This window comes from Salmo trutta, chromosome 13, assembly GCF_901001165.1.
Source record: "Salmo trutta chromosome 13, fSalTru1.1, whole genome shotgun sequence".
Lineage (NCBI taxonomy): Eukaryota > Metazoa > Chordata > Actinopteri > Salmoniformes > Salmonidae > Salmo > Salmo trutta.
This window is the reverse complement of record NC_042969.1, coordinates 69,120,761-69,264,887: the sequence shown is the minus strand read 5'-3', so window position 1 is coordinate 69,264,887 and position 144,127 is coordinate 69,120,761. Positions and strand designations below refer to the sequence as shown.

Here is a 144,127-nt window from a genome sequence, read left to right as displayed (position 1 = left end):
TCGTCCCAGTCTGAGGTCCTGAGTGATCTGGAGCAGGTTTTAATCAAAGATCTCTCTGTATTTTTCTCCATTCGTCTTTCCCTCAAACCTGACTAGTCTCCCGGTCCCTGCCGCTGAAAAACATCTCCACAGCATGATGCTGCCACCACCATGCTTCACCGTAAGGATGGTGCAAGGTTTCCTCCAGACGTGATGCTTGGTATTCATACCAAAGAGTTCAATCTTGGTTTCATCAGATCAGAGAATCCAGTTTCTCATGGTCTGAGAGTCTTTAGGTGCCTTTCGACAAACTCCAAGTGTGCTGTCTTATGCCTTTTACTGAGGAGTGGCTTCCAACTGTCCACTCTACAATAATGGCCTGATTGGTGAAGTGCTGCAGAGATGGTTGTCATTCTGGAAGGTTCTCCCATTTCCACAGAGGAACTCTGGAGCTCTGTCAGAGTGACTATCGGGTTCTTGGTCACCTCCCTGACCAAGACCCTTCTCCGCTGATTGCTCAGTTTGGCCGGGAGGCCAGCTCTAGGAAGTGTCTTGGTGGTAACAAACTTCTTCTATTTAAGAATAATGGAGGCCACTGTGTTTTTGGGGACCTTCAATGCCGCAGACATTTTTCGGTACTCTTCCCCAGATCTGTGCCTTGACACATTCCTGTCTCGGAGCTCTACGGATAATTCCTTTGATTTCATGGCTTGATTTTTGCTCTGACATGCACTGTCAACTGTGGGACGTTATATAGACAGGTGTGTGCCTGACCATGTTTCCATGTTTCCATGTCCAATCAATTTAATTTACCACAGGTGGACTCCAATCAAGTTGTAGAAACATCTCAAGGATGGTCAATGGAAACAGGATGCATGTGAGCTCAATTTCGTGTCTCATAGAATAGGGTCTGAATACTTATGTAAATAATGTATTTCTGTTTTTATATTTAATAAATTAGCAAACATTTCTAAAAAAAAAAATTTCACTTTGTCATTATGGGGTATTGTGCTTCGAGTGATGAGGGAAAAAAAGGTATTTAATGCATTTTAGAATAAGGCTGTAACGTTACAAAATGTGGAAAAAGTTAAGGGGTCTGAATACTTTCCGAAAGCATTATATGTATTAATTGACAATAAAACATATCTTGATTAGATAAGTATTCAACCCCCTGAGGCAATACATGTTAGAATCACCTTTGACACTGATTACAGCAGTGAGTCTTTCTGGGTAAGTCTCTAAGAGCTTTCAAGCTATCTCAAGTTGGTTGTTGATCATTGCTATACATCCATGTTCTAGTCTTGCCAACTGTAACTAGGCCACTAGGCCACTCAATGTTGTCTTGGTAAGCAACTCCAGTGTACAGTATATTTGGCCTTGTGTTTTAGGTAATTGTCCTGCTGAAAGGTGAATTTTTCTCGCAGTGTCTGTTGGAAAGCAGACTGAAATAAAGTTTTCCTATAGGATTTTGCCTGTGCTTAGCTCTATTCCGTTTATTTTTCTCCCCAAAAACTCCCTAGTCCTTGCCAATAACAAGGATACCCATAACATACTGTACCCCACCACGTTTGTAAATATGGAGAGTGGTACTTAGTGTTGTGTTGTGTTGGATTTGCCCCATAACACTTTGTATTTAGGACAAAAGTAAATTTCTTTGCCACATTTCTTTGCCTTATTGCAAACAGGATGCATGTTTTGCAATAAGTTTTATTCTGTACAGGCATCCTTCTTTTCACTCTGTAATTTATTTTAGTGTTGTGGAGTAACTACAATGTTGTTGATCCATCCTCAAGTAGCTCCTATCACAACCATTCAACTCTTACTCTTAAATAACTGTTTGAAAATCACCATTGACCTCATGGAATCCCTGACCGGTTTCCTTCCTCTCCGGCAACTGAGTTAGGAAGGGCGCCGTTATCTTTGTAGTGACTGTGTATGTTGACATAATCCAACAAGTAATTAATAACTGCACCATGCTCACAGGGATATTCAATGTCTGTTGTTTTATTTACCCATCTACCAATAGGTGCCCTTCTTTCTGAACCATTGGAAAACCTCCCTGGTCTTTGTGGTTGAATGTGTGCTTGAAATTCACTGCTCGACTGAGGGACCTTACAGATAATTGTATGTGTGGGGTACAGATATGGCGTAGTCATTTAAAAATCATGTTAAACACTATTATTGGGTTCAGGCAACATATTATGTCAGTTGTAAAGCACATTTTTAGTCCTGAACTTATACTGAGTATACTAAACATATACTACCCCCTTCCTAATATTGAGTTGCACCCCCCCACCCCCATCTTTTTCAGTCTCTCTGGTACTGGAGGCCTTTGTTTTTCCATGTTGTACCCTGGCTGTTGGTGGGTCAGATGACCATTCAGAGAGAGAGAGAGAGAGAGAGAGAGAGAGAGAGATAATCCAGCCGATTGGACGGTTTTTGCCTTCCTGAGCCCTCTCTTGCTCCCTCCCTGGGGCTACCATTTGCTAATTCATCTCTGCCCTCGCAGCACTGCTCAACTGTCACATCACATCTCGCACAGTCAACGATAACAAGGGCCTTTCATATTTCATACACCCACCCAGACCCAGCTCCACAGACATCCATCGTTACCCACTGCCTCTCATTTTCACCCTCCCTCTTCGCTCTGTGGACGGCTGATGCCATCTAAACTCCTGTGTCTCTCTCCATGGATATTCAAACAGCGTGTCAGTTTACACTCATCCTTAGCCATTCCATCTTTGGAGAGAAAAATAATCAAGTTGAGCAGACACGTTACACTGACCTTGGAGCCTGTCATCTATTCAAAGACGTATGATAGAAAGCCATCCAAGGATATCATCAAACACAAACTATTGTAAAGTGAGCTATAAACCCGTTCCTTGACTCCAATCATAAGGGATCACCAGGTTTTCTATTGAAAAACAAATGCCTCTACTTGTCCCAGAGAGGTAAGCCACGAAAGAAAATGGGATATAAAACAACAAGAGCATCAAAATAAGTATCATCTAACAACCTTGGAGGATTTAGTTTAATGCAAGTAGAAACATAGTGCAAGCTACATAAGAGTGAACCATCTGGGAAGAGGAAAGCTTTGTGAGAGCTGGTCTAACGTGTTGTTCTGAGTGCAAACCAGCGAAGACGGCCTACTGGGAGATTACAAAGTTGAGGAAGAGCAGGAAAAAAAGAGAGAAAGTGATGAGAGGAAAGTCTTAAAAACTACTAAGAGTGTGCTACTGAGCCACTGGCAACTACAGAGCCATATCAAACCTACACACGTTCACTATGACACAACACAGTAGTACAATAGCAGACAGAGAGAGACATCAAACGCCGTGCCTTGCTGCTGGAGGCTACACAATCAATAATACTTGACTGTGCATCTGTGCTAAAGCTTCTCAAGAGCATCTAGTTCCAACAGTGCAGCAATATCTAACAAGTAATATCTAACAATTCCACAACAAATACCTAATACACACAAATCTAAGTAAGGGATGGAATAAGAATGTATAAATATAAATATATGGATGAGCATTGTCAGGGCGGCATAGGCTAAGATGCAATAGATAGTATACGATACAGTATATAAACTCAGCAAAAAAATAAACATCCTCTCACTGTCAACTGTGCTTATTTTCAGCAAACTTAACGTGTAAATATTTGTATAAACATAACAAGATTCAACAACTGAGCCATAAACTGAACAAGTTCCATAGACATGTGACTAACAGAAATTGAATAATGTGTCCCTGAACAAAGGGGGGTCAAAATCAAAGTAACAGTCAGTATCTGGTGTGGCCACCAGCTGCATTAAGTACTGCAGTGCATCTCCTCCTCATGTACTGCACCAGATTTGCCAGTTCTTGCTGTGAGATGTTACTCCACTCTTCCACCAAGGCACCTGCAATTTCCTGGACATTTCTGGGGGGAATGGCCCTAGCCCTCACCCTTCGATCCAACAGGTCCCAGACATGCTCAATGGGATTGAGATCCGGGCTCTTCGCTGGCCATGGCAGAACACTGACACGGAACCCAAACCTGCTGTGCTCATGCACCAACGTGCGCCATCGTGCATAAATGTATTTTGTCCCCCCACACCAAACGCGATCACGACACGCAGGTTAAAATATCAAAACAAACTCTGAACCAATTATATTAATTTGGGGACAGGTCGAAAAGCATTAAACGTTTATGGCAATTTAGCTAGCAAGCTTGCACTTGCTAGCTTGCACTTGCTAGCTAATTTGTCCTATTTAGCTAGCTTGCTGTTGCAGGCTAATTTGTCCTGGCATATAAACATTGAGTTGTTATTTTACCTGAAATGCACAAGGTCCTCTACTCCACCAATTAATGCACACATAAAACTGTCAACCGAATCGTTTCTAGTCATCTCTCCTCCTTCTTGACTTTATATTGCGATTGGCAACTTTCATAAATTACGTGCATTACCGCCACCGACCTATTTCATCTTTCAGTCACCTACGTGGGTATAACCAATGAGGAGATGGCACGTGGGTACCTGCTTCTATAAACCAATGAGGAGATGGGAGAGGCAAGACTTGCAGCGTGATCTGCGTCAGAAATAGAACTGATTTCTATTTTAGCCCTTGGCAATGCAGACGCTCGTTGGCGCGCGAGCAATGTGGGTGCAATAATTTAATAATATAGATTTCTACATTTATTTTGCAACGCTCCCGCATGCGACGCGAGAGGTGTAGTCAGCCTGTGATATTCCTGTCTTGCAGGAAATCACTCACAGAATGAACAGTATGTCTGGTGGCATTGTCATGCTGGAAGGTCATGTCGGGATGAGCCTGCAAGGAAAGGTACCACATGAGGGAGAAGGATGTCTTCCCTGTAACGCACAGCGTTGAGATTGCCTGCAATGACAACAAGCTCAGTCCGATGATGCTGTGACACACCACCCCAGACCATGATGGACCCTCCACCTCCAAATCGATCCCGCTCCAGAGTACAGGCCTCGGTGTAACGCTCATTCCTTCGACGATAAACACGAATCCGACCATCACCCCTGGTGAGACAAAACCATGACTCGTCAGTGAAGACCACTTTTTGCCAGTCCTGTCTGGTCCAGCGACGGTGGGTTTGTGCCCATAGGCAACGCGGTTGCTGGTGATGTCTGGTGAGGACCTGCCTTACAACAGGCCTACAAGCCCACAGTCCAGCCTATGTCAGCCTTTTGCAGACAGTCTGAGCACTGATGGAGGAATTTGTTGCCATCCTGTACCTGTCCCGCAGGTGTGATATTCGGATGTACCGATCTTGTGCAGGTGTTGTTACACGTGGTCTGCCACTGCGAGGACGATCAGCTGTCCGTCCTGTCTCCCTGTAGCGCTGTCTTAGGCGTCTTACAGTACGGACATTGCAATTTATTGCCCTGGCCACATCTGCAGTCCTCATGCCTCCTTGCAGCAAGACCTAAGGCATGTTTACGCAGATGAGCAGGGACCCTGGGCATCTTTCTTTTGGTGTTTTTCAGAGTCAGTAGAAATGTCTCTTTAGTGTCCTACGTTTTCATAGCTGTGACCTTAATTGCCTACCATCTGTAAGCTGTTAGTGTCTTAATGACCGTTCCATAGGTGCATGTTCATTAATTGTTGATTGTTCATTGAACAAGCATGGGAAACAGTGTTTAAACTCTTTAATGAAGATCTGTGAAGTTCTTTGGATTTTTACAAATTATCTTTGAAAGACAGGGTCCTGAAAAAGGGACGTTTCTTTTTTTGCTGAGTTTTCATATGAGGTGAGTAATGCAAGATATGTAAACATTTTTAAAGTGGCATTATTAAAGTGACTAGTGTTCCAATTTGTCAAGGGGGTACTCAAGGAAGCAGGAGGGGTGAAGTCAGGTGCAGGAGACAAATGTCCGTGAACACACGTTTACTGGGCGTAATCCTCAAACAGCCAAAAACAGGCAAGGCAGGGCAGCAATACAAAAACAACAGTATGAGCCCGAAAGCAAAGTAGGGGCGCAACCCAAACTCATCAGCCTTATAAATATACAAGCAGAGGAAAAACACCTAACCAACTTGACGAAAACAATCACGCACAAAAAACAAACCTAAACAGAAAGACTAAATAACCCCCCCACTAATGAACTAACACAACACAGGTGCAAACCTAAACTAGACCTAACAAAAGGAAAATGAACAGAGGATTGGTGGCAGCTAGTAGGCCGGCGACGATGACCGCCGAGCGCCGCCCGTACGGGGAGAGGCGCCACCTTCAGTCGACGTTGTGACACAATTATTTAAGTGGCCAATGGTTACAAGTCTGTATGTAGGCAGTAGCCTCTCTGTGCTAGTGATGCCTTTTTAACAGTCTGATGGCCTTAAGATAGAAGCTGTTTTTCAGTCTCTCAGTCCCAGCATTGATGTACCAGTACTGACCTCACCTTCTGGATGGTAGCGGGGTGAATGGGCAGTGACTCGGGTGGTTGTTGTTCTTGATGATCTTTTTGGTGCTGTAGGTGTCCTGGAGGGCAGGTAGTTTGCCCTCTGGGGTTTGAGTTGTGCAGACATCACCACCCTCTGGGGAGCCCTGCGGTTGTGGGTGTTGCAGTTGCCGTAGCAGGCGGTGATACAGCCCGACAGGATGCTATCAATTGTTTGTGTATCAAGATTGCATGACTGTGTGCTGTATTTTATACACCTGTCAGCAACAGGTGTGGCTAAATTAGTGAATCCACTAATTTGAAGGGGTGTCCACATACTTGTGTATATATAGTATATGTCAACTTGGATGTTGGCCCACCACCACAAGCTCAACCTCGAAAAAATGGAGCTGCTCATCCTCCCAGGGAAGACCTACTCGCTCAAAGACTGCTCCATCGCGGTTGACACCTCCACAGTGTCGCACTTCCAGAGTGCCAAGAACCTGGGCATGACCCTGGACAACACCCTGTTGTTCTCTGCAAACATCAAAGCAATGACTCGCTCCTGCAGGTTCATGCTCCCCAACATCCGTAGAGTACGACTCTACCTCAAGCAGGTCCTAATCCAGGCATTTGTCCTCTCTCGTCTGGACTAATGCAACTCGCTGTTGGCTGGGCTACATGCTTGTGCCATGAAACCCCTCTAACTTAGGCAGAATGCAGCAGCCCGCCTGATTTTCAACCTTCCCAGTTCTTTCATGTCACCCCAGTCCTCAGCACACTCCACTGGCTTTTAGTTGAAGATTGCATCCACGACAAGACCATAGTGCATTACTTACGGAACAGCAAGAGGAACTGCCCCTCCCTACCTTCCAGCTATGCTCAAACTCTACATCCCAACTCGAGCACTCTGTTCTACCACCTTAAGTCTCTTAGCCCTCCCACCCCTCATCCCAGTCCAAGCCCAATGGTTTAACCAAGCTAGGACAGCCCCCCCCCCCCCCCCCAGTTCTGACTCTACTGACAGCTACGTTATTGAGGAAAAATGTACTTTCTATGCCTGTGATATGTGGTTGTCCCACCTAGCTATCGTAAGATGAATGGATAACTGGCTCTGGATAAGAGCGTCTGCGAAATGACTAAAATGTAAAATGAAAGATGGGTTGAGTAAGCATCTGTAAGGTAGACATAAAAACATGAGACATTAGCATTGTCTTCATATTTGACAGAAGTCTTGCATCTGCTCTGTTCCCCTGTAGATCCACGTGCAAGCATTATTTCACCAATAAAGTGACGTTGAAAAGGGTTTTGGAAGTTTGCTGGAATAACTGCAGGATGTGGTGAGCTGTTTTGTTTCTCCTTCCCTGATATTTATTTTTGCTGACACTTTTTCCCAACCTCTTCATCTCTGTGTTTCCTGGACATCCTTTATTTATATCAGAGGAAAGTCTCTCTATTTCTCTCTAACACATGGCAGCAGACCCTACACAAAAAAGAGTAGATTGTGTATTGGTCTTCAATTTTTCTGTTACGATAAGCTAAACATAATCATTCTAAACCATCAACATGCAATGTCATTTTAGTTCTCTGACTGACTCAAACTTGTTATTGAACTCTGCAAAGCTGACAAATAAAAAAATAAAATGAAAACATATTATGTCAGTTCTTCAATTTCACGCTAGAGTGAGTTGCATCATTGCAGTGTATACTCATAATAAAGAGCCTTGTGGTGTGCATGGTAATTACCTCTACCTCTAGTCTAGCTACCGTACCACAGAGCCACAGCGCCCCACCTATTCCTCTAGGAAGCTCCCTCACTCACAACAGCCCTGCTGCTCTCCTCAGAGCTGTCAAGATAGTGAGTGTGTAGGTGTGTATGAAGGCAGGTGTGTGTGTCTGAAGGTAACTAAAACAGTGTGTTAGTGAAGCGGCACAGAACCACTCTCCACACCACTGCCTGTATTGACTGGTGCATTTATCACAATACCACTTCTCTCTGGGGTCCGTCCTTATTATGACATAGAAGGGACATAATTATACAGTACCAGTGAAAAGTTTGGACACACCTACTCATTCAAGGGTATTTCTTTATTTTTACTATTTTCTACATTGTAGAATAAAAGTGAAGACATCAAAACTATGAAATAACACATATGTAATCATATAGTAACCAAATAAGTGTTAAACAAATCTAAATATTTTTGATTCTTCAAAGCCACCCTTTGCCTTGATGAAAGCTTTGCACAGTCTTGGCATTCTCTCAACCAGCTTCACCTGGAATGCTTTTCCAACAGTATTGAGGGAGTTCCCACATATGCTGAGCACTTGTTGGCTGCTTTTCCTTCACTCTGCAGTCCAACTCATCATAAACTATCTCAATTGTGTTGAGGTTGGGTGATTGTGGAGGCCAGGTCATCTGATGCAGCACTCCATCACTCTCCTTCTTCGTTCAATAGCCCTTACACAGCCTGGAGATGTGTTGGGTCATTGTCCTGTTGTAAAACAAATGATAGTCCCACTAAGCGCAAACCAGATGGGATGGCATATCGCTGCAGAATGCTGTGGTAGCCATGCTGGTTAAGTGTGTCTTGAATTCTAAATAAATTGCAGACAGTGTCACCAGCAAAGCACACCCACACCATCACACCTCCTCCTCCATGATTCACGGTGGGAACAACACATGCAGAGATCACTGTATTCGGCGCATGTGAAAAATACAAATTTGATTTGATTTTCTGGTGTTGCTTGGCCCGAGCATGTCTCTTCTTCTTATTGGTGTCCTTTAGTAGTGTCACGACACTGACGGAAGGTGGCGCCCCTCCTCGCCCGGGCGGCGCTCGGCGGTTGTTGTCGCCGGCCTACTAGCTGCTACCGATCCTCTGTTTCACTTTCTGTTGGTTAGGTCTAGGTTAAGCACGCACCTGTGTTTCCCTCTGCCTTTGATTTTCGCAGAGCTTATTGTGGGCTGCGTCCCTGCATTGTGTTGGGCTGGGTTTTTGAGCATTTGTTTTATGCGCCCTGCCCTACCGAGTTTTCAGTCTGAGTGGATACCCATTAAAAGTGTGTTGACGGATTTTCTGTCTCCTGCGCTTTACTTCACCTCTCCTGCTTCCTTGAGCCAGCCTCACAAGTAGTGGTTTCTTTGCAGCAATTCGACCATGTAGGCCTGATTCACTCAGTCTCCTCTGAACAGTTTATGTTGAGATGTATCTGTTACTTGAACTCTGTTAAGCATTTATTTGGGCTGGAATTTCTAAGTTTGGTAACTGTAATAAACTTATCCTCTGCAGCAAAGGTAACTCTGGGTCTTCCTTTCCTGTGGTGGCCCTCATGAGAGCCAGTTTCATCATAGCACTTGATGGTTTTTGTGACTGCACTTGAAGAAACTTTCAAAGTTTTTGAACTTCTCCGGATTGACTAACCTTCATGTCTTAAAGTAATGATTTACTGTAATTTCTCTTTGCTTATTTGAGCTGTTCTTGCCATAATATGAACTTGGTCTTTTACCAAATAGGGCTATCTTCTGTATATGACCCCTACCATGTCACAACACAACTGATTGGCTCAATTGCATTAACCTCTTACATCTACACGTTCCGCTAGCGGAATAAATTCCACAAATGAACTTTTAACTTTTAACAAGGCACACCTGTTAATTGAAATGCATTCCAGGTGACTACCTCATTAAGGTGGTTGAGAGAATGCCAAGAGTTTGCAAAAATGTCATCAAGGCAAATGGTGGCTACTTTGAAGAATCTAAAATATTACATATATTTTGATTTGTTTAACACTTTTTTGGTTACTACATGATTCCATAGGTGTTATTTTATAGTTTCGATGTCTTCACTATTATTCTACAATGGAGAACACAGTAAAAATAAAGAAAACCCTTGAATGAGTAGGTGTGTCCAAACTTTTGACTGGTAGTGTATATGAAAACGGCCTATACGTTTATGTTTCAACATACTGTATATGTGACATGTATGTACTTATAAGTGTGGATACATATGTAAGCATATATGGGCATATATGTTTCCACCTTATATGCCCATACAAAACATATAAGTAATATACATATATTGCCATATATTACTTTACGTATGGGTGGGTGGGATCCGGCGTTCATGTCTGGGCAACAACAGGAAAGGGGAAATAGAAACATGTAGACAAGGACAGCTGTCAAAATAGCATGCCTGTGTGTCCTGCTACTGAAAATGTGATCAATTGGGAGCTGTCGTATAGGCAACAGACTTCCCAAAGCACGATCCCTACATTCGGATTATACCCTAACTAACACACTTATTTACGTGTACACATATGCCTGCAAGAGAAATGTCCAGCATCAGCATTGTCCACCATTAAGGTTTTGATTGCATTATGGGACGTAAGGATGATTGATGCGATGGGGGAAAATGGTGAGGCTGCAAAGATGGCCTGTGTGGGTAGAAAGATAAATCAAGCCATTTGCATATTCAGGATTTTGATCATTGGATAAGAGACATGTATATTTTTTTTAATGATATATATATATATATATATATATATATATTTTTTTTTTTACATACACATACACACTTTTCTTTAATATACCTTCCTTTATTTTTCCCCGCAAACCCTACCACCGATCCCCCAATTGGAGTAAGCTAATGGGACAACAACACTTTGGCTTCTACTTCCAGCTTATACATACTATACACATTGTACAGACACAAGTTATATTTTGTTTGTTTTTAGTCCTGGCCTTCCTCTATTTCTGATGTCGATCCAGTTTGATTTCTATTTGCCATATATTTGTAACTGTGCTATTTCACAAAAGTTCTGAACCTATATACATTTTACAGACCCCGAATGTTTTACATTTGTTATCTTGTTGTTATTAGTCCCACCCGTCAGCTCCATTCAACCCCTCCCATCTATCTCTTAACACCATCCATATTGGATTTCTATTTGCCATATATTTTTTTACTGTGCTGTGATGCTTCACAAAAGTACTGAACCTTTCTATTCTCATGGTTTCTACAGATTGTAAATTAAAGATAATTGTTTGCTAAAAATATTATTATATTATTGATCGATTGACTATGACTTTTCAAATCACCCAGTATTGCTACCTGCAGCGTAAGCTTTAGGTAAATGTTGCAATTCTTCAGCCATTCCTGGACCTGTGACCAAAAACGAGCTGCATATGGCCAGCACCAAAATAAATTATCTTGTGACTCTGCCTCCTTGCAGCAACATTTGTAGAGCTGGGAAGATTGTATCCCCCAAATAAATAACATTCTATTGGTTGCAAGAATTTTGAATAATAATTTAAATTGAAATATTTGAAGTTTTGCGTGTCAATTCATAAACTATGTGCTATGGAATTGGTACATCGAAAATATATTCCCAACTATTTTGCAATTTATTTGGCACATGTCAAGTTTTTGGTCCTTAAATGAAACTGGTATATATTTTTATGTATCACAATTTTCTTTAACCAATTTTGGTCTTTAATGCAGGGCGGACAGACAAGTTTCTTACTTTTTCCCCCTTCTACTTGCCTCTTCCATTTTTGTGGGAATACTGCAATTGGTTGGTTATAATTTTGGATAGAGCAGACATTTCCGTATATCTGTGTTAGCTGCATGTGTGACAACTCCACTAGTCCTATTTATGATATAATTTACAAATATGACACTTTTTTATCTGAAGAAAGGGGAAAAGGCCATTCTTGAACATGGGGTAAGACATTCTTAATAGTTTTCTAGAGAACCGTTTCAGATTTAAGTATAACTTGTGTATGACTGATGCCTTTAGTGAGAGGTCTAATGCTTTAATATTTTATCATTTTTGCCCTCCGAATTCATATTCGTTATATAAATAGGCCCTTTTAATTTTGTCTGGCTTGTCATTCGAAATAGAAATTGACAATTTTTTGCTCATATAGTTATCATAATTTGGTTTTAATCCAGAGAGGTTAGAAAAGATCCTCTATGAGGCTGTGGAGGGATACTAATTGTGAATTTAAAAGAAAACATGAATCAGTGACCAGTAAAATGACACCTTTGTTTTTAAGCCATGGATTTCTAATCCCTTAATATTATTGTTGGATCTAATTTTAACAGCTAACATTTCGATGGCAATAATAAATAGATATGCTGATAGTGGACAACTTTGTTTAACTCCTCTTGAGAGTTTAAAACTTTCTGAGATGTATCCATTATTTACTATTTTATTTTACTGTTCATAACTTTAACCCATATATAATATATAAACTCCAGTTGTACTTTATCAAAAGTCTTTTCAAAGTCAGCAATGAAAACCAGGTCTGGTTTCCCAGATTTTTCATAGTGCTCTATTGTTTCCAGAACTTGTCTAATATTATCTCCAATGTATCATCCATATAAAATGTCATCCATGTCTGATTAGGATGAATGATATCTGACAAAACATTTTAATTCTATGTGCTAAGCATTTAGCTAGAATTTTTGTATCACAACACTGAAGTGTAAGAGGCCTCCAATTTTTTAAATAGACTGGACCTTTATATATATACTACTTGGATCCGGTTTCAGTAAAAATTAAATCAGACCTTCTTGTTGAGTGTCTGGTAATCTACCATTTAAATAGGAGTGTCTAAAACATGCTAATAATGGTCCTCTGAGAATATCGAAAAAAGTTTGCTCTACCTCCAATAGTATGCCATCCATCCCTGGAGTTTTCCTAGACTTAAAGGCTTTAATTGCATCAAGAAGTTCCTCCTCTGTAATTCCAAATCCAAATCAAATCAAATCAAATTTTATTTGTCACATGCTCCGAATACAAAAGGTTATTATTACCTTACGGTGAAATGCTTACTTACAAGCCCTTAACCAACAATGCTTTAAGTTAAGAAACAAATTTAAAATAAGTGTGAAGTAAAAAAACAGAAACTAGAAAATAAAAGTAACAAATAATTCAACAGCAGCAGTAAAATACAAGCGAGGCTATATACAGGGGGTACCAGTACAGAGTCAATGTGCGGGGGCACCGGTTAGTTGAGGTAATTGAGGTAATATGTACATGTAGGTCAAGTTAAAGTGACTATGCATATAATAAACAGAGAATAGCAACAGTGTAACAGAGGGGTCTGGGTAGCCTTTTGATTAGCTGTTCAGGAGTCTTATGGCTTGGTTGTAGAAGCTGTTAAGAAGCCTTTAGGACCTCGACTTGGCACTCCGGTACTGCTTGCCGTGCGGTAGCAGAGAGAACAGTCTATGACTAGGATGGCTGGAGACTTTAACAACATTTAGGGCCTTCCTCTGACACAGCCTGGTATAGAGGTCCTGGATGGCAGGAAGCTTCGCCCCAGTGATGTACTGGGCCGTACGCATTACCCTCTGTAGTACCTTGCGGTCGGAGGCCGAGCAGTTGCCATAACAGGAAGTGATGCAACCAGTCAGGATTCTATCGATGGTGCAGCTGTAGAAACTTTTGAGGATCTGAGGACCCATACCAAATATTTCAGTCTCCTGAGGAGGAGCAGGGTTTGTCATGCCCTCTTCACGACTTAGTATGCTTGGACCATGATAGTTTGTTGGTGATGTGGACACTAAGGAACTTGAAGCCTTCAACCTGTTCCACTACAGCCCCGTCGATGAAAATGGGGGCGTGCTCGGCTCTCCTTTTCTTGTCGTCCACAATCATCTACTTTGTCTTGATCACGTTGAGGGAGAGGTTGTTGTCCTGGCACCACACGACCAGGTCTCTGACCTTCTCCCCATAGCCTGTCTCATCGTTGTACAGGAGGGGCCTGAGCACTCACCCCTGGGGGGCCCCCGTGTAGAGGATCAGCGTGGCGGATGTGTTGTTCCCTACCCTTACCACCTGGGGGCGGCCATCAGGAAGTCCAGGATCCAGTTGCAGAGGGAGGTGTTTAGTCCCAGGGTCCTTAGCTTAGTGATGAGCTTTGAGTGCACTATGCTGTTGATCACTGAGCTGTAGTCAATGAATAGCATTCTCACATAGGTGTTCCTTTTGTCCAGGTGGGAAAGGGCAGTGTTGAGTTCAATAGAGATTGCATCATCTGTGGATCTGTTGGGGCGGTATGCAAATTGGAGTGGGTCTAGGGTTTCTGGGATGATGCTGTTGATGTGAGCCATGACCAGCCTTTCAAAGCACTTCATGGCTACAGACGTGAGTGCTACGGGTTGTTAGTCATTTAGGCAGGTTACGTTAGTGTTCTTGTGCACAGAGACTATGGTGGTCTGCTTGAAACATGTTGGTATTACAGACTCAGTCAGGGACAGGTTGAAAATGACAGTGAAGACACTTGCCAGTTGGTCAGCGCATGCTCGGAGTACAAGTCCTGGTAATCCGTCTGGCCTTGCGGCTTTGTGAATGTTGACCTGTTTAAAGGTCTTACTCACATACGGAGAGCGTTATCACACGGTCATCCAGAACAGCTGGTGCTCTCATGCATGTTTCAGTGTTACTTGCCTCGAAGCGAGCATAGAAGTAATTTAGCTCGTCTGGTAGGTTCGTGTCACTGGGCAGCTCGTGGCTGTGCTTCCCTTTGTAGTCTGTATTAGTTTGCAAGCCCTGCCACATCTGACGAGCGTCGGAGCCGGTGTAGTACGATTCAATCTTAGTCCTGTATTGATGCTTTGCCTGTTTGGTGGTTCATCAGAGGGCATAGCGGGATTTCTTATAAGCTTCCGGGTTAGAGTCCCGCTCCTAGAAAGCGGCAGGTCTACCCTTTTGCTCTGCGTGAATGTTACCTGTAATCCATGGCTTCTGGTTGGGGTATGTACGTACAGTCACTGTTGGGACGACGTCATCGATGCACTTATTGATGAAGCCAGTGACTGATGTGGTCTACTCCTCAGTGCCATCGGAAGAATCCCGGAACATATTCTAGTCTGTGCTAGCAATTTTCTAAATATATTACATTGGATCTTTCTTGAATAATTTCTACATTTCTTTTTGTTTTTCCTCTATCTTACTCTGATCCTCTATGGTACAGTTTGTATTGCTGTCTATCTTTACTCTTAGCCCTTCAATTTCCTTTGTTAACATGGACTCTTTTGACCTACATTGCTTTTGTTTTATAAATGAGTACTGAATTGCATGGCCTCTAAAGGCACATTTAAAAGTGTCCCATATAATAAGGGGATCTGCTGTGCCTATGTTATGTTGGAAAAAGTCTGTTATAAATTCTTCTGTCCTAGTTAAAAACAAGTTATCATCCAGTAGGCTTTGATACATTTCCAATATCCTTGCCCACATGGAAATTCTGTAAGAGTAATATATATGCCAATTATGTGATGGTCAGATCACATTCTGTCCCAATCAACACTTTTTAAACTTTTAGTGCCAGGCAGAATGACATAAGAAAGTAATCAAGACTACTAGCTTGATAAAGCCTCCACCATGTATATCTCACTAGATCAGGGAGGGTATTTAAGCCTCCATATATCCACTATTTCCAGTATATCCATGACATTCATGATTTCCTTAAGTGCCTGAGGGTGATAGTTTGTGGTGTGATTTCCTTTACGGTGCATAGAGGTATTTAAAACTGTCTTGAAAAAGTATTGTGTTGCTTGTAGGGTTGATATAAGAGACACGTTAACGGGAACTGATTTCACATGCAAAGACATCAAAGACAGCGTGGGAGAAAACAGTTTTGGTCTATTAGCATTTTGCCGATCATCAGAATTTCAATGAAGAGAGTACTGTCAAGTCTATTTTGAGTCTCTATCAACATGGCATGAGAGAGTGAGCGACATCCCAACTCACGTCTCATCAGTTAGTTCACTCACGCTGTGAATCACAATAGAGTTCCATAAAAGATGGCTGCTGGTCACTCTTGCTTTTGTGACTAATAACCACAGTGAGTGCACCTAAATGGCCTTAGAAGTACTCTTAGTAACACCCTGAATGTGCCCTAGGTCTCTGCTGGACTGATTCTCTCTTTCAGAAATATGTAACAGACATTTTCATAGAGCACCACCCAAAGCAAAGTCATTAACTCATAGCCCCATCTACTGAACAGAGAGTCATTGACTATCCAAACATGTCACATGCCCTTTTCATTAGGCCTAGGTGACAAGGCACAGTAGTACTGTACAGTGTAAACGCCTGGGTGGATTACATTCTCCTGGGTGGATTTTAGATGATGAGGGCTATGGTGGACATGATGTATTGCAGCCCATTCTTCCATCTTCCAGAACAAAGGAGTAGATATCATCTAAGTGGTTCTGTATGGTTCAGTTGGTAGAGAATGGTGCACCACTAGGGTTGTGGGTTTGATTCCCGGGGCTACCCATACATAAAAATCTATGCACGCATGACTGTAAGTTGCTTTGGATAAAAGCGTCTGCTAAATGGCATATATTATTAGATGATGTCATAAGATTTATGCTTGATACTTCCCCACTCTATCTCTGTCCAAAGAAAAAAGTGTTACTGTCTTATAGAATAGATAGCTATTTTCTGTATTCTACTGTTACAGCACCATCAGGTCTGAGCAGACTTGGACCTCTGTACTTGATGATGATGGCACACTGATTCTCTCCCTCTATCCCTCGTTTGTCTCTCATCCAGCAGAGAAATGACAGTCAAATGTTCTGGCGGTAGCCACGCTCTGGTGGAGGGTGCTTCAGTCAGAGTAATGGGTGACAACCACATGCCAGGGAATTCCCAGCGAATCAGTGGCAAAACGGAAAGTGCTGATCCCATTTTTTTTTTGGGGGGGGGGGGTAATTGGAATTCACTCCTCCTTTAAGTCCCCTCTAATGGGCATTGGACACAAACGCATGGCCAGCAATGGGAAGCCAAAAGCAAACCAAGCCACGGATATCGACAATTCATTCCACGGATTTGTCATGAGACGTGTTTCTCTGGATTTTCCATCGCCTCTCCTCAGGTAAGGCTCAGTGAAGGAGATGGACCATTAAAATAGCTGAACATGCCTGTTCCATGGCTCCAGGGAAATTGTGTGCCCATTAATAATTTCAGACGCAGACAAACAGAGAAAGACAGGTTGTCAGTTACCAGATTTCTCTTCAACGAAGGACACAAGATTCTCAACCTGGACTCGCAACATATTAACGTAATTCTGGGACACTCCAATTGGTACGTTTTGTATAGTATGTATTAATTTATGGATGTCCATCATCCATTTCATAAGATGTACAAATTGCAGTTCGTACAATATGTTACTAATTGCAATTTCTGCAGTATGTTATTAATTTGCATAACGTATGATATGTTACGAATTCCAAGCTAGGTCGCTAACGTTAGGCTAGGCTAGGGGTTAGGGTAGGGGTTAAGGTCAGAGTTAGGAGTTAGGTTAAAGAGTTAAGGTTAGGGGAAGGGTTGGCTAACATGCTAAGTAGTTGCAAATTAGCTAATAGTTAGTAAGTAGTTGCTTAAATGCAAAATTTGTCCGTGATGAGATTCAATCATGCAACCTTAGGGTTGCTAGACGTTCGTGTTAAACACCACCGTCTTATATAATCATACCAAACATAACATATCATACTGTACTAATTTGAGGGTCCCGGATTTACATTTACTATGTTACGTCTAGTCTATGAGACCAGGCTGAGATGTTAGATTGACACAGGGGATGGCAGCTACTTTTGTTTTTCTCCCTTCCCTTCTCTGGCCAGCAGACCCATCTCACCCTTTCATCAATTATTTACTTTCCCTGGACAGAACGGGTGGCAGACAGAGGTCATTAGTAACTGTCTGAACAGTGGGCATCATCCCCAAACACCGGCCACTGAGAAAACAGTCAAATATTGGGCCATGCACCTTTCATAGCACATCTCCCACTAGCGATTGATGCCCAGGCTCCAGTCTGACAACTGTGGACTTTGGGCCCCCTTGGCACCGTTCCTGTCGGCAGAGAATCCTGGACACCTTGTCTGTGTCGCTCCTGCAGCCAGCCCTCTGAGCCGAATTGTGAGGCTTGGGAGTCTTGGGGCTAAGCTAGCTCTTAGCAGCTCCTTGTCTCCACACTTTACTGCACATGGGAATGGCACAAAGTAAATAACCAAGCTTTGTGAAGGTAATCAGACGGAAGAGATACAGAAGGTCATGACACTGAGATAGGGCAGGCAGACTTTCTCATACTAGATAAATCCCCTTTCCTGACTGTCTGAAGGAGGACTGGAATGTTTCTGGAATCTGACTGTTCTATTCTCCTTTTATCAGTCATGCACATAAATTCCAACAGATGTTGTCTTATAGGCTACAGGAACACTATCTCATAAAACAAGTTATGGAGTAAACTGCTAACTCTAGTGTCTACTGAATGTCGTCAATTGCCCCTCAATTCATTGAGCTTCTTTGAGTCCAGATGTTTACATCAATGCAGTATACCCTTTTATAAATCAATGCATTTAAGTACAAACCACTTTCCAGAGCATAGATTGACTACAGGAAATGGAGTAGCCTCCTTGAGTGCTCCAAATGACTGATACAAATGAGAAGTGCTATTGAGTGTGGTGTATGACTGGTGTGATCTGTCTACCCACCAGGCCGATATGGGTGTCTACCTCAATTGCAGCTCCCACTTTTAATTTGTTGCTTGATGCTTCGGCTTGATCTGTGAGACTTTCTCTTGTTTAGCATCGCCACCTTGTAATCCATTCAATTATAGCCCTAATTTTAAATGAAGCCTCCGTATGTAAACAAAGACCTTCCCTCCAGAAGTACTGAGAGAGAGGAAAAAAAAGAGCACAATGAGAGATCAGGATGGTATGACGTACCCACCCACCACTGAGTTTGTGATGAAGCCATAATACTAATTTGATGATTTCCCGATCCATGATTCAAAGAGGAGCGGCAGGGAAGCAGATTCCTGGGCAGGTAGGCAGCACTTGCTTGCTGTGTGGGGCTAACTCCCTCACTGGGCCCTCTGCCAACATTTACATTTATTTATGCTGTGGCTTACTCGCTTAACAGGCTTCGTGATATCCTGGCAGTTGAAGCAATCTCGTCTACCACCCCAACGACACGGCACCAAAATTTGCCTTCCATTTTCACCTTAAGCCCTAACTCCTACATCGGGATGAATAATGCATTACTGTGTGGAGGTGGAGGTCGTCCCTACTGTAGCTTCACACATTCTTAAAATATCTAAAGAAATTACGCTGTATGTATTTGTGATTGAAGATATTGATGGAAATGAGTCATTGACTTTAAATTAATGGCCCTGAGCAATAAAAAGTACAGTACAAATTTGTGGTTAAGTGGTGTCTGGAAAGTTTGGTTAAGATGCCCCAGTAGACCTCATAATGTATAAACAATGAGCTTATGTCAAATGTGACTATGAATAGTGCAACATTTTGACAATGAAGCCTTTTTTCTACTTACACAGTCAAATGAAATCATGGATACCAATTTTATGTCTATGTGTGCAGAGTTGCTTACTAACGTTAGCGCATATGCCAACTGGCGTTGGTGCAATGACTGGAAGTTTATGGGACCAGCTAGCATGCAAGCAACCGCTCAACAAAACTACCTTCAACCTCCTTCAAACTGCATGCAGTGACAACAAATGGTATCCATGAGTTCATCTGACTCTTGGTAAGTAGAAACATTGCAAAAATTGTGTACTATCACTGTTAGATGTAATCTAAAATGTAATCTATGTAATCCTAAAAGTAATTATTTATCTTGAGAGGGCCATAAACAATAACTACTAATACTGCATAGTTCTAGCAAGGTCTGGAAGCCAGCTTTCTGGTAAAAAAATAGGTGTACATTGCAGAGGTGTAATCACTTTTGAGGACACAAGCTCAAGTACATAATACAAATATTATGAAAATATGAAAAGTCATACATCATTTTTTTGCTATTCAACAAAAGTGGGGGGAATAGGGCTTGAAATTATTTAAATGCTTTCTAAATCAAGACAGTGATTCAAGAAAGATACAGTATTAGCTAATGGCTAAACTCAAATAGCATGGGTCACCATACTTGAAGAAAGTACCGGTTAAGCTTATCTGTGTTGAAAAGCTAAATCCCATAAGAGGTGAATCTGATGTCCCAAATATGCACCATTTACTGTGAAAGTGACCAGAGCACTGAACTACTTGACTGTAACAATGTAGCTTATGATTACACCAACAGAGCCAAGCTTATGTTCCGCAGACTGTGACTAAAAGTATAAACAGAAGACTTCCTCCGCACTTTGTTAGAAGTTAGCTTTTTGTCACGCTACTCTTTCGCTGCACTGTGTACAAAGAACAGCTAACTTGGTGTCTGTGTTAATATCGCCCTCTAACTTACTTTTTCTCTCTAGTTCCCCCTCTCTCTAGTCCCCCTCTCTAGCTCCCCCTCTCTCTAGATCCCTCTCTCTCTAGTTCCCCTCTCTCTAGTTCCCCCTCTCTCTAGTTCCCCCTCTCTCTAGTTCCCCCTCTTTCTAGTTCCCCCTCTCTAGTTCCCCCTCTCTCTAGTTCCCTCTCTCTCTAGTTCCCTCTCTCTCTAGTTCCCTCTCTCTCCTGTTCCCCCTCTCTCCCCTGTTCCCCTTCTCTCCGACCCTCTCATTCTTTCTCTCACACACTCCAACATACACAGAAAAATGTATATATCTTTGAAATGGTGCCTTCTCAAGGCACACATACACTATATATACAAATGTAGGGGACACCCCTTCAAATTAGGGAATTCGGCTATTTCAGCCACACCCGTTGCTGACAGGTGTATAAAATAGAGCACACAGCCATGAAATCCTCATAGACAAACATTGGCAGTAGAATGGCCTTACTGAACAGCTCAGTGACTTTCAATGTGGCACCGTCATAGGATGCCACCTTTCGAACAAGTCAGTTCATCAAATTTCTGCCATGCTAGAGCTGCCCTGGTCAACTGTATACGCTGTTATTGTGAAGTGGAAATTTCTAGGAGTGACAACGGCTCAGATGTGAAGTGGTAGGACACACAAGCTCACAGAACGGGACAGCCGAGTGGTACAGCACGTAGCGTTTAAAAATTGGCCGCCCTCAGTTACAACACTCACTACCGAGTTCCAAACTGCCTCTGGAAGCAACTTTAGCACAATAATTGATCGTCGGGAGCTTCATGAAATGGGTTTCCATGGCCGAACAGCCTCACACGAGCCTAAGATCACCATGTGCAATGCCAAGCTTCAGCTGGAGAGTGTAAAGCTGGAGCAGTGGAAACTGGACTTTGGAGCAGTGGAAACAAGTTCTCTGGCAGTCCGACGGAGGAATCTGGGTTTGGCGGATGCCAGGAGAACGCTACCTGCCCCAATGCACAATGCCAACTGTAAAGTTTAGTGGAGGAGGAATAATGGTCTGGGGCTGTTTTTCATGGTTCAGGCTAGGCCCCTTAGTTACAGTGAAGGGAAATCTTAACGCTACAGCATACAATGACATTCTAGACAATTCTGTGCTTCCAATTGTGGCAACAGTTTGGGGAAGGCCCTTTCCTGTTTCAGCAATGCCCCATTCACAAAGCGAGTTCTATACAGACATGGATTGTCGAGATCCGTGTGGAAGAACTTGACTGGCTTGCACAGAGCCCTGACCTCAACCCTATCGAATTGGAAGTTCCATGAATTGGAACGCTGACTGCGAGCCTAGCCTATTCGCCCAACATCAGTGCCCGACCTCACTAATGCTCTTGTGGCTGAATTGAGGCAAGTCCCCAAAGCAGCGTTCCAACATCTAGTGGAAAGCCTCCCCAGAAGATTTGAGGCTGTTATAGCAGCAAAGGGGGGACCAACTCCATATTAATGCCCATTATTTTGGAATGTGATGTTCGACGAGCAGGTGTAACTGCAGGGCAAGACCCCCACTGTTATGAAACAATATCATGAGAGTGTGATGCCCGCAGAGGCCTCTATTATTGCTTTTGCTGGTGTTGGCCCATATAGCTCTCTTTGTCCTGAAGAGTACCTGCAATTATCATCTCAACCAAGTGCCCCACAAAATAAATGTCCATGCCTTCTTCTCCACAGACCTCCCAGGTCTCCCTTCTCTGCCTGGTCCCTGGCAGATTTCCAGGGATTACCCTCATCCCATCCTACCGGAGAAACGAATGGCTCCCCGCTGGAATTTGTTTTAGTTTTGTAGTTTGTTTTGCTCCATAGAAAATGTCAGGTATTTTTAGAAGTGGCTGAGTTGGCATGCTGGTCCAGTGTGTGGGGCAGATTTCAGATGTTTCCCTTTGTCCACAGGCCAGTACCAAGTCTGTGGTGTTGTCACGCCAACAGTACCGATCAATCCCTTCAGCCATAATACAATATGGATTTGCTTTGATCTCTGTATCAATATAGTGGGAACATTGTATTCAGCTGTATTATGATATTTTCATATTTTTGAATGGTGGATCAATAAAAATCCTGGACCACAACCTATCCAAAGGAGTGTGAATATATAACATTCATATTATTTTTATGATGTTTCAGAGATTGCATAAAACCTGCTGGTGAAACAAAATGCTGAGGAAATTCGAACTGAATGAGATGAAAGAACATTTTTGCATTGGCAAAGAATCCTTTGTTGTCTCTTTAATGGTTACATTGTGGCCGTAGTCTGCTGTTGATCCATCTGTGTTAATGACTCTTTTGTGTGTTAGTTATTGCATTGCGCACACAATGCTTGCCATATGGTTTGCTCATCCCGTAGAATGGATTTATGTTGGAGTGACAGGCATAAAGTCAGAGGAGAAAATGAGAATATATGTGGCTAACCTTCTCTCACTCAGGGATCAATTTACGTGAAGTTGGACAGAAGAATATTTATACTACTGCTCCAACTCTCGTTGTCACAACTCACTAGAGTGATGGGGGGTGAAGTCAGGCGCAGGAGACCACATATATGGAGTAGGGTGTTTATTATCCTAGTTCCACAAAAATCCAATAGGAAAAATGAACAAGGAAAAAACGTACCAGACAAAAAATACAATGTCCACCTCAAAATGGTTGGAGCGCAGTCCAGCAACGACACAAACATCTTCTACATAAAAAAAATGTAGAAAACTAAAACACCCCACATAAACCCCACGACAAGCAACAAACGAACAATCCCGCACAAAAACCTAAACCCAGACAGCAAGACTAAATACCCCACTAATTACTAACTCAAAACAGGTGTAACACAAAACCAGACAAAACCAAATGAAAAGGAAAAGAGGATCGGTGGCAGCTAGTAGGCCGGTGACGACGACCGCCGAGCGCCGCCCGAATGGGGAGAGGAGCCACCTTCGGTAGACTTAGTGACAGTACCCCCCCTGACACGCCGCCGACGCCGGCCTCGAGGACGACCCGGAGGGCGAGGCGCAGGGCAATCCAGATGGAGTCTGTGGAACTCACGCAACAGTGATGGATCCAGAATGTCCTCCACCGGTACCCAGCACCTCTCCTCCGGACCGTATCCCTCGCAATCCACGAGGTACTGCAGGCCCCCCACCCAACGCCTGGAGTCCAAGATGGAACGGACTGTGTACGCCGGGGCCCCCCCCCCCGATGTCCAAGGGGGGCGGAGGGACCTCCCGCACCTCAATGTCCTGAAGTGGACCAGCTACCACCGGCCTGAGGAGAGACACATGAAACGAGGGGTTAATACGGTAGTAAGAGGGAAGCTGTAACCTATAACACACCTCGTTTATTCTCCTCAGGACTTTAAATGGCCCACAAACAGTGGACCCAACGGAGGGGCAGGTTCCTAGTCGAGAGCCAGACCTGATCCCCCGGCGTGAACACGGGGGCCTCACTATGGTGGCGGTCAGCGCTCTCCTTCTGCCATCCTCCAGCCCGTTTAAGGGATTCCTGGATGGCTCTCCAGGTCTCCTTTGAGCGCTGCACCCAGTCCTCCACCGCAGGTGCCTCAGTCTGGCTCTGATGCCAGGGTACCAGGACCGGCTGGTAACCCAACACACACTGAAATGGCGACAGGTTAGTAGAAGAGTGGCAGAGAGAATTCTGAGCCATCTCAGCCCATGGTACGAACCTTACCCACTCTCCGGGCCGGTCCTGGCAATAGGACCGCAGAAACCTGCCCACATCCTGATTAATTCTCTCAACCTGCCCATTACTTTCGGGGCGAAAACCCGAGGTCAAACTAACTGAAACCCCCAGACGCTCCATAAACGCCCTCCATACCCGGAACGTAAACTGGGGACACCGATCAGATACTATGTCCTCAGGCACCCTGTAGTGCCAGAAGACGTGAATAAACAGGGCCTCCGCGGTCTGTAGGGCCGTAGGAAGACCGGGCAAAGGAAGGAGACAACAGGACTTAGAAAACCGATCCACAACGACCAGGATCGTAGTGTTCCCCTGAGACGGAGGGAGATCGGTGAGAAAATCCACCGACAGGTGGGACCAAGGCCGCTGTGGAACGGAGAGGAGCTGTAATTTCCCTCTAGGCAGGTGTCTAGGAGCCTTACACTGAGCGCACACCGAACAGGAGGAGACATAGAATCTCACGTCCCTCGCCAAGGTGAACCACCAGTACTTCCCTCTAAGATCCCGCACCGTCCGCTCAATCCCTGGATGACCCGAGGAGGGTAACGTGTGCGCCCACCTAATCAATCAATCACGAACACCAAGCGGAATGTACTTTTGACCAGCAGGACTCTGTGGTGGAGTGGGTTCTGACCGTGATGCCCGCTCGATGTCCGCAACCACCTCCCAGACCACCGGTGCCACCAGACAAGAAGCCGGAAGTATGGGAGTATCGACTGACCGTTCCTCGGTATCGTAGAGACAAGACAGTGCGTCGGCCTTAGAGTTATGGGAACCTGGTATATACAAGATGGTAAAGCGGAATCTGGTGAAAAACATCGCCCACCTAGCTTGACGAGGATTCAGTCTCCTCGCTGCCCGGATGTACTCCAGATTACTGTGGTCAGTCAAGATGAGAAAAGGGTGTTGCGCCCCCTCAAGCCAATGTCTCCACACCTTCAGGGCCCTTACTACAGCCAGCAACTCCCTGTCCCCCACATCATAGTTACGCTCCGCTGGACTGAGCTTCCTTGAAAAGAAAGCACATCGGCGAAGTTTCGGGGGTGCGCCTGAGCGCTGTGACAGCACGGCTCCAACCCCAGCCTCGGACGCGTCCACCTTCACTATGAATGGCAAAGAGGGGTCCGGATGCGCCAGCACTGGAGCATCGGTAAACAGAGTCTTCAAGCGACCGAAAGCTCTGTCCGCCTCCGCCAGCCACCGCAAATGCACCAGCCCCCCCCCTTCAACAGTGAGGTAATGGGAGCCGCCACCTGCCCAAAGCCCCGGATAAACCTCCAGTAATAATTGGTAAACCCCAAAAACCGCTGCACCTCCTTCACCGTGGTCGGAGTCGGCCAATTAGGCACGGCCAAAATGCGATCACACTCCATCACCACCCCAGACGTGGAAATGCGATACCCCAGAAAAGAGACGGCTTGTTTGGAGAACACACATTTCTCTGCCTTGACATACAGGTCATGCTCCAACAGTCTCCGCATTTCGCGGAGTAGATCAGAATGTCATCAATGTACACCACCACACCCTGCCCGTGCAGGTCCTGTAGAATCTCATCTACAAAGGATTGGAAAACAGCTGGAGCATTTTTCAACCCATACGGCATAACGAGGTACTCATAATGCCCAGATGTGGTACTAAATGCGGTTTTCCACTCGTCTCCCTCTCGGATACGCACCAAATTATACGCGCTCCTGAGATCCAGTTTTGTGAAGAAGCGAGCCCCGTGAAATGACTCCACCGCTGTGGCAATGAGAAGTAGCGGGTAACTAAAACCCACTGTGATAGAATTTAGACCTCTATAGTCAATGCACGGACGCAAACCTCCATCCTTCTTCTTCACAAAAAAGAAGCTTGAGGAGACGGGTGACATGGAGGGCCTAATGTATCCCTGCCTCAGCGATTCAGTGACATATGTCTCCATAGCCACTGTTTCCTCCTGTGACAGGGGATACACGTGACTCTTGGGAAGTGCAGCGTTTACCTGGAGGTCTATCGCACAATCTCCTCGTCGATGAGGTGGTAATTGAGTCGCCTTCATTTTACTGAAGGTGATAGCCAAATTGGCATATTCTGAGGGAATGCGCACAGTAGAGACTTGGTCTGGACTTTCCACCGTAGTTGCACCGATGGAAACTCCCACACATCTACCCGAGCACCCCTCTGACCACCCCTTTAGAGCCCCCTCTCTCCATTAAATATTAGGATTGTGATCAGCTAACCAGGGAATCCCCAGCACCACCGGAAACGCAGGGGAATCAATGAGGAAGAGGCTAATCCGCTCCTCATGACCCCCCCCCGTTACCATGACCAGTGGGACTGTGGACTCCCTGACCAGCCCTGACCCAAGTGGTCGACTATCTAAGGCGTGCACGGGGAAGGGTTGGTCCACCTGAACCAAAGGAATCCCCAACTTCCTCGCGACCCCACGGTCCATAAAACTCCCAGCTGCGCCTGAATCGACTAGAGCCTTATGCTTGGAATGAGGGGAAAACTCAGGGAAAGAAACCAATACATGCATATGGCTGACAAGGGGCGCTGGGTGCGCCTGGTGCTGACTCACCTGAGGTGTCTGAGTAGCGATCTGCCTGCCATCTCGACTCCCAGAAGAGCTCCTCCAGCACCGGTCAGCAGTGTGCCCTCTCCGACCACAGTTGGTGCAGGAGAAGACTCCCCCTCCTGTCTTCCTAGCAGCAGCACCCCCTATCTCCATGGGTGGTGGAACAGGAGTGCTGGGAGGTGGAACGAAGAGGGCCTGATCGGGACGCCCGCTTGCAGCCAACAAGTTTTCCAATCTTATGGACATTTCAATGAGTTGGTCCAGAGTCAGAGTGGTGTCCCTACATGCCAGCTCCCTGCGGACGTCCTCTCTCAGGCTACACCTATAATTGTCCATCAGGGCCCTCTCATTCCACCCCGAGCCAGCAGCCAGGGTCCGGAACTCCAGCACGAAGTCCTGCGCACTCCTCGTCTCCTGTCTCAGACAGAACAGCCGCTCACCCGCCGCTCTGCCCTCCGGTGGATGATCGAACACAGCCCGGAAGCGACGAGTGAACTCTGGGTAGTGGTCCCTAGCCGAATCTGGACCTTCCCAGACTGCGTTGGCCCATTCCAGGGCTTTCCCAGTAAGACAGGAGACGAGGATGCTGACTCTCTCCTCTCCCGAGGGAGTTGGGTGAACAGTCGCCAGGTAAAGTTCTAACTGGAGCAGGAACACCTTACACCCGGTAGCCGACCCATCGTATTCCCTCGGGAGAGAGAGTTTAATACCGCTGGTGCTGGACGCCGTCGGTGATGGTGGTGTAGGGAGAGCGCTTCTCTCCCAACTCTCCATTCTAGCCAACACCTGGTCCATTGCCAATCCCAGACGATGTAGCATAGTGGTGTGTTGCGCGACACGCTCCTCCATCGACGAGTGTGGTGCGTCTGCTCCTTCTGACTCCATATATTTTGGTGCGGGATTCTGTCACAACTCACTAGAGTGATGGGGGTTGAAGTCAGGTGCAGGAGACCACGTATATGGAGTAGGGTGTTTATTATCCTAGTTCCACAAAAATCCAATAGGAAAAATGAACAAGGAAAAAACGTACCAGACAAAAAATACAATGTCCACCTCAAAATGGTTGGAGCGCAGTCCAGCAACGAAACAAACGTCTTCTACATAAAAAAATGTAGAAAACTAAAACACCCCACATAAACCCCATGACAAGCAACAAACGAACAATCCCGCACAAAAACCTAAACCAGACAGCAAGACTAAATACCCCACTAATTACTAAACTCAAAACAGGTGTAACAAAAAAACCAGACAAAACCAAACGAGAAGGAAAAGAGGATCGGTGGCAGCTAGTAGGCCGGCGACGACGACCGCCGAGCGCCGCCCGAACGGGGAGAGGAGCCACCTTTGCTAGACTTCGTGACACTCATACTATTATTTTGTCTCACTCAATTGCATTTACAAATGATTGACTTGTGAAGGCAAACCTGCAAATAAATTCTTGACTGCGGTGAAGTAATTGTGTATCGATGAAGGATGTAGCAGTTGTTCTTGGAAGGGTTAGCATCACTGTTTGGTAGTTGAAATATCAGTGTGTGTATGTAGGTGTGGGTGTGCATTGCCTCCTCTCCCTCCTTTTGAAGAGAGTGCAGATGTCATTTTTCATCACGGGTTGAAATGAGATATGGTGGATTGGCTCCCACACCGCAACCACTCTGAGTGTAGCTGGTTGCTTGCATTCATCCAGCAGAAGAAAGTGTTGAGGGAGTAGATGCGAGGTTGTGGTGTTCCAGAAAGAACATTGAACCCAAACGCAGATCAATCTGGTAGCTAGCTACAGTACATGTCCAGCTTCCCACTCCTCCTGTCAGACCCTACCCCCACCGTTCCCCTGAGACTGATACACAAAGCTGGAAACCTGCCTGTGTTAACCTCCCTACGATGTAATCAAAGCATTGGACCGCAGGGACTGTGTAACTGTGAGACAAACCTCCAGCGGGCTGTGCCTCCTCCCCCTCCTTTTGAAACCCTGCTAATTGAAACCATACCATCATGCATCAAAGGTCACCGCCCGCTCCCCTCTCCAGTCTGCTGCCGTGATGACAGCCTTGAGAATGGTCCTTGGTCAGAAGTAGTGGTTGGTAATCAGCACCTGGCCGGTGGAGGAGGACCTGGTGGGGTTTATACCAGTACACCCCAGACCGAGCTATCACTGTAACATGGCCGTCCTTGGTTCTGTTAAGAGAGAACATGAGCCAATGTAGGTTAGCCTTGACGCTTCAGTCTTGTTTTATAAATGGTTGGTGAAGTGCATTTCTCTCTCTCTCTCTCTCTCTCTCTCTCTCTCTCTCTCTCTCTCTCTCTCTTTCCCCCCGCTGGTGAGAACAGTGGCACTTACCACTTGTTGTATTTCACAGGCTAATTCCACTAACTACATCATCAGGATCTTTTTTTTGGTTTGACACCTGGAGTAATAGAGAGTGTGATTAAACCCGCTGATTCATTATATCACTTTACCACAGTCATGTGATAGGAGTTACTTACCCTGCCCACTCATTTTAACCTCTATGATTTTTTGAAACATGGAGATTTCCTTCCTTTATGGTGACGGCCAGTTTCTTTATTAGTACATCATTAGACATTAGCAGTATTCCTGGGAAGCTATGTGTGATTACCTACAATCAAATTATACCAGCTATACAGACAATAAAAATCTTATTTACCACTGTTTATTCCTGTTTTCGAAGACCATACACATAACTATTACATAAATATTATTATTATTTATATCATTAATTACAGTGTAATAACAATGTCATAACATTATTTTTTATTCTAGTAGGCCTATGTCATTCTGGTTTAAGGAACGTGTGACAATAAGAGCAAACTAAAGACTAAATACTAAGCATAAAACAACAGCTGACATATTAGTGTCAGGTTCTGAAAGTGACTTAATACCCAACAGGTTCCATTGTAATATATTATCCATCATTCTTACAGGTAATGGACAAAATAAATTGTTGATTTAATATGGCGGGACTGCAGAGTTTCATAATGCCTGTTCCTGGTGACATTGCCCAAGGGACGCACAAGAAGTTTAATAATTGTACGCACCAAGTAAACAGCCCTCCGGCTGAGAAATGAGCCAGAGGAAGCATAAACAAATCCTCTGTCCCTAAGCTCGTTAGACCACCTCTCTGCAGAAACAAATTACAATGAAGTTTGATTTTCTAAAGAATGGGCTCCTGTTGCTTCTGAACTGGCAAGAGCAATTAGAGAGTGATGGACACCTGTCAGTGTCAGCAAGGCAGCCAGCTATTCTCCATCCATCTCCAGGGCAAGCTAGCATTCTGCTTCATCTCAGTCACATCCCTTCCTTTGTACTTTAAAATCAAGAGGGTAAAAATCAATGGTACTTTATTGTTGCTTTGAATCCACACATACAGCGGTGAGACGCTGAGTGCTTTGTGGGGTTGGATGGAGGAAGGGGGAGGGACAGTGAGTCTAAGGTATCTGGATAAGATCAATATGAAAGAGAGAGGGGGGGGGGATAGAGAGAGAGAGAGAGAGAGAGGCCACCATAGGCACACCTGGCTCTCAAGAGAAGACAGGCTATGTGCACACTGCCCACAAAATTAGGTGGAAACTGAGCTGCACTTCCTAACTTCCTGCCAAATGCATGACCATATTAGAGACACATATTTCCCTCAGATTACACAGATCCACAAAGAATTCGAAAACATACCCAATTTTGATTAACTCCCATATCTACTGGGTGAAATACCACAGTCTGCCATCACAGCAGCAAGATTTGTGATATGTTGCCTCAAGAAAAGGGCAACCAGTGAAGAACAATCACCATTGTAAATACAACCCATATTTATGTTTATTTCCCTTTTGTACTTGCACTATTTGCACATCGTTATATACACTGTATATAGACATCATATGACATTTGAAATGTCTTTACTCTGTTGGAACTTCCGTGAGTGTAATGTTTACTGTTCATTTTTATTGTTTATTTCACTTTTGTTAATTATCTACTTCACTTGCTTTGGCAATGTTAACATATGTTTCCCATGCCAGTAAAGCCCTTGAATTGAATTGAATTGAATTGAATTGAATTGAATTGAGAGAGAAAGAGAGAGAGAGAGAGAGAGAGAGAGAGAGAGAGAGAGAGAGAGAGAGAGAGAGAGAGAGAGAGAGAGAGAGAGAGAGAGAGAGCATAGTACATTTTGGTGCAACTCATTTCACCGTCCATGCTTAAAATTGAGTGCATGGACAATAAAATGAGTAAATCATTATCGAACATGGAGCATTGCTCCTATCCTAGTTTTGCATCGCTCAACATCTCATTGATATTTCAGTGCATAACGAACAAATAGAGCAATGGGTTATTTAATAATTGTACAGAAACCCCATTGCTTTATTCATTCAGATACAGTATATCCCTAAATGGCTATTTCAGCTTGAAAAAAACATATATATATGTTTTTAACCTCTGTAAGATTAACGTCCAGTCAACATTTTCCACTATCACTCTCCTTTTATTGCTCCTGCAATAGCCAACGGATTTGATGTGGCTGTTTAACAGTCAATATATTTCCCCATTATATCATCCAAACCACCGTCTAGCGTTCAAGATAGTGAATGGTAAAAGGTGCATGGGAAAAGTCCTCTCTTTGGAAATGAAAATGGTGAGTGTAATCTCCTCTTGAGACAGGACAGATGAGGAGTTGAGAGGCATGCTCTCCGGGGTGAACACACTTGAGTTTACATCCCGTTTTAGAGGTTTTCTTTGGAGATTGCTTTGGTTTAGATCAAGCCGCACACAAAATGAAACTTTTGAGGCAGCAATCAACTGACCGTATTCCTATTGAGGTGCACCACCGCAGAGCGAGAGTGGGTGGAGGTAGAATAAGCACAGAGTGAAGTCAGGGTTGTGTGCTCTCTTACTGCTTTTTGAGAATTTGAGTTACCTAATCCTTAATCCCAATCAGACCTGGGATCAAATACTAGTTAAAATATCTCAATTTCTTTCACATACCTTTAAAAGTAAGTTTTCAGATATTTTTTTGAAAAGACAAGTAGTTGAATATAATTGAGAAAGTATTGGCATGTGCACTTGGAAAGTATTGGCATGTATTTTAAAATGCTCAAATACACTGACTCAAATAAACTCCCATGCATTTAATCCAGGTTTTTCAAAATACTGTTTACAAATAAGTATTTGAAAATGCATTCAAATAGTAGGCTATATAGAAAATAATTTCAAAATAAATTCAAATACTTCCAATGGAAGTAGTTGATTCAGGCCACATTATTTGCAAATACTCAAATAGATGGACAATAAGTATTTAAATAACAAATATTCAAATAAACATGTATTTGAACCCAGGTATGATCCCAATGCATCCTTTATGCCTTTATTCTGTTGTTCAAAACTTGAAGGCGTACTACAGAAGTGAGTGGTTCCAATTGTTAATTAGTGTATTTTCTATTCGTGATTTATTAATCTAGTGTACCCTGTTTCAAATGCTAATGTCAAGCCAAATAGCACTAGGCATAAATTATTATTGATTTGGGTGATTTTCTAAGTAACTCTATTCATAGGAACTGCCTCAGGCAAAAGACTTCAGAAAAGATGAAGAAACCCATTGAGCATGAAACAACAACATACTGTGAGCTATCGTACTCCTAACATGGTACTTGGATCCAGGCCTCAAATTATTGCTGTAATAAAATTGTATAATCTAAAGCTAAAACATAAATTCCAGAATCTGCCGCTGTCAGCAATTACATTTTTTCACATGTAAGCAACATGCTTGGCATAATTGTACCATGTTTTCACACAGAGGTCATATTTCCATACAGTAACTAGGATTACCTTTTTTTCCTTACTTTAATCAGCTAATTCAAGCATGCTGTTGGATCATTCAGCAGTTTTTTCAAATCAAATCCATTAGGTCCTGCTGGAGTAAAACATAGCAATATGCCAGGTGAACCGTATGGGCATCTTATTCCTACCAGCACATCAATACATTATAGAACAAGTACCTATCCCAGCATTGCTTGACTTCAGAGGCTCTGTCTTGTAGACTATTAAACAACCATACTAACCCATTAACTAGTCAAAGTAATTCAAACTCATATCTTTTTCCCTCATGTCGGAAACGAATGAATTACGCTCCTTTAGACATGTAATGTACAGACAATCTAGGCTAACAATGCTATTGCAGATTTCCCTCTTTATTTCTTTGCCTGTTTACTGAGATCAAAGAAACCGATGCACTTGTGACCATATGCATCATGTTCTAAAGTTGAGAAAAATATCCCTGTTTGCCCTCATTTCGGTTTTTGCTTTTGTAACTTTCAAGTCTGGAGAGAGCTCTCTTCCCTTTGTTGCCAGTTCTGTTTCTTCCAGCAGCAGTCTCAGAGCAATAATTATGTCTATGATAGGTGTAGTCTTAAGAAGTTCAACAAAGTTGGCAGCAGGAGACTATGTTATACGTAACTTTGCAGATTCAATGAAAATGTAGGTTACTATACAATCAATCCCATGCTACCAAAATACATTGTCTCCTTTTGCAATAAAAATAAGAGTACTGTAGTTGTTTATGCACATGCAATGGAAAATAAGTCATCCTGGAGGAGAGGACAACACATTTCAATTCAGTTATGAGAATCCCATCGCATGCGGGATTCTGCATTGCTTGCTGTTTGGGGTTTTAGGTTGGGTTTCTGCTGATCTAAAAAGGTCTTTATAAATCCATTTGATTTGATTTGATGTATCGCATTGTGCTAACACTTCTCCCCAAATTAGTCAAAGTGTCTTTGCTGCGCACGCTAATGTTCACAGTAGACGTTAATCTGTTTTGTCTCTCAGACGATGGGAACATGCATTCCTCTGTCCTCTTCAACAGGAAGTGAAGTGTTGAGCCCTGCAGAGTCCCAAACTCCAGCCACGTGGCAGCTTCACGACAAGCTAGGGCTTTATTTATAGAAGTCAAACAACAGGAAGGAAAAATGGGGCCAATTCTACCTGGCAAGATGTGTAGGAGTGATGACACACACTCAGTAGAGTGTAAACAGAGCAAGAGGAAGGTCCAGAAAGAGTGTTATGAGAGAGAGGGTAATAGAGGGAGAAAGGGGTCTCTCAGTGTTAAAGTCTAAAATGTTTCCTTAGCCCTGAGCCAGTGAGAGTGCCCTATATGCCTCCCGATGTCTAAGGCAAGAGGAGAGGAGAGAAGGGATTCAATGAGATTTACTATGTAGGTCAGCCCTTCTAATTTACAAGTAGAATGTCTGGGATAGTGGTTCTGTGGAGCTCACTAGCGTGGAAAATGTGCACCTCTGTGAATTGTTGCAGTTCGCTGTTTCCAGTTTAACTGGAAAGGAAAGGAGACATAACATCACATTACAAACAAAATTACTGTTCGATTCAGGTGATGTAATACATTGATTGAGTGCAAAGAAGTTTGCCATTTTAAAACACAGTACAATCACACTTGGATACAGTACAATGCCATTTTGGGGATGGCAGGTAGCCTAGTGGTTAGAGTGTTGTGCCAGTAACTGAAAGGTTGCTAGATCGAATCCCTGAGCTGACAAGGTACAAATCTGTCGTTCTGCCCAAGAACAAGGCAGTTAACCCACTGTTCCTAGGCTGTCATTGTAAATAAGAATGTGTTCTTAACTGACTTGCCTAGTTAAATTATGGTTAAATTAAATTTAAATTTAAATCAGAGGATGACACAAAAAAGTTGCATAACTTATTACCATTGTGGTCCTCATGAAAATACATGAAAACAAAATCTACACAAGATTATAAAGTGAAAACAAAATACATCTCAAATATATCTCATCAGTAGGGAGGAAACCGTAAAAGGAATCAAATAGATTACCATGTAACGTTCATTTCAAACAATTGTACTTTATTTACACCTGTGTAGTTTTAAAGCATTTTGCCCATAAACCATTCTTAAGGTTTATTTTAAAACTCTGTAGCGTAGGTATGGATTTTATATGATTTTATATGATTCCAAAGGTGACAGCTGAGGCTTATCCTGCAACTCGTTCAGTTTCATTTTCATGGTATTTGCAGTTAGTATCATCAGGCATTGGGAGATATTTGTCTCGTCTCCTCAAACCTTGGTCCCAAACCTCTTTCATTTCTCTAAACTCTCTGACAGACTTCACATACAGTATGATACCCGTCCTGAGAAATACTACCAATACAATGCAAGTATCATTGAGGCCTCCATACACAGGCATGTTTATGGAGAAATATCTGTAGATAGAGATTATTGAATAATTTATTTGGCAAATCCAATCTTGAGACCGCAGGGGATGCCTGCAAGCCGTGTGATGAGACCATGACTTAAGAGGCTTAGGGGGCGATGCTGTGGAGAAGACCTCTGCTGCTTCTCATTAGACCAGGGTATTGAGAAACCAATCTGGCCCTGTGTTAAATAGTGCACACACAACAGCATGATTAAACATGGACCCTATAATAACCTCACTTTCACACACAGAAGTATTTATCGAGAGGAGAAGAGATGAATGGTCCGTCTCAAAAACACCTTTGATTTCAGTCCTCTGAGAATGACGGCCATTAGAATTCTGTGCAATTAAATAAATGGTACAGAGATAATCACCTGGTCCCTTGAGCTACACTATCTCCCATTGATGTGGGGGAAAAATGCATATGGAGAAGGTGGAGGCTCTGGATGAGGTTACCCCCTCTAATTAAAAGAACATGCCCTCAGTAAATCAGCTGTTATGGCAACCACATGGTAGTGGAAATATAGCGAATTTAAAGGTCCAGTCAGAAATCTATAAAGGAGTCTCATGGGTTTGACATGAAATCTTACACAAGGCCTTGACAGCCCCACTCACCCCTGAAATATGGCATAACATGATATGTCAAGGTCTGACTTGAATCAACCTCTCACTGTCCTTTGTTCATCTTTTTCTTCCATTTCTCCTGAAAAAGCTTTGTTAGTAGTCTGAGATTCCACAATAAGTAAGTTACAAGCATCAGATCTAGATGTCCCGCGACTCTCCCACACTTGTTTATTTTTCTTGTTGCAAAATGATATCAATAAATAATGCTGGCGGTATCAGCGAGTGTGACAGAAATGGAAATTAGATTTGGGTTCCCGCTGCCTGCCACATGTCGCTGTGGGTTTGGGTCTTCCAGCGAGTTATTTTTGAAGCAAATTTGGGTCATGACTTGCAAGGTGTTATTTTTAGGTGTCAGCCCCTGTAGGCAACGTCTGTGAGCTACAAAACATTTAACCGTGCTTTGCGTGATTTGCATTTTTAAAGGAAAGCAGCGGAGGGAAAATCTATGTGCTCTGTTGCTCCTATCTTCCCCTCCATGTTTCACTGAAATGCTCCTCATTTCATGCCATACATCTCCAGTCTTGGCTAGTTTCTCTCTGCGATGGGATGAAGCATACAGTGTTAAAAGTTATTCTGTATCTCTGTATCTCTCTGTCCCTGGCCTGCAGACTGAACCAGAATGGTTGACTGGTAGTTTCCATAGCATTATGCTTCACACCATCATGCTGTAATTGTTTTCTAAGCTCCCTGGTGCACCTCCTGTTGTTGCCTAATGTCGAAACTCACGCTCATGCTAACTCCATTGCCTAAGTGCACCTGGCCCATCCATGTTATAGCATTTCATTTGGACATATTGTCTAGCTCTGGTGGCCACATCCATGTTATAGCATTTCATCTGGACATATTGTCTAGCTCTGGTGGCCACAACCATGTTATAGCATTTCATCTGGACATATTGTCTAGCTCTGGTGACCACGTCCATGTTATAGCATTTCATCTGGACATATTGTCTAGCTCTGGTGGCCACATCCATGTTATAGCATTTCATCTGGACATATTGTCTAGCTCTGGTGACCACATCCATGTTATAGCATTTCATCTGGACATATTGTCTAGCTCTGGTGACCACGTCCATGTTATAGCATTTCATCTGGACATATTGTCTAGCTCTGGTGGCCACATCCATGTTATAGCATTTCATCTGGACATATTGTCTAGCTCTGGTGGCCACATCCATGTTATAGCATTTCATCTGGACATATTGTCTAGCTCTGGTGGCCACATCCATGTTATAGCATTTCATCTGGACATATTGTCTAGCTCTGGTGGCCACATCCATGTTATAGCATTTCATAGCATTTCAACTCTGGTGAGCACATCTGTAGAGAAAATACTTACAACCAAGGCGTGGCGGTCTCGTGTTTGGGTTTTGGTTTTATTACAGATTTTAACAGTGTTCACATGAAAAATCACCCTCGGTTGGAAACCTTTTCTACCAATCTAATTGTTGAATTTTATTGTGTTATGAGACTGTCGTTTGGGATTTAAAAAGCATGCCATTCTCAGTCCTTGTGGAGGAATTGTCAACATTTAGTCTGTAATAAATTATAGTGGGTAACAATGAGAAAAGCACAAAAAATGTGGTATTTGTTGGGTTTACATTACAATTTGTTTCCCAAACTTTGTCTAACTGAAAACATTGACATATTTAACAATTCAGCTCAACCTGCCCTGACAATAATATCCAAGCCTGCCATTCGATTCTCAATGTTTAATGGCCTCATACACAACATATCTTTCTGTCATAAAATTCTATACCAGTTTGTCATGGTAACATTGTTAGAGTGAAAAATGTCATCCAATCGCAGTCAAAGCGATGGGTAAATTGTGTATTCCATTCACACTAAGATCTATTATTTATAAACAGTATTGCTTTCCTATTGCCAAGAAAAATATCAAATTAGAAACCATATTGGCAAGGACTGCCGATATTTGTTTTTCATGTTATATTAGATTTAATTTGTGGCATTTTAATATTTTCATGAGCGTTAACAAATCACACCGTCTTCAAAGCAAAGGTACTGAGTGCTCGTGTTGGGAGTCCTATTCATGATGAGCATGGATATCTCGCATTTCTTTTGTGTCATACTTTGAATCATTTGTTATCACACACAGACACGTGCTAACACACGCACTCTACACACACATACACCTGGATTTTGCATTGTAGATATGTGGTAGTAGAGTAGTGGCCTGAGGGACAACAATGTGTTGTGAAAAGTGTTATGGAATGTAAATCATGTAATATTTTAAATTGTATATAACTGCCTTAATGTTGCTGGACCCCAGGAAGAGTAGCTGCTGCCTTGGCAGGAACTAATGGGGAGCCATAATAAATACAAATATACACAGCCACTCTCAGTTCAACGAGCATCTCCTTGGAGCACTTTCACATTCACACAATGTTCCAATATTTCCCAATTAAATGTTTTTAAAGAAACAACGATTTGTGAATTCACCAATCACAAAAGGCATGTGATAGCGGATATTCCGGCATAGTAGCCAGATATATACAAATTCTGGGAGGGAGTTGCTGGCTCCTCAATGCCAAGCAGAGTGATCTGCACATATAATGGTTTGTGTCTATCCAATGCAGGGAACAATTTAATGAATTTAAAGAACCCATTTAGTATTAAAGCATGTGGATGGGAGCATCCTTCATTCAGCGGACTATTCCTGATGGTCTTGTCTGTTTGACCATGATGCTGCTATAGCGCTGTCTGAAATGAATGCAATTAGACTAATCTCATTGGAAGGCGAAGTGTTTTGTTGGCCGTGCATGTGATTCTTTCCCGAAGGCGTGAGCGTGCTCCTTATAGTCAAACAAGCTCAAGGTACTGTAAGTCTCCCTCCCAGTAGTGTTTTATGGTGCAGTTGAAAGTGATTCCTGTTTGCTCTGGACAAGCAGTACTTCACTATGCCCTCTTCCCACTCCATCCATGTCTGTTGAAGCTCATTAAACATCACTGTTTCCCCGTCAGCTCGGGAAGTGTACCGACTACAGTACGTCTTGCAAGAGCCGTGTGTGTTCTGATCCAAAGGCATCACTGCAACTGAGGAGGCACATCCTCAGGGCACATTGGTCTGCATCCCTGGTCTGTTTGCTGTGGCCATGAGCTGTCTGTGTGTTTTATTAGATTTTTTATTGTACCTTTATTTAACTAGGCGAGTCAGTTAAGAACAAATTCTTATCTTCAATGACGGCCTAGGAACAGTGGATTAACTGCCTTGTTCAGGGGCAGAACGACAGATTTGTACCTTGTCTGCTCGGGGATTCAAACTTGCAACCTTTCGGTTACTAGTCCAACGCTCTAACCACTAGGCTACGCTGCCGTGTGTGTGTGTGTGTGTGTGTGTGTGTGTGTGTGTGTGTGTGGTTGTGTGTGTGTGTGTGTGGTTGTGTGTGTGTGTGTGTGCGCACGTGCGTGCGTGCGAGTGTGTCCATGTGTGTATTTACTATTATTAGGGGAAACTGCCCAAAGGTACAGGCGAAAGGCAGGGAGAGCTGCTATTTTTACCAGCTCATGCTCTGCTTTGATCCTCGCTCCCTTCCTCCTCTTCTCCTTCCCTCCCCTCCTCCTCCCCTCCTCCTCCTTTTTGAAGCGAGGCATGGCCGTGCCCTGTGGTGCATGTGCTGGCCAGGCATCACTGCAGCACCTCTCTCTCTACCTCCAGTTCTCTTTGCATCCATGTCCACTCCAGGTTTGATGTGATGCTAAAGCACCAGGTGCCAGGGTCCATGCCCTTCCCTTTCATCCTCTTCATCAGCCAGCATGGACGGGAAGGCCACATGACAGAATAAACTGCATGCAAGTTGGCCGGAATAACATAAAAGGCTAGGGGAATCACTGTTCTACGCACTACAAGCTATTTTAGGAGAGAACTTTTATCTCCTTTAATTCAGCTCAAGCTGAATGAACGCTGTTGCTTTGAAATAGCTTCTTGCACTAGGTATGCAAAAATCCATTCATACAGTCAGTGATATATAGTCCTCATTAACATTGCAGTGCTAATGCAGGGGAGAGACGTTTCTCTTCTCCTCTGCAAGAGCCAAAATGCAGTGTGGCTGACTGAGAACTTGAGTTTAGCTCCTGAAGGAGCTCCTTCTCCCCATCTCTTTCTCTTCTCCCTCTTTTCTCTTTCTCTCTCTCCCTCTCCCTTTTTTTCTTTAATTTGTTTTACTTTGGTTTATCTATCCTTTGCCTCTTTTCTCCCTCTTGCTTTATCACTTTATTTGCTCCCCTCTTTCTCTCTCTACCAACCATGTCCTTTCTTGCAGCCCAGAAAAGAGGCAAAGGCCCTGCACTAAAGCCTTGTTCTAAAGCCCTGATCTAAATCCCTGTTCTAAAGCCTTGTTCTAAAGCCCTGTTCTAAAGCCCTGTTCTTAAGCCCTGTTCTAAAACCCAATTAATCTCTCTTCTATTCCATCTCAGCCATCTCCATGAGACTTAAAGGGCATAGCATTATCATCTTAGAAATCTGCAGATAACATCCTCTCATGATTACCTTGATCACACTGTTTTGGGGGTGTTTCTGAAAGAGACAAAGACTTGGGAATGATATGACTGTGATTCCATCACACTATAAAACACGGCTATGAGAAACCTTATAATTGTTCTGCAACCAGTGTGTTATTTTTAGTGTTGGCTGTGACAGGTATAATTATGCCATGAATATGTTATTTTCTTATCTGTGTTTTGACAGGAGCAGACACAGAAAGTCTTTCCGCTAAACATGTTCAGTGGTTCAAGTTAACCGTGTTGTCAAGGCTACTGCATGAAGACTGAGGTTGGTGCAGAACACATCATTTTCTATTTGTTTTGTTTTGCTAGCCACAGCCTTAATGTGGACGTGCCTGCCGCTTGCTCTCCATTCCTCTCGACATGGTAAAGCATTGTTTATGGCTCTGAACCCACAATAACCCTGTGAAAAGAGGTAAAGGAATGAGCTGTTGTGACTTGAATCATCTTTCCTCTTTAATATAATTTATTCGGTGGCTCTGCCGTACTACATTGCCAAGTGACCAAAATAAGTATTCTCCGATCTCCCATGGCAGTAACCCAAGCCTGGTTGCCTGTAGAGTGGCAGGCAGATATTATCTAGACTGTAACAGAGGATGTCTCCACAGCGGGGAGGAGAGAGAGAGAGAGAGAGAGAGAGAGAGAGAGAGAGAGAGAGAGAGAGACTGCAGAGCTGGCATGGGGCCAAGGAATCTGTCTTGTCGCCCCACAAATCAGTTTGTACCAGGTGAGTCAGAATCCAGAATCTGCCTTGAAATAAAACAACAAGAAGTAGTCACAAGGTTGGAACCCAATCAAAGATAAGAGGGAAATTGAACACACTCGACTAAGGAAACGTAATCAACTGGTTGCAATTAGATAATGTAAAGTTTGTCTAATAAATCAGGGAGTATCAAGCAGGGAGTATCAACAGCTTATCCCATGATACTGAGATAGTTCAGTCATAGATAAATGACAAGCATTACCAGGTCAAGAGTTCCAGTCAACGTCTACACTGTATTTCTGATCAATTTGGTGTTATTTTAATGGACAAAAAAAAAGCTTTTCTTTCAAAAACAAGGACATTTCTAAGTGACCCCAAACTTTTGAATGGTAGTGTATGTCATAAAGTATGCTTGTTACCTGTCTCCCTGTATGATGTTGAGCTGCTGTTTGTTCAGCGAGGCAGTGTGCAGCAACCGTGGCTCAAGGCACAATAATGAGCTGTGATATTTAGTGTGTGGCCTTCCTGACTAAAGCTTTGTGACATGTTTCATGCTATGTTGTAATTTCTTTCTTATAAAACTCGAGTTCAATGTCTAACCAAATTACAGGTTTGAATATGTCATGTACCATAATTAATTGGGTAGTAATCTGTGCTGTAATGTTTTTAGTGAACCCTACAGCCACCTTGTTTTGTATACAGTGTGCAGCATGAATGCACCTCTGCGACAAATAGCTATGTTGTCTACTTCACATGTACTGTACAGTATGTTCAGGTAACTTTAAGCCAGTTCAAGTTAATAGCTGTATTATGTATGTGCCCAGTGCATTCTATGGTTGTGCATGAAAATGTGATTTGTAATTCAATATTATCACACCTTTACACCTCAATTGTAACACAGATGCACAAGACAGGCACCATCCCTATAGATTCAGATTTGTAGCAACTTTATCTATTTTTCTTCAATCCATGTCTCAGGGTTCCTTTCCTCAATTAGATTAGTGGTAGCTAGTTCCGAAAGGACTGTCCTGCTCTTCCTGAATGAAACGTGATTGATTTATGGAAGGACCAAACTGCCATTATCCTATTTATTACTTGTATGATTGGAATACATTCATACCAAGTTGACTTATCCACCTCCAAGTCAGCAAGCAATTCCCCAGAGACAAGAGGTTACCCTCACTTCTTCTGCCTGGCTAGTTTTCCCAAGAACAGACATCAAATTATCATGAATGGTAGAATATAATCTCTCATGGTATGTGCAGCCTACATGGAGAAATTCCATCAGGAAAGATCAGGAACCTCATGAATAAACTGAGCTGTGGTAGAAAATCAGGATGGGCTAGATTGACACCTCAAAGGCCTTGGACTGAAGTTATTTGATTTACTCCAGCATCCAGCAGGATACCACCAGGGCATTGCTGCTAAACGTCCTGATTTCGTCAGGGAGGAAAATCTATAGAGATTTCTATTTTTACTTTAGTGATAAATTAAACATGTACCCAGCCCAAAGGTCAGAGCTAGCTGAGGTGGGGGGAGGTTTGTGTCTCTGGCCAGGAACTGTAAATCGAAACGATAATAATCTGAGATACATTTTATAATACATATGCAGTTAAAGTCGGCTGCTCTCTTTTAAAAATCTGAAACAGGACACATCGTTATTCTCACAATCAACGACACGCATAATCAGAGAATGAATATTACATGTTTATTACACAGCTAAAAAACAATAACTATTGTTGTTTCGTATAAGTGGAGATCAGAATTTAACAAAAGTGTGACCACCCTACTGTAATCTATTTGAATTAGACCCACCCTAAACTGTTAGTATAATGTTGGGCCTGCTGGGCCTGCTGGGCCTTGAGGACACAGTGGTGGGCATGTGGTTGTCTGCTGTGCCCCCAGCATGATTTACAGACACCCATGGACAATGTTAAACAGTGCTAACACCACACGCCTCACAGCTTCAACTGGGGCCGGAAACTAGAGCCGAGCAACCTTTGATATTTCTCTAAAAGCCAATGCGTCTAATTGTCCGATAGCTGCACTCCAAGAGACAATGTCACAGTACAGAGGAATCCATGTCTCCTTTAACCTTTGATGAGAACAGAGTCTATTTTTAGAGCACTGACAATATTTTACAAGTGTAAACTGGCCTCACCGATGCATGGAGGTATAGCCTTTGTATTAGAGTGCATTAATGAACATGTGAAGGAAGGCATATGATCATCCATATCCAAAGAGAATCCCTGCATGCAGGATTTTCTAGGTTACGGTGTTACATTGCCAGTATAAAGGGTATCATCTTTGTGCTACAGTTTCATGTCTTGTCATTCTTCTTCTTGCTTGGCTGGTCACTGCGTCAGCTACGCCTCAGTCCAGAGTTGCTTTGGAAAACAGCCGGGACTTTGGATTAGTCCACTGCTAGAGGCATGGAATTGTCTTTGACCAATAAATTCTCCCTTGTTAAATTATTAGTATTCTTTCAGATTTGGACATTTATTCGGCCCCAAAGCGTTACCATATGTAAGGAACATTAATCCTTCGGCTCTGTATGTCCCCTTTTTTTATACTGTGTTTTTTATTTTATTTTATTTCACCTTTATTTAACCAGGTAGGTAAGTTGAGACCAAGTTCTCATTTACAATTGCGACCTTGCCAAGATAAAGCAAAGCAGTTTGACACATACAACAAAACAGAGTTACACATGGAGTAAAACAAACCTACAGTCAATAATACAGTAGAAAAATAAGTCTATATACAATGTGAGCAAATGAGGTGAGATAAGGGAGGTAAAGGCAAAAAAGGCCATGGTGGCGAAGTAAATACAATATAGCAAGTAAAACACTAGAATGGTAGATTTGCAGTGGAAGAAAGTGCAAAGTAGAAATAGAAATTATGGGGTGCAAAGGAGCAAAATAAATAAATAAATACAGTAGGGGAAGAGGTAGTTGTTTGGACAAAATTATAGATGGGCTATGTGCAGGTGCAGTAATCTGTGAGCTGCTCTGACAGCTGGTGCTTAAAGCTAGTGAGGGAGATAAGTGTTTCCAGTTTTAGAGATTTTTGTAGTTCGTTCCAGTCATTGGCAGCAGAGAACTGGAAGGAGAGGCAGCCGAAGGAGGAATTGGCTTTGGGGGTGACCAGAGAGATATACCTGCTGGAGCGCGTGCTACAGGTGGGTGCTGCTATGGTGACCAGCGAGCTGAGATAAGGGGGAACTTTACCTAGCTGTCACGTCCTGACCAGTATAAGGGTTAATTGTTATTGTAGTTTGGTCAGGACGTGGCAGAGGGTATTTGTTTTATGTGGTTCGGGGTGGTGGTTTTTGTAGAAGGGCATTTGATTTATGTATTCCGGGGTTTTTGGGCACTGTCATATTCATGTATTTATATGTTTTGTCTAGTGAACCTGTTTCTATGTTTAGTTAATTGGGGTTGGGACTCTCAATTGAAGGCAGGTGTTGTCTCTTTGCCTTTGATTGAGAGTCCTATATATTAGGGTGTGTTTGGGTTTGTATTTTGTGGGAGATTGTTTCTTGTTTAAGCGTGAGTAAGCCTTTCAAGACTGTTTCGTTGATTGTGAGTTCGTTCTTTTGTTATTTTGGTGTTCACTTCGTTATTTTAATAAACGTAAAGATGAGCATCCACATTCCTGCTGCATTTTGGTCCTCCTTTCCCAACGACATCCGTGACAGAATCTCCCACCACAAACGGACCAAGCAGCAGAGGAAGGAGCAACAGCTGGACTGGAAGGAGCAGAGGGAATTTGAGTTGGACAAACGGGAGAAATGGACATGGGAACAGGTTATGGCCGGAGAGGGCCCATGGAAAAAATGGAGCAAAGCCCGGGAACGCTACCGAGGAACACGACTGGCGATTAAACCCGAGAGGCAGCCCCAATCATTTTTTGGGGGGGGGGCATATGGGTAGTTTGGCGGGGCAAGTCTGGAGCCCCAGGCCAAATCCCCGTACCTTTTCTGGGAAGCCAGTTAATGGACAGGTCTCGTGCTTCGGGGTAATGGGTATTATGGCGAGGCCAAGTATTTTTAAGCCGGTACGCGCTATACCAGCGCCCCGCATTTACCAGGGGGTAGTGGGCATCCAGCCAGAAAAGGCGATGCCAGGTTTGAGCTCGAGACCGGCAGTAAGCCTCCACGGTCTAATACATCCTGTTCCCGCTCCACGCACTAGCCTGGAGGTGTGTGTTCCCAGTCTGGCACGTCCAGTACCAGCACCACGCACCAGGCTTCAAGTGAGTCAGCCCAGTCCGACTCGTCCTGTTCCCGCTCCCCGCACTAGACTGGAGGTGCGTGTTCCCAGTCTGGCACGTCCAGTACCAGCACCACGCACCAGGCTTCAAGTGAGTCAGCCCAGTCCGACTCGTTCTGTTCCCGCTCCCCGCACTAGCCTGGAGGTGCGTGTTCCCAGTCTGGCACGTCCAGTACCAGCACCACGCACCAGGCTTCAAGTGAGTCAGCCCAGTCCGACTCGTCCTGTTCCCGCTCCCCGCACTAGACTGGAGGTGCGTGTTCCCAGTCTGGCACGTCCAGTACCAGCACCACGCACCAGGCTTCAAGTGCGTCAGCCCAGTCCGACTCGTCCTGTTCCCGCTTCCCGCACTAGCCTGGAGGTGCGTGTTCCCAGTCTGGCACGTCCAGTACCAGCACCACGCACCAGGCTTCAAGTGAGTCAGCCCAGTCCGACTCGTCCTGTTCCCGCTCCCCGCACTAGACTGGAGGTGCGTGTTCCCAGTCTGGCACGTCCAGTACCAGCACCACGCACCAGGCTTCAAGTGAGTCAGCCCAGTCCGACTCGCTCTGTTCCCGCTCCCCGCACTAGCCTGGAGGTGCGTGTTCCCAGTCTGGCACGTCCAGTACCAGCACCACGCACCAGGCTTCAAGTGAGTCAGCCCAGTCCGACTCGTCCTGTTCCCGCTCCCCGCACTAGACTGGAGGTGCGTGTTCCCAGTCTGGCACGTCCAGTACCAGCACCACGCACCAGGCTTCAAGTGAGTCAGCCCAGTCCGACTCGTCCTGTTCCCGCTCCCCGCACTAGCCTGGAGGTGCGTGTTCCCAGTCTGGCACGTCCAGTACCAGCACCACGCACCAGGCTTCCAGTGCGTCGGCTCAGTCAGGAGTCGCCAGAGCTGCCCGTCGGGTCAGGAGTCGCCAGTGCTGCCCGTCAGTCAGGAGTCGCCAGAGCTGCCCGTCAGGCAGGAGTCGCCAGAGCTGCCCGTCAGCCAGGAGTCGCCAGAGCTGCCCGTCAGTCAGGAGTCGCCAGAGCTGCCCGTCAGTCAGGAGTCGCCAGAGCTGCCCGTCAGTCAGGAGTCGCCAGAGCTGCCCGTCAGTCAGGAGTCGCCAGAGCTGCCCGTCAGTCAGGAGCCGCCAGAGCTGCCCGTAAGTCAGGAGCCGCCAGAGCGGCCCGTCTGCCCGGAGATGCCAGAGCGGCCCGTCTGCCCGGAGATGCCAGAGCGGCCCGTCTGCCCGGAGATGCCAGAGTGGCCCGTCTGCCCGGAGATGCCAGAGCGGCCCGTCTGCCCGGATCAGCCAGAGCGGCCCGTCTGCCCGGATCAGCCAGAGCGGCCCGTCTGCCAGGATCAGCCAGAGCGGCCCGTATGCCAGGATCAGCCAGAGTGGTCCGTCTGCCCAGAGTCTGCCGATGACACGAAACCAAGGGAGTCTAGCAGCAACCCTGAACTGCATAAGCCTGACAATTCAGAACTTAAAGGATTAACTGTCTAATGATTGAGTCTGCCTACAGTGTGGAAAGGAGGTCAGCCTACGATCCGGAACGAGGGGTGTCTGCCTACGGCCCGAATTGGATTAAGTCGGTCGGCTATCTGGAGGACAATAGGCCGGAGCCTGAACCACCACCTGCATAGGTGGGTTGGGGAGGGGGGGTGTAGCACAAGTACCGTCGGTGACGGCAGCCACCCTCCCTTCCCTCCCTTTCGTTTAGGGGGATATTTTGTTGTTGTTTCGGGTTTTGTTTATTTAGGAGGTGCATCCGGGGTCTGCACCTTTAGGGGGGGGGGGGGGGTACTGTCACGTCCTGACCAGTATAAGGGTTAATTGTTATTGTAGTTTGGTCAGGACGTGGCAGAGGGTATTTGTTTTATGTGGTTCGGGGTGGTGGTTTTTGTAGAAGGGCATTTGATTTATGTATTCCGGGGTTTTTGGGCACTGTGTCATATTCATGTATTTCTATGTTTTGTCTAGTGAACCTGTTTCTTTGTTTAGTTAATTGGGGTTGGGACTCTCAATTGAAGGCAGGTGTTGTCTCTTTGCCTTTGATTGAGAGTCCTATATATTAGGGTGTGTTTGGGTTTGTATTTTGTGGGAGATTGTTTCTGGTTTAAGCGTGAGTAAGCCTTTCAAGACTGTTTCGTTGATTGTGAGTTCGTTCTTTTGTTATTTTGGTGTTCACTTCGTTATTTTAATAAACGTAAAGATGAGCATCCACATTCCTGCTGCATTTTGGTCCTCCTTTCCCAACGACAACCGTGACACTAGCAGGGTCTTGTAGATGACCTGGAGCCAGTGGGTTTGGCGACGAGTATGAAGCGAGAGCCAGCCAACGACAGGTCGCAGTGGTGGGTAGTATATGGGGCTTTGGTGACAAAACGGATGGCACTGTGATAGACTGCATCCAATTTGTTGAGTAGGGTATTGGAGGCTATTTTGGAAATGACGTCGCCGAAGTCGAGGATCGGTAGGATGGTCAGTTTTACGAGGGTATGTTTGGCAGCATGAGTGAACGATGCTTTGTTGCAAAATAGGAAGCCAATTCTAGATTTAACTTTGGATTGGAGTTGCTTAATGTGAGTCTGGAAGGAGAGTTTACAGTCTAACCAGACACCTAGGTATTTGTAGTTGTCCACATATTCTAAGTCACAACTGTTCAGAGTAGTGATGTTGGATGGGCGGGCAGGTGCAGGCAGCGATTGGTTGAAGAGCATGCATTTAGTTTTACTTGTATTTAAGAGCAGTTGGAGGCCACGGAAGGAGAGTTTAGAGGCATTGACTCTGTATTGGAATGTGGTTTTCCTTAAGATTAATAACAGTACATGTCCAGTTTTTCACACTCCTTCACATGGTAGATTATGTTCCCTTTTAATGATGAAAACACCTCTTCAACCCTTCCATTAAAAAATGCAGTGGTAATGCAGTTCAGCAAGGGACAGATGCTAACATAATTTGTCCTGCTCTTGCAACTATTGAGTTGACCTTGGGTGATGTCTTGTGTTATCTCCAAACTCTGCCTTAATCAATTCACAGTCTATGAGCCTTAAGAAGGATTTCCCATGAACATCAAACTGCTCTCTTCATCTCCCTCTATACCCATACATTGAAACAAGAGCATCTGGAGCCTATATTGAAGTAATTCTGTGAAAAATTCAATCTCACCCACCATGACCCAAAGGACACTTTTAGCCTATAGGGGTAGGGAGTCACATAAAATACATCAAAATGACTTTCCACCTTTCCCAGACATTGACAGACTTAGGCCTTGACCTTACATGTCTAGTACTAATATGAACTATTACCCCTTTCATCAAGCAGAGATTCCATGGTCCTGAATTCAAGAGCTGTTTTGTTCCTCTGATGGTTAGAAGATAACATGTTTCATATTTAGCACATTGTCCAAAGGTGCATCCTACAATAAGTTTGAGTATTGTAGGCTTAGTATTGTGGTGAACAAACTAGTTGTATTTATAAGCAGCAGAGTCAGGTCCCCTCATTTAGCAGCATGATTGATGTAGACCTGTGGAGAACTGATGGGTCCCCCCCCCACCTGACATATGATGCAAAGCACCTGTTGATTTACACTGGCTCTCCTAGCTGTGGCGTGCGCCTCACATCACATCACATCCCTCACTCCCCATTCCCCAGATAGGGAACACTTCATCAAGGGAGGAGTGGTGGGATTGGAGAAGGAGAGGGGAGGTGGCATGACATAAAACACCTTACCTCCTCCTTAACCTCCACCCTTCACTTGAGCCTTTCTCAAGGCTTCCTTGTTTGCTTAGAAAGCTAGCCAGTATTGCATTTGTTATTTGTTTGCTATTTTATTAGGATCCCCATTAGCTGTTGCAAAAGCAGCAGCTACTCTTCTTGGGGTCCACATCATCATCCATGTCCAGCATTTATGTGAATAGACCTTAAAAGACAAAGGGATCAATGGCAAGGAAGGCAGTCAATTTGCATTTAAATCCCAAGCTAATCAGCTAATTCATTTGGTTCAATAATGCATCCCAAGCGCCCAATCGGTGGCTGGGGCTCCTCAATGTCCTAATAGGTACGTAAAGATTGTTTTCTCTTTTCCCATTATCCGCTTTTGCAGGGGGAAGGGTATGGGAGGGGTATGCAATCTGGTACAGTTTCTCTTTGGGATAAACTTCCTCCTGTCAAAGAGGCTGCCCCTGTGGAATAGAGATGAAATAAAAACAACAACACCAAAAACAACAGTGGCTCATTGGGGAGTGGAGAGGAGAGACTGAGCCAGGCGAGAATTCCTAAGCAACCCGTTTGCATCTCTTAGTGAAGGAAGTGGGCTATGCTAACATAGTAACTCAGTTTGCAGAATATCACTTGATATCTTTGAATGAATGGTTCACTCTACATATCCAAGACAATCTGTTCCCCAGATATGCAGCATGAGTATATGCAGTATCTCACACACTACCTTTGAGGGGGTTTTTGAGCACACAACCATTCACACAAAGGTACAAATAATTTTCCAATTAGGCCAAATGTATTTATTTCAGTACTTAAGAATATTGTTGATTTATAGCTATAAGATATAGCATTTTCCTGCGTCTAGTGGTGCTGAAAATACCAAGCAAATGTTGTGTGCAATGTAGTGGAAATTATGTTGAAAAGAGATTGATCTGTTTACCTTGAATGCACCAGGCATTGTACTACCCAGTGCAGAGGAGGCTGGTGGGAAGAGCTATAGGAAGATGGGCTCATTGTAATGACTGAAATAGAATAAATGGAACGTAGTCAAACGTGGTTTCCATTATATGTTTGATGTGTTTGATACCGTTCCATTTATTCCATTCCAGCCATTACAATGAGCCCATCTTCCTATAGCTCCTCCCACTAGCCTCCTCTGACACAGTGGAATATTTTACCTCTCAAAGATACAACCATGAGATTCAGCATAAACAGTGATCAAATTCAGCCTTTTTGACAATAATCTTCCGACTGACACCTTTTGATCCATTCAAGCAGCTTACAAATGCAAAACAAAACATTGGTTCCACATTTGGCTCTTGATTGTGATTTTGTCATTTCCCTTGTCTTTAATCAGTGCATGATAAACATTTTCTGATTTCTCTCTCCCTCTCTGATTCTCCACGATTAAAGCTTCATGAAGAAATCAAAAAGAAGACTCAGAGTAACATCTGCTTTTGAAGTCATTGGTCCTTTAAATGCAAGGAGTGTGCACTGCTCCCCCCAAAAATTATGTGAATAGCAAATGACAGACAGAGAGCAAGAGAGAGAAAGAGAGAGAGAGAGAGTGACAAACATTCACTAACCCCTAGCAGTAATATTAGATCAATAAACATGCATCTGAACAATCACTTTTCCTCTTGCCATGACGACGTCATGGTGAGAGAGGCAGAAACAAAGGACCTTTGGGAAGATAATATATTCATGTGATTGGATTAAAAAGTTCTGCCTGCATGTGGATATGAGCAGGACTGGCTGTGCCTGGCTGTGCCTGGCTGTGCCTGGCTGTGCTCTACTACACAGGAGGGAATGCGCTTTACTGACCTATAAACAAACATCCAATGTGGATCAATAGGCCGAGTGGTCTATGCTGCCTCGAGATGCTGACCATAAATCTCCCAGGGCCACCCTCTCCCTCATTAAATTATAAAAGATCTGTGAGCCGTGAAAGACTAACGGTGAAGGATCCCAGCGGTGCCTAAAAACAGAGCCCAACAAAATAGATTTTTCAGTCCATATTGTTATTCAAGAATCCTTTAAAGTCTGTCTGCGGTCTCTGATGTCAGGACTCAAAGACAGGCTCAACTTCCTGCAGAGCTCATGTACATCTGTGGTGTGTTAGCTCGTCAAGAAAATGCTTACACCTTCGTGTGATGTCACGACCACGGAAATACGGTGTAAGAGCAACCAGGAACACTTGCCAGGTCCTTTCCTGACGTCCGAGCCATAGCGCATTGCTTGTTATATTTGAATTGTAAATCCACTTACAGTACATAAGTTAGGAGTGCTCGAAACTAAAACGGAAGCCATGTTGTGTCTGAAGCTTTAAAAAACCTTGCACATAGGAGGATTACATTTTCATTCGGTGAAAGAAGAGTCCCAACACATCACCATTATCATTTTTAAAGGGGGTCTGTTCCCACAAATGGAATCATTATGCCAACACTGATGCCTCATACAACACTGGCTCTGGGGGAATGAACAACAGGACAGAATGTGGCACATTGTAATGCTAGTTCACCAATCAGTGCTGACAAGGACCTGTTTCCACACTAGTGATTTTTCAGGGCCTGTGGTATTAATATCAGCCATCTGCATTAAGGTGCTATATCATGCACCAAGGCCATGCCACCAAGTTCACGTCCATGGCAGGGTCTGCTTCCCATTTATGATGGGTGACCTGCTGCATGATAATTAGTATCTACCTCACAATATTTAATCTAACTGCATTACATTTTAGTCTTTTAGCTTTTCAGGAGCAATTATGGTTAAGTGCCTTGCTTAAGGGCACATTAACAGATGTTTCACCTAGTTGGCTCGAGGATTAGAACCAGCAACCTTTCAGTTACTGGCCCTACACTCACTTGGCTACCTGCCGCCCCTACAGTAGCTGTGGCAAACTTATCCTTTGGGGACAATTCAGTACAGGTACCTATGTGTTTGCGATCAGTTCAGTGGTGATCGCATGATCAACTGCTCAGAGATTGTGCCATGTTATCACATTTGCTCATTGAGTAAGCTGGGCATTGCACCCCCAATGCTATTGCTTTGCTTCTCTCCTGGAATTGTGCTGACAGTACCAAGCCTGTCTATGGTTATGCCTTGGATTTCAGCATCAAGGGTAATCTTCCATCCATCATAGTTTGACAATCTGTGTTGGAGGAGTAAAGTTACATGTTATGCTCTTACTCTTCGACAATGAATTGAGTAGTCGCAATGAGACAATTATATAAATGACATGTTCGCCATAAGATTGATCGACGTCTATCAATAACATTGTCAAAATAGGACACATTTATGAATACAAAAAAAACGTATCAGTTTGTATAACATTTGAAGGAGCTCTCTGACAAAACTGCACTTTCTATAGCACATGGGTAGAGTGAGACAAATAGAAGCACTTCCATATCCCTCCTGGCACATTAGCTTGATGTAGATGGAGGGGAAGGAGGCATTGTTTCAAGCTATCTAGTTATTGGGATGGAAAGGAATGGGGGGTCTTGTGCTCAAAGAGCCACTTCAGAGAGAAGCAGCAGTGAGGGGGAGCGCTGGCCTGGTGGCCACTGGAGACCCCAGACCCCAGCCCTATTTCAGTAGATTGTTCAGAGACAGAAGAGGAGATTCATCTGTCTCAATGCCTGATAGGAAATGTTGCTCCTCTCTCTGTTTGTTTATTTACCTCACTGTTGCACAGTCACACATTCTACAGCCAGGGAACCCATGAATGGATACATAAATCCTGTCTGCGTGTGCACTATAACTCCAGGATAATGGACACTTATTACTACAAGCCAATAGATGTGTCCACAGAAAAATGCTAGAACTATGTGTTGAGTAGTGAAATTTGTTACAATTGTTTGAAATTGCAAATATATATTGAATTTATATGCTATATATAGAAAAAATAAGGAATTACAGTCATTTATTTCCCATTTCAATCTTTCCCATGTATTACATTTCCGCTGTGCTGTCTCCCAAACGAGTCCATTGTTTTTCCAGATCCAGCATGCACTATTGTAAAAATAATGCAAAAACATAAAATAAAAAACATTTTCATTCAGACATTTGTAGGGGGGAACACTGTTACCCTTTTGATGCACTGCTAAGGAAGTGGGCCTCAGGTAACCTACCCCACAGTCAGACCAGCCCAAGATGCCTTTGTGGTCAGATGAGGCAATGTGAGCGCTTCAAGCTCTAGAGGTCTCCATCCAGCATGCAGCAACATCCACGTATCGGGATTGTTCCCCTCACTTTCTAGTGCAGCGGACAGCGGTATAGGAAGGAGAGGAGAACGCTCAGAGCCACGGAGACAGAGGGAACCTGAGACAGGCACGCGTCCCGAACGACACAGAAAGGAAGGGAACTTTGATTTGACGCGTGGCCGATAATGATGAAATTGACGATATGAAAGAGCTGCATTCCTTAGTGAAGGGAATAATTGACATTTCGAGTGTTCCAATATATGATGTCCTTGGATCCCTGCTCATTGTAGATTATATTTAATTGCTCTCTCCTATTTCTGAAATCTTTCTTTATTGTGATTGTACACTTCGTTCACCCGCATGAATTTTAAGGCAGTCTGAGCGCATTGTTTCCAGCTTCGTTGCATGGGATTTCCAGTCGTGTCGGGTGCGGTGATGTCTGCAACATTTCGCTCTTTGTTTCTGGGTAAGTGAGTTCCCATTCATATGAAAATATTTAGTTATTAATAGGAGATGATCAATAACATGATAAAGGATGTTATTGGGGTTATGATTTATATCGAGCCGTTATGTAGGCTATTGTTCACAAAAAATGTTACCATAGCTGACAGCGCTCAATCTTCGTAATTTTATCCAGAATTATATCGAAATTAGCCTACAAATAATGTAACATAAGCTGTTCATAATATTTATCTCAAGTTCTTTATGAATAGCCTAGATCAGTTTGACAAATTAGCCATTTTAAAATGTAAAATAAATAGTGAGATGAGACTTCATTGTGATAAGTAATTCAATGGAAAATGTGTGTTAAGAAGAAAAAGTTAACTTCGGAAAAAAAGCCCCTACAATGTGAATTGAAAGCAGATGTTTCTGTTTTATGATCACTGTACAAAGGCTGCACTTCAGGCATCCCTCCACTTGACTGGTGCTGGAGAAAGACTGTAGTGTGAGTGTATTGTATTGTCCATTGTCTGTTAATGACAGATTTAACACAACTGCTTCTTAACAGAAAGCACAAAGACAGGGCACGCCACCTATAATCCGAATCCCAAACTAATGTGTTGTGACACCGATTGGCAAAAATAGATATTTCTAATAGATCATGGGAGGTGGTGAGAGTGGCTCGCTGGTGCCCTGAGAGGGACGTGACCGCGAGATGAGGAAGCTAGATATCGCGTGCCCGCGTGTGCCGGGGTCAGAGCTGGCGAGAGTTGTGCAAAGCAAACATGAGTGAGTCAGACAAGTGATGTGCGTTGCCATTGTGTTAATTTTCCATAGCCAATAGGCTGGGGATAACTGGGTTGACAGTCTAGACATGCAATCATAGCTCTAGTGAACTGTATTATCAGCTATTAATTTTGTTAGCTGGTGGTGATGATGATGATGGTGATGAAGTTGATGTGATGGTGGTGGTGAAGATGATGGTGAATATTGGTGATGGTGGTGATGATGATGATGGTGGTGATGATGGTGATGTTTTGGTGGTGGTGGTGATGATGATGTTGATTATGATGGAATTGATATTATTTATTTGTATTTGGCAGATTCGTGTAGTGCTGATGTGTAGGTTGGAATTGATAGTCAGATGGCATACATGTAGTGGTGACATACCCCTCTGTGCAGTCTTTCATAATGGCAAACCAGGTTGAAGAACATTTCCCTTATAGTTATGAACAGTATTTATTTAAGACCAACCCAGAGGCTGAGCTAAGAGAGAAGAGCTTATTTTATTATGGAATGATCAATACTAATTAATAGAGCTCATTTCCTTTTAATTTGTCTTTGGCCTTGGAAGTCCAGAGACATCCTTAATTTAATATCTGTGGGAGATGTAGTATGCAGTGTTCCCATTATAGATAAGTACCACAATTAAACACCACAGAATTCCTTAACTGCCTTTATCAAGGCTTACATCACAAAATGAATGGTGCAGTAGAAGGTCAAATGATATGATAAAGACTGTAAAACAGCTGGAAGTAGAACCAGAGTAACCAAACCAAAGTAGTGGAGCTTAATGATGGATTGCCTGCCTGTCCTTCCCTCAGCAATATATGGTTTTGAATGGAACATGTTAAATGACTGTCCAGGAAGTAATAACAAATTGTAATTCACTTGACAGAAATGTAATGGGAAAAAGTGAGTAGCCCTTCGGTTGGAGTTATCCATTTCCAACCCGCAAACACCCTCATTTCAAATGGAGCTTATCCACTTTGACCACTATGATATTTAGCAGTCTTGAATCTATAATGCTCTGACAATGGCAGAGGGAATTTGAGTTGCATCCTCAAGTTGCATAATCATCGTTCATCTGATCCGTTATGTATGGAGACATATGCTAAGAGTGACTAGGTTTAAAACGGGTTTCTGTTCCCATTCTATATTTAGCGTGTCTCCAGGGGTGGACAAAGGATCTCTCAAATGTGGAGATGACAGGAGCCTCCGGAGCCAGAGGTTTTGAAGTGACATCTCGATGTGTTTGGCCCTGAATCACAATTCCACACATACCAGCCCCCCTATCTCACACTCATACAAACACACAGCCATTTAAAAAAAAAATCTGATGACCATAGAAAGCATTAAGACTGTAGGTCTAGTTATTGCATACCTAGTCCATATTCATAGACTAGGGGCTGTATTCAATCTGTATCACATAAGTACAGCGTGATTGAAATTGAAAGCAATGTTCCCGCAGTAGCGGAGACTGCATTCACGTAAACACTCCAAATATTTCAAGCTCTAGATTGCAGAGATACACACAGGATGGAATAACCTTTCAGAAGATGTGAGCACACATGTAATGAGCACCCTAATGAGACGATGTTCGAGCACAAAGGTCTAACTGTCACTACTAGAACTATACATCCATATCACTAACAAACACTGATTTGCTTTTCTAGCAGTTTTTCCTGCTAGAGAATGTTATGTCTTACTTGATTCCTATGGCCTTTAGATGGCTAATACACTTTTCCTGTTTTTCTGCTGAAAGAACCTTGTTTCATTGATTGAAGTGCTTTTAGGAATGTTTTTCTGTGCAGAGCAAGCCTAGGGCCCGATTCAATCAGATCCGCTTTGGCCAACATCAGCATAGCAGTTGTTTTGGCAGTGTCAGAGGTGGAACTGCGTTAGAGCTGTCTATAATCCCACAATTCCCATGCAGCCGCGTTAGAAGTTCATGCAGCCGCTTTGCAAGTTCAAACACTCGAATTAGACTTAATCCCCATATCCAAATGAACATGAAAACATGCATTAGTCTAACATCAATGGTTTGAGATTTTTTACAAGTCATTATTATTTCTATCATCAATAGAGCCTACACTTTCTAGCGCCGTTTTGAACTTCTAACGCAGTAGGGATAATAAGGAAGGGAGTGGTTTGTGACACACGAGCAGCTGTTCCCCAATGTGTCAGCTCATACCTCAGTTACACCTCCAACACCATCAAAACATCAGCTACAGTGCCTTCGGAAAGTATTCAGACCCCTTAACTTTTTCCATATTTTGTTACTTTACAGCCTTATTCAAAAATTGATTAAATAAAACAATTCCCTCATCAATCTACACACAATACTCCATAATGACTAAGCAAAATAGGTTTTTAGACAAATAAAAACAGAAATACCTTATTTACATAAGTATTCAGACCCTTTGCTATGAGACTTGAAATTGAGCTCAGGTGCATCCTGTTTCCATTGATCGTCCTTGAGATGTTTCTACAACTTGATTGGAGTACACCTGTGATAAATTATATTGATTGGACATGATTTGGAAAGGCACACACCTGTCTATATAAGGTCCCACAGTTGACAGTGCATGCTAGAGCAAAAACCAAGCCATGAGGTTGAAGGAATTGGCCGTAGAGCTCCAAAAAAGGATTGTGTCAAGGTACAGATCTGGGAAAGGATTCCAAAAAATGTCTGCAACATTGAAGGTCCCCAAGAAAAAAGTGGTCTCCATCATTCTTAAATGGAAGAAGTTTGGAATCACCAAACTTTTCCTAGAGCTGGCCGCCCAGCAAAACTGAGCAATCGGGGGAGAAGAGCCTTGGTCAGGGAGGTGACCAAGAACCCGATGGTCACTCTCACAGAGCTCCAGAGTTCCTCTGTGGAGATGGGAGAACCTTCCAGAAGGACAACCATCTCTGCAGCACTCCACCAATCAGGCCTTTATAGTGGAGTGGCCAGACGGAGGCCACTCCTCAGTAAAAGGCAATGACAGCCAATTTGGAGTTTGCCAAAAGGCACCTAAAGGACTCTCAGACCATGAGAAACAAGATTATCTGGTCTAATAAAACCAAGATTGATTTCTTTGGCCTGAATGCCATGCGTCACATCTGGAGGAAACCTGGCACCATCGCTACGGTGAAGCATGGTGGTGGCAGCATCATGCTGTGGGGATGTTTTTCAGTGGCAGGGACTGGGAGACTAGTCAGGATCGAGGGAAAGATGAATGGAAAAAAGTACAGAGAGATCCTTGATGAAAACCTGCTCCAGAGCGCTCAGGACCTCAGACTGGGGTGACGGTTCCCCTTCCAACAGGACAACGACTCTAAGCAGACAGCCAAGACAACGCAGGAGTGGTTTCGGCACAAGTCTCTGAATGTCTTAGAGTGGCCCAGCCAGAGCCCGGACTTGAACCCGATCGAACATCTCTGGAGAGACCTGAAAGATTCTGTGCAGATACGCTCCCCTTCCAACCTGACAAAGCTTGAGAGGATCTGCAGGGAAGAATGGTAAAAACTCTTAAAATTCAGGTGTGCCAAGCTTGTAGCGTCATACCCAAGAAGACTCGAGGCTGTAATCACTGCCAAAGGTGCTTCAACAAAGTACTGAGTAAATGGTCTGAACACTTTTGTAAATGTGATATTTAAGTGTTTTATTTTAAATACATTTGCTAAAATTTCAAAAAACCTGTTATTGTGTGTAGATTGATTACGGGGAAAAACGATGTAATCCATTTTAGAATAAGGCTGTAATGTAACAAAATGTGGAAAATGTCAAGTGGTCTAAATACTTTCCGAATGCACTGTATGTGGATCCAGCCAATGCTGGATAACGCTGTTTAGCGCTAGATCTGATTGAATCCAGGCTCGAGTTCTGTGTTTTGAATGAGAGCGATTTTAGGTGAAATAGTGCTTGTTTTATACCTGTTCTTGCTCTCTCTGTGGAATATTTTCACTGTGTGTATTTTTACCAGCCAAAGACATCCTCGGTACAAGTGAAGTTCATTCTGTCGAGATGAAAATTTATATTTTAGTATGAAAGATTTCCTCTCTCTTTTCTATATCCTTCCTTACCCCCTTCTGTCTGTCACCATCTTATTTGCATCAATACACTACATTGACATTGGACATCAATTTCCCCATTGATCAATGTCTTTTCAAGAGGTCTGTCTCAAAATACAGTATGTCTTTGCTTGAAATATTGTGTAGCATTGACGTGGGCCACAAACATCTGGACAGAACTGGGTTTGTGTTGTTTTCTGATCTATAAATCTCAGCCGCTTTTCAACCTTCACTGACAAAATTACTTCCAGATTATTTTGGAACACATGAACAGGAACTGCCTATTTCCCTGTACGGCTAACTTTTGACAGATGCTCTGGAGAGGCTCAGATTCACGTTAACTCAAGCCACATGTATAGTACAGTAGGCTACGTTCATTCTGGTACACCAAGCTCTTCTTTCTATGATATCAATCAAGCATTGCAGACCTTCCATTTTAGGTTCATAAATGGGGTTCAAACAACAGAGTATCCTATGGATTTCTTTAATCTCTGCCACCATGGTCATTTACGAGCAAAAGTGAGGATTTCTGCATTATTTGTTGGGGTAAATAACCATGAAAGTCAATAGAGCGGAGACAATAATTGCTTCTTTTCAGGAAAGCTTTGCCGCTAGTGAACATAAACAGTTTGATGAGGGTCTCTTTGATTGTTTTATAAGGACGCAGAGATCTGAGGGTGAACAAATGACAAGACAAATGCTGATGTTTTTTGCCCTGAACTACAAAGGGCATGGTCCAAATTTACTCTTCTGCAAGTGCCAGATTTTCACCCAAAGCGACCAATCCACCATTCATTCTGATCTTAACGACAACCCTCCGATGTCCAGAGATGAACCCATCTTTCCCAGTATAATGCCATTTTGCTATTTCCTTTTGGAATACATCCCTCCATTTTACTATGATGTCTTACGGGGGTCTGGAAACTCCCTATTTGTGACATTTCTACCAATATTGCCCTAAAATAAATACTTTACCCAAAGGTATAATGATATTTCCCATTGACTGATCATGGTTTTTCAGATCCCCTGGTATGATATTGTTGCACATCAATGATTGACACTGTTGGACTTCAACCACATCGTTCAATGGATAGCTACTGCCAAGTGAATAGAGACTTATCAAAATCAACACATCTTCTGAATAGCATTTAAAAGAAATCCATTATCATTATCATTCATTGTTGGGATGCTATCATTCCAAGCTCACAGCTCTGTTTTGCTTTTCTCAAGCATGCTCTACCTAACTGAAAACTGGCAGCCCAGAATAAGGCTGGCACGCTTGTCTACTCATAGCAAAACATGCTTTTGATCTGTGTTCGCTCTTTGGAAACCAGGTATATCTGTTTTCAGAGGCTGAGGGATCTGTTATTGGTACAGGAAAATAAATAGTTTCAACCCCCCAAAAAATCCCTGTCACAAAGGTGTCTTTCAATTTCAAGCAGCTTAGCATACTGCTTACATCAGTGACACGAGAAGAATAACAAGTGCCTTACAATGTATTTTATATGCGATTTTCCTCCATTGAAAATAATGGAATTGTCATTCTGTACGTTAGTTCCATGGCTGAAATTGGCCAAACCTTATTTTTCTCAGAGGCTGTAGTGATCGTTTCCTCTGTGTCAAACGCTCTAGCCCACTGTCATCTGGACCACCTATTAGCTAGAGCTGAAGTGTTGACATTGCAAGTCTGAGATTATGAATTGTGATTTGACTGTTTTATGTGATTGGTCAAATGTGCATGCCCTCGCATAAAATGCAAGGAATTGTTGATTTTTCCCAAAAATTGCAATCACAGAATCGCAGAATCCTGGAGGGACTAATTAATTATTATGTCCAAATAGAGGCTTTGATATTCAAAAGGCATGATATGACTGAAGTTGTGAATAACTTGGGAATATTGCTCTCAGAGGAATAGGTTCTCACTATAAAGCACTCTGTGACAGTGATCATCAACTACATTCAGCCGCGGGCCAATTTATTCTTGAGCGGATGGTCGGAGGGGGCGGAACATTTTTACAATCAGTGGCGACCCGTCATTCAGCCCCACATATTTAGCTAAAAAAAAATATATATATATATAGTTTTTATTTTTGTGAGGGGTTGCCTGTTTTGCGTGTTATTTTGGCAATCATACATGTCACATATCAGTTTGCAAACAATGTAAAAATAAGAATAATCGAGTTAATAAAACTGCATACAAACATGGTCTTTTTTTGCTTTCTTGAGTAAGGCAGCTCCAAAATGCAGGTGTTTCAGCCTAGCTCAGTGCTTTCTAAGGTGGTGGGGCAGCCAGTGGAAAATACGGAGCTTAGGGTTTGGTAATATTCTCTAGTTGCGCCATGATTGGCTCAGTGTTCTTTCACTCATGGGGACACTACGCCACTGCCAAATCTAAGGGTAGAGCTAAAAAAATTCAAGCCCCTTGGGTGTGCCATAGAGTTACATTAGAAGTGCCCATCCAAGAAGGTTCAAGGTCATTGGCCACAGATAAAATTACATCAAATCACCTTATATCTACAGTAGCTTTGATCATACTTTCAAAATCTTAGCTAGCGGTCATCATCATGAATCAAGTCGACAATCTACTGGCAAATCCTTTTTAATTATTGTCATATGAAGAGAAATAATGAAGAGAAATTATAGATGAAACATATCGGTGCTCATCGGCCATTGGACATAAACATTACACAACAAGTTGGAAATCACAAGTTCAACAATGAGTGGTTTGGAAAGAGTCAGTGACTAACTGCAAAGCAATCACTAGACTGCTATTCAGTGGAGTTGGTGTGTGGTCCCAATTCTGGGTTCGAGGGTGTCTTTTCCAATCTTAAAAATGATAAACATTCAACATTGGCCATGCTGCCAACCCAGCATGATTTCTGCCTTGTTTAAATCAACTGTTAACTTGGAACTGGGAAATCTGACTTCAATGAGTTCAAGACAACTGGGAACTCGGGAAAAAACAAGCTCCTACTGGGAAAATACGTTTTGAACGATCATCCAACTCGGAATTGTAAGTTGGGAACTCGGGCCTCTTTCTAGAGCTACGACCTGAAGATCACTGATGTCATCATGATTCGACCTTGTTTTTTCCAAGTTCCCAGTTGTCTTGAAAGCACCATCAATCCAGAGAATGTCAGACTTTGATGGCAACGTTTGATGACAAAATTTGCCCATGAAGGACTGCCGCGCCACCTTCCTGTTCAAGTGAACACAGCACAACAAGGTGAGTCCAAAAATGTCTTGTACGCTGCTGCATAAATTATGTAAAATGCCAGGGAGATATGTAAACTGTAGCTACTGTAAGAATGTTATACGAAGTGTATGTTGTGTAGTAAGCTATTAGGTGCCTCACGCTAATCATTTGGTCTATTTTCCCTTACTGTTCTGACTTTGTGATACACATGTAGCCTATAACCTGTTTTAGAGAAATGTAATCATTGAATATTGTAAGAGCGTTCATTGTTTGCTTATATGCCCCCTTTATTTATCCTATGGTTCGGACTGGGTGTACAGGGAGAACACTGCTGTAAGTGTAACCGATGTGAAATGGCTAGTTAGTTAGCGGTGGTGCACGCTAGTAGCATTTCAATCGGTGACATCACTCGCTCTGAGACTTGAAGTAGGGTTTCCCCTTGCGTCGCAAGGGCCGTGGCTCTTGTGGTGCGATGGGTAACGATGTTTCGGTGGGTGTCAGTTGTTGATGTGTGCAAGGGTCCCTGGTTCGAGCCCGGGTTGGGGCGAAGAGAGGGACGGAACCTACACTGTTACATAAGAACGGCCCATGTTCTGAATTATGTCGCTGTACATTTCAAAAATGCTGAACAAATAGTTATATTGACTACGTCCGTCCTAGCTCGCTCATTAATGTCTTAATCGAAATTACGTATTGCCTCTTATCATCTTGTCGTCCCCTTATGCCATAGTTTGTACATCTCATTTGTCAGTAGAATTCACATTTGTTTAAGCAAGTCAGCCATATCAGTTATGTTTTTTCAAAAGGCAGTAAATGAGGCTGAATGAACTATTTTGCTTCCAGACAAGGCTTCGAATATAGCCAGATGTAGCAGTGGTAAGGTGTTGGGACTGCTTTTGGGACATCTTTATGAAGGCCCTAACAGTTTGTGGGCATCGTTTGTCACTGTTATAGTGCAATTAATGTATTGTTTAGTGTTGTGTTGTGTTGTGCAGTGGCTTTGCTGGCATGCATCCCCCAAAAATGTTTTGTTTGTTTGCCCCACCAAGATTTACATGCTAAAATCGCCACCTGATTAGAATAATTCGTAGACCGCAAATTGACCGCAAGAAGCCCAAACAGATATAATATTTCACAAAAACATAATAATTTCAAACCTTGCTTACATGTGTATATGATCACGTCTCTCTATTATGCGTGGAAATCACAGGTCAGTGGAACCGTAATTGGGGAGAACGGGCTCATGATAAAGAGTGGAGCAAAATTAGAGGAATGTTATCAAATACATCAAACACATGATTTCTAGGTGTTTGTTGCCATTCCATTTGCTCCATTCCGGCCAATATTATGAGCCGTTCTACCCTGGAAATGGAAATGCTTGGGAACAGATTTCCCCAATTAAAATCCATTGGAGCTGATTTCCTGGTGTTTGACAGTTTTTTATGTCCAACATTGAAAATGCAAGAAAAATAACCCCAGATGTTTTCTTTCTTTTTTTTGTTGCTACGAACACTTGGGGGGGCAAATAAAACCTTTTGCCTCAGGCCGCCAGTTGGGAGACCCTGCTCTATGATCTATGAAGCCCAAAGACATGATTTTTCACACAGTCAAGCAGGAGAATCTCTGAACATGCTTCCCTCGCACCAGGACAGCAACGCTAATTCACTAATGGTTGACTTCTTCTCCCTCAAATGACATTAAGCAGTAAATTAATTATTAAAATTGAATTCAGATTTTTATTTTTTTATCAACCAATGATGCAAAAGCATGTTTCACAAGGCAATGACAACACTGTTGTTTTTTTCTCTCTCTCTCTTTGTGGAATGAGAGCCAACTGAGAAAACGGGGGAAATGTTCCACGTCTGACTATTTAGATGCCCGCTGTTCCTTTCAATTTGAAATAGTCTATTAGCTCTGCTAGCAGGCCACTCCATTAGGTGTTCTGAACCCGCGTGCTCCATTGTCTCACTCCATTTCCCTCTTGCTGCTCTCCCCCAAGCGTTAGTGCCAGTAATCAGCAGAGGCCTCTTTTTCTTCTTGCATTCATCTTCACCCCCATTGTCATCACCACTCCATCCGGAAAAGATCCAAAGATGGATGGTGTTTGCAGGGGGAATTTGGTGGCCATTGATTAGTGCATTTAAAAGTAGGAAGAAGGAATGGTTAACCTGCAGGTAGCAACAACAGCTTGAGGACCATTTGTCTTCCCTATTTGATTTTGAGGGGTTTTAAAATCCGAAGCTTGTTCGTGGTTCAACACTTTTGTTTTATATCTGTCAATAATTGACCATTACATAACGTCCTGTAATTCAGATATGTTGCAATCATGAAAAAGCTTAATATGATAAACATGTACTGTAAACTGACGCTGCTATTTTTTAAACTTAGGATAAATGCATTGGTCATCACGACTGCAGATCTTTTATTGCTATTCAGTGCTAGTAACTGTAGAATGCAATATTTAGGTCCCACTGTAGTGGCTTGCTGTTATCTTGTACTAGAGGCATCATGATGGATGGTTTAATTATCGAGACACAATGCCAGGCATTTATTTGGCTGTTCACACCACAGCAAAAACATTGTAAACTGGATATCGCTGATCAATCGCTAGGCTTCCTGCAATTAAGTGTTTAATGCTGCTGATTACACTAGCCTGCAGTGTGTCACACTAACGGTGGCTCAACCTTTAAACGCTAAGAGGCGAGATGCACTCAATGGAAGAAGTTAATGTTTGCTTAGGAGATTAAGTCACATTTAGGTGCTTAGACCAGGGGTGTCAAACTCATTTTGCCCCGGGGGCTGCATTCGGTCTTCAACGAGATCCGGAGGGCCGCACTTAAAATTGGTTATATTTCCTCCCTGTAAATTATTTTTGAAAAATACTAGTCTATCCATTGTTTTTGAAATATTTGATGCTCCCTGACTGTCTAGCTTTCATTTTGGTGATTATTAGCGAGCTGGACACAATCAAGAAACTGTATGAATGTAGATCCATTATCATTACTACCAGTGGTGGAAAAAGTACCCAATTGTCAAACTTGAGTAAAAGTAAAGATGCCTTAATAGAAAATGACTCAAGTAAAAGTGAGTCACCCAGTAAAATACTACTTGAGTAAAAGTCTAAAAATATTTGGTTTTAAATATACTTAACTATCAAAAGTAAATGTATTTGCTAAAATACACTTAAGTATCAAAAGTAAAAGTATAGTCATTTCAAATTCCTTATATTAAGCAAACCAGATGTCACCATTATCTTGTTTTATATTATTTACAGATAGCCAGGGGTAGACTTCAACACTCAGACATCATTACACATTAAGCATGTACGTTTAGTGAGTCTACCAGATCAGAGGCGGTAGGGATGACCAGGGATGTTCTCTTGATAAGTGTGTGATTTAGACAATGTTCCTGTCCTGCTAAGCATTCAAAATGCAACAAGTACTTTTGGGTGTCAGGGAAAATGTATGGAGTAAAAAGTACATACTTTTCTTGAGGAATGTAGTGAAGTAAAAGTATAAGTTGTCAAAAAGTAGAGGAGTAAAGTAAAGTACAGATATCCCAAAAAACGACTTAAGTATTTTACTTAAGTACTTTACACAACTGATTACTACACAGTTTCAATTTGGTTTTATTCATTTTAAAGTGTATTTAACATACTTTAAAATGACCCCCCCCACCCCCAAAAAATATTTAAAGAGGTGTTGTTTTTTGTATGTTTGATACCCCTGGCTTAGACCATGGTGAGTGTACAGTAGATTGCTGAAAAATACAAACAAAAAAGAAAAATCCCCTTCCTGTGAAACTGTTCCAGAACAGATGGCATCATCACCTTTGTTTTTACGAGTCATTAGACTTGACTTGATGATGAAATGGAGCCTTTCCGCTATACTGCCCATGCAGATGTGTAGCTCTATGGTTTGATGTTATCCACCAAGTCGCAGAGTGCCGTGCAGCAATCGCGATGTAATATACAACCCAAACACACACGAGCGTTAGATTTTTACCGTACAAGGCTTTTTATATTGCCTTTCCAAAGTGGGCACATTGTGTTTTCCCCTGACTGAGGTGGCAGAAGCATCACCCCTGTGCTCTGATAAAAGTGTAGTGTGGGGTTGTTATTCTGCATGCCTGAAATATACATATTCTCTCTCTCTCTCTCTCTCTAAAACACACACTACTCCTGCCCTGGGACTGTGAGGCTCATGGTACGGTTGTGCTCCTGTGTATGAGGAGGCTTCCAGTACCCTTGGGAGTGGCAAATGAATGCCATCTACTTCCCTGTTCGCGGATGATCTAAGCTCCTAGTTACATTTCCTGCAGATGCTACCATTTTTACTCCATTGTTTAGTCATCTTCTGCCTCTCCTGTGTCTCTCCTGGATTCTTTACCTTGGTCCTCATGCAGCCTGACAGGCTAACTGTAGTTCACTACGCCACCAGAGAAGACACGGCTTAGGACTGTGTTTAAAATGCTTGTCATGGTTTTGTGTTTTTGTCAAAACTGTCACATTTCAATGTATTCCATGCTGGTGCTGAACAGTTTGCTTGTGAATGAGATGTTCCTTTTCAAATATTTGTTACGTTTTTGGAGCAAAGGTTCAGTTGGGAGCAAATAGAACATGACGGGCACGGCTTGTCTTCTTGATATTCAATGTGAGGTTTTTAACAGTACACATCACTTTATTGTCTGTCATTTCAGAAAGGGAAATCTGAAGTGTTAACATTTGGCATGATTTGCAGTCTGAGGTCCAGAGTTGTTGTGGAGGAGGAAAAGCAACGTTTGCAAAATCAAGCTCTTAAAATAATTAAAGTTGGCAATGATGACTGTGTATTCTAGAGCAGTCCAAGCTCAAAAAGTACAGCGATGGGAAGTACTGTACCATCAACTGTATGCTATGTTATGTTAAAAAATGGCATGGGGTTAGAGTATAGAATAAGAAGATATTATTAAATGGATGGTCTATCCTTTGTTTGTGAGGAGAGAATAAGAACATGCCTCATCTCCTTGGTTACTGGACCCAATTAAAAAAAAAACATTTGCTCTATGTAGAGGAGAAGATGCTATTTACTCTATGAACCTTTCCTCTTGGATGCACTCTTGACATTGAACAATGTGGAAGAGCCGACTCGTCACTAGCCCCTTTGCTAATGAGGCAATTAAGTCTATCCTGCCGTGTTGGAGCACTGGGCTGGGTGTAGGGCCGAGAAGTCATCTGCAGTCTCAGCAATCACCAAGTGTCTCTTCCCCCCTGGCTGCAAACAGAAGGCACAAGCAGGCTGTCTGGTGGGATTCACTCCCCCTCCATCCCCTCTCCCATCCTTCCTTCTCCTGTGGCCCTCCCTTGTCAATGTGACTCTTGCTCATCTCTTCAGATCACCAGCAGGGCCAGGCCATATTGAAGCGTTGTCCAGCTAGTGGCTTCATAGAATCACGTTATCCATGATTGGCGATGTGATGTGAAACAGTACATGGTCTTATAGTGTTGCTTCAGAGTGTTCCCTGTATGACTACTACCTTTGACTGCTGTATTTCAGTGAACCTGACCTGAGTATAACACAGTGCTGCAGCAGCGTTTTCCTGTTCGGTCACCCCGGCCGTTAGTGGAGTATTTACCATGTTTCCTTTAGTCCATGAGTTATTCATGCCACCAAAAGCTCCTGCTCAGGGAGGGGACATTAGGCTGCAGCAGTGTGGATGGAGGGATCCTACTGCAGCTGGAGGTGGTGTGGTGCGTGGGTGCTTGTTTCTACTTTACCTCCCTCTTCCATGACGCTCATAAGTAAAACAAGGCCCACCTCTCCTTCACCTGGTCACTCGTGACTAGAGAATCCTGTGTGTTAGTGTGTATGTTTATGTGTGTGTGTTAGTGTGTGTGTGCACACGTGCATGTGTGCATCATGTGTTTCTTTAGATTGCATCTTCCTAGTGTGTTATGGGGATGTTTATTAAAGCATGGAAATTCATTCACCTCAAGGCTGTTTTGCTTATTACAGGCTAATGTTGATTGTTTAAAATGCACTTATACTACGCATTCCTCCTTTTGCCCAATTAAATTATAGTGACACCAGTTAGTATGCTTTTTCCTCCAAACCTCTATAGCTTCTCGCTGCTGTGTCATGTACAGAATTAGAGCCTAAGTTAATGTGTTTAAAGGCGGTGATAACGGCAAGGCTTACCGCTGTTCAGAAAGGGATTACGGGACATCGTTTCCTGTCTTCAAATAGCTGGTTTAACCGTCAGATTACTTTCTTCTTCTCTGGTAATGAATTGCTGGTGTTTCCTGACAGATGGCATGAAAGAGAACGTCTCACTCTGCGGAGAAGGAAGACGGCTGCTCTTTAGCGCTGGAAAGGTATATTGCAACGCACAGTGCAGAGAGAGACAGGAGACGTCCGAAGTCTCCTCTTTCACGGCCGCTTATCTAGTGATTGATCAGAAACATTTGACAAGCGATCCATGTGTGATTTGTATTGAGAGCGTTTGTGTGGGCATACAGGCATGTGCTCATGCATTTAATAAAGCAATTGTACATGAGAGAGCGTGCTTAAATGCTTTTTTAGCACGGCTGTGCTGCGGTCATAGGTACGAGGTGGACCTGAGTACCGTAGATCAGCACAGCCATGCTAAAAAAGTTGTTTTGCACAACCTCGTGTACAATTGCTTTTTTACAAAGCATTACCAATTAAATTAAATGTTTTATTTTGATCAATGTATTCATAGGCTACTATTTCATCCCTCAAAGAAAAGGCCTAGCCCGACACAGCAATGGTTGCTAGCCAAGCCAGCTGGACATTCATTCTATCGGTTATGTTGCCAGAGACGCGACCCAGTTGTTAAGTCTTTTTGTTCTGTATCTATGTACAGATGCAACCCAGTCGTTTGTTCTAAATGTTCTGTTACCATGCTGGCTGGCATGGTAACAGAACTACAGCTAACACAGTCAACTACAGCTAACACAGTCATGTCAAACCTTGCAGCTAGAATAACAGCAAAATAGCTGCATTTCTTTGTATATATCCATAAGAATTATGCTAGTTCATGATTTCTACTGGCTGAGAAAAGATGTAATTCTCGTCCTGACACGTTCATTCTCAATAGGACAGTTAAAATCGAATTTCAATATTGAAACATTGTTGCAAATGTCAAGAGACAGACAGCAACGTTTGTACAAACCCCCGTTGTTGCAAACCAAATGTTACGCTAGAAGTAAGGGGAAATAATGTCTGGATGCTTTTTACAGTGGAGATCAAGTTAATGAATTGGCTGGCTGAGCTGATGGGACACTGGATGCACAGGGATTTCTCAGATGGAACTGAAAACAAGATGCCCATTTTTGCATCATAGGCTTAACCGTGTTATATCATAATGCTTGTTTTGACCAAACCGTTGTAGAAAGTACATGTATGTACATGTATAAAACAACATGTTCAGTTGATTCCGTTTTGCAGAGAAAAGTCTATCAAGTATACCAAGTAGCAGTCCCTTTGTATAGGATTTCCACATCCTCTCCAGTTTTGAGAACAAACCCATCAAAGGGTGCCATATCATTTGTCAAGCTACATCTGCAAATCACGTGAGCGGCTCAATAGCCAGAGATCACCCCTGCGAGCGATTGACGCCTGTGAGGCAACTGGATTGGGGGGTTTCAGTTACAAGTCACCTGGAGGGCAAACTGACAAGACCTTAGAAAAGTGCCTTGTGAGCAATGGCCGACCGTGTCTGCTCTATCATTGGCTGAACGGAGGGACACCAGATCCAGCAGGGGACGTGCTTGACAGCACAGCAGCATGCTGAAGGATAAATACTTCCCTGCCTTGCAGACATAATCCTTTCCTCCAAATGCACTGCTTACAGGACATTTATAAAGACATTCGACTGGAGAAATAACTCCTTATTCAATAATCAACCCACATAGCATGGCAGGATGAAACAGTGGTCTCTTACTTCCCTTGTTAGAGGACATGTATTGAGTGTGCAACCTGAGGACGCACATCCCAATGTACAGTAATGCTGTCGGATGCTGCAGGCAGTGGCACTCTGCTTATGGTTGGAGCTGCGCTGTGTTTTGTGTTTCAGGAGGCTAGCTAACGAGTGCTCACCATTAGCCCATGGTAACTGCACTGGTGAAGATGGATTGTCTTGGGAACGCTTTTTCTGAAGGCATGTCAATAGCTCCGTTATACCCCAGTGCATTCAAGTGCATTGGGGAGCCTATTCATCAACTGACTGGTTAGCCCCATTTTTGTGTTTTTTTTTGTCTGGTCTCAGTTGCTTCTGAGGGGAAACCATACAGTATGAGGGTGCGTCAGTGCTTAACAAAGAAGGTTTATTCTAGCACTGTACTGACTAGGTATCCTCCTTTCCATTCCTTTACTACCAGTATGACCCAGTTACCTCACCAGTATGTCGCTCTCCTCCTATCTCCCCTCCTCTCCTCTAGACCATCCTCACATCTAGCTAATCCTCTCCTGCAAATGATTTTACAGAACATTTGTGCAGGAGGGGGCGACAGGCAGTTCACCCGTCCTGTCCTGGGGGCTGACATTTTGATGTATCACGCCACGCATTATCATTTGAATGCATTAGCATGCCTGGCCAATGGCAAGGCTTCATGGGTTTTGAAAACCACCATTATTTCACCTTTACATTTTTCAGCTGCACCGCATTGAGATCTGTTAAAGTAATACAGTATATTTACTGTACATTTTTTTTTTTTCATCACTGATCTATTAGAATTGGATTTGGAAGAAATAAGCAATAATGCATTTTTATAAATCCCAAATGTCTGTTTTGTGTTATAGTCTCCCTGTATGTCTTTTGAATGGAACTGAAGCATGAATGATGTTTCATTTAGCTTACCCAATCAGACTATTAATCCTAATGTTTATAGTGTAGCCACCACATACTCTCAGCCTCAGCTTGACTACAACTAATCATAGCCAGTAACTCTGTGTATAGTACAGCAACAAAAACACTACACGTGCAGAGCCATAGTCCACCAGTTTATATGACACTGTTGTTTTGTTTTACGTCTCACCCCTCCCTCATCTTCTAACAACCTGTTTTTACTGTTCTTTACCACTCTCTGAGTAATGGAACGGGCTATGTACGAGTGGAGCATCATGGACACATAGCCTGCAAAAATGTACAGATAGATTATCATGGACATGTAGCCTGCAAGGATGTATGGGTGGAGCATCATGGACATGTAGCCACTGCAGCAATGTGATAGTTATGGGCAGGCTGTGTAAGGGTGAAGCATCATAGGGCTTTTGATTGGCGCAGTCTAGGGCACTGCATCTCAGTGCTAGAGGTGTCACTACAGACCCTGGTTCGATTCCAGGCTGTAGCACAACAGGCCGTGATTGGGAGTCCCATAGGGCTGTGCACAATTGGCCCAGCATCGTCCGGGTTTGGCCAGGGGAGACTGTCACGTTCTGACCAGTATGAGGGTTATTTTGTTAGTGTAGGCTGGTCAGGACGTGGCAGAGGGTATTTGGTTTATGTGGTTCGGGGTGTGTGTATTATGTAGAGGGTAGTTGATTTATGTATTCCAGGGTTTTTTGGTCACTGCTCTGTTAGACTATGTTCTTTCTAGTTAGTCTGTTTCTATGTTTAGTTAATTGGGGTGTGGACTCTCAATTGAAGGCAGGTGTTGTCTAGTTGCCTTTGATTGAGAGTCCTATATATTAGGGTGTGTTTGTAATTTGTGGGAGGTTGTCACTTGAATTGCTGTCGTTTGCCTTCAAGTCTGTATTCGTCGTCCATCGGTTTGTTTTGTTTGTATAAGTGTTTTCATTAAAAAGTTAATTATGAGCACTCAACCCGCTGCGCCTTGGTCCATTCCTGACGACCGTCATTACAGAGACCGTCATTGTAAATAAGAATTTGTTCTTAACCTAGTTAAATAAAGGTTCAATAAAAAAAAATTAAATCATGAACATATAGCCACTGCAGGGTGTGATGGATGACCACTCAGCCATGTGCATTCTGCTCAACAGAGGCAGCCTATATTTCTCTGTTCTGAAGTGGGGTTGGGTGCAGGGTGGAAGTGGAAGTGGGGTGAGTTGGGTTGGCTGCAGGGACATATTGGAGGCTATTGCCTGGTAAAGGAATGCACTGTAGGGAGGCACTAGGGGACAGAGTAGGAGAGCTATAAGAAGAGAGAGAGAACTGTTGAGTGAAAGATAGAGAGACAGAAACAGAAGGAGAAAGTCTTGGACAGTAAGCGAGGTGGAGAGGCAGAAACAGCACTTGAGAAGGGAGAGGAAAAAAGAGAGCGTGAGAGAGAGGGGGGGAAGGGAGGGAGGGAGAGAAAGAGAGGGAGAGAGAGTGGAGGGAGAGAGGGGGAGGGAGAGAAAGAAAGGAAGAGGGAGGGAGAGAAAGAGAAGGAGAGGGACAGACAGGCAGGATATGTCATTGATCTTGTGGCATTAGCCAGGGCCGTGGTCGTAATGAGGCCTGTGCTGTGCTCTCTGCTGTGTGTGTGTGTGTGTGGGTGTCTGTGTGTGTGTGCACACGACTAACCATGGTGGAGGGAGGCAGCACGACTCGTCCATCATGTCCCCCCCTAGCCTACAGTGCCCTCAGAGGAGTGCGGTGCAGTCACGGTGACATTGGGCTCATTTTCGAGTACACAACAAACTCTGCACCCCACCCACGCTTGGCTCCAGCACCATAAAAAACCATCAGTCTGGTTCTCAGTCTCTTCTTTGTGGCTGTATGTGTACCATGAAAGATTGCTAATCAGAGACGGTGTGAGGGACTTCTTTGTCCACCGTTTAGACACCGCTTCAGGTAGCCTGTCCACCGTTTAGACACCGCTTCAGGTGGCCTGTCCACCATTTAGACACCGCTTCAGGTGGCCTGTCCACCGTTTAGACACCGCTTCAGGTGGCCTGTCCACCGTTTAGACACCGCTTCAGGTTGGCCGTCCACCGTTTAGACACCGCTTCAGGTTGGCCGTCCACCGTTTAGACACCGCTTCAGGTTGGCTGTCCACCGTTTAGACACCGCTTCAGGTGGGCTGTCCACCGTTTAGACACCACTTCAGGTGGGCTGTCCACCGTTTAGACACCGCTTCAGGTTGGCTGTCCACCGTTTAGACACCGCTTCAGGTTGGCTGTCCACCGTTTAGACACCGCTTCAGGTGGGCTGTCCACCGTTTAGACACCGCTTCAGGTGGGCTGTCCACCGTTTAGACACCGCTTCAGGTGGGCTGTCCACCATTTAGACACCGCTTCAGGTGGGCTGTCCACCGTTTAGACACCGCTTCAGGTGGGCTGTCCACTGTTTAGACACCGCTTCAGGTGGGCTGTCCACCGTTTAGAGGCCACTTCAGGTGGCCTGTCCACCGTTTAGACACCGCTTCAGGTGGGCTGCCCCTCAGCTAACCTTGGGCCTGACTGGGGGAGGATGGGGGAGGGGGGGCAGAATTAGGATCGTTTATGAACAACCCCCCCAGCTTGCTAATGTAACGGGTGAGTCAGCAGGAGCAATCCAATCAATCTGTTTATACTCGCCTCTGATGAGACAATGTAAGCGCTGCGCTGCCTGCCGACTGCTGCCTGCCGACTGCTGCTTCGTGACTCAGTGGCTTGCCAGTTCCTCCCCAACCTCAGTGTGCGTGTATGTGTGTGTGTTTATGTGTGTGTTCTTGCGTGCATTCATGCATACTTGTGTGTGTATTTGTATGTCTGCATTCTTGGTGTACAGTATGTCTGTGTGTATTCTCCATCTCTCTCTCTCTGTGTGTGTGTGTGTGTGTGTGTGTGTGTGTGTGTGTGTGCATGCCGGTGCATGATATGGAGGAGAACATGACTTCCATCATAAGCTGCTGTACCGGGAGAGATAGATCGGTGTCAAGGACAGGTGACATGCTGGGTAATGAACATACAATTCACTCGTCCCCGGGAGAGAGGGAAAGGAGAGACGAGGAAGATGGAGAGTGGTGTTGGGTCTGTTACAATGGTCCTACTGGCTCCTCTGGGCTTCTTAACCCTCTTTGTGACTGTTACTCTTCTACATCACTGGGCCTGTCATATGCAGTGCCTCCTGTCCTTGTACCACTCCCTGGACAACCTTTAATGTGTACCCTGCTAGGATAAACAACCCCCCTCCCGAGCTCCGCCCTTGGACCTTATGTAACGGTAGTCACCACATTTTAATGTCATTCCTACAGAAACAGCACATTGCACTCCTATCGTCCATCTCCTGCATTTCTGGGTGGGACTTATGAGGGGGTAAGGTGTTGATCGGTTGAGACTGGAAGGGGAGGGGGAAGGGGGATGAATTCACGGCACGTTTTCCCCCTGCCACCGCCCTGTGGCTGTTGTTATTTACAGTTTACAGTCCCTCGTCGTACCTACTCCCATCCTGCCTCATACACACACTGATGCGCACACATATATACACTGACGCACACACACACACACACACACACACACACACACACACACACACACACACACACACACACACACACACACACATACACACACACACACACACACACACACACACACACACACACTGACGCACACGCATACATTGACACACACATGTGCACACGGTTACCAGTCAGCCATCAGCCTATTTTACAGTAACATTTACCCTACCCCCATCCAGCTGACATGAAATAATAGCACACCAATCCCAGTACATACTGAAGTGACACACGCGTCACAGAGAGAGGAAATGTCCTTCACTGTCCCAAGTCAGCATGTTCCTCTCTGTTCTGCTCTTTTATTTTTAAATGGACAGATCTGTTTCCAACAGTGTCCTTCGTTTAGAAGACACTTGTCCATGGCAATTGATTGTTCCTGTGTCACCAGAAATCAATGGTCACCCATCGTCCATATTGCTAATCTCATTCCTCCATTTGCATTGAGCTGCCAGTCCAGTGACCTTGCTGCTCCCACCTGACCTCAGGTTTCATTCAAGTGAGGATAAAGGTGAACGCATATTATTCATTGTATGACCCATGGCAGTATTGTCTTTCATACGTCCCCAGGAATAACTTGAACTGACTTCCTTCCTCAGCATGAATCAATAGCATGGGCCCTAAGAAATATTATGCGATTCAGTTCACAAAGGATATGAGTTCTTGAATACACAAACCGTAGCCATAATCAATACCCCACTGCAAATTAAAACTTTCCCGCTTCTGTAGCTGTTGCAATACTTTTGTTTACAGTGACAGTGGACTCCTTTCAATTCAGTGTAAGCTATACCAGAGGCTTTTGCTGTGTACAAGTACAGTATCTTGCTCTTTTTCCTGACATTTTTTATTTTTTATTTTACCTTTATTTAGCAAGGCAAGTCAGTTAAGGACAAATTCTATGTTCAATGACGGCCTACCGCGGAACACTGGGTTAACTGCCTTGTTCAGGGGCAGAAATTACAGATTTTTACCTTGTCAGCTCGGGGATTCAATCTTACAACCTTTCGGTTACTAGTCCTATGATCTAACCACTAGGCTACATCAAGTCAGAAGTTTACATACACTTAGGTTGGAGTCATTAAAACTAATTTTTTAACCACTCTACAAATTTCTTGTTAACAAACTATAGTTTTGGCAAGTCAGTTAGGACATCTACTTTGTGCATGACACAAGTCATTTTTCCAACAATTGTTTACAGACAGATTATTTCACTTATAAATCATTGTATCACAATTCCAGTGGGTCAGAAGTTTACATACACTAAGTTGACTAGAAAATTATGTCATGGCTTTAGAAGCTTCTGATAGGCTAATTGACATCATTTGAGTCAATTGGAGGTGTATTTCAAAGCCTACCTTCAAACTCAGTGCCTCTTTGCTTGACATCATGGGATAATCAAAAGAAATCAGCCAAGACCTCAGAACAAAAATTGTAGACCTCCACAAGTATGGTTCATCCTTGGGAGCAATTTCCAAACACCTGAATGTACCGCGTTCATCTGTACAAGTATAAACACCATTGGACCACGCATCCGTCATACCTCTCAGGAAGGAGACGCGTTCTGTCTCCTAGAGATGAACGTACTTTGGTGCGAAAAGTGCAAATCAATCCCGGAACAACAGCAAAAGTCTGTGTGAAAATGCTGGAGGAAACAGGTACAAAAGTATCTATATCCACAGTAAAACGAGTTCTATATCGACATAACCTGAAAGGCTGCTCAGCAAGGAAGAAGCCACTGCTCCAAAACCGCCATATAAAAGCCAGACTATGGTTTGCAACTGCACATGGGGACAAAGATCATACTTTTTAGAGAAATGTCCTCTGGTCTGATGAAACAAAAATAGAACTGTTTGGCCATAATGACCATCGTTATGTTTGGAGGAAAAAAGGGGAGGCTTGCAAGCCGATGAACACCATCCCAACCGTGAAGCACAGGGGTGGCAGCATCATGTTGTGGGCGTGCTTTGCTGCAGGAGGGACTGGTGCACTTCACAAAATAGATGGCATCATGAGGGAGGAAAATTATGTGGATATATTGAAGCAACATCTCAAGACATCATTCAGGAAGTTAAAGCTTGCTCGCAAATGGGTCTTCCAAATGAACAATGACCCCAAGCATACTTCCAAAGTTGTGGCAAAATGGCTTAAGGACAACAAAGTCATGATATTGGAGTGGCCATCACAAAGCCCTGACCTCAATCCTATTGAAAATGTGTGGGGAGAACTGAAAAATCATGTGCGAGCAAGGAGGCCTACAAACCTGACTCGAATGTATGTAAACTTCTGACCCACTGGGAATGTGATGAAAGAAATAATAGCTGAAATAAATCATTCTCTCAACTGTTATTCTGACATTTCACATTCTTAAATAAAGTGGTGATCCTAACTGAACTAAGACAGGGAATTTTTACTCTGATTAAATGTCAGGAATTGTGAAAAACTTAGTTTAAATGTATTTGTGTCACGACTTTCGCTGAAGTCGGTCCCTTCCTTGTTCCGGCGGCGTTCGGTGGTCGAGGTCGCCGACCTTCTAGCCATCGCTGATCCATTTTCCATTGGTTTTGTCTTGTCTTCCTTCACACCTGGTTCCAATCCCATCAATTACATGTTGTGTATTTAACCCTCTGTTTCCCCTCATGTCCTTGTCGGTGATTGTTTGATTGTATGTTATGTGCAAGTTATGTTCTGGTGTGCGACGGGTTTTGTACCCACTTTTATTATTTTGTATATTTTGGTTTTCGGAGTTTTGTGAGCACTTATTAAATGACTCTGTTTATACCAAGTTTGTTGTCCTGCGCCTGACTTCACTGCCACCAGCACGCACCCATTACAATTTGGCTAAGGTGTATGTAAACTTCAGACTTCAACTGTAACTTAGAGGGTTTGTACTGTACCGTATTGCATCTTATCCTACTGTAGCCCGGCACTGTGAAGGAATTCTGAATAGCACATTTCAATAATTCTGTCAAGGGAGAACTCTAATCTTTCTCTGCTGCATGGCATATGTCCTCAATTTCCCCTAATCCCTATTGTGGTTGAGAAGCGAAGGTCATTGTCAAAGCGGAGGAGTGATTAAGTTAATCCACTTGTTTTGTGAATCCGATTTACCTAATTTTCCAAACTAGGAAACAATGTTCCAGTACAAAGACATCAAGATGATAGTGGTGCATAAAGTTTCTAGCCTGGCCTCCTATCTGCTGTCTACATTATCTGCATCTCTTCTAGTGTGTTTCCTAGTTATAGCAACCCAGTGGATTTCAAATGAATATATTCAAAGCCATCTGTGTCATGCAGGGTAAAGGAGAGCGAGAGACAGACAGTGAGAGAAGAGCAAAGTGAAAAAGTGAGACTTGAGTCCACAAACAATTGTGTGATCTTCTTTATTTATTGCTCAATCTATGAAACTGCAGTAGAGAGACTGAGACATAGTGCCCCAGTGAGCAGTAGTCCAGCCCTAAGAGCAGCCAGCTCAGTGAGTCACACAGTGCAACTGCATACAGTTGCCTTCATTAGTAGCCTTATAGAGATGGGGCGGTTTACTACAGCACATGCTCCTCAGCTAAACAACCAACCTCTGAGCTCTGCAGGAGTGTTTGCATATATACATGTATGATTGAATCAACACTAAGCAGGATCCCCACATCTGGGTTTCAGGGGAAAAGGAAGCTAGGTTGTAGATACTGTATCCCTGAAAACCTGATGTTTCTATCATTCCCACTGAGGGTGCCCTAAACAATAGACATCTAGAAACCATGCCAGTCAGTCTTCTCTCTCTTACAATGGCTGACATGGTTGTTGTTCTATGCTCTTCCATGGTGTGTTATCCTCTTGAGCATAGCACTGCAGGTCTTTTGGATTCCATCGGTGGCTCAGTATGAATGTATTTGAGTTGGACATGGTGTGAGAGGAAGGCTAGAGGCTAGCTGTTTCAGAGAGAGTTCACATATGAAAGCCCTTCCTCTTTTTCTTTCTTCTCTGTTCTCAATCTCACATATCCTCGACTGACTGCTGAGCTGCTTTGTTTTTCTGCCCTGCCTCTTGAGATTGTGTAAAGCACTCTCATCGCACTGGGGATATCACACAGACCTTTGAAGTAAATGCCTTTTCTCCATTTCTTTCTCTCTTCTTCTCCACCACCCAGGGTTTCTTAGTGTCCCTTTCAACCGCGGAATGGAACTCACCAAACAAACTCACTCCTCTGAACTCTAACTGTAGCGCATTTGGGAATTTTTGTTTTTTAAATAATAAAATGAAATCCTTGGTTTTCCTGAAATCCTGGTTGGTGGATTCCGGATTTCCTGCCTATTCCCTTCTGACTCCGGTAATCCTCTGTTACGGATACAGGTATCCTGAGTGTGTATCCTGTATGTGTATTTCTTTGCTCTCCGTCTCCTCCTCACAGGTGACAATCATCACTCCCCAATCAGTCACCAAACAGAAGACACCTGCTCCTTTTCCCTCAACCAATCACATCCCCTTTCCCTTGGTTTAAAAACCCAGTCAGGTTATCCTGTGAGTGTTGTTTGACTGTTTGTTTGGTGGGAAAAGGGGGTACCAAGACAAGTCGCCCATGGGCATACATTACCCGTAGGAATACTTTGTCTAAGTACCCTAGTTAGCACTGGGCGGATCACCCACTGTATTTTTGGTTAGTTAGCTAGCTGTTCTTGAAGTAGGCTAGACTAGCTTAGGGGTGTTTTTGGATTATTGTTTCTTTGCTTGGGTCCAGCTCAGCCCCTTTTCTCACACCCCATTACCGTGTGTTCATAAATAAACCATTAGAGTTTGACGGTAGATTGTAGTTATCTGTGGTTATTTGTTCTCACTGTTACTTTTTCACTATTAAAATTTGCATGATTTATGTTACGGATCTCGTTGCCATCCCCCCTAGACTGCTGGGCCAAAGAGTATTCGTAACATCCTCCAAACAGGATTTCGGGAAAACCAGGGAATTTATTCATTGTTCCCAGAATTTTGTATCCCAATCTAAATAGTTCATGATCCACATCCTGAAGATTTAAAAAAAAAATGTTATTTCACCTTTATTTAACTATGTAGGCCAGTTGAGAACAAGTTCTTATTTACAACTGCGACCTAGCCAAGATAAAGCAAAGCAGTGCGACACAAACAACAACACAGAGTTACACATGGAATAAACAAACATACAGTCAATAACACAATAGAAAGGTATATATACAGTGTGTGCAAATGAGGTAAGATTAGGGAGGTAAGGCAATAAATAGGCCGTAGTGGCGAAGTAATTACAATTTAGCAATTAAACACTGTAGTGATAGATGTGCAGAAGATGAATGTGCAAGTAGAGATACTGGGGTGCAAAGGAGCAAAAAAATATATAACAATATGGGGATGAGGTAGTTGGGTGGGCTATTTACAGGTGGGCTATGTACAGGTGCAATGATCTGTAAGCTGCTCTGTCAGCTGATGCTTAAAGTTAGTGAGGCAGACATGAGTCTCCAGCTTCAGTGATTTTTTTTTTGCAATTCGTTCCAGTCATTGGCAGCATAGAACTGGAAGTAAAAGCGGCCAAAGGAGGAATTGGCTTTGGGGGTAACCAGTGTAATATACCTGCTGGAGTGCGTGCTACGGGTGGGTGCTGCTGTGGTGACCAGTGAGCTGAAATAAGGCGGGGCTTTACTTAGCAAAGACTTATAGATGATCTGGAGCCAGTGGGTTTGGCGACGAATATGAAGCGAGGGCCAGCCAACGAGAGCATACAGGTTGCAGTGGTGGGTAGTATATGGGGCTTTGGTGACAAAACGGATGGCACTGTGATAGACTGCATCCAATTTGCTGAGTAGTGTCGGAGGTTATTTTGTAAATGACATCGCCGAAGTCAAGGATCAGTAGGATAGTCAGTTTTACGAGGGTATGTTTGGCAGTGAAGGATGCTTTGTTGCGAAATAGGAAGCTGATTCTAGATTTAATTTTTGATTGGAGATGCTTAATGTGAGTCTGGAAGGAGAGTTTACAGTCTAACCAGACACCTAGGTATTTGTAGTTGTCCACATATTCTAAGTCGGAACCGTCCAGAGTAGTGATGCTAGACGGGCTGGCAGGTGCGGGCCGGGATCGGTTGAAGAGTATCCATTTAGTTTTACTTGCATTTAAGAGCAGTTGGAGGCCACGGAAGGAGAGTTGTATGGCATTGAAGCTCGTCTGGAGGTTAGATAACACAGTGTCCAAAGAAGGGCCAGAAGTATACAGAATGGTGTTGTCTGTGTAGAGGTGGATCAGAGAATCACCAGCAGCGAGAGCGACATCATTGATGTATACAGAGAAAAGAGTCGGCCTGAGAATTGAACCCGGTGGTACCCCCATAGAGACTGCCGGATGTCCGGACAACAGGCCCTCCGATTTGATACATTGAACTCTGAGAAGTAGTTGATGAACCAGGATGGCAGTCATTTGAGAAACCAAGGCTGTTGTGTTTGCCGATAAGAATGTGGTGATTGACAGAGTCGAAAGCCTTGGCCAGGTTGATGAATACGGCTGCACAGTATTGTCTTTTATCGATGGAGGTAATGATATTGTTTAGGACCTTAAGCGTGGCTGAGGTGCACCCATGACCAGCTCGGAAACCAGATTGCATAGCGGAGAAGGTAATGTGGGATTCGAAATGGTCGGTGATCTGTTTGTTAACTTGGCTTTCGAAGACCTTTGAAAGGCAGGGTAGGATAGATATAGGTCTGTACCAGTTTGGGTCTAGGTCTTGTCTCCCACTTTGAAGAGGGGGACGACCACGGCAGCTTTCCAATCTTTGAGGATCTCAGACGATACGAAAGAGAGGTTGAACAGGCTAGTAATATGGGTTGCAACAATTGCGGCGGATAATTTTGTAAAGAGAAGGTCCAGAAAGCTGACACTAGCTGGAAAGTTATTTTCCCTCACTCATCAACACTTTTTCTCTCTCGCTGGGGTTTAACAAATCTCACGTCCGCATCAATCATAATTAGGTCCTAAATGAGTTATTGCCTAGCATTTCATTAGGAAAAGGTGGAGGCCAGAAACAACTTCATTACATGCCATTCCCCTGCTTTATTATTTTCTGGAGGACCATTTGTAATGATGTATAGATAGGGAACTGCCCAGTGTGGGAGAGAGACAATGCTTATCACTTTAGTGCTCATAGCACCAGCCAAATGTTGCCTTTTGGGGACACGTGGTTCAGAGCACCAGTCTCGTAGACTCCGTGCTATCCCTGTACGCTATACTGAAATGCTACAGGTGTAGGATCTTAATTTGAGCCAGTTTTCTACAACAGAAAAATTATCCTGCTGCAACAGGAAATGTGAAATATTATGTGGATTATAATTAATGGACAATTATCTCCTGGGAGCTTGGGCACAATGAACCATTTGAGAAGGAAACACCCCTATTACTCTGAAATTGAACATGGCACACCTCAACCAGTCCTGATGGCCACAGGCAGGGCAGGGCAGGCCTCCTCTCGTTGGAACGGACAGTAAATGGCCCTAAATGAGTCAATCTGGGCACTTGAGCTGTTTCACATGCTTTCCAATCAATCACAGCCCCTGTTTGGTTTAGTCTCTATTTACAAAAGAGATTGCCACAGAGTGCTGTAAGGTTTTCCAGGGAAAATTTGGGGAGGCAGACAAATAGGCAAAGTAGCATAGCTCCTGATTCAGGCATAACTAATAAGAAACATATTTAGTGAACTCTGCATCAGAGCTAAAATGATTTTAGGGATTGAGAGAATCACTGATAGCAAGTCTACAGTATAGGAGACTAATAGAGAAAGGCTCCCACACTGTTTTATGCTGTTTCATCCTAACCTGTTCTCTTGAGAAATGGGAGGGAGAGGGATTGAAGCTGGCTCAGCCTGAAGTGTGTGCTGCATGAGTGCACTGTCACTGTTATGAGGACAGGAGGAGATCAGAGGAGGCCCCAAAGTTAGACTCTTCACTCCCATCAGAGAGGACCATCTCCCCCATCTCTCCATCTCTCTCTTTCCCTTGCTCTTCCTATCGCACCATCTCTCCTTTTAGCTCTTTCTCTCTTAGTTTATATATTTCTCTCTAGCTCTCTCTAGCTCTTTCTCTAGTTGGAATTATTATTATACTGTACCAAGAAATCAGCCAAGTAATTCCTGTTAGTATAAAACCAATGTCATAAATCATTTCATGGAGATATGCGTTTGCATATGTACATATATGTTTGTGAAGCAACTTAAATGACTTTAGCTTCTCTCTGTCACATTCTGATTAGTTTCTCTCTGTCACATTCTGATTTGTTTCTCTCTGTCACATTCAGATTAGATTCTCTCTGTCACATTCAGATTAGCTTCTCTCTGTCACATTCAGATTAGCTTCTCTCAGTCACATTCTGATTAGTTTCTCTCTGTCACATTCTGATTAGTTTCTCTCTGTCACATTCTGATTAGATTCTCTCTGTCACATTCTGATTAGCTTCTCTCTGTCACATTCTGATTAGATTCTCTCTGTCACATTCTGATTAGATTCTCTCTGTCACATTCTGATTAGCTTCTCTGTCACATTCAGATTAGCTTCTCTCAGTCACATTCTGATTAGTTTCTCTCTGTCACATTCTGATTAGCTTCTCTCTGTCACATTCTGATTAGATTCTCTCTGTCACATTCTAATTAGATTCTCTCTGTCACATTCTGATTAGCTTCTCTGTGTCACATTCTGATTAGTTTCTCTCTGTCACATTCAGATTAGCTTCTCTCTGTCACATTCTAATTAGATTCTCTCTGTCACATTCTGATTAGATTCTCTCTGTCACATTCTAATTAGATTCTCTCTGTCACATTCTGATTAGCTTCTCTGTCACATTCAGATTAGCTTCTCTCAGTCACATTCTGATTAGTTTCTCTCTGTCACATTCTGATTAGATTCTCTCTGTCACTTTCTGATTAGCTTCTCTCTGTCACATTCTGATTAGCTTCTCTCTGTCACATTCAGATTAGCTTCTCTCTGTCACATTCTGATTAGCTTCTCTCTGTCACATTGTAAATAGTTTCTCTCTGTCACATTCTGATTAGATTCTCTCTGTCACATTCTGATTAGATTCTCTCTGTCACATTGTAAATAGTTTCTCTCTGTCACATTCTGATTAGCTTCTCTCTCACATTCTGATTAGCTTCTCTCTGTCACATTCTGATTAGCTTCTCTCTGTCACATTCTGATTAGCTTCTCTGTCACATTCTGATTAGCTTCTCTCTGTCACATTCTGATTAGCTTCTCTCATTCACATTCTGATTAGCTTCTCTGTCACATTCTGATTAGCTTCTCTCTGTCACATTCTGATTAGTTTCTCTCTGTCACATTCTAATTAGATTCTCTCTGTCACATTCTGATTAGCTTCTCTCTGTCACATTCTGATTAGCTTCTCTGTCACATTCTGATTAGCTTCTCTGTCACATTCTGATTAGTTTCTCTCTGTCACATTCTGATTAGTTTCCCTCTGTCACATTCTGATTAGTTTCTCTCTGTCACATTCTGATTAGCTTCTCTGTCACATTCTGATTAGTTTCTCTGTGTCATTCTGATTAGCTTCTCTCTGTCACATTCTAATTAGATTCTCTCTGTCACATTCTGTTTAGTTTCTCTCTGTCACATTCTGATTAGCTTCTCTCTGTCACATTCTGATTAGCTTCTCTGTCACATTCTGATTAGTTTCTCTGTGTCATTCTGATTAGCTTCTCTCTGTCACATTCTAATTAGATTCTCTCTGTCACATTCTGATTAGTTTCTCTCTGTCACATTCTGATTAGATTCTCTCTGTCACATTCTGATTAGTTTCTCTGTGTCACATTCTGATTAGCTTCTCTCTGTCACGTTCTGATTAGCTTCTCTCTGTCTCTTGGCAGCCCCATTAATAGAAGAGAGTGAGGGAGAGTGAGGGAGAGAAAAACACTCTAAATGTGCAGATGTTTAGGCGTGTTTATCGTGTCACGTATGTAGCAGGTCACAGAGCTGATACATTAAAAACACGTGGTGCCCCTCCACTAGTTATTAAGTCCAGCTCATAATAATCAGGGGGGGCAAAACCTAATGACTGGGTCTGGTTGTGTGTATGGTTGTGTGTACATTTGTGTGAATTGTCAATTTATGTGTGACCATACCAAAATGATCTCTCTCAAATTACTCAGTCTAAACAGTAGACATCTAAAAACCATGTCAGACAGTCTTCGTCTCTCTTAATGGCTGACATGATTGTGTTTCTATGCTATGGTGTAGGGTTGCAGGTAGCCTAGCGGTTACAGTGCTGGTTATGAAAGGTCACTGGTTTGAAGACCATACACCTCCATCTCTCTCGTTCCCTCTCTCTCTATCTCTACATCTCTCTGTCTTTCTAGCGTTCTCTCTCTATCAGTTTATATATTTCTCTCTAGCTCTTTCTGTAGTAGGAAGTATTATTATGTTCCAAGAAATTAGCCTTGTGTAATTCCTGTTATTATGAAACCAATATCATAAATAATATAATGGAGACAAAGTCGTGTGAGATGCAAGAAGTGCACTAGATGAAGTGTTGTGTAGTTGGCGATGACAGTTTACATTTAGTCTTCTTGAGGCCTCATATTCTGACACCTCTGCTCCAGTTCATGTGCATAGATGCTATTTGCTAATGACAACAAAGCTGTTGGAAACACTGAACATAAATTACAGTGAGGGAAAAAAGTATTTGATCCCCTGCTGATTTTGTACATTTGCCCACTGACAAAGAAATGATCAGTCTATCATTTTAATGGTAGGTTTATTTGAACAGTGAGAGACAGAATAACACCAAAAAAATCCAGAAACACGCATGTCAAAAATGTTATAAATTGATTTGCATTTTAATGAGGGAAATAAGTATTTGACCCCCTTTCAATCAGAAAGATTTCTGGCTCCCAGGTGTCTTTTATACAGGTAACGAGCTGAGATTAGGAGCACACTCTTAAAGGGAGTGCTCCTAACCGCAGCTTGTTACCTGTATAAAAGACACCTGTCTACAGAAGCAATCAATCAATCAGATTCCAAACTCTCCACCATGGCCAAGACCAAAGAGCTCTCCAAGGATGTCAGGGACAAGATTGTAGACCTACACAAGGCTGGAATGGGCTACAAGACCATCACCAAGTAGCTAGGTGAGAAGGTGACAACAGTTGGTGCGATTATTCACAAATGGAAGAAACACAAAAGAACTGTCAATCTCCCTCGGCCTGGGGCTCCATGCAAGATCTCACCTCGTGGAGTTGCAATGATCATGAGAACGGTGAAGAATCAGCCCAGAACTACACGGGAGGATCTTGTCAATGATCTCAAGGCAGCTAGGACCATAGTCACCAAGAAAACAATTGGTAACTCACTACGCTGTGAAGGACTGAAATCCTGCAGCGCCCGCAAGGTCTCCCTGCTCAAGAAAGGACATATACATGCCCGTCTGAAGTTTGCCAATGAACATCTGAATGATTCAGAGGACAACTGGGTGAAAGTGTTGTGGTCAGATGAGACCAAAATGGAGCTCTTTGGCATCAACTCATCTCGCCGTGTTTGGAGGAGGAGGAATACTGCCTATGACCCCAAGAACACCATCCCCACCGTCAAACATGGAGGTGGAAACATTCTGCTTTGGGGGTGTTTTTCTGCTAAGGGGACAGGACAACTTCACCTCATCAAAGGGACGATGGACGGGGCAATGTACCGTCAAATCTTGGGTGAGAACCTCCTTCCCTCAGCCAGGGCATTGAAAATGGGTCGTGGATGGGTATTCCAGCATGACAATGACCCAAAACACACGGCCAAGGCAACAAATGAGTGGCTCAAGAAGAAGCACATTAAGGTCCTGGAGTGGCCTAGCCAGTCTCCAGACCTTAATCCCATAGAAAATCTGTGGAGGGAGCTGAAGGTTCGAGTTGCCAAACGTCAGCCTCGAAAACTTAATGACTTGGTGAAGATCTGCAAAGACGAGTGGGACAAAATCCCTCCTGAGATTTGTGCAAACCTGGTGGCCAACTACAAGAAACGTCTGACCTCTATGATTGCCAACAAGGGTTTTGCCACCAAGTACTAAGTCATGTTTTGCAGAGGGGTCAAATACTTATTTCCCTCATTAAAATGCAAATCAATTTATAACATTTTTGACATGTGTTTCTCTGGATTCTTTGGTTGTTATTTTGTCTCTCACTGTTCAAATAAACCTACCATTAAAATTATAGACTGATCATTTCTTTGTCAGTGGGCAAACGTACAAAATCAGCAGGGGATCAAATACTTTTTTCCCTCACTGTAAATGGGTGTCTCCAGACAATCTACAGTATCTAGTGTGAATCCTCTGGCTCGTAATCAACAGCACACACTGCTGGATGTTCCCAGTGCTTTCCATAACAGGTCTGGCTGTCTGTTACTCAGCTCAAACTCGTAAGTATGTTTGTCTCCCCTCTGTGACAGCTGAAATTCAATATTATTTTTTTTAACCTTTATTTATAGGCAAGTCAGTGAAGAACAAATTCTTATTTACAATGTCAGCTAATACGCCACTTGCAGTCATAAATGGATTGATCTTTATTTGTTATTATTCACATAAACTGAACCTCATATAAGCTAAAACATTGTACCAAGTCATGCTTCAGTATAACATTTGGCCAAATTTTCTACCATAGCATTGTTTTTGTCACAAACTGGTCTGTTCCACAAACAGGGTTAGCAGTAAAGCCTTCACAGAGCCACCCTGTTCTGGTGTGTTATAGGGTGGGGAGGTAGTTTGTGAGTCTGCATCCACCAATCCTGGTGACTGTCTGGTTACAGTAAATGGGAGGCCCAGGGTCTTGGGATCTGGTTTCATAGTGCGGGTTGGACGCCAGATGTCCACGGACATGCAAGGCCTAGGCGGGTCCCTACTCCCAGCTTGGCATGACACAGGCTGTTTTCTCCTTGGCATTACACAGTGTGGACGCCCCACCATCCTCAGCCTCAGTCCTACTCTCAGCCCCAGTAGTGCAGTCAGCAGCAAGATGTCAAAGCGACCAAGCACTGATTACATTACTGAACTCTTCCACTCCTCCTTTGTCTCTCACCACAGCCTGCTCTTTACAACAGAGCACTCTGAAAAATAAAGCAGTCATCCAAAAAGCAAGCAAAGGCAGTTAGTCTAAATGGTGCTGTCTTCTACCTGTTTGGTACAGTAAACAAGCTTTGTTGAATGTAATGACTGCAGAGATGCTAGCTAGGTAATTATGCCAATTGTTTTGATTACGTATTTTCCTGATCGTTTATTATAATGACATTCAGTTGCTCTGTGATTATAATTATCACCCCCAAGTGTGTTTTCCGGTGGTCCTGATTGCCTTGGTCCCATTTCATTTGGAGAGCACACCATGGATGAGTTGAAGCATCACAGATCCTCATGTGATTGAGATTCCCTGATCAATGATGGAACAGGGCCAATGTCTACTGTCTCCATCCATCACACCCCCATATCCTAAGGTCACTGAGTCTCTCGGCCTCAGATAGCTCATCCTATGTTTATGGGCTTGGCTAAGGAAATAGCATCCTGATAACCCGCCCCGAGGGTCAACCAGGTGGTCTCTCCACCTGACCCTATGGACCCATGTGATCAAGCCCCCTGCTGCCATGATGTAGGAGGGCCTGTTAGCATGATGGGGAGTACCCATGTGTCCCTCAGGCTGATTAAAACATGATGCTCTGTATTTGCTGCCACAGGCCAAGGACGCGACCCACCGTGGGCTCTAAACGCTCCGACCACATCCCACTACTGCCTTGTGAGGGGTTGGGCCGAGGGCCAAGATGGCTGCTGCTGCTCTCCACCTCTGGAGGTGTCATCACTGGCAGAGTGCCGTTTAGGATTGGCGAGGATGAGTGCTTTTGAATCGTGAGAATTTGATGTGTGGTTTGCGTATCTTTGTGTGCACTACCTTGTGTCTGTGTGTGCGTGCCTGCCTCCTTGCCTGTGTCTGTATACACACTATACACAGTGTCTCACTGCAGCTGAACGCTTGTCACTGATAGTGGCCCTGCTGTGAAGTGAAGGTCACGGTACTCTGTGTCTTTCATCTGGCCCTCTCTGAGGGACATTGTGCATGTCAGCTGATGAGACAGGGGAGCGCAATCGAGGTGGGGGAGAGAGGGAGAGAAAGGGAATAGGTAGCCAGGGGTGGGGGAGAGATTACTGCAACAAAGAAGAAGAGGGAGAGAAGGGTGGGTGCGGAGAGTTTTACACACGTAAATAGGAGGCAAGGAGAGAGAGAGAGCACGAGAGACTGGGAGAGACCTGGAAAAAAGAAAGACAAGGAGCTCCACCCTGGTCATATGTAGTGTGGTTGTTAGCGGACACAGACATTGTGTACTCTATTATATCCCAGGCAGCTTTAGGCTTCAATATGTACAGGTAACAGACATTGTTTACAGAGCTATATCTCAGATTTAGGCTTCAACATGTACATAAGGCCAGTCTCCATGGCAGAAACACAGTTTGGCTGCAACAACGTTGATACATGACTCATCAGCCCTGTGACATCATTACACAAGTGTGGCACCTGTTATTCATTTACATACAGTATGCATATGGAAATCCAGCCACAATCCACCATGTCCCTTTAATTTCCCTCATGTTTGTGTAACAGCTTAATTTACATGGTCATTAATGGACAAAACCCTCAAGCTGTTCATGCATCTATTCCCAATGTCAAGTGACATCGTAACATTTTACTTTGTGCCCAAATCAATAGGCTTGACCATAATTCCCATGACTAGTTCAAAATGGTTCTAAACGCCCTCCATTAAAGTATGTCAGTCGTGCATAACGTTACTGTATGTAGCAGTAGATGTAGCGCTCTTCATTCATTTATAATGAGCCTGTTATGACTCCCTGGAGCCACAGTGGAGAGTGGAGTTTTATTGTGCACTGAACTGGAACCTCCCGTTGGACAGTGTTGCCAGTGAAGTGTCAGAATGTATGCAGAGCATATATACTGAACAAAAATATAAATGCAATGTGTTGGTCCCATGTTTCAGGAGCTGAATTAAAAGATCCCAGAAATGTTCCATACACACAAAAAGCTTATTTCTCTCAAATTTGGTTAAATCCCTGTTAGTGAGCATTTCTCCATTGCCAAGATAATCCATCTACCTGACAGGTGTGGCTTTTAACAAGAAGCCGATTAAAAAGCATGACCATTACACAGGTGCACCTTGTGCTGGGGACAATAAAAGGCCACTAAAATGTGCAGTTTTGTCACACAACACAATGCTACAGATGTCGCAGGTTTTGAGGGAGCGTGAAATTGGCATGCTAACTCGAGGAATGTCCACCAGAGCTGTTCAAATCAAATCACACCAAATTGTATTGGTCAAATACACATATTTAGCAGATGTTATTGCAGGTGTAGCGAAATGCTTGTGTTCCTAGCTCCAGCGCAGTAGTATCTAACAATTTACCACAATACACACAAATCTAAAAGTAAAAGAATGAAATTAAGAAATACATAAATATTAGGATGAGCAAGGTCGGTGTGGCATTGACTAAAATACAGTAGAATAGAATACAGTATATACATAGAAAATTAGTAAAGCAGTATGTAAAAATTATTAAAGTGACCAGTGATTCCATGTCTATGTACATAGGGCAGCAGCCTCTAAGGTGCAGGGTTGAGTAACCGGGCGGAAGCCAGGAAGTGATGGCTATTTAACAGTCTGATGACCTTGAGATAGAAGCTGTTTTTCAGTCTCTCGGTCACAGCTAGGGCTGTTGCGGAGACCGTATTGCCACCACACCGGCGGTTACGAGTCATGAAGGCAGTCAAATTCCACGTGACTGTTTAATCAAGGTGATTAGACTTCTCCAAGCTCTGATTCTGCTGCTCGTCATTAGTAGCCTACCAAACGTGTTAACTGCCTGGTACTCTGCTCTTCATTCTACTGTATCATTGATTGTATGTTGTTTTACTCCATGTGTAACTCTGTGTTTTTGTATGTTGTCGAACTGCTTTGCTTTATCTTGGCCAGGTCGCAATTGTAAATGAGAACTTGTTCTCAACTTGCCTACCTGGTTAAATAAAGGTGAAATAAATAAAAGAAATAACATTGTCCCTATAATCACTCTGACATCAATGCAAAAGTAATCGAAAATCGAATGAAACACTTCATTAGAGCTCATGAGCTCATGTAGCACAAAATGTATATAATCTATGAAAACAGTGATGGCCTCTATTAAAAATAGGCAGATCTCATCAGCTTTCTATAGGCTAGGCCTACTATATTTATTTCTCAACTTTCCTAATATAAAGCACATTAATTATAATTACAACTGGAGTATAGCCTACCTGGCTGGCTTGAAAATTAACCACGGGAAAAGCTTCCTCCATTCTCTATTTGAGCGCATAGATGACATGTATTTTTTCCCGCTGCCCCTGTTTCAATACAGATGCATGAAATTGGTCCATTCTAAATCAATACAAATTTCACACATATGATACTTAGTATATGTAAAGACAAGATTAAATCAAGAATAGTCTGATGGGTGACAATATTAGCCTATCACTTGTGGATTATATATTATCACCTGCCCTGCATAAGAAACAATGCCTTTTCTAGCTACTTTTTCTAATCATAGTTGCACACCTCATGCAGGTCTATACAGTTGAAGTCGGAAGTTTACATACACCTTAGCCAAATATATTTAATGGTGTTCTTCGGCTTACAAGCTTACAACTTTTTTCTCCAAACATAACGATGGTCATTATGGCCAAACAGTTCTATTTTTGTTTCATCAGACCAGAGGACATTTCTTCAAAAAGTATGATCTTTGTCCCCATGTGCAGTTGCAAACCGTAGTCTGGCTTTTTATGGCGGTTTTGGAGCAGTGGCTTCTTCCTTGCTGAGCAGCCTTTCAGGTTATGTCGATATAGGACTCGTTTTACTGTGGATATACATACTTTTGTACCTGTTTCCTCCAGCATCTTCACACAGTCTTTTGCTGTTGTTCTGGGATTGATTTGCACTTTTCGCACCAAAGTACGTTCATCTCTAGGAGACAGAACACATCTCCTTCCTGAGCGGTATAACGGCAACGTGGTCCCATGGTGTTTATACTTGCGTACTATTGTTTGTACAGATGAACGCGGTACCTTCAGGTGTTTGGAAATTGCTCCCAAGGATGAACCAGACTTGTGGAGGTCTACAATTTCTTTTCTGAGGTCTTGGCTGATTTCTTTTGATTTTTCCATGATGTCAAGCAAAGAGACACTGAGTTTGAAGGTAGGCCTTGAAATACATCCACAGGTACATCTCCAATTGACTCAAATGATGTCAATTAGCCTATCAGCAGCTTCTAAAGCCATGACATTTTCTGGAATTTTCCAAGCTGTTAGTGTATGTAAACTTCTGACCCACTGGAATTGTGATACAGTGAATTATAAGTGAAATAATCTGTCTGTAAACAATTGTTGGAAAAATGACTTGTGTCATGCACAAAGTAGATGTCCTAACCGACTTGCCAAAACTATAGTTTGTTAACAAGAAATTTGTGGAGTGGTTGAAAAATGAGTTTTAATGACTCCAACCTAAGTGTATGTAAACTTCCGACTTTAACTGTATGTTTTGAAAGGGTTGTTTCACAACTAAAGTGGCCAAATAACTTCTTAAAATTAAGCACATTAATCTGCTTTACAAGGGCTGTAGAGCCTAACTGGCTCTTCAGTATATTTATATGTATTTCTCGCAACAGAATAGAATAGGTCGACTTTTGTAGGATGGGGGACAGTAGATTGATATAGGCTAGTGTTTTTGCTGTTTGTTATGCCTACTCTATATGTTTGCTGATGAAAAGTAAATGTGGACAGTTCTTCCAATATCCTCAATATGCATCTCGGAATTGGATAAGGACACATGTAGTTGTGTCCCCGGTGGGTCTGTCTTCACTTGTAGCCTGTGAGAAAGGCCCGATCACGTGATGGAGAGCCATGTTAGTGAGAGGTGATTCGGAGCGCAGGGAGAAGGGCACAACGGCCAATGGCCGCAAAGGCCTGGATTTTTTTAGAGTGCATTACGGCCACACAAAGGGGATGCCGCTGTGAAATTCTAGGGATTATCAAGTGCTTGTCAAATTGGGAATGAGTGACTGATTTAGTGTGTACAGTCGTGGCCAAAAGTTTTTAGAATGACACAAATATTAATTTTCACAAAGTCTGCTGCCTCAGTTTGTATGATGGCAATTTGCATACACTCCAGAATGTTATGAAGAGTGATCAGATGAATTGCAATTAATTGCAAAGTCCCTCTTTGCCATGCAAATGAACTGAATCCCCCAAAAACATTTCCACTGCATTTCAGCTCTGCCACAAAAGGACCAGCTGACATCAAGTCAGTGATTCTCTCGTTAACACAGGTGTGAGTGTTGACGAGGACAAGGTTGGAGATCACTCTGTCATGCTGATTGAGTTCGAATAACAGACTGGAAGCTTCAAAAGGAGGGTGGTGCTTGGAATCATTGTTCTTCCTCTGTCATCCATGGTTACCTGCAAGGAAACATGTGCCGTCATCATTGCTTTGCACAAAAAGGGCTTCACAGGCAAGGATATTGCTGCCAGTAAGATTGCACCTAAATCAACCATTTATCGGATCATAAAGAACTTCAAGGAGAGCGGTTCAATTGTTGTGAAGAAGGCTTCTGGGTGCCCAAGAAAGTCCAGCAAGCACCAGAACCGTCTCCTAAAGTTGAATCAGCTGCGGGATCAGGGCACCACCAGTACAGAGCTTGCTCAGGAATGGCAGCAGGCAGGTGTGAGTGCATCTACACCCACAGTGAGGCGAAGTCTTTTGGAGGATGGCCTGGTGTCAAGAAGGGCAGCAAAGAAGCCACTTCTCGCCAGGAAAAACATCAGGGACAGACTGATATTCTGCAAAAGGTACAGGGATTGGACTGCTGAGGACTGGGGTAGTCATTTTCTCTGATGAATCCCCTTTCCGATTGTTTGAGCCATCCGGAGAAAAGCTTGTCCGAAGAAGACATGGTGAGCGCTACCATCAGTCCTGTGTCATGCCAACAGTAAATCATCCTGAGACCATTCATGTGTGGGGTTGCTTCTCAGCCAAGGGAGTGGGCTCACTTACAATTTTGCCTAAGAACACAGCCATGAATGAAGAATGGTACCAACACATCCTCCGAGAGCAAGTTCTCCCAACCATCCAGGAATAGTTTGGTGACGAACAATGCCTTTTCTAGCATGATGGAGCACCTTGCCATAAGGCAAAAGTGATAACTGAGTGGCTCGGGGAACAAAACATCGATATTTTGGGTCCATGGCCAGGAAACTCCCCAGACCTTAATCCCATTGAGAGCTTGTGGTCAATCTTCAAGAGGCGGGTGGACAAACAAAAACCCACAAATTCTGACAAACTCCAAGCATTGGTTATGCAAAAATGGGCTGCCATCAGTCAGGATGTGGCCCAGAAGTTAAATGACAGCATGCCAGGGCAGATTGCAGAGGTCTTGAAAAAGAAGGGTCAACACTGCAAATATTGACTCATTGCATCAACTTCATGTAATTGTCAATAAAAGCCTTTGACACTTATGAAATGCTTGTAATTATACTTCAGTATTCCATAGTAACATCTGACAAAAATATCTAAAGACACTGAGGCAGCAGACTTTGTGAAAATTAATATTTGTGTCATTCTCAACTTTTGGCCACGACTGTACAGCCTGTGCAAAAACAAAGCAGAGTTCATGCCTTTCAAGCTACTTTTTTGAAATCATCATTAGAGTTGCAACATGCAGCCTTACAATGTATTAAAAATCAAAACATATAGCCCAATTTTTGTAGAACAACTAAAGTTACATTAATAATTCTAAATTAAGCATATAGGTATAACTATTTCTTTTTTAAAGCTTAAAGAATAACCACATTTGCACACTCCCTCATATCATTTGGAGAAAGTATTATTTTTATGTTATTCAGCTTTGTTCAATTCTAAGGCACCACATCTCAGTGCAAGAGGTGTCACTACAGTCCCTGGTTCAAATCCAGACTGTGATTGCGAGTCCCATAGGGCGGAGCACAATTGTCCCAGCGTCTTCTGGGTTTGGCCGGGGTAGGCCATCATTGTAAATAAGAATTTGTTCTTAACTGACTTGCCTAGTTAAATTTAAAATATATATATTGTCTGCTAAATGAACTAGTGTAACCCACAGCCATTTGGTATAGCGAGATCAGGACCTAACATAAGGACAACTCAGAGTATGCTATTCTGTTCTTCTGAAATAAAGATCTTCAACAATGGAAGCCAGGAGATGCTAAATATGTTTATGTTAATTAACGGTCAATTACCATGAGACCGACAGTTATTTGGTTGACAATCACGGGCTGACAAAATGTTGTAACGGCCACAGCCCTAGTCCCAGCTTTGATGCACCTGTACTGGCCGTGGCTCGGGTGGTTGATGTCCTTGGGGATCTTTTTAGCCTTCCTGTGACATCAGGTGCTGTAGGTGTCCTGGAGAGCAGGCAGTGTGCCCCCGGTGATGCGTTGAGCAGACCGCACCACCCTCTGGAGAGCCCTACGGTTGTGGGCGGTGCAGTTGCCATACCAGGCAGTGATACAGCCCGACAGGATGCTCTCAATTGTACATCTGTAAAAGTTTGTGAGGGTCTCAGTGTAATGAACATGATGGGAGACAGAGAGCTGTTTTCAAGTGCAGGGCTTCAGGTGTTTATTGTAAAGGACCACAGGAGGAGGCAGGTAGCTGGGTCTAGGGGCAGGCAGAAGGTCATACACTGGGGGTCCAAAAAGGCAATAGTACAGGCAGGGAAAAGGCTAGTAACGTCGTCCGGGAGATCAAGTAATAGGTTGATAACAGGAAATTTGATAGGCTAAAGTACAGGCAGGGAATAGGCAAAAACTATCATACACGGGAGGAGTAAATTACGGGAAAAACAGAGCTCCGAATAGAAGTGTGTCACAAAACTAACAATACCTCACAATGATGGGGTGCAAAGAACTTTACTAAATAGTGTGTGATAATGACATACAGGTGTGTGAACAGGTGATCAGAATTCAGCTGATTGGGATCTGGAGAGTGAGCTGTGTTCAAGGGATCTATGTGTTTGAGAGTGTGAGCTGGAAAGTGGACTGGAAAGTGAGCTGCGTTCAGGGGATCTATGTGTGTGAGTTGGAAGCAGAGTGTGAGTTGGAAGCAGACGTTACACTTAGGGGCCAAGACAGATTTTTTCAGCCTCCTGAGGTTGAAGAGGTGCTATTGTGCTTTCTTCACCACATTGTCTGTGTGGGTGGACCATTTCAGATTGTCAGTGATGTGTACGCCAAGGAACTTGAAGCTTTTCATCTTCTCAACTGCGGTCCCGTTGATGTGGATAGGTGTGTGCTCCCCTGCTGTTTCCTGAAGTCCACGATCAGCTCCTTTGTATTTGTTGATGTTGAGGGAAAAGTTATTTTCCTGGCACCACTCCGTCAGGGCCCTCACCTCCTCCCTGTAGGCTGTCTCGTCATTGTTAGTAATCAAACCTACTACTGTTGTGTCGTCTGCAAACTTGATGATTGAGTTGGAGGCATGCATTGCCATGCAGTCATGGGTGAACAGGGAGTACAGGAGGGGGCTGAGCACGCAACCTTGTGAGGCCCCTGGGTTGAGGATCAGCAAAGTGGAGGTGTTGTTTCCTACCTTCACCACCTGGAGGGGCCCGTCAGGAAGTCCAGGACCCAGTTGCACAGGGCGAGGTTCATACCCAGGGCCCAAGCTTAATGATGAGCTTGGAGGGTACTATGGTGTTGAAGGCTGAGCTAAAGTCAATGAACAGCATTCTTACATAGGTATTCCTCTTGTCCAGGTGGGATAGGGCAGTGTGCAGTGCGATGGCGATTGCATCATCTGTGGATCTATGGGGGCAGTATGCAAATTGAAGTGGGTCTACTGAGTGATAGTCATTTAGTTCAGTTGCTTTCTTGGGTACAGGAATGATGGTGGACATCATGAAGCAAGTGGGGACAGCACACTGGGATAGGGAGAGATTAAATATGACCATAAACACTCTAGCCAGCTGGTCTGCGCATGCTCTGAGGACGCGGCTATGGATGCCGTCTTAGCCAGCAGCCACGCTTAAATGTCTCACTCACGTTGGCCACGGAGAACGAGAGTCCACAGTCCTTGGGAGCCTGCCGCGTCGGTGGCACTGTGTTATCCTCAAAATAGGTGAAGAAGGTGTTTAGCATGTCCGGGAGCAAGACATCAGTGTCTGAGACATGGCTGGTTTTCCCTTTGTAGTACGTGATTGTGACCCTGCCACATATGTCTCGTGTCTTAGCCATTGAATTGCGACTCCACTTTGTCTCTGTACTGACGTTTTGCCTGTTTGATTTCCTTATGGAGGGAATAACTACACTGTTTGTATTCAACCATATTCCCAGTCACCTTGCCATGGTTAAATGCGGTGGTTCGCACTTTCAGTGCACCCCGAATGCTGCAATCTATCCATGCTTTTTGGTTTGGGTGGGTTTCAATCGTCACAGTGGGAACAACATCCCCTATACACTTCCTGGTGAACTCAGTCACCGTGTCGGTGTATACGTCAATGTTATTCTCAGAGGCTACCCGGAACATATCCCAATCCGTGTGATCAAAACAATCCTGAAACATGGATTCCGATTGGTTGGACCAGTGTTGAATAGACCTTAGCACGGGTACTTCCTGTTCTAGTTTCTGCCTATAGGAAGAGAGAAGCAAAATGGAGTTGTGATCTGATTTGCTGAAGGGAGGGCAGAGGAGGGCCTTGTAGCCATCCCGGAAGGTGGAGTTTTGATAGAACTTAGGTAACTTGTTCTTCAAATTTGCTTTGTTAAAATCCTCAACAGCAATAAATGCGGCCTCAGGATATGTAGTTTCCAGTTTGCACAAAGTCCAGTGTAGTTCCTTGAGGGCCATCGTGGTATATACACGGCTGTGACTATAACCGAACAGAATTATCTTTGGAGGTAATACAGTCGGCATTTGATTGTGAGGCATTCTAGGTCGGGTGAACTGAAGGAAAAAAACGAAATTCTGCAAAGTTGCTTTTAGGAGCTGCCATGTCTGTCGGCGCCATCTTGCATCTAAAACTGAACCGGAGAATTTAATGTTAATTTTTCTAACATAAGCCGCCCACAACATCGTTTTAGGGAATTTGGCTGTACTTCCAACCGGCCTCATAACCACAGGCCACATGTAACCTCGCCAGCCCAGGACCTCCACATCCGGCTTCTTCACATGTGGGATCATCTGAGACCAGCCACCCGGACAGCTGATGAAACTGAGGAGTATTTCTGTCTGTAATAAAGCCCTTTTATGAGGAAAAGCTCATTCTGATTAGCTGGGTCTGGCTCCCAAGTGGGTGGGCCTGGCTCCCGAGTGGGTGGACCTATGCAAATTTTAGTTTTAGTGGAAGCATACTGTGCTTTCAATACAAATCCAACTTCAATACAAATCATACTTGAAGTTCAGAAAAAGCAGGAAGAAACCAATACTGACAAGTTTCTCTTCCCGGCAGGCCTCACATACACATTACAGTGAAAAGAGCAGTATATATTTTTTTATCTAGCTCAGATTGTCCCAGAACCACTCAGGTGTTGGAAACTCAGGAAAGAGGGGCTTAGAGTGGGGACGAGTCTGTTGCCAAACGACTGAACCACTGTAAACACTGTGGGAGCAGCAGAGTACTCTTCATCTCCCTGTCTCCTGCAGCTCAGCCCCCCCTACCCCCCCCCCCCCCTCCTTTCCTGCCATTTCGAACGGTAGGATGGCTGTGGATGGAAAACACCGAGCCTCAGGACAGGAGAAAACGAAGTCAGCTCTCCCATGAAAGGCAATGGGTCTCCACCATGCCTACATAAGGCCAGCAGACTGGCAGTGTGTGTGTGTGTGCTTGTGTGTATATAGCACGGCAGGCAGGCGGACGTGTGGCGTTCACAGCCACAGGGCCTGACGGGGCTCTGCTCTGCCTCAGCTAATCTAAACAAAGAGCTTCGGCAGAGCTGCAATGAGTAATGTGTACTCTGTTTGTCATGGCAAAAGAGAAGGTTGTGAAGCAGTGTGTGTGTGTGTGTGTGTGTGTGTGTGTGTGTGTGTGTGTGTGTGTGTGTGTGTATTTGTGAATGCTGGTATGCGTGTGTCTGTCAGTATCCAAGTGTGTGTGCTTGAGATGAAACACACTCTGAACTTGAACCTGGAGCCTCTTGGCAGGCAGGCTATCCCCAGTTTCACCTGATTGCCATGTATAGTCATAGCGAGGTGATAAACTCAGCCTGCAACCAGATATTCAGGCTGCACACGGATCACACACTACCGAGCCCCCACACAACACCAACCCCATCAGCCTGTTTCTTCCTCCTCTATGTCCCTGAGATCCTTGCTTTTGTGGCTTTCTGATTCAGAGCGCCTCCTCGGAGCTAACAGAGAATGAGCTCTTTTATTACTCAAAACTAGAAACCTGATATAATTTTCTTTCCATTCCAGAAACATTAGTGCTAGCACATTCCCAGTGGGCTCTTTTCTTAAATTCCTGTTATATTTCAAAACCAAAACCACAGAGAGCAACTGTTTCCTTGCGTTAATCTTCCATTGGGCTCACGATTCCGACTGTAAGCTGTTTGTTTATGCGCAGAGGGATCCTTTTCATAGTCCTGGAACCAGTCTAGGACCTTGCCGAATGCAGATGTCAGCGTGGTCAGAAGGGACATAGAGTTAGGTTGTCATGTGACGCTCAGTGCTGTGTTGCTACTGTGACTGACTGACTGACTGGCTGATGTGTGTGTGTGTGTCATATCAGTCGAACAGTGTCCCCAGTGTCTGTTGGGCCACAGGCAGGGATTAAGGGCAGTCCTGACTGTTTTGACCTCTGCCCCACAATTCCCCTCTACAAAACCAACCAATCAGGGCCCTACATACATTATCACTTAATAGTATAGGGTATCCACTGTTCTTTGTATGTACACTATTGACTTGGGTAGATGTAACCTTACATAATAATCAGGGGTAATAATCGTTATAAACCGCTTCGCATGCTTATAAAATAACAGTTCTGTTCCGGAACAGCATAGATCACTTTCGTTCATGGTTCTGATTCTGTTCCTCTTTTCCGGCTTTCAGTTCTGTTCCCACACAGTGTAACCTAATGTTGCTTTGGCAGTAGTGAAACAATGCACCACAGAATCAGCCCAATTGCAAAATGGCTCGTGGCCAAAACCTGTTAGGTTTTGGCTCTGATTCCCCCATCATGGAACATGTCTCTGAAACCACCGTCACCTCATTTGTCCCCTCCCATGCGTCACTCCCAGTTACAAACAACACTGCTATTTTACTGGGCCAATTAAAAGGCAGTGACATTCAAGCGTGGGAGACGGAGTGACATTAAGATTAATTTCTAGTAAAACCCAGTGACATTACGCTGCTGATCAACCGGCGAGCACACAGGCACGCTTGTACCTACTGGCCAGGAGCACTACTACAGCATACAAAACCGCTGCTGGGGACCCGAAGTCAATATGAAGGCCTTCAAATGTCATTAGATATTTTTTCTATGTGTTTGGCTATTAATCTGCTCTTCATAAAGTGAAAGGGAGGTCTCTTGTGCTTACCTCAGCGGTGATTATTATTCAGTATATTATTCAGTTTGATATACCAACCATGCAAGTCTCTCTCTGCCTCTCTCTCTCTCTCTTTCTCTCATCCACATTCATCTATATATCCTTCCCGCTTTGTGTTGAGTGAAAGGGGACCTGGCTTGTCATGAAGGACATCTGAGGGAGGAAGGACATTGGGGCTGGAAGGTTGCACTATGGAGTCTGTAGCACTTCGCTAAGGGCAGCATTAATGCTCCAGTTGCCTCCATACGTGTGTGTGCCCTCCTAAGACCCTGCTCCAGGCCAATAGCCACTGCTCATTAAATCATACAAGTCATTTCTCCCTCTCATCCACACCAGACCCATAATCAGCATGCAGTCTCACCCTTTACCTCTCCACCTATGTCTGCATTAAGAAGTCCTGTGCCTGCCTGACCTCCCCCTCCACCACCTATTAGAGGAGTCTCTCATGCAGAGCCACTTGTGTCGTAGCACATCACTGGAATGCAGGCGGGACTAATAGAAATATTAGAGTGAGAAAGATGGTGAAGGTTTTTCTATGAGTTGAGCAGATTAGACTGGACTAATCCGCCCGACGATAGGGAATATAAATTGCGCCCAGAGCCTGTGTGATTGGCCACGGTGGGATAAATAAGCCTGGAGCAGAGCGGGCTGGTCTGAAACATATCCTGCTAACCTCAGCGTCGCCCGGCTCGGCTCTCCTCTCCTCAAATCCGCTGGCTTGCTACTCCAGCTGAAGAGACCGACCGGGCTACTGCATGGCATCTGGGCCGGAAACAAAGCTGATTGAATCAGTTCTTGTTTATTGGATCCCTGGGAGAATGTTGTCATTGCCCTGGCATTGGCCCACCCATGCATGGCAAGTGCGTTATTCCCCTTCACCGAACAGTCGCCATGCAGGGCGAGACTGTGTGTTTGTGTTGTAGTATGTGTTCTGTGTGTGCACTGTAGGCTTGTCTACATCAAGGCAAAAGAGGTGGGTGGAGAAGGATTGGAGGCAGAAACAGGTTGAAGGATAAGGGTTGGGATGAATGGAAGACAGAACAAGCGTCTCACTACAGGCTCCTGAAAACATTCCCTCACCCTCTTCCCCCCAGAACCCTCTCTCCCTATCCCCATCTTCCCCAATGCAGCAGAGAAGCCAGACAGCGATGGTGAATCTGGTTTGAAATGGTCCTCTTCCACACAATGGGAGTAGCCTGAGAGTGAAGTGTATCACCACTAGTAATGCGGTGCCTATTAGACTGGGATGGGTGGGTGGCAATCAGACAGACAGCATGACAAAGTCTCTTTATACAGCTTCACTCTGTCTGCCTCCAGACCGCACTGTAGTTCTGAATAGGAAGATGCTGCAGTTCGCTGTCTGACATAATCGTCTTTGAAAAGTGTGTTGGACAATGGCAGATGACAAAGCTTTGTGTTATAGGCTTTAGTACCTACATATTACCTGTGATGTTTTATATGACCAGACGATGATGGGATCAGGCTCTCACCGGTTCACTGTGTTGTGAAGTCATGACACCCAATGATGTTCTCATCACACCCAGAAAGCAAAGCCCACAGTCTGCTGCTGTGGAATAGGACTTATCTGGCACAGACACAGTCAAATGGAGAATTCTATAAGATGGATGGCATTCGCAGCATGTTGTTTTTATGTTTTATGAATATGGAGTACTTGATTCCAGATATGTATGTGATGCTGCATGGTACAGGGCGGCATATAAATGGCATATGAATCAACTCCTGAACATAAAGGACATCAAAAGAAATCAAAATGTATTAGTCACATTCGCCGAATACAACAGATGTAGACCTTACAGTGAAATGCTTACTTACGAGCCCCTAAAAAAATATGGTAAAGAATAAGAGATAAAAGTAACAAGTAATTAAAGAGCAGCAGTAAAAAATAACAATGTATACGGGGGGCACCGGTTAGTTGAGGTGGTATGTACATGTAGGTAGAGTTAATTAAAGTGACTGTGCATAGATGACAACAGAGAGTGACAGGGGTGTGGGGGCGGGGGGGGTAAAAGCTGTTTAGAAGCCTCTTGGACCTAGACTTGGCACTCCGGTACCGCTTGCCATGTGGTAGCAGAGAGAACAGTCTATGACTAGGGTGGCTGGAGTCTTTGACAATTTTTAGGGCCTTCCTCTGACACCGCCTGGTATAGAAGTACTGGATGGCAGGAAGCTTGGCCCCAGTGATGTACTGGGCCGTTTGCACTACCCTCTGTAGTGCCTTGCGGTTGGAGGCCAAGCAGTTGCCATACCAGGCAGTGATGCAACCAGTCAGGATGCTCTCCATGGTGCAGCTGTAGAACCCTTTGAGGATCTGAGGACCCATGCCAAATCTTTTCTGTCTCCCGAAGGGGAATAGGTTTTGTCGTGCCCGCTTCACAACTGTCACGGTGTGCTTGGACCATGATAGTTTGTTGGTGATGTGGACACCAAGGAACTTGAAGCTCTCAACCTGCTCCACTGCAGCCCCGTCGATGAGAATGGGGGCGTGCTCGGTCCTCTTTTTCCTGTAATCCACAATCATCTCCTTTGTCTTGATCAAGTTGAGGGAGAGGTTGTTGTCCAGCCAGCACACGGCCAGGTCTCTGACCTCCTCCCTATAGGCTGTCTCGTTGTTGTCGGTGATCAAGCCTACCACTGTTGTGTCATCGGCAAATTTAATGATGGTGTTGGAGTCGTGCCTGGCCGTGCAGTCATGAGTGAACAGGGAGTAGAGGAGGGGCTGAGCACACACCCCTGAGGTGCCCGTGTGGTGAGGATCAGGATGGCGGATGTGTTGTTACCTACCCTTACCACCTGGGGGCGGCCCGTCAGGAAGTCCAGGATCCAGTTGCAGAGGGAGGTGTTTAGTCCCAGGGTCCTTAGCTTGTTGATTAGCTTTGAGGGCACTATGGTGTTGAACGCTGAGCTGTGGTCAATGAATAGCATTCTCATGCAGTCCCAAATCAGGAGTCGTTTGTCCCTTTTAGAACAGATTATATTCTATTCTAACATGGTTGCTGCCCTTCAATAACATGGTAATGGTATTATTTGGGGTAATGGTTTCCATTTTCATGCTTGAAATCTGATTTGTCAGCAGGAGAAAGTGAAAAAGTAGTCATTTTCAAATAAATCTGAGGTTCACTTTTTATTTATTTGTTAGGAGGGTAAAAATGGGAGAGGAGGAGAGAAAGAATTGCTTCACTGAGTGAGCAGAACATTCTGTATAGCGTGGCGCATAAACCTTTGCCGGTTGGAGGTTGTTCTTAACCACTGCGTAGGATCCAAACGCCAATGAGCCAAACGTCTTTCATTAATCTTGAAACAAAGCCCCTGCATCAGCAGAACCGCAGACTCCACGGCAGTGAAGATCATACCGAAAACTCTGACAAGAAATACAACAAGAAACCCACCCACCTCAACAGTAGCTATCCCTCCTCTGCTCCTTGCTCCCTTTTTAATTAAGAAGAATAAATTGCCGCAAGGGTTGATGCATAAGAGACAAAGCACTTAGCATGTCTGGCCTTACAGAAGATTTTACATTCTGTTGCCTAAAATAAGTAAATGTATTCAGCCCTCCAGGGTACACTTTTTCATGGCTAAAAGGGCCCTGTGTTGATTCTAGTTTGGCTGCCACTCTACATAAGCACTCATCTAGGGCTGTGTTGCTGTATTTAAACAAATTAATGGAAGGTATGAATTTACATAACATACCAAGAGGGAGGAGAGGGGGAAAAAATGGCTTAAAGAAGGAGAAGAGGGAGAGAGACTCTAATTTCAGTCTCCGAAACGCAAATATCTGTTAAATTAATATCTAGAGTCCTCTGACATATCCTCAGATACCTTCTTGCACATTAATCATCATTTACACCCATTTTAAATTAGAAAGCGAGGAGAAGAGAGAGAGAGAGAAAGAGAGACAGAGAGACAGAAAGAGAGAGAGAAAGAGAGCGTGGGTAGGGAGGCTGTTTTGCTTTGCGTTGCTCACTCCGTCTCCCGTGGTGATGTCACAGGGGATCAAGTCATGGAGGCTTGGGCCTGGCTCATGATTCACACAGAGATGAGGAAGCCAATGCGGACAGGGGAAGAACCAGAGGACAGGAGAGGAAAGGATAGCAGCAACAGCAGCAGCTCCCTCTCTGCCACATGAAGGGAGCTGTTTGATTAGGAGGAGGAGAATAATAAGCTTAGCCTGCATGTGTATTGTGGCAAGGCTGGCTGAGTTTAATAGGGCACTCTCACAGCAGGTAAACCACAACTAACTAAATTCACACCGCATCACTTGGAGCAGATGTTCGACCACAGAACTAGCCTGTCCTGTGCCAGGTTTCCCCCATTCTGCCGTTGTTATTGTGTGTGTTTATAGTGCTGGGTATTTTGTCATCTAAGTGGTTTGCTCTCTACTGGCTGAACTGTCTCCGGAACGCATTACGTGTCCAGTAGGTCCAGTGTCTTTTTAATGGTTCTCTTAATTAACTAACGGTAAAATGTTAGTCTTGTCAGAGAGGATGCCCAAGCATGCAATTTAGCACAGGGTAATGAGATTAGTCTCTCGTTGGCCAAGCAAATGCAGATCAAACATTATGGCTGAATTAAACGAGGTGTTTCTTTATTTACTCGAGCATAGCGCAGGGCAGCGGCCAGCAAAGCAGACACAATTCTTTTAGCAGTGACATAGCTGAAATGTGGTGATATGAAGTGTGTTTGGCGTTTGGTTGTGAGTGTTGCCAACCAGCTACATGTCAGAGGGAACAGGGACAGTTCCTGGAGCAGGGGCCGGAAAAAAGTATGCCACATTCCCTCGCTCAGGAGGGCCATTGTGGACAACCAATGAAAGCAGACCCTTAATCACTCACAAACACAAACTGCCCTGAACACACACACACACACACACACACACACATACACACACACATACACACACACACACACACACACACACACACACACACACACACACACACACACACACACACACACACACACACACACACACACACACACACACACACACACACACACAGAGTCTGAACACTGAGGTGTAACAGGGACACGTGGCACATTTAGCAGAGTCCTCCGCTGGCCAACAGAAAATCGCCTCCAAGCTGGAAAAACAAGACCTGTGCAGTTGGCTTGTTTTTTGTCTTTCTTCCCCAGTCCCCTTAAGCACAGGCCAACACCCTCCAAGTTGCTCAACTTCTCTGTACTGTGCACATCTGATGTCCTGGACAACTGGAAAATGTACTTTAGACCACATTGCTGTAAAACATTCAAGTTTGGGGGAAGGGCGTGAGTTACCATATATTGCATTTAATTGGACAAGGGCTTACATCCAGTACAGTAATTGCAGACAGGGGTATTAAAGTGTCATTTTAGTAACTCAACAATGCAGTTATAATTAGTAACTCTAGCAATTGTAGATCTGTGTCAGTTTTTTTCACCCTTTTCACACTCCTGGATTAGACAGGGACGTTCCTATTTCTCACTCTCTCCCAAAATGTTGCCGTTTGCCCTCATTTTCTTTGGCACCGTTGGTTGTCAGTTTCAACCCCATGGCCTACTTTACTGCATTGCACTGCTTTATTTCACACAAAAACACAATGTAATGTGACAGATTCCCACCAAACCCCTTTTAGACAGAATCTAATTTAATTACATTCATCAGTGCTCCCATTTCACTGAAAAGTCTGAATCAGGGTAGATCAATTATTTTGTCTGAAGCAAATTCGGAGTGCATTCTTGATGTGTCTGGAAAGAACTCCTGAGGCTACAGCGACAAATCAGAGAGACTGTAGGTCTGCCCTTTGCCCTGTTTTTCTTGCTTGGGCTGTCGCAGTGAGCCCACGCCCTGCGCTGAGCACTGAGCTCTCAGCCTTGGCCCAAAACGCTCCGCATCTCGTTTAATCATGCTTTGGGGAGTGAAATATGGCCTGGCGAGCCTGCTGCACCAAAGTCCCATTCATCTGGTTTCAATCTCCTCTCCACCCTTGGATGTGGCCGTGTGGAAATTCCTTATCTAGCTGACGGGCCGGGAGGGACAACCCTGCCCTGAGAGAGACTGACTGAACTGATCAGCCCAAAGGCCAGCCTTATTTATTGGGGGAGTGTGTGAGAGTTGTGAAGCTTATGCCACATGTGGATGCATGGAGACCTCTGCTCTGCTAGTGCTGCTGGCCCCCAGAGAGGGGAGAATGTTTTTGGCCTTTCCTGGTGCTCTCTTTAGAAGGGCTTTTTATGCATGTTGTTTCCTTGTGCTGTAAGATGTTTGGTGGCAATGAAGGTTCAATATGCTATGCCTATTCAAAACCTAACACATCACATGCATTATTTTGATGGATATCTAGTGTATGGCACATTACAAATGGACAAAGTACAATAATTATGATTTAAAGATACCTCTAAATTGTTTACTATTGATAGGCTGCTATATTAGGCCTACTGAAATGCTGCATAGTTTCCTTAGGCCAGCAAGTAGTAACAGTCTGTGTGTGGCTAGCAGGCACTCAGTGTCTGTCTGCTCCATTGGACTTGAGTAGCCAGCAGGACAGATGGTAACCTGGGCCATTAGCGATCCTCTGAGCGTAAACGGGACCTTTTCTGTAAGCTCTGGCTCCATTTTGCCCTCCACAGCCACAGCAGCACTTTGTCTTTGTCTGATACCTCACAAATCAACTCCTTTCACAAGCCGTGAAAGCTGTCACAGCACCTCTTCACCTCAGAGGAAATCAAATCAAGCTTTATTTATACAGCACATTTCAGAGATGAAATGCAACAATGTGCTTCTCAGGAAAAAACGAATAAAAACAATGAGAAAAAAAACGGAAATATTTACAGTTGAAGTCGGAAGTTTACACACACCTTAGCCAAATACATTTAAACTCAGTTTTTCACAATTCCTGACATTTAGTCAGTAGAAAAATCACTGTCTTAGGTCAGTTAGGATCACCACTTGATTTTAAGAATGTGAAATGTCAGAATAATAGTAGAGAGAATGATTTATATCAGCATTTACCTCTTATATCACATTCCCAGTGGGTCACAAGTTTAGATACACTCAATTAGTATTTGGTAGCATTGCCTTTAAATTGTTTAACTTGGGTCAAACATTTCGGGTAGCCTTCCACAAGCTTCCCACAATAAGTTGGGTGAATTTTGGCCCATTCCTCCTGACAGAGCTGGTGTAACTGAGTCAGGTTTGTAGGCTTCCTTGCTCGCACACACTTTTTCAGTTCTGCCCACAAATTTTCTATAGGATTGAGGTCAAGTGCACCAGTCCCTTCTGCAGCAAAGCACCCCCACAACATGATGCTGCCACCCCCGTGCTTCACGGTTGGCATGGTGTTGTTTGGCTTGCAAGCCTCCCCCTTTTTCCTGCAAACATAACGATGGTCATTATGGCCAAGCAGTTCTATTTTTGCTTCATCAGACCAGAGGACATTTCTCCAAAAAATACGATCTTTGTCCCCATGTGCAGTTGCAAACCGTAGTCTGGCTTTTTTATGGCGGTTTTGGAGCAGTGGCTTCTTCCTTGCTGAGCAGCCTTTCAGGTTATGTCGATATAGGACTCGTTTTACTGTGGATATAGATACTTTTGTACCTGTTTCCTCCAGCATCTTCACACAGTCTTTTGCTGTTGTTCTGGGATTGATTTGCACTTTTCGCACCAAAGTACGTTCATCTCTAGGAGACAGAACACGTCTCCTTCCTGAGCGGTATAACGGCAACGTGGTCCCATGGTGTTTATACTTGCGTACTATTGTTTGTACAGATGAACGCGGTACCTTCAGGTGTTTGGAAATTGCTCCCAAGGATGAACCAGACTTGTGGAGGTGTACAATTTTTTTTCTGAGGTCTTGGCTGATTTCTTTTGATTTTCCTATGATGTCAAGCAAAGAGGCACTGAGTTTGAAGGTAGGCCTTGAAATACAACCACAGGTACACCTCCAATTGACTCAAATTATGTCAATTAGCCTATCAGAAGCTTCTAAAGCCATGACATCATTTTTTGGAATTGTCCAAGCTGTTTAAAGGCACAGCCAACTTAGTGTATGTAAACTTCTGACCCACTGGAATTGTGATACAGTGAATTATATGTGAAATAATCTGTCTGTAAACAATTGTTGGACAAATTACTTGTGTCATGCACAAAGTAGATGTCCTAACTGACTTGCCAAAACTATAGTTTGTTAACAAGAAATTTGTGGAGTGGTTGAAAAACGAGTTTTAATGACTTCAACCAAAGTGTATGTAAACTTCCAACTTCAACTGTGACACATTAGATCTGGTAAAAGTGAATACAAAGAAATATTTTTTTCTTCTTCATTTTTTCCCCCTCATCTTTGAAATGCAAGAGAAAGGCCACACTTCCAGTTTAGGTGCAATTTAGATTATGGCCACCAGATTGCAGCAGTGTATGTGCAAAGGTTTAGACTAACCCAATAAACTATTGCATTTCTGTTCAAAATGTATCAAGTCTGCCCAAATGTGCCTAATTTGTTTATTAATAAATGTTCAAGTTCATAACTGTGCACTCTCATCAAACAATAGCATGGCATTATTTCACTATAATAGCTACTGTAAATTGGACAGTGCAGTTAGATTAACAAGACTTGCTTTCTGACCATATCAGATATGTCTATGTCCTGGGAAATGTTCTTGTTACTTACAACCTCATGCTTATCCCATTAGCTCACATTAGCTCAACCATCCCCTGGGGGGGGGGCACCGATCCTGTAGAGGTTTTAAGAATTGAAGCTTGGAGATTGGCTGAAAATTGCTAAGAGCTGAAGAATCTAGATTACTTTTCTTCAGAAGGGGTTTAGCCATAGCAGTTTTTAGTTCAGTGGGGAAAGTCCCTATGAACAGGGAATGATTAACAATAGCTTGCACTCCTTCAGATATACAATTAAAAACTATTTTGAAGAAGGTGGTGGGGATAGGATGAGAGGCAGGTAGAAGGCTTAAATTGTGATATCACTTTCCTGAGCATGTCTATGTCTACCAGGGGAAATTAATCCATAGTGCCTTTGTGTGGTAGGCTAGGGCACATATTATCAAACTTCTCATCAGGTCTTGCTTCACTGATACCCAGCCTAATGTTTGCTTTTTTATCTCTGAAAAATGCTGCATACTCATCACATTTCGATGTGGAAGAAAGTTCACATAGGTTTGCGAGGTTAGGATTTATCAGACCATCAATGGTCGAGAAGAGCACTCTCAAATTATTCAGATTATTAGTGATCAAGTTAGAAAAATGGTGATGGCGTCCATTGGTGTGCCCTTCCCAGTCATCAGACAGGATGGATAGGGTGACTCCACTCCCAGTCATCAGACAGGATGGATAGGGTGACTCCACTCCCAGTCATCAGACAGGATGGATAGGGTGACTCCACTCCCAGTCATCAGACAGGATGGATAGGGTGACTCCACTCCCAGTCATCAGACAGGATGGATAGGGTGACTCCACTCCCAGTCATCAGACAGGATGGATAGGGTGACTCCACTCCCAGTCATCAGACAGGATGGATAGGGTGACTCCACTCCCAGGCAGCAACAGCAGCATCATGAATCCACTCCTGGTTTCAGGTGTACTGTGTTTGCTCTTTTCTGCTTTGTCAGTCAAGTCAAATTAGTTAGCCTAGTGGTTAGAGTGTTGGACTAGTAACCGAAAAGTTGCAAGATCAAATCCATGAGCTGACATGGAGAAAATTTTTCAATTTGCCCCTGAACAAGGCAGTTAACCCACTGTTCCTAGGCTGTCATTGAAAATAAGAATTTGTTCTTAACTGACTTGCCTAGTTAAATAAAGGTAAAAAAAAATCAGATACATACCATAAGTCTGGAGACAGTGCTAATATGTTACTGACACTGGCGAGCTAGCAGCCTCTGATGCTGGGGAGGGAGTTTGCGTCCCCTCTGTTTTCAATTAGCTTGTGAAATGTACAACATTGGAGCTGCTCTGTTCTGTTGTTGTTCCGATCAAATTCGTCCATGGACACAGCCCAGCGCTTCAATGCCTTTGCTCAGAAATGCTCTGTCTAACCCTGGGTGAACTCAAAGGCCTCGACACTGACAGACAGTGGCAGTGGACAAGCTAATGAAATTAAATGTGTGTGGAGAGGAGAAGGATCAGGGAAGGATCCAGAGCCCCAGCAGCACGCTCAGGCTGAACCCACAAAATGTAGCGTTAGCATGTCCAAACCCAGGCTGTTTTATGCTGTCTAAAGTCATGCTTTAGTGTTAGCATGTTCAAACCCAGGCCGTTTTATGGTGTAAAGCCATTCTTTAGCTTTAGCATGTCCAAACCCAGGCCGTTTTATCCTGTCTAAAGCCATGGTTTAGCATTAGCATGTCCAAATCTAGGCCATTTTATGCTGTCTAAAGCCATGGTTTAGCGTTAGCATGTCGAAACCTAGGCGGTTTTGTTTTCAAACAGCCCTGTTTTCACGTACCACCACCATCCTTTGTCTATTCTCATGTGTTTTATTGTCTTCCCACATCTTGTAAAAGGAGTTAGAGAGACTCCTTTAAAACATCATCATCAAAGTATTGAACTGCATTTAATAAAAGTTAATGGCACAATACTTGAGGCAGACAGCATTTGATGTTTTTATACGCTGCTACAGAGCACTCATCACCACAGAGACTGGGCGAACACCATGCATTCCACTTCCTGTGGTCATCCACCTAGTCAGCTTTATTTTCCACCTAATGGACATAAAGAATTGCAGATTGCAGCTAAATGGACTTGGCAGCACCATAGCGTATTAAGTATTGATCTTCGGAGGCCAATGCACAAATCCAGGCAGCACCAACAATGTAAGCGGAGTTCACCAGCAGCCAGTCACAAATGGAGATTAGACCCCATAAATAACAGGGAAATAAACGTTGGCCATTTTATGTCCTGAATAATGGAGAGGATTGCACACAGTTGCCTGTTGTGCCAGGTGAAATAGTACACAAAAAGGTTGTTGATACATGTATGGGTACCATGGCAATTGTGTTTGGTCTCAGGTCTTCTCCATATGTCTGTCCCTAGCATAATTTAGCTTCTATCATACCAATACCCAACAGGACAGCTCCTGTTATCAGCAGCAGGTGAGGCAGTATTAAACAGTGCTTTAATTCATAAGGCCAGCTTCCTCGTTGACTGCACCATCTGTTTTGATGTCAGGGTCAAGCCAAGCCTGAACCCCATGGAGGCAAATCTATGACTGTTTGTCTTTTTCTAGTTATTGTTTCTTGTTTCTTCGCCAGCTAACTGTTACAGTAATAATCCTCTGGGATTAATATTTCCTTTCTGTTTGCACAATCCTGGAAAATAACCTTTTTGTTTGCCAAGAAAAATAACTTAATGCCACTCAAAGCGAAAAATAGGCCCAGCTCAGAAAACAATAGTTTTGCTGAATTCTTGGAGAAACTTTCAATGTGCTTGAAAAAAATACAGGTTTTCCGAATAGAGGCAAAAATGTATGTAGTTTCTGTGAAAATACATGTAATTTCTTAACAGGATATATAATTGTTTTCTTTGAATATCACAAATTGCTGACTCTTTCAAATATTGCCATTGTTTTCCATCCTTACTTACTGTATACACACAAGTGAAAATGATTTTCAGCAAAGTTGTCTAATGTTTCTGTGGAAACGGCAAAAAGCAGTCTATTCTAGCCTGTCTGAGAATGTCTTACCGTGTCAAGGGATTTCAGTCCCCTGTCCATGAAATGTGGCCGCTCTAGGCTGTGGGGCATTGGAGGCTAGCACAGTTTTTGCAGGGGTGTGTGTGTCTCTCTCTTAGTGTGTGTCTCTATGTGTGTCGCTTTCTCTGTGTGTGTGTGTGTTCTGGGGGGAATGTGCCCTTTACAAGGCCCACACCCCAACCACATGTGAAGCAAACACACACATACAGAGAAAGTGAAAGAGAGAGAAAGACAGATTATGCCAAGGACCAGCACATTAGTCACATTAGTCATGTTAGCTGTTTTCTGTGAGAAGTCTAAACTTCTCTTTTTCTCTCTCTCTCTCTCTCTCTCTCTCTCTCTCTCTCTCTCTCTCTCTCTCTCTCTCACTCTCTCTCACGCTCTCTCACTCTTTTCTGTGAAACACATTGTGTTGCATTCCATGTCTGAAATGTGCTGTATAAATAAAGCTTGATTTGATTTAATTTGAAGAGAAAGCTAAGTATATAGACACTCTAGTCATTTGTAGCAAAGCGAATGCACACACATGCTGTTATGTTTTGTAGTGGTCAGATGTGGGGAGGATGTGTTGCCATAGCAGAGAAGAGGGTCTTTGTCCAATCCCCACAATGCAGCTGAAGCGTGTTATCTTGCGCAAGCCAGGCCATTTGACATTTGGGTGGGGCTTGTTTATTTAGAACACATCATGGAAATAGGAGGTCCTTTGCATGGTGTTATTTCAAGCTGAAAATAACACCTTAAACGGTTTAACACCATACAAGCCTCCAGCGATTATCCTGCGAGGGAGCCTGGAATCTCTTAAGATGCATTGGCATAATTAAAATGTAAATGAAGAATGTATTTTTTTATTTTTTATTTTACCTTTATTTAACTAGGCAAGTCAGTTAAGAACAAATTCTTATTTACAATGACGGCCTAGGAACAGTGAGTTAACTGCCTTGTTCAGGGGCAGAATGACAGATTTTTACCCTGTAAGCTCGGGGATTCGATCTAGCAACCTTTTGGTTGAATGTCCATTCCAAATGATGAATTGGGTTTTAATTCAAACTCAACCAATGACTATCAGTAGTGTCTTTGTGTTTGAGCACTTTTAAGTCCTGTGCCACTCTTTCCACTCTGTCATATGTGGAGCTATGGTTTTACTGAGCCACATAAAGGTAAAGGGAGGAAGGAGGAAGTGGGGCGGCGTGGTACACTCTGGAGCCCTGGTCGTTTAAGCTAACGCTAACGGCTAAGCGGATGATGGAACATCCATAGGATCTTGGATAACACCCGTGTATACAGTATGATGCCAACAGCTGCAGGGTTTGGAAGATGTAAACAGGTTTCCGTGACTTGGCGTTCCTTTGGGAAAAGTTGTAATTAGCTTTTTTTGAGGCGTTTATCTGCTGAGAGAGTTTATCGAAAACTTTTGGGGAATTAAAAGCGCTCGGCCTGAAACCAATTTAGCATCTATTTTAGGATTCTGTCAGTGGGATGGTGTCCGTTTTTCCCTTGATGTGACATAGATAACAAGCCCTTGAAATAAATGTTAATGAAGCCAACAAGAGCGCTTGAGGTGAAAACGTACCACAGGGTCCTATATTATTCAGACCTTAGTGGAATTTCATCTCCCGTTCCTTATTTCCCATAGGCTCTCTCCCTTTCCCTGTTTCTCTCCTCCAGGTCCTATGGATTATCCTGGAAGCGATTCCATTCCTTCTTGTACCCACCTGCTCTAGCCAGGCTCTTAGGAATTCATCATTGCAGATGAGTGTGGACATGACTGGGCCATCATTTTAAACATTTTCCTCTCAAGCCCCGGCTCTCTCTCCATGCTTGAAGTGGCCCTGATCTTTAATAGTGCTGCTAGTGGCATGGAGAAAAGTTCCATATTAGCAGAAGGGGTGTTGGTCGCCGGGCGCAATGCAGAGAAGGATTATGGGTACTTTATCCCTTCAAAAAGCAGCCTCCAGTCAGAGAAAACACAGCCCTCTTGGATTCCACAGGAGGAAAATATTCATGACTTGGACCAAGAATTAGGGAGTGCCTGCAACACGTACAATTTAATGTTAAGGCGTGATCTCTGGGAGAGTAAAAAATATTTCATCCCTTCAGAAGAACTAATTAAAAAGAGCCTGTATAAGAGTCTGTATAAATAAAATAATCTCTTTGAGAGCTCTGACGAGGGTTGTTTTTGTAGCTTGTTAGTTTGTACTAGTGTCTCAGAGCATGTAAGGGGTGTTTAATTGGCGGCAGACAAGTCAGGCGCAGGAGAGAAATAACTGTGTTTCCAATGGCGCAGTTTATTACAAAAACCTCCACCGGAAAACATAATAATAAAAATCAATGGGTAAAATGAAAAATGGATCAGTGATGGCTAGACGTCGACCCCTGAACACCACCTGAACAAGGAGAGGGACCGACTTCGGCGGAAGTCGTGACAGAGCAGGGCTCTTGTCTGGAGAGCCGTCAGAGATGTGAGAGCATTTCAGTGTTTCAAGTCCACCTCAGAGATAGCAGTATAAATGAGAGCATATGTGCCCATCTCTGTAATAACAAACACCAAGCTGTACTTCTGGCTGTGACCAATGTTCCCTCTAAGCTGTGCGCATGTGTGCGCACAATAGCCCCGAGATTGCTGCGCATAAATATTAGCCCACAGAGAGAATCAAGAGATTGAAATTCACTCAACTTTCTAGAGCACCAACCGGTCGATCGGGATGACTATGTCTGCAGTAATGTAGCAGGCATAAAAGAAAGCTTGATACTGTGAGATTTCAGAATGTTTAAAACCATGACTAGAGAGAGGCTGTCAACAAATACCGCAAAGAGCTGCCGTTTTTATGAGTGAGTTCATGTTTAAGGTCTTACTCAGCGCTGTCAACACTTTGTATTCAACACTTTTATAAGCCATAAAATGCGCATTCATCCTATTTCCATTCAGCTTCACAACAAGCACTGCAGCAGTAACTAATGAGTAGGATAGTGTATCTATAGGCTTGCATTCTTATTATTAGCGGGTCTTTTTTAATATCAATCAATCAAATCTATTTATAACGCCCTTTTTACATCAGCCGATGTCACAAAGTGCTGTACAGAAACCCAGCCTAAAACCCCAAACAGCAAGTAATGCAGATGTAGAAGCACGGTGGCTAGGAAAAACTCCCTAGAACGGCAGGAACCTAGAAAGGCCAGTCGTCTTCTGGAGATTATAACAGAACATGGACAAGATGTTCAAACGTTCATAGATGACCAGCAGGATCAGATAACAATAATCACAGTGGTTGTAGAGGGTACAACAGGTCAGCACCTCAGGAGTAAATGTCAGTTGACTTTTCGTAGCCGATCATTCAGAGTTAGAGACAGCAGGTGCAGTAGAGAGAGAGTCCAAAACAGCAGGTCCGGGACAAGGTAGCACGTCCAGTAAACAGGTCAGGGTTCCATAGCCGCAGGCAGCATGACCAGGTGGACTGGGGACAGCAAGGAGTCATCAGGCCGGGTAGTCCCGAGGCATGGTCCTAGGGCTCAGGTCCTCTGAGAGAAAGAGAGAGAGAAAGAGAAAGAAAGAGAGAGAATTAGAGGAGCATAATAAAATTCACACAGGACACCGGATAAGACAGGAGAAATACTCCAGATATAACAGACTGACCCTAGCCCCCGACACAAACTATTGCAGCATAAATACTGGAGGCTGAGACAGGAGGGGTCGGAGACACTATGGCCCTGTCCAACGATACCCCCGGACAGGGACAAACAGGCAGGATATAACCCCACCCACTTTGCCAAAGCACAGCCCCCCCTAGAGGGATATCTTCAACCACCAACCTACTACCCTGAGACAAGGCCGAGTATAGCCCACGATGATCTCCCCCATGGCACGATCCCGAGGGGGGCGCCATCCCAGACAGGAAGATCACGTGACTCAACCCACTCAAGTGAAGCACCCCTCCTAGGGACGGCACGGAAGAGCACCAGTAAGCCAGTGACTCAGCCCCCGTAATAGGGTTAGAGGCAGCGAATCCCAGTGGAGAGAGGGGAACCGGCCAGGCAGAGACAGTAAGGGCGGTTCGTCGCTCCAGTGCCTTTCCGTTCACCTTCACACCCCTGGGCCAGACTACACTCAATCATAGGACCTACTGAAGAGATGAGTCTTCAATAAAGACTTAAAGGTTGAGACCAAGTCTGCGTCTCTCACATAGATAGGCAGACCATTCCATAAAAATGGAGCTCTATAGGAGAAAGCCCTGCCTCCAGCTGTTTGCTTAGAAATTCTAGGGACAGTAAGGAGGCCTACGTCTTGTGACTGTAGCATACGTGTAGGTATGTACGGCAGGACCAAATCGGAAAGATAGGTAGGAAGGAGCATGTCCATGTAATGCTTTCTGTGTTAGCAGGTAAACCTACAGTAATATCGAGGAATATTTCACTTTCTCTGTTCACAGGAGTAACAACGTGCATGAGGCATCAATTTGTGCACGAGGCAGAAATATGCTGTGCGGCTCGCGTTTCGCCATCAGGTGGAAGACGGTGTCCCTTGTTGGTCAGTGGAGGAAAGGGAGAATGTTGAGAGGCGGACTGTCAGTCTGCTGCTCTCTCCTTCTGCTGAGACTGACCATCAGATGCAGGCACCATCAGCCCAGTAAAATAAAAAGCAAATTATTTAAATGTACGCTAACTCAGCTGTGCTTTACAAGTAATATAACAACGGATCTATTACCTTTATGATCATATAGGCTACCTAAAAGGTTGAAATATAATTTAAAAAAATGGCCTGAACAACAATGCATTGAAAAATACAATATGCAGTGATAATGTATTGGGCCTATAGCTTACTAAGTGGTAGATCTAGGGTTGAATTTTGACTCATAGTGTCAAAAGGTGTATTGGAGGCGATGTCAGGTGCAGGAGAGCAGAGTATAATGAACAGGCGCACTTTTATTATAGTTCCAAAACCGAGAGCACTACATAAATCAAACGTGCTCAAAAAACGGAACCAAAAAGTGAAGCGCGTAAACTAACACCACATAACATGAAACAATTACACACAAAACATGATGGGAAACAGAGAGTTAAATACAAGTAGCTTAATTGGGGAAATGAAAACCAGGTGTGTATGGAAACAAGACAAGACAAATGGATATATGAGAAATGGAGCGGCGATGGCTAGAAAGCCGGTGACGTCAATCGTCGAACGAACAAGGAGAGGAGCCGACTTCGGCGGAAGTCGTGAAACATAGTGATCGTGACTCGGTTGGTGACCACTGTTCTAGAGTTTTCCCTGTTAACACTATCAACGTTTCTCTTTACTGTGGCAATTGTGATTGAATCAATGCAATATTATCCAATTTCAATGCAACATACCAAAACAAAACTAACTATGCAAGAGGTTTTTGTTGTAGGCAGAACTCATCAGAGTAGAATTCTATTGCATTGACATGCACTACTCAGCCAGTACTCTACACAGACCGGTGCGGCATAAACAATCAGCCCTGCAGTAGGCCTATATGCAAATAGACCATAGACTATATGTGCCATTTACTTTGAACTGGACTCCTTACAGCATGAGTAGATGTGCTTGTTTTGAGATCATATCCTTTGCTAGTTAGTGAGTTATTAGCCCAGTTATATATCATGTGTAGTCAGCAATAGGGGAGTGATTGCTTCCTACAGGAGCACAAAACGTATACATTTCTAGACATCTTTAAAAAGTGAGTCAGGTTTTTTGTCTTAAAGGGGCAGTATTGTATTTTGAGACAGGCTTGAATAAGCTAAGTAGCCAATAGGCAGAGGGTAGCATCATTTGTCTAATTCTCTGTAATAATGGCATGGAAATAATAATGCATTTTATTTTGTGAAGTAATTTATTGCATCAAACAACACAACATTTCCAGTCACCTCTTTCACTGAATGACAAGTGGATAAACAGGTTCATGTCAAGCCCTGCATGTTTCAAAAGTCTCATGGAATGTAGGCCTACATTGAACTCCACACATTGGATGCTACTGTAGGCTGAATGTGTCACGCCCTGACCTTAGAGAGCCGTTTTATTTCTCTATGTGGTTAGGCCAGGGTGTGATGTGGGGTGGGCATTCTATGTTGTCTATTTCTTTGTTTTGGCCGAGTGTGGTTCCCAATCAAATCAAATCAAATCAAATGTATTTATATAGCCCTTCGTACATCAGCTGAAATCTCAAAGTGCTGTACAGAAACCCAGCCTAAAACCCCAAACAGCAAGCAATGCATGTGAAAGAAGCACGGTGGCTGGGAAAAACTCCCTAGGAAAAACTCCTGAGAAAGGCCAAAAACCTAGGAAGAAACCTAGAGAGGAACCAGGCTATGAGGGGTGGCCAGTCCTCTTCTGGCTGTGCCGGGTGGATATTATAACAGAACATGGTCAAGATGTTAAAATGTTCGTAAATGACCAGCATGGTCAAATAATAATAATCAGAAGCAGCTGTCGATCGTTGTCTCTGATAGGGAATCATACTTAGGCAGCCTTTTTCCACCTGTGTTTTGTGGTTAGTTGTTTTCAGTTTTGTATCTGTACCTGACAGAACTGTGTGCTTTCGTTTCATTTTTTGGTATTTTTGTTTTTGTGTTTTTGGTGAAAATAAACATCATGAACACGTTCCACGCTGTGCTTTGGTCTCATTCTGACAACAGCTGTTACAGAATTATCGAACAACTACTGTATTTCCATGTTGAAATGTTATGGCTACATTATGATCAAATGGCCACAGTAGCCGACATGGCCACTGTTAAAACTGTAACCTAAAGCGGGTACAGCCTCAGTGTTCACAGTAAACGCACGCTGGAAGATGCACAGAATTGTCATAATGCTCAAGTTTGTGCTCAGCAGACCTTAAATATGCTCAGAGCCAAACATTTTTTGAGGAAACATTGGTTGTGACCTGTGACTATTTCGGCGTTTTCCATCATTTGAATGTGTCCCCAGCTCAACTGTATGTCACCAGTTGCTTCTGATGCATTTCACACATATTAGTCATACCATGGAGAAAAGCCACATTCAGTGCACCTGGTAACCCGGGAGGCATTTCTCTATGTCCCAGCCCATTGTTCTCTGAGTAATTCTCCCTGTCCGCTCCCTCTGTTTTCTTCTCTTGCCAGAGGAGCCTGTCAGTGGAGCAAGATAAAACTTTAGTATAGAGTGGCTGTGCTGAGAGATGAATGCTGCAGTCCTCTCTCTCTGTCTGGACCTTGTGTGGATCAGCTGGTAACTCCTATGCAATTTGAAACTCTGTATGCCCCACGACTGCTATATTCTACTTCACATGTCTGCACAGAGGCCTTGATTTACCGTCAGCATGAGATAGGTCTTGTTTTCCCATTATGCAGATAGAGGAGTATGGAAGTGCATTTCTGAGACAGCATATGTTCACATAAAGCATGCAGCACACACACACAAGTACCCACATACTGTTCACACTCACACACAGATGCACTCTTATTACAAAGGACAAATACATATAGAACTCTAAAGGAGTTAGTTCTGCGTCCTCCACTTTTCCCACTGCTTTTCCCTAGAGCTACAGTGAGATTCAAGCTCATTGTGGCCAGAATCTGTTGACCATGGCAAACAGAGTGGACTTATTAAACACAAGACATTGGTCTTTCTCTTCTCTTTTCCCTCTCTTCTTTTTCCTCCCCTGATCTCTACAGTTGTGAGAGCCAGAGGTCAGGAGCTTTAGCGGTGCTGAGGCCCCAGCCAAGCCAACATGCTGAATGGGATGTGGAGCTTGACTTTGGGCAATGTGAAAGATCTGGGGCCGCTGCCTGCCTGCGTCCCACTGGCTGCTCTATAATAAGACTGTACCGTTCTGCAGGGAGGTGGATTTACTGGAGCACAACTCCCCCTAGGGCATTTTCATAGAAATTGGTTCCTCCACTACAGTCGCCCCAGCTTTCCCTCACTCTCTCTGTCCCTCTGTCTTCCTCTCTCTCTCTCTGTTTCTCTCTCTCTCTCTCTCTGTTTCTCTCTCTCTCTGTGTTTCTCTGTCTCTCTCTCTCTCTGTTTCTCTGTCTCTCTCTCTCTCTGTTTCTCTCTCTCTCTCTCTGTTTCTCTGTCTCTCTCTAAGCCTATGCTGCTGCCAGCTCCCCTTTTGTTCATTATAATACATTTCTTTAGCTCTTTTCTTTGCTTGGGTAAAAACTGAGCTCTGTCAAAAATTAAATTTGCAGCCATGTTGATCCCAGTCCAGAGAGTAGAGGAAATTAGAGAAGGCGAGAGGGGGGGTGTCTCGTCAGAGCCAGAAGTTATTAACATAGTTACCTTATCGCGAAACACCCCCTTGACTCACAGCTCTCAGCTAAGATGGCCTCCTTAACATACCATTTCCCAGGGCCCTATGGAATGTCAAGAAGACGTGAACACATAGAGGCCTCGTGATCAGACCTGGGATAAAATACATGTGTATTTGAGTATCTGGTATTTAAAATACTTTTTTTGTGTATTTGAGTATTTTCAAATACACAGCCCAAAACAAGTACTTGTATTTGAGTATTTGAATGGTTATTTGTAAAAATAAATAAATAGTCTACCAAATTGTATTTCAAATACACTGACAAAATACACTCATGCATTTAATCCAGAAATGTTAAAATAGTATTTGAAATAAGTATTTTAAAATACTGTAACATACTTTGCAATTGTATTTCCAACTACATAAAAATATGCAACCACCCCACTGGGCACAGACATCAATTCAACATCTATTGCACGTTGGTTTACATTTACATTTACATTTACATCATTTAGCAGACGCTCTTATCCAGACCGACTTGCAAATTGGTGCATTCACCTTAAGATATCCAGTGGAACAACCACTTTACAATAGTACATCTATATCTTTTTTTGGGGGGGGGTTAGAAGGATTACTATATCCTATCCCAGGTATTCCTTAAAGAGGTGGGGTTTCAGGTGTCTACGGAAGGTGGTGATTGACTCCGCTGTCCTGGCGTCGTGAGGGAGCTTGTTCCACCATTGGGGTGCCAGAGCAGCGAACAGTTTTGACTGGGCTGAGCGGGAACTGTGCTTCCGCAGAGGTAGGGGGGCCAGCAGGCCAGAGGTGGATGAACGCAGTGCCCTTGTTTGGGTGTAGGGCCTGATCAGAGCCTGAAGGTATGGAGGTGCCGTTCCCCTCACAGCTCCGTAGGCAAGCACCATGGTCTTGTAGCAGATGCGAGCTTCAACTGGAAGCCAATGGGGTGTGCGGAGGAGCGGGGTGACGTGAGAGAACTTGGGAAGGTTGAACACCAGACGGGCTGTGGCGTTCTGGATGAGTTGTAGGGGTTTAATGGCACAGGCAGGGAGCCTCACCAACAGGGAGTTGCAGTAATCCAGATGGGAGATGACAAGTGCCTGGATTAGGACCTGCGCCGCTTCCTGTGTAAGGCAGGGTCGTACTCTGCGAATGTTGTATAGCATGAACCTACAGGATCGGGTCACCGCCTTGATGTTAGCGGAGAACGACAGGGTGTTGTCCAGGATCACGCCAAGGTTCTTAGCACTCTGGGAGGAGGACACAAGGGAGTTGTCAACCGTGATGGCGAGATCATGGAACGGGCAGTCCTTCCCCGGGAGGAAGAGCAGCTCCGTCTTGCCGAGGTTCAGCTTGAGGTGGTGATCCGTCATCCACACTGATATGTCTGCCAGACATGCAGAGATGCGATTCGCTACCTGGTTATCAGAAGGGGGAAAGGAGAAGATGAATTGTGTGTCGTCTGCGTAGCAATGATAGGAGAGACCATGTGAGGATATGACAGAGCCAAGTGACTTGGTGTATAGCGAGAATAGGAGAGGGCCTAGAACTGAGCCCTGGGGGACACCAGTGGTGAGAGCACGTGGTGCGGAGACGGATTCTCGCCATGCCACCTGGTAGGAGCGACCTGTCAGGTAGGACGCAATCCAAGAGTGAGCCGCGCCGGAGATACCCAACTCGGAGAGGGTGGAGAGGAGGATCTCATGGTTCACAGTATCAAAGGCAGCAGATAGGTCTAGAAGGATGAGAGCAGAGGAGACAGAGTTAGCTTTAGCAGTGCGGAGAGCCTCCGTGACACAGAGAAGAGCAGTCTCAGTTGAATGACCAGCCTTGAAACCTTAATTTCATTGAATGACGTGGAAACAACATTGATTCAACCAGTGTGTGCCCAGTGGGACTTGTCTTTTCAAGTAAAATATATCTGAAAGGTTACTTTGAATGTACTGTATGTGAAAGTATTTGAGATATTTGAAATAGTATTTGAACCGAGGTCTGCTCGTGATGCAAGATGTTTTGACAATTTTGCTGTGCCTGACAGTAGGTAATGTCTCAGACTATTTACTGTGTCTCCGGTATTCATAGTATGTTTTTTTTACTTCTGTTGTCATCAAGCTGGTTAGCAAGCTGCCCACCAGTTCTAGTTTGTATGGAAATGACCAAGTAAAGAAGTATTATGCCGAGTTAGGGGTTCAACCAAACTCTTTTTATTTTGCAAAGGTAGCAACAGCCAAAGTAGCCAGTTTGCTGGCAGAGCTTAAATGCTCCAAAGCCCCAGGCCTGGATAATATTCCTGCAAGGTTTCTTAGAAATTCTGCTAAGGAAATTGCCCCTTATATTACGCATATCGTTAATCTCTCTCTTGAACAATGCATCTTTCCCATGGAAACAAGCTAAAGTTATACCTCTCTATGAGAAGGGGATAAAGTCTGATCATAGGAATTATAGGCCTGTATCTATCCTCAGTATAACATCAAAGATCCTGGAGAGAGTTGTACATGAGCAAATGTATTAATATGTCAACAAACAAAGTCTAATGTCTAGTGTTTAGAAAAACACTCCACTGATTCATGTCTACTTTACTTGACTGATTTCATCAGGAAAGAGATTGATGAGGGAAATCTTTGTGGAATGGTACTGCTTGACCTACAGATACCTTTGATACAGTTAATTACTGTCTCCTAATCTCCAAACTGGAGGCACTGGTGTTAATCAGTATCCCTCTAGGCTGGGTAAAGTTCTACTTGCTAGGTAGGGAGCAAGTGTTAGAGGTTAATGGTTCACTGACTCAGGCGAAACTAATAAGTTGTGGCATTCAGCAGGGGAAAGTGCTTGGGCCACTACAGTTTTTACTATACATAAACTATATGAAAGATGCTTGTGCTTGCCATCTTGTCCTTTATGCAGGTGACTCTACACTTCTGCTGTCTCATAAAATAGAACTATTCTGGAGAGCATACTTAGCACAGACCTTACTAACATTAGCAAATGGCTTGGAGATAATAAGCTATCTCTGCACTTAGGTAAAATTGAGGCAATTATTGTGTTGGTCCTCTGAAATCAGAGTGCAGTTAGGGGGTGAGGTGCTGACTACTAAAATGTCTGTTTGCTACATGGGATGCATCATTGACGGAAGCTTGGGTGGTGTGAGCATGGCCACTAAAATGCTAGGGAAGTGTAGTTCCAGGGCCACATTTTTGGCTAAAAAGTCCAAGTTGCTTGATAAGGACTCCATGAGCGTGCTAGCCACTGCCCTAATTCAATGCAATTTTGACTACGCTAGTACTTCCTGGTTTGGGAGCTTATCTAAGATTCTGAATGGGACGCTCCAGATAGCCCAGAATAAGCTGATCAGGGTAGTATTGAAGGTGAGTCCACGTACTCACATAGGCAGGAGCTGCTTTCAGGAACTCAGCTGGCTGCCTGTTGAGGCTAGGGTGTCCCAGATTAAACTGTGTCTGGTTTACACTTGAATTTATGGTTCTGCGTCCAGATATCTGACTGAATACTTTCTGCATGTTAGGGATGCACACAACCACAGCACCAGATCAGGTGTTGCTAATGTGTGCTTATACAGGTTCAGAAGTAATGCTAGGAAAGGTACTTACTTGTATACTGGAGCCTCAGAGTAGAATGAGTTGCCTAAAAATAAAGTAGCAAACTGTTTGATGTCTTCTGTGCCCATATGAATGTACACTACGATGTCACTGCAGTGATGAGATAGACGTTCTTCTTCTTCTTTGGTTTTATGTTTTATTATCTCACTGCCATACTGTGTTTAACTGTGTTCGATCTTGCCTAGCCATCTTGTCTCAAGAGGACCACAATGGAAATAAGTCCCAGACTTTATTGTGCGTTATCCTCCATGATTTTACTAATGTGCATGTATGGCTTTTTCAAGTTTAATGTGCGATTGTTTTTTTAAACGGTCGAAGTAACAAACTAAACTAAAGTTAGCTGAAATATCCCACTATATTAGACCATTGAATGCCAAGGACATAAACTAAAGACTACCTGAGGTTCCTATACAGAGTCACCATAGTATGCTGTGACACCCTGGTATGCCGCATACTGGGCATCTCACAAATTATGGTTTCTATTGCTCCAAACCGCCACAGCTGTGCACACGGTGAATGAAGCCAATCCAAAAAATTTGAGTACAAATCGACTTCAAGGTAGACTTATTTTGGACCCCAATATTATCTATTCCACAGCACAAAATCCCCTCTCCTAGACCATAAACTGAGGATGTAAAAGTTGATTGTAGTGTCACTACAAAGGCATTGAATTGTTTGTCATGTTGTTGGCTGAAATTGAGATAATTTCATATATGGTAAACCTATTGACAGATGATAAAGTGAAGCCTAATTCCAAACATATACAGTCTGTATTGGCTCAGTGTGCTTGTTGGAAGGTCGTTGAGAGTTGGCTGAAGGAGTGGGCGATATACAGCACAGTTAATTGCACATACAACACACAAACTTCCATATACCGCCTTAGATAATTGGTCTTACTCGTATCGCTCCCATGCAAAACTCTCTCTCTCCCCGACTCCCCAGCCTGTGAGTCCCCTGGCGAAGGGAGGAAGTAGGGCAGGATGTGGAGAGGAGAGGTGAGCCTACTAGCTGTTATCAGGCCCAGCACACAGAGCAGGGGGTTCAGTCCCGTGGTGACAAGTGTGAGGGCACTGACTAGACAGCACGGCTTGAACAGACCTCGGCCAGCAGCGGGCCCTGGGCTCCCAACGGACCATCACCGGGCCCTAACACTCAACGCTCACTCACTCACTCACTCACTCACTCACTCACTCACTCACTCACTCACTCACAGACACACACTCCAGCGAACCTCCTCCTTCCTCCTTAAAGTGATTATGAGCTATACCCATCGTCCTCTGTGCTGGCTGGATCGTTCTCTCCTAGGCTCCCCTCCATGACTTCCATCCAAAGTAATATCTGCGGGGTGCCCACAAGATGAATGGCTCTGCAAATGCTGCATTAAAAAGTCATGAACGGGGATACCTTCAGGGGAGTTGGGAGCTCCTTGGCTTGAAATAGCTGGCCATTTTTTCTGATGAGTAATGATTTGAGCAGAGCAGGGGAGAGCGAGAGCAGTAGGAGGACCTCAGTAATGTGTCCTGTCACCAGGGCTGTATTGAGCGGACTGAGGGCCCTGCTGTACTGTAATATGGCCTCCTTTCCTGTGGTGCTGGGTGCCAGTCAGAGAGGGCATCTGGGGTTGGGTCACCATGGTGACTCAGATGTATGTGAGTGACTGGTGTGGAGCCCAGGGTTATTGCGTCAGGGAAATGTGAAAGTCAAATCAACTTAAAGAGCTGCACACAAAGTTCACAGAGTAATGATGTCATCACTATGAGTCATTCAACCGCTTCTGAATGACGGGTTTGCAGGTATGATACCTCCCTCCCTGTACCAAATAAAATATTTTTGCCATAGTTGTCGAATACAACTTTACCATGAAATGCTTTCTTACGAGCGTTTCCCAACGATGCAGAAATAATAATAATAAAAATAATAATACCAAATTTAAATAGAAGCACGAGAAGTAAAATACACGAGAATGGAGCTACATACAGGGAGTACCAGTATCAGATCAATGTGGAGCTACATACCGGGAGTACCAGTATCAGATCAATGTGGAGCTACATACAGGGAGTACCAGTATCAGATCAATGTGGAGCTATATACAGGGAGTACCAGTATCAGATCAATGTGGAGCTACATACCGGGAGTACCAGTATCAGATCAATGTGGAGCTACATACCGGGAGTACCAGTATCAGATCAATGTGGAGCTATATACAGGGAGTACCAGTATCAGATCAATGTGGAGCTACATACAGGGAGTACCAGTATCAGATCAATGTGGAGCTACATACAGGGAGTACCAGTATCAGATCAATATGGAGCTACATACAGGGAGTACCAGTATCAGATCAATGTGGAGCTACATACAGGGAGTACCAGTATCAGATCAATGTGGAGCTACATACAGGGAGTACCAGTATCAGATCAATGTGGAACTACATACAGGGAGTACCAGTATCAGATCAATATGGAGCTACATACAGGGAGTACCAGTATCAGATCAATGTGTAGAGGTACCAGGTATTTCAGGTAGATATGTACATGAAGGCAGGGTAAAAGTGACAGAACTTTTAAGATGTCGCCCTCTTTACCACATCCCTACACCAAGTCACCTATTTTATGAGGCAGACGAGCGACCATTCTCATTGACTCTGACAGCTCTTACGTGTGCTGTTCCTGAGAGGGTGGCCACTGAATAAGAAGAAAGGTGCCTTAACCATGCATTAACCACATATGGTGATCCACTGAACATTGACAACATGTGTTCGAGGGTGATAGGGCACAAAGGCATTCTTTCAATGAGTCGCAGTCTGTTTAATCTCTCAAGCCCCGATATACTCAGGGCTAGCCCACAGGAAATAAAGTGTTTGTGTAAGTATGTATACCACATTGTATATTTAGTGATTTATTGAACCACTCAGCACCTAATCAGCGACACACAACTGAGTAATAAAAAGGAGTATATTTACATGACCAGGACATACTGCAGCCGAACAAGCGTTTGATAACTTTATTTAGTGCACTTTGAAGCCAGGCTCTTAGCCGGCTCTCTGCAGTGGATAAATGAAATATGCAGGTTAGGTTAATGCTGAAGCACCAAAAATATCTATCGCATTTGAGCGAGTAAGCCAGAGGCGTCATGGGGCTGTGAAGCATGTGCATTGTTTTCCCTTTGCTGGGTCTACCAGTGGAAGGGAGTCGTATGTCCCCTTGGTCACCCAACGGCCCCCATGAGCTCCATCCCTCTTCAAATCCCCCTGACGCCTCGGTCTAATTCCCCTCAACCCAGCGGGGCTGTCCAGCATCCTCCAATAAATTAGCCCAGCGACCCCCGCTGCATAGCAGGCCCTGACAGTCTGGCCACTGGCCAGGGTCCGAGCCACAAGACCCACGTACACAGCTGACGGAGCCTTGTGCAACTCAGACCCTGTCGTACAGCAAACAACCTGACAGCTAGGTGGGCTTGGGAGAAATTGACTCTAGTTATAGTCTTTGTCTCATTGTGGTTTAGATGGTTTAGTTTGTTTGATTCTGTTTCTTTTATGTGTTATGTCCTAGCAATTCTGATGGCTGCTGTCTGGTGGTGTATCTGGTTCTAATTGTCTGACAGTGTCTTTGTTCTCTCTCTCTCTCTCTCTCTCTCTCTCTCTCTCTCTCTCTCTCTCTCTCTCTCTCTCTCTCTCTCTCTCTCTCTCTCTCTCTCTCCAGTGCTACTGAGCCTGCTGACGGCCGGCGCCCAGACAGAAATGAAGAGAGTCGTCGGAGACAACGCCACCCTGCCGTGCCACCATCAGTTCTGGCAATCCAATGTGCAGTTGCTCGACATCGAGTGGCTACTGCAGAAGCCCAACTCCAAGCAGAGAGTGGTGAGGAAGCTGCTCTCTCTCTCTCTCTCTCTCTCTCTCTCTCTCTCTCTCTCGCCTCTTTCATTATCATTTTCTCTCTTTCTTTCCTTCTTTCTCTCTCTCTTCTCTCTCCTTTTCTATACCTCCCCCTCAATCTCTTTGTTGCAACCAATCTGATTTATTTTAATAGCTTTTACAAAGGCACACTAATACAACACAATGTCCCTCCAATTTGTTTCCTTCCCATCTCAGCCCTTTTCTACTTCCTACAGTTTACTCTTACTCTCGCACAGTTTGTTATGTTACAGCCTTATTCTAAAATGGATTAAATCTGTTTTTTTTGCCTCATCAATCTACACACAATAACTCATAATGACAAAGCGAAAAAAAGGTTTTTAGAAATGTAAAAAATGTAAAAAATTAATATTACATTTACATAAGTGTTTAGACCCTTTACTCAGTACTTTGTTGAAGCACCTTTGGCAGCGATTACAGCCTCAATTCTTCTTGGGTATGACACTGTAAGCTTGGCACACCTGTATTTGGGAAGTTTCTCCTATTATTCTCAGCAGATCCTCTCAAGCTCTGTCAGGATGGATGGGGAGCGTTGCTGCACAAGTATTTTCAGGTCTCTCCAGAGATGTTCGATCGGGTTCAAGTCCAGGCTCTGGCTAGGCTGCTCAAGGACATTCCGAGACTTGTCCCGAAGCCACTCCTGCGTTGTCTTAGCTGTGTGATTAGGGTCGTTATACTGTTGGAAGGTGAACCTTCACCCCAGTATGAGGTCCTTAGTGCTCTAGAGCATGTTTTCATCAAGGATCTCTCTGTACTTTGCTCCGTTCATCTTTCACTCCATCCTGACTAGTCTCCCAGTCCCTGCCGCTGAAAAACATCCCCACAGTATGATGCTGCCACCACCATGCTTCACCGTAGGGATGGTATGGGCCAGGGGATGAGCGGTGCCTGGTTTCCTCCAGACGTGACGCTTGGCATTCAGGCCAAAGAGTTCAATCTTGGTTTCATCAGACCAGAGAATCTTGTTTCTCATGGTCTGAGATTTTTTGGTACCCTTCCCCAGATCTGTGCCTCGAAACAATCCTGTCTCGGAGCTCTACGGACAATTCCTTCAACCTCATGGCTTGATTTTTGCTCTGACATGCACTGTCAACTGTGGGGCCTTATATAGACAGGTGTGTGCCTTTCCAAATCATGTCCAATCAATTTAATTTAACTCAGGTGGACTCCAGTCAAGTTGTAGAAACATCTCAAGGACGATCAGTGGAAACAGGATGGACCTGAGCTCAATTTTGAGGCTCATAGCAAAGGGTCTGAATACTTAAGTAATTATGTTTTTTTTATTAAATGTTTATAAATTTGCTAACATTTAAAAAAAACTGTTGTTGCTTTATCATTATGGGGTATTGTTTGTAGATTGATGAGGAAAGTGTTTTATTTTATACATTTTAGAATAAGGCTGTAATGTAACAAAATGTGGAAAAAGTGAAGGGGTCTGTATACATTCCGAATATACTGTAGGCTTTTTCAGATTCCCTGAAGTGAAACGATATTGATTGAGATACAATAGTAAACAAATGACTGTTGCTGAAAGTCCTCCTGAGACACAGTTACTAAATAAAGCCTGTACATCACAACAGCTGTGAAAATAGTATACCTAGACATTCCAGTCCCTGCAATATGAATTAGACAACATCAATACTGCCAGCTCTTAATATAATAAAAATGTATCTATCCTATCACCCACCTTTTATCATCTACCCGAGTCTAAAAACACTTGTAATGTAATGACTTGTCTTCTAGCTCTCAAAAGATTTTAAAGTATCAGTTTCTGTTTGGATTTGTTACAGTTTTTTCTTCATGAAATGTACTATCTGATAACAGTAATACCGTGAAATCTCAACAGGCCTTATCAGATGAAAGACATTTCTAATTTCTTTGAAAGTCATTCATTTACACACTGATCTGTTGATTAGCAATGAGAGATTTGGTTCCACAAGAAAAGGGAGGAGGGAGAGGAGGGAGAGAAGGGAGGAGGGAGAGAAGGGAGGAGGGAGAGAAGGGAGGAGGGAGAGAAGGGAAGAAAGGGGAAAACAAATATCTTTGATACCTCTGAAGGGGCTGGCATATTGCATTGAATATTTAACGAGGACATATCATTGAAGGCACCATTAATTAAAATGAAACGTCTGAACATTTTATTAGAAACGAGACTGTGCCTGTAGCGGAATTAATAAATCATTATTTTATTTCTGCTGGAAAGTCGTGTTGAAATGGAAAAGAGCAGCTTGTCAACATTTAGCCTCTGTTGCCGAGTGTACAGGCTACATGTGTCAGGAGCACAGAGGGGAGAGAAATCCCGAGCAAGGGCAGGGTTCACTGGCGCTGACCTGGGGATGCATATGCTAATGCTAATGGTGCTACTAATAGGCCCATCCTGAGGCCATCCACAGACAAGGGGAAAATTGAGAACTCTGTGATGTTGGATGCTGTATTCAATTTAATTGCACATTAGACAGACCACTCGTTCCGCCTCTCATAAACATATGTGCAGAGCCAAAAGCACAAACACATACACACCTGCAAATACTGTACAATCCACATCCAAAATGGATGAACACAGCAGGAGTGTGCCCATAGGTAAATGCACAGTAACTTGAACCTCATAGCGCAGGTGCCAGGGTCGTCACAGAGTGCCTGTGGCAGGGCTCAGTGTGTGTGTGTGTGTGTGTGTGTGTGTGTGTGTGTGTGTGTGTGTGTGTGTGTGTGTGTGTGTGTGTAAATGGGCAGACGTCACCTGCGAGCGCAGCAGGTAAACCCAGCTCCGATGGCACTGATGTGTTGTGGCACCAGCGTTTAGCAGTCCCCATCTGCAGGCTCTCACTTGCCCTGAGTAATAGGCTGCTGTGACAGCTGTGTTTGATGCTGTTGTTGCTGTGTGTGTGTGTGTGTGTGTGTGTGTGTGTGTGTGTGTGTGTGTGTGTGTGTGTGTTTTTTTACAAGGTAGAGAGAGAAAAAGACAAATAGAGGGTACATGTCTATACTGTACGTGTATGTGTCTTTATGAGCAAGCAGTGTCCATGTATGTCTAAATCCACATACAGAGCTGATGTCTTTACATATCTCTCAGCATACAGCTCTCTGTGTGTCTCATTGTCTCTCTCCCCAACCCAGATCATCACGTTTTTCGGGGGTCAGGTGTACACCAACGAGGTGACCAGCGGGACCAGTCGTCTGTCTTTCGCCGGGGACTACCTGAAAGGAGACGCCTCCCTGCTCCTCAGTGACCTACAGCTGACCGACTCTGGGGAGTACTACTGCAAGGTCAAGATGGGGGGAAAGTACCACTGGAGCCAGGTTAACCTCATAGTGCTGGGTGAGTCTGCTCTACAGCTCTGTCTCTCACACACGCTGATCAATAGGGAATTAGCCCGGGCACATTTCCTCTCACATGCTGACTGATCTAATGATTCAATTTGATTCAGATGGAGTGATTCGATTTAGATTTTTTTGTTTGGCCTTGTTTCTCCTTTGCGAGGGTCTCTGAGATGTATGGCTGTTGAGGCACATAGGAATAATAATGTAATATATGTCGAAATATGGCTGACGTTGTGGATTGACCTCTTGTCAGCTTGAAACAGATGATGCAGAATTTAGTTGTTAAACATTAGGAAATGATTTTGCTACCATGATATGAAAACACATTTTCTGTCATCAAATATACTACAGACAAGCTCTTTATGATGATTTAATATTTGTTATATCTGTTTATAATTATTAAACACCATACAGAGTTCTGAGCCGTCATTCAGCTTTCATAACTATGATGACAAAGCCAGTTGGGCTGCTTTAGAGGGGCAAAGACCACATTGTTGTTTTATTATCTGTTCTGTTTAGTTTTTTCATTGCCCCAATACACAGAGGTTTGGTGGATCTGTATTAAATGGCTTAGTTTTCACTGGCTCTGTGGTAAATGTGTCTCTGCATATCGTTGAATAGACAAACAGCTTTGAAGGACAGACAGGCAAGTGGGGAGCAGCAATACCACAAAGTAGTCCAACGGGAGAAGTGAGCTCATTCTCCCATGCAATTTATTAAAACATCATGGGAGATTAGTTAAACCGGTGGTTATTGGTACTTTAACGGAACAGTCTCCTAATCCTTTCTCTCTTTTCTCCCTCTCCTCCATAAAGACATTTCATTGAGTTAGCATCTAGATTTTTACTAATTGCCCTCAGCTTTGCAGTGACACTTTTGATTTTGAGAGATGAACATTTGCATTTTTCTCTTGCAGTCCCGACATTAAGATAATGGGTTGGCAGAGGAGCTGGTGGCTGGCTGGGTCTGGGCCCCTGTGTCAGTGTGTGTGTGTGTCCTCTCTCTGGCTGCTCCGGTTGCTGATAGATTGGTCTAACTGACCCTGACAGAGCTGTGAGATGTACTGCAGATCCCCGGCACTCTCCTCAGCCCCTTCATTATACATCTTACTGAGCGTGGGAGCAGCATGTTCACCATGCCGGTTAGACTGGGAGGGAAGGGATGGAGGGGAGGGGAGGGATGGACGGATGGAAGGAGGAAGGGGTGGAGGGTTGGAGGGATGGGTTGAGGGATGGACGGATGGAAGGAGGAAGGGGTGGAGGGTTGGAGGGAGGGAGAGATATAAGGAGGACTGGAGCAGCTGCTGTGAAGCAGCCATAGAGCTAGAGAAGGGCTGGCCATCTAGTGACCCCCAGGCCACAGGAACTCAGGAGCACAGCACTCTCTCCTGACCTGTCTCTGTCTGCAGGCTTTCAAAACCAACTCACAGTCACTTATTGATCTAGGTTTGGGGCCTTTAACACAACTCTTAATCCCAGCATTGACTTCCATGAGAAATAAACAGGCTACTGTTACACTCAAGAATCTTTAAGTATTACTGCTACAGTATTATAGTGTTATTTGTAGTGTTTTATAACTACTATTTTGTTGTTTTTACAGTGAAGCCCTCTAAGCCACGATGCTGGATGGACGGCAGGCTGCTGGAGGGCAGTGATGTTAAACTGAGCTGCAAATCCAGTGACGGCTCAGACCCTATCAAATACAATTGGGAGAGGGTGCTGGATAAGGGAAAGAGTGTTGGGAACCTCCCCTTACTGGCACTGAGAGGTAAGTAGATTGTCCACAAGTACACATGCTGCACCCCACTTCATCCATGTGTATGTGAAACACGGGTCCCCTAAGGAGGACATTACATAGTATATGATATTTTGATTATAGTATTTCCCAGAATACATTTTTATCCCCAAACACTTAAATTCCAGTCTGCTTCCGAAACACCAAAATGTAATGGAGATTCATTATAGCACAACAACTTCCCGATAGCGGCAATTCAGCCAGTGTTCCCCAACTGGCAGCCTAATTTGTCCCGCGGGTGATTTTATTTGGAAATAAGAGACTGTAAAATCACCAGCAAATCAGCTCTGAATGATTTTAATTTTGAAAATCTGTTCAAAAGTACTCCCACGCAAAGTAGAGAGATATATGTGATTGTATTCAAATGTAAGCAAGGTTTGAAAATATTATATTTTATGCATTTATGCATTCTACAAATTATTACTAATTATTACCCCGTGACCATCCACTCAAGAAGAAAATCAGCCCGTGGCTGAATCTAGTTGATGATTCCTATCCTAGGCGCATCTACCCCTTGAGGCACAAATCACACTTTCATTGCATTTCAGTTTTACCACCTATTCTCCCCACTCAACTCGCATTAGTGATGACACGTGCCCATGCCAAAAGCCTAGGAATTAATGACCTCCGTGATACAACATCTGTTCAGTCTAATTCGTTTTCATTGGGCGATAAAACGCACCGTCGTGGCCCATTATTTATGGGTGGTGGTGAACGGTAATATCGCGTGGCTGTCATGACAGGGATGTCTAAGGGACTCTTAGCCACGTAAATCTCCATCGTTCTCTCAGACAAACTCTTTCAACTCCCCCTAAATTCCCCCAGGGTCTACGAGCCCGGTGGTTTTCAATCACCAGAGCCACTCTGAGTCTGAGTACACCCAATCTCTCAGAGGCCAAGATCAACATTTGCGAGTTCCTCTCCTCTTACTCCATCCCACAGAGTGTGATACGTCAGAGCTGACATGCTATTGCAGACAGGAAGGGTCAGCCCAAAACAGACCTGAGTCAGGTCTAACTAGGCTCAACACTCATCAATACAATTTCATCTCAATACAGCCTCACAATGCATTTTTCTTGCTGCTGATCTGTTACTAGATTATCAAAGAATGGAGAGGATCAGAGCTGAGTAGACTTTGATATGAAGTACAGTACTTCACTGCAAGGATTTATTACATGCTGTTAATCAAATTGCTCTTCAAGGTCTTGCTAACTGTAGAAGTGCTTGAAACCATTGTAGTGGAAATGCATGTACAAACTGCACCACAGACCCCGGTCCTCTCAGCTTTCCTCAGTTGAGCAGGTTGTTAAATCACAGTCTATCTATCTCCCCTACAGATCTGAAGAATCCAGAGATCGTCACCCTGCGGAACCTGACGAAGGACAGTACAGGTGTCTACAAGTGCACTGCCAGCAATGACGTTGGCGAGGAGAACTGCATCATCGAGGTCACCATGCAGTGTGAGTAGAGAGAGCTGCTCTCCGGCTCCGCACCACACCATGCTATGATGGTGATGGATGACTGTAGTTTCCAACAGCACCTGGACATTGTTTTTTCCTCGCTCCACTCCCCTGCGCCTCAGTAACACAACACTGGTTTCTGTATCGTTAAAACAGTGGCCATTGGTCATCGACTTCGCTCAAACAGTAATGTTTCAATGTCACAGTAATAGATTTCAGAAAGGCACAAGAATTTTAAGGTCACAACAGGGAGAAATGTTGGGGACATGATTTATAAGTTAACACAGCAACAGAAATGGTTTGATAGCATTTTGTTAGATTCATAGCTTTGTAGGGAACACATAATACAGCAAAATCTATCATCCACAAATTCATAGGATTTACCTATCGGGACTAAATCATTATTTTTAAAGGGATTGTTTATGTGAGAAGCATCAATATTTTCGTGTGTGCACAGTACAGTGTGGATACTGTATGTACAGGTGCGTGTATGGTAGTTTTCCGCTGCCCTTCGGAGGTCAAAAATATGTGATGATCCACAGATGTTCGAGGGATGGGCGTGCTGGCAGGTGCTGTGGTGGGCGTCTCCTTTGGTGTTCTCCTCATCATCCTAATCATCTGGCTCGTCTTCCGCAAGAAGGAGAAGAAGAAGTATGAGGAGGAGGAGACTCCCAACGAAATTAGGTCAGTCATTTTCTTCTTCTTCCTGTCTCTCTTTATCTTCTGTTCCTCTTTCACTCTTTTTCTGTCTAACGTATTAAATACTGAAGCAAAGCACCAACTACTCTGCATGTGTATGTGCACTTGCGTGTGTGTCTGTAATAAATCTCTCATTGTCAAGCGTAGTATTTATTGGTTTCTGAGAGCCATCCTTTTCACACCTTTCTGCTCCCGTGCCCAGAGCTTCTCTCCTCTCCAGAGCAGCCATAAGCAGGCAGCAGGGCCTAAGTGTGGATTGAGGCCGTGTTTGACTCCAAGCGCAAGATTTACAGTAAACTGGAGCCTCCAGGCTGCTAATGGCGCAGCTTATTACAGCAGAAGAGAAAACAATTCACTGCTTGGAGGCTATGTAGCTGCTTATTTGCCAGTGTTTAGATGAATAATGCAGCTTGGTTGGGGATGACTGTGTAGTAAATAATGTAGACTACGGGGAGGTGTTTCCTTTTTACATGTCATGTTTAGCCACTGAGCGGTGGGATGGGATGGAGCAGTTTTCTGAAGTGGGGTCGGGGACGGTGGTGCCGGTGTAATGTAGTGGATTAAGACCTAGACGAGTTAGACTATTTTTATTTAGACACTTGTGTCAGACCCAGATGATAATGTAGCAAGTGCAGTGGAGCGTCACCAAACCCTTTTCTCTGATTGTGTAAGACCGTTTTCTCCACTGGCTCTCCTCAGAAAGGCCGTAGAGTTTGTCTAAGTTGTTGTTTGTCTCTGTGTGCGTGCTTGGTGTCATGACTGGCCGAATCTAAGTAGCTCTTGTTTGTTTTTGATTTGTGTATCTGTGCAGGGAGGATGCAGAGGCTCCCAAGGCCAAGCTGGTGAAGCCCAACTCTCTGTCCTCGTCCCGCTCTGGCAGCTCCCGCTCCGGGGCCTCCTCAACACAGTCCATGGTGCACAACACCGCCCCCCACGGGCACCGCCCTCGGCCCCCAGCCATAGCTGCCCTTAAGGAGAACGGACAGCCCCCTGACTTCCCCCAGTCCCCCCCAGCATACACAACGGTGGTACCCCCCAACAAGACCCCTGGGCCCCCTGGCACTCCCAAATTCAACATCAACTCCAGGAACCAGATCTCTGGGCCCACTCCCCCCACTCTCATGGTCCCTGCCCAGACCAAGGCCTTTCAAACTGTGTAGGATGGAGAAGAAAGTCCATCCTGGCTATATTGATGTGTAAAACCCACCCACACCCCTTCAAAGACACAAACTCTTCCGTTAAACAACGAAATGCAAGTAGTAAAAGGATGTAATTAAAATAATCAATAATATAAATCCCAAAACTTTTAATGAATGCATACTTAAAAAGGGAAAATAAGAAATGCTTGCCCCCTACTGAATAAAAAAACAACAAAAACAAAAAAACTGAGACAGAACACATTTCTGTTTATGTCTCGTGGCTAAATAACTTATTTTCACACTTTTCGTTCTACTTTGAAGTCATGGGAAGCAATGAGCGAGCACAGCGCTGTGTGCGGTGAGGTGTGAGAAAACCCAGAGTGGAGCTTTTATTTATCAAATCAAAAGGACAGGAAGAGTGCAGAGAAAAAGGAAGGAAGAAGGAATGGGGTGAGAAAAGAGAAATCCAAAGTCTGCGCCAGGTGCCGATGGAGACACGCAGCTGACGACATGACGGTGGGATGAGGGCATGAAATACTGAGAGAGAACCACACCTCTTTATTTTGGCCTAGTGGTGTCTCTGACTCATCCAACCACACCACTTCCAACAGGCAGACACACCGGCGCTTCCAGCCCCCACTACAACCACACACCCACATACACACCCCTGGCTCTCTGACAGAGAGCATGCTGTGTGCCCTGTATGGAGAGAAACCGCTAGATCAACCCTCTATAACACAGGCGGCCGATGGCACCTTATTTGGAGAGGATGGGCTCATAGTAATGGCTGGAATGCAATACATGGAAAGGTATCGAACACGTCAAACACATGGTTTCCGTGTGTGATACTATTAAATGCACTCCATTCCAGCCATTATGATGAGCCGTCCTCCCCTCAGCAGCCTCCTGTGCTCCAGACTCTGTGATGCTTTACGGACTCCATGACGACATCTGAGACACATCATGTTCCATGGTCCTGACCCCATTCAGAGAGCAGCTCATTTGCTTTTCTCAACAGGAGAAACTTTAGCCACATTCATAGGATGTAGCACTGACATGGTAATCAGAGTTCTGATGAAACTTTTCTTTTTCTCACCACATCCTCTCTTAGCTCTGTAGATTGGCAATTCCAGTCCTCGGGGTCTAGAGTGCTGTCACTGTTCCCCAGTCCCTAGCAAACACAGCTGATTAAACTAATTTAATTCTAAACTGAACATCATGATTAGTTGATTATTGGAGTCAGGTGTGTTAGCTGGGGCTGGGGCAAAAGTGTGACACCAATCAGGCCCCTGAGGACTGGCGTTACCATCCCATATGGTACGGAAACTCCTCCCCAAATTAGCATATGGATGAATTGGGTGTTAACGTACAGTAAATAGAGATACATGACTGAATATACTGAATAATAATAACTTTAAGACAAGATAGGTTTAATATCTATTATATTTCAATTTTACTGCCCCTACCAAGGCATGTCTGGACAGGTTGTGAAGGGTGACAGATAGCTGTATCTCAGCCTGAAGAAGTGCCACCAATCCCCAGGGTGGGTCATCATTGCTTTTTTTACTCTTTTATTTACCTCCACTGTTTTGCAATGTTACGGAAACCAAAACCTGTCAAAAACTCTATGAATGTGTGTTGAACAAAGATGGTCACTACGATTATTTTCTATGCTTTGTAAGGTACTGAATGGAAGGAAGCAAAACAAAGGTAGAGAGACACAAATGACCTTGAAGTTAATCCCCCAAATACTGTGGATGATTGAATAGAGGAAGGAGTATGATTCTAGGGACTTGTGTTGTACAGTGTGCATGGTTCCACCCCTGGTAGGTACTCTCCTTGGATCCACAACAACAGAGTGCCACTCGATTACTGTCTCATTGTTTTGATGGCTTCTCTGTACATTGGCCAGGCTTTGGCATCACCCATCCCCTTTGTTGTACATCTGTCTGACCCTGTGCAGTTTGAATGAAGTAGGCTATTTAGTGTGCCTTTGCAATCCCTATCCCCGTTGATGGTTTCTTTTTCTGTCCTTATCATGAATGCACATGTGGTTTGAGTTATATGTGTTGACCCAGCTTTGGGAATCTACTGCCAAAACACAGTGAGACAGGGGCATAAGCCAAACCTGTGTGATTATATGTATCTGATCAGAGTCCATCTGCACTCTTTTAAGGTCCTTACTACTGAAAGGGGTCTGTTGCAGGTGCATTGGAGTCAAAGTAACAATACTGGACGAGATAGAGACCTGCACCTTGTCAAACAAAGAATAGATCCAAAACTTAGGCTTGAATGCAAAATCGAGATGTTTATTGAAACATCATGGTTCCCAAAGAATATAGCATAGTGCAAGAAAGTGCATAAATAAAATGTAAAAACAAAACACAAATGTTTTTTCCTCAGGCCATCAGTGGAAATTTTCAGCACACACCTGGTTTCTATTTCAATGATAATTGCATGTCACATTGGCAAGAAAAGACATCAAATCAAATCAAATCAAATCAAATTTATTTATATAGCCCTTCGTACATCAGCTGAAATCTCAAAGTGCTGTACAGAAACCCAGCCTAAAACCCCAAACAGCAAGCAATGCATGTGAAAGAAGCACGGTGGCTGGGAAAAACTCCCTAGGAAAAACTCCTGAGAAAGGCCAAAAACCTAGGAAGAAACCTAGAGAGGAACCAGGCTATGAGGGGTGGCCAGTCCTCTTCTGGCTGTGCCGGGTGGATATTATAACAGAACATGGTCAAGATGTTAAAATGTTCGTAAATGACCAGCATGGTCAAATAATAATAATCATAGTAATTGTCGAGGGTGCAACAAGCACGTCCGGTGAAACAGGTCAGGGTTCCGTAGCCGCAGGCAGAACAGTTGAAACTGGAGCAGCAGCATGGCCAGGTGGACTGGGGACAGCAAGGAGTCATCATGCCAGGTAGTCCTGAGGCATGGTCCTAGGGCTCAGGTCCTCCGAGAGAAAGAAAGAAAGAGAGAAGAGAGAATTAGAGAGAGCATATTTACATTCACACAGGACACCGGATAAGACAAGAGAATACTCCAGATGTAACAGACTGACCCTAGCCCCCCGACACATAAACTACTGCAGCATAAATACTGGAGGCTGAGACAGGAGGGATCAGAAGACACTGTGGCCCCATCCGATGATACCCCCGGACAGGGCCAAACAGGCAGGATATAACCCCACCCACTTTGCCAAAGCACAGCCCCCACACCACTAGAGGGATATCTACAACCACCAACTTACCGTCCGAAGACAAGGCCGAGTATAGCCCACAAAGATCTCCGCCACGGCACAACCCAAGGGGGGGGGCGCCAACCCAGACAGGAAGACCACGTCAGTGGCTCAACCTACTCAAATGACGCACCCCTCCCATGGACGGCATGGAAGAACACCAGTAAGTCAGTGACTCAGCCCCTGTAAAAGGGTTAGAGGCAGAGAATCCCAGTGGGAAGAGGGGAACCGACAAGGCAGAGACAGCAAGGGCGGTTCGTTGCTCCAGCCTTTCCGTTCACCTTCACACTCCTGGGCCAGACTATACTTAATCATAGGACCTACTGAAGAGATAAGTCTTCAGTAAAGACTTAAAGGTTGAGACTGAGTCTGCGTCTCTCACATGGGTAGGCAGACCATTCCATAAAAATGGAGCTCTATAGGAGAAAGCCCTACCTCCAGCCGTTTGCTTAGAAATTCTAGGGACAATTAGGAGGCCTGCGTCTTGTGACCGTAGCGTACGTGTAGGTATGTACGGCAGGACCAAATCGGAAAGATAGGTAGGAGCAAGCCCATGTAATGCTTTGTAGGTTAGCAGTAAAACCTTGAAATCAGCCCTTGCCTTAACAGGAAGCCAGTGTAGGGAGGCTAGCACTGGAGTAATATGATACATTTTTTTGGTTCTAGTCAGGATTCTAGCAGCCGTATTTAGCACTAACTGAAGTTTGTTTAGTGCTTTATCCAGGTAGCCGGAAAGTAGAGCATTGCAGTAGTCGAGCCTAGAAGTAACAAAAGCATGGATTAATTTTTCTGCGTCATTTTTGGACAGAAAGTTTCTGATTTCAGAAAATCTATAAATTAGTACCTAGTACAATAGAATGCATGATCTAGATACAATTGCGGACAGAGAAACATCATCAATTATTACTTATTACAATTTGAACATTTCCTCAGAATAAATAACACGGGATTGTAAGAGTAGGGAGCTAGAGAGACCACTAGATGGGGGTATCGTACACAAATAGTTACAGAAAACACTTCAATAACAATTATTAATTCATGCCTAAAATAGAATATGATGTTAGAAGACCTGCATGTGGATACTGTTTGATAGTGTATTTTTTTCCAGTGGCAGAGCTGTTGAATACGCTCACTTTGTAATAGGTATCCTTACATGCTGCACAACTACGACAGAGGTAGAAGCCAGTCACCTGGTGTCAGCCCTAACAGTGAAGTCCCTGACATTCCTGGCCCTGTAGTGTGAAAAGAGAGGAGGGTCAGAGAAAATGTTTGGCAAGCAGGATCAGCAATAAGCACATTCCAATGCTTCTTAATAGCTCCAATGATGTCATCACTCCCTTGATGTCATCACTCTCTTGATGTCATCACTCACAGAACAATATGTAACAGTACAGACATGAATGGTTTTTATTTTATTAATTTTTGTATTACTTTTATCCCTTCTGGTAGAGGTCTCATCAATGGTACATACTCTACTAAGAGCACTAGAGGCATGTAGTATACCGTTCTTGTCTGTAGGCTTTGTATACAAAGTAGTGGACAAAGACCCTGACTGAAGGCGCACAAGGGTATCCCGGAAGAATATCTCGCTATGACTAATCTCTGCTGTAAACTAGATCATATGTAACCCAATCACAATGCAGAGGGTGTACATCTCCATACTGAGACAACATTCCATGCCAAGGGAATGATGTACATTATAAACTTCTTCAGGATTGGTGGGTCCACTGCGGGACGGTTGAGCTAACGTAGGCTAATGCGATTAGCATGAGGTTGTAAGTAACAAGTAGACATATCTGATATTGGCAGAAAGCTTAAATTCTTGTTAATCTAACAGCATTGTTTACAGTAGCTATTACAGTGAAAGAACACCATGCTATTGTTTGAGGAGAGTGCACAGTTTTGAACATTAAAAGTTATTAATAAACAAATTAGGCACATTTGGGCAGTCTTGATACAACATTTTGAACAGAAATGCAATGGTTCATTGGACCAGTCTAAAACGTTGCACATACACTGATGCCATCTAGTGGCCAAAATCTGAATTTCACCTGGGCTGGAATAATACATTATGGCCTTTCTCTTGCATTTAAAAATGATGGTACAAAAAAATACAAGAAAACATTTTATTTCTTTGTATTATCTTCTACCAGATCTAATGTGTTATATTCTCCTACATTCCTTTCACATTTCCATAAACTTCAAAGTGTTTCCTTTCAAATGGTACCAAGAATATGTATATCCTTGCTTCAGGGCCTGAGTTACGGGCAGTTGGATTTGGGTATGTCATTTTAGGTGAAAATTGAAAAAAAGGGTACAAGCCTTCAGGGCCGCACCTACACCCACACGTTCTCATGTTAGCTGCTCATTCAAGGGAGAAGAATAGTGGGACCAGCTAGGCATAACCTATCTGAATGGAAAAGACTGCAGTGCAGACACGCAGTGTTTATTTTAGTTTTTGTGACTTACAGTATACAGTTGAAGTCGGAAGTTTACATACACCTTAGCCAAAGACATTTAAACTCAGTTTTTCACAATTCCTGACATTTAATCCTAGTAAAAATTCCCTGCCTTAGGTCAGTTAGGATCACCACTTTATTTTAAGAATGGGAAATGTCAGAATAGTAGTAGAGAGAAGGATTTATTTCAGCTTTTATTTCTTTCATCACATTCCAAGTGGGTCAGAAGTTTACATACACTCAATTAGTATTTGGTAGCACTGCCTTTAAATTGTTTAACTTGGGTCAAATGTTTTGGGTAGCCTTCCACAAGCTTCCCACAATAAGTTGGGTGAATTTTGGCCCTTCCTCCTGACAGAGCCGGTGCAACTGAGTCAGGTTTTTAGGCCTCCTTGCTCGCACACACTTTTTCAGTTCTGCCCACACATTTTTTATGGGATTGAGGTCAGGGCTTTGTGATGGCCACTCCAATACCTTGACTTTGTTGTCCTTAAGCCATTTTAACACAACTTTGGAAGTATGCTTGGGGTCATTGTCCATTTGGTAGACCCATTTGCACCAAGCTTTAACTTCTTGACTGATGTCTTGAGATGTTACTTCAATATATCCCCATAATTTTCCTACCTCATGATCATCTATTTTGTGAAGTGCACCAGTCCCTCCTGCAGCAAAGCACCCCCACAACATGATGCTGCCACCCCCGTGCTTCACGGTTGGGATGGTGTTCTTTGGCTTGCAAGCCTCCGGTGTTTTCCTCCAAACATAACAATGGTCATTATGGCCAAACTGTTCTATTTTTGTTTCATCAGACCCGAGGACATTTCTCCAAAAAGTACGATCTTTGTCCCCATGTGCAGTTGCAAACCATAGTCTGGCTTTTCTATGGCGGTTTTGGAGCAGTGGCTTCTTCCTTGCTGAGCGGCCTTTCAGGTTATGTCGATATAGGACTCGTTTTACTGTGGCTATAGATACTTTTGTACATGTTTCCTCCAGCATCTTCACAAGGTCCTTTGCTGTTGTTCTGGGATTGATTTGCACTTTTCGCACCAAAGTACATTAATCTCTAGGAAACAAAACACATCTCCTTCCTGAGCAGTATGGCGGATGCGTGGTCCCATGGTGTTTATACTTGCGTACTATTGTTTGTACAGATGAACGTGGTACCTTCAAGCATTTGGAAATTGCTCCCAAGGATGAACCAGACTTGTGGAGGTCTGTAATTTTTTTTCTGAGGTCTTGGCTGATTTCTTTTGATTTTCCCATGATGTCAAGCAAAGAGGCAGTGAGTTTGAAGTTAGGCCTTGAAATACATCCACAGGTACACCTCCAATTGACTCAAATTATGTCAATTAGCCTATCAGCAGCTTCTAAAGCCATGATATAATTTTCTTGGATTTTCCAAGCTGTTTAAAGGCACAGTCAACTTAGTGTACGTAAACTTCTGACCCACAGGAATTGTCATACAGTGAATTATAAGTGAAATAATCTGTCTGTAAAGAATTGTTGGAAAAAGTAGCAGTCCTAACCGACTTGCCAAAACTTTAGTTTGTTAACGAGAAATTTGTGGAGTGGTTGAAAAAAAGTTTTAATGACTCCAACCTAAGTGTATGTAAACTTCCGACTTCAACTGTATGTCTATTATTGAAGTCAATTCAGTTTCACATGCAGCAATCTTGTTTTCTCTAGTGGCAACAATGCTCCTCCATAATTCACACTCATCTAGGCCTCTGGAAGTCGCTCGCATGCTATCTGCCTGGCAAAGCTGTCTTTTAATATAGCCATGCACCGGTTTCTTTGTGTATTGACAGCTTTCCATCACACACACAACCAGAAACACAGACACACACACAAACAAACAGAAACACATAGAAACACAGACACACAAACGCACATAAATACAGACACACACACACATACAGTACACAGTGAACCAAAAGCTGAAACAGTCAGCCTTGTTATTTCTGTTCCTTTAGAATACATTTGATGGTTGGTTGGCGTGCATTACGACTGACTGATGGCACTCCCCACCAAAGGGAGCACAAAAAGAACCATTGCATAGCCCAGGAGACAATACACTCACACACATGAACAGTGCTATGTGTCTTAGCATTCTCAAAACAAATGCTCTCACACAGTTTTCAAGGGAACGTGAGGGAGTAGTGGGAGAGGAGGGGACGTAAAACAAGACTGATATCGAGCCAGAGCTCTAGGCTCCTCCATTTAAATTCCCTCCGCTGCCTAAAGGAGCAGCTCGGTGGAGGATAAGATGCTTTGTCTTTAATTCCTCCGGCTTTTTGATTTGCTTTCAAGCAACTGGAGGTCTCAGGTGGAAAATTCCCCAGATTATGAGCCCTCGCGTTGATTTTCCACATCTGTGCCAGCTTTGTGGACTGTCAAACCTGCCCTGTTTTCTCCAAATGAATCCTGATAGGCTTTTGTCTGAGCAGTCGGGAATTTAAACTAGGCTTTTTCTCCACCCCCAGATTTGCAACACAGACAAAATGGGTCTTAAAGTGGCCCCACTATAATGTTACCAGCATTCAAATGTAAGTGAAATGATTCATGATTCTGATTATCCTACATTATATTATATGACTATGAATCTCATGTAGCCAATACGTTTGTGTTCTTAAGCAATTTTTGGGATAAGCAGTTCAGCATGACAGATTGAAGCTCAGACTGTGTTTGGACAGCCTCTGGCACGGGAACATGATCTGTTGTGACATTCTGAAAATGGAGGGGTGGAAGTCCATCTCAGAAAGGAGGGACGCAAAGGGAGCTGCATGTCAAAAGCTATCGAGCAGATGAGGGGGAATGCTTTGCTTTGATGTAAATGTATACCAGTATTTGGC

At 43.8% G+C, this 144,127-nt stretch overlaps 1 protein-coding gene across 1 annotated transcript; it reads left to right on the top strand.

The window, feature by feature from the left end:
• Nucleotides 1–53,068: 53,068 nt before the first annotated feature.
• LOC115206439 (CXADR-like membrane protein) lies at nucleotides 53,069–137,571 on the top strand. Its single transcript, XM_029773446.1, has 7 exons — nucleotides 53,069–53,596; nucleotides 126,945–127,102; nucleotides 130,271–130,472; nucleotides 132,074–132,241; nucleotides 133,606–133,728; nucleotides 134,271–134,412; nucleotides 135,239–137,571. Exons 1-7 carry the CDS (start codon nucleotides 53,536–53,538, stop codon nucleotides 135,585–135,587), a joined length of 1,203 nt encoding a protein of 400 aa, XP_029629306.1. The 5' UTR covers nucleotides 53,069–53,535; the 3' UTR covers nucleotides 135,588–137,571.
• Nucleotides 137,572–144,127: the final 6,556 nt, after the last annotated feature.

What these genes read in the sequence shown, in the direction of transcription:
- LOC115206439 (XM_029773446.1), top strand. Translation starts at nt 53,536, where the DNA reads ATGGGATTTCCAGTCGTGTCGGGTGCGGTGATGTCTGCAACATTTCGC. An exon ending in ATTTCGCTCTTTGTTTCTGG is followed by an intron (nt 53,597 to 126,944) that starts GTAAGTGAGTTC and finishes CTCTCTCTCCAG; the next exon opens with TGCTACTGAGCCTGCTGACG. An exon ending in GAGACTCCCAACGAAATTAG is followed by an intron (nt 134,413 to 135,238) that starts GTCAGTCATTTT and finishes GTATCTGTGCAG; the next exon opens with GGAGGATGCAGAGGCTCCCA.